This window comes from Chrysemys picta, chromosome 13 (genome assembly GCF_011386835.1).
Source record: "Chrysemys picta bellii isolate R12L10 chromosome 13, ASM1138683v2, whole genome shotgun sequence".
Classification (NCBI taxonomy): domain Eukaryota; kingdom Metazoa; phylum Chordata; order Testudines; family Emydidae; genus Chrysemys; species Chrysemys picta.
The window spans coordinates 25,474,659-25,618,119 of record NC_088803.1 but is presented as its reverse complement, the minus strand read 5'-3'; the positions used below and the strand labels follow the sequence as shown (position 1 = coordinate 25,618,119).

The 143,461-nt window shown below is 48.8% G+C and overlaps 2 protein-coding genes and 1 long non-coding RNA gene across 13 annotated transcripts; 1 reads left to right on the top strand and 2 right to left on the bottom strand.

The window, feature by feature from the left end:
- Positions 1-13,164: 13,164 nt before the first annotated feature.
- On the bottom strand, positions 13,165-22,535 carry LOC101947022 (uncharacterized). Its single transcript, XR_010592230.1, has 4 exons — positions 22,398-22,535; positions 21,865-21,972; positions 18,389-21,237; positions 13,165-13,470 (listed from the first exon to the last, which is right to left on the bottom strand). It is a non-coding gene; the product is annotated as an uncharacterized LOC101947022 (long non-coding RNA).
- Positions 22,536-30,129: 7,594 nt separating this feature from the next.
- GSS (glutathione synthetase) lies at positions 30,130-50,570 on the top strand. Of its 2 annotated transcripts, none has more exons than XM_005295420.5 (13): positions 30,130-30,398; positions 32,655-32,800; positions 34,855-35,000; positions 36,868-36,943; positions 40,025-40,164; positions 40,378-40,494; positions 41,026-41,106; positions 42,610-42,687; positions 45,056-45,122; positions 45,811-46,005; positions 46,349-46,430; positions 47,206-47,395; positions 48,821-50,570. In XM_005295420.5, exons 2-13 carry the CDS (start codon positions 32,663-32,665, stop codon positions 48,942-48,944), a joined length of 1,434 nt encoding a protein of 477 aa, XP_005295477.2. In that variant the 5' UTR covers positions 30,130-30,398; positions 32,655-32,662; the 3' UTR covers positions 48,945-50,570. The 2 variants fall into 2 exon arrangements, with proteins under 2 accessions (XP_005295477.2, XP_023960877.2); XM_024105109.3 differs by having other exon boundaries at positions 30,315-30,466.
- A 14,958-nt stretch (positions 50,571-65,528) lies between these two features.
- On the bottom strand, positions 65,529-130,320 carry ACSS2 (acyl-CoA synthetase short chain family member 2). Of its 10 annotated transcripts, none has more exons than XM_005295422.5 (19): positions 130,109-130,318; positions 127,196-127,391; positions 92,039-92,130; positions 91,045-91,148; positions 90,536-90,608; positions 89,535-89,610; positions 88,495-88,612; positions 85,911-85,949; positions 79,966-80,103; positions 79,436-79,606; positions 77,687-77,820; positions 76,273-76,405; positions 75,557-75,613; positions 74,988-75,068; positions 73,404-73,512; positions 73,106-73,174; positions 69,323-69,499; positions 67,828-67,902; positions 65,529-67,495 (listed from the first exon to the last, which is right to left on the bottom strand). In XM_005295422.5, exons 1-19 carry the CDS (start codon positions 130,230-130,232, stop codon positions 67,368-67,370), a joined length of 2,094 nt encoding a protein of 697 aa, XP_005295479.1. In that variant the 5' UTR covers positions 130,233-130,318; the 3' UTR covers positions 65,529-67,367. The 10 variants fall into 10 exon arrangements, with proteins under 10 accessions (XP_005295479.1, XP_042710899.1, XP_042710900.1 ...); XM_042854965.2 differs by lacking the exon at positions 130,109-130,318 and adding an exon at positions 129,693-129,821; XM_042854966.2 differs by lacking the exon at positions 67,828-67,902 and having other exon boundaries at positions 130,109-130,319.
- Between the last annotated feature and the right edge of the window lie 13,141 nt (positions 130,321-143,461).

Here is a 143,461-nt window from a genome sequence, read left to right as displayed (position 1 = left end):
GCAGCAGTGAAGTGGGATGTGGGGAGGTTAAGACCTTTCCCCAAGTCACCCCAGCCACTAATGCTGAAGCCGCAGGATGGCAGCCCTGGTGAATGGGACGGATCAGCAGCCCCTGCTGACTGAATCCTCCTGTTCTCTCCAGTGCAGGGCCAGCTTTAGGAAGGGCGGGGCCCAATTCGAAAATTTTTGGCGGGGCCCCGGCAGGGATGACTAACAAAAAAAATAATGTAAAAAAAAGCCTTTCATTTCTTCCATGTATTTACTTTCCATAACTATATAAATAATAAAATTATATGTTATGTACATTGCATCATATATGCTGTTGATCGGTTATTAATGAGCTCCGTTTCACGTGTGTGGGTCCCTGCCACTCCCTGGGAGTGTGCTAGGGTGACCAGATGTCCTGATTTTATAGGGACAGTCCCGATTTTGGGGTCTTTTTCTTATAGGATCCTATTATCCCCCACCCCCTGTCCCGATTTTTCACACTTGCTGTCTGGTCACCCTAGTGGTGTGCACATGTGTGGGTCCCAGCTGCTCCCTGCCCCCCTCATTGAAGCAGGTGTGCAGGGTTACTGCCCTGGGAACTGCAGGGCACCAGTGGACATGGGGCTGGCTGGAGGAAGGGCAGGGGCTCACTGGAGGTAGGGTCTGGCTGCAGGCAGGGCAAGGGGTGCGGGGCTGGTGCGGGCAGAACAGGGGGGCGGGGCTGGAGGTAGGGCAGGGGTGCAGCAGGGGCTGGCTGCGGACAGGGGGTGCAGGGCTGGCTGGAGACAGGGCTGGCTGCGGGCAGGGCAGGGGGTGTGGGGCTGATGCGGGGACGGGGTGCAGCAGAGGCAGCTTTAAATAGCCCCCGAGTCCCCCGCTATCCCAGGGCTCTGGGGGCTATTTAAAGGGCTCAGGGCTCCCCTGCTTCTACCGCCCCGGCCCTTTAAATAGCCGCGGGAGCCCTGGGGAAGCAGCGGGGCTCCAGTGGTTATTTAAAGGGCCGGGGCGGTAGAGGCAGCGGGAGCCCCGGACTTTTTAAATAGCCCCCAGAGCCCTGCAGCCCTACCCCAGGGCTCCAGCAGTGGGGGGCTGGTAGCAATTTAAAGGGCTTGGGGCTCCGGCCCCTGCTGGGAGCCCTAGGTCCTTTAAATTGCCCCCTGGGGAAGCCGGGCCACCCTGGTACTGCGCACCGGCTCTTGCCGGTACACCGTACCGGGGCTTGGGCCCGGGGCCCGATTCAGAGCCGCAGGGAGGGGAACCCTGAGGTGTGGGGGCTGGGTGGGTACTGGGAGTTCCTCCTGAAGGGACGGGGGTTGGCCAAGGTCACTCAGCCCCGGGGTCTGGGAGGGGGACTGGCTGAGGGCACTCAGAGCCCCAGGAAGTCGGGGGGGCTGAGGGGAGGGACTGGCCAGGGGCACTCAGAGCTCAGGGGAGGGGCTGTCCGGGGGGGGGCACTCAGAGCCCCAGGAGGTGGGTGGGGGAGGGGCACACAGGATTTCAGGAATTCCCTGGCAGTGAAGAGCTGCTGGCGGCAGGGAGGAGCCAGCCGTGACAATCCCCACTTGGGATCCCTGGCTGGGCTAGTGGCTATGGGGGCCCGTGGCCAAGCTGCAGCGGAAGGTGACCTGAAGGAAATGCCTCAGCCTCGGCCTCCTGTTAGGAAGGGCCTGGGCCAGACAATGACCCACCGCGCAGTGTCCCAGCTCCCTGCCCCACACCTGCGGGGCACGGCCCCTCCTCTGTAGGGAGGTTGGCATGTACCTTAGTGCTGCTTCCTCCATCCCCAAAGGCCTCTCCCAGCCAGTCTCTGGCAACCCCTGCCATTCAGTACGCACATTACCCTGCTGTGACATACCGGGGGGGGGACCCCTCGGGGATGGGGGGGCTGTCACACAGCTGGGCAATTTAACCCGGCTGGGCCGGGGTGACTGTCTCCCTGGAGCTGGGGTCTCAGCCCAGGTGTCTCTCTGCCCTTCCCCCCAGTCGCCCCCGGGCGAGGTGGGAGCGCCCCACGTTGCGTTCCAGCCCCACATTCGCACCCACAAGTGCTGGTGGGTTCCAATCCCAGCTGAACACGCCCACCTGGCCCTAGTGCGGAGCAGAAGTGCCCAGCGCTGCCCCACAGACCCTCTGGCTCTCCGAGCCCGCTCTTACCCATCACCGCAGCACGTCTGGCCCAGGCTGAACGCTACTGCTCTGTGCAGAGAGGCTGGCACTTCTCGCTCCTGCCGTACGAGGGGCAGGTGCTGCTACCGACTGCTCCCCCTAACCCCCGCCCTGCTGCGCTCTGGGGATGCTGCCCTGCTGTGGAGCTCTCAGGGGTCTTGAACTGGAATTTGTTTGGAGAGAAACTGCTAAGGAGCCTTATCAGCCCCGAGCAGAGAGTACCTGGGAGCCTGCCTGGGTCGGGCGGGTCTGGTACAGCCTCCCCCCAGATAAGGCTCTTCCCTGGACCTGCCACCCATTGGAATCTGGAACGATTCCCTCCGAGGTAACACCCGGGGCAGCCAGGGCAGGGCAGGGCATGGCCTGCTCCCCTGGAGCGTTAGGGCTTTCAGGAGTCAGAGGTGTCAGTGGAGCAGGTTGTACGTTAAAGCAGCGAAGGCAGTTGGGGGGCAGAGGAATTGGGTGCTTTGCCATTGCACTTGATCAGCTCAATTTGAAAATTCTTTCAAAGGAAATCCAGATGTATACATCTGACTGGGGTACATGTACGCACATACACACGCACACTCACGTGCACACACTCATGTGCACATACACGTACACACATACATACACACATGTACACATACACATATATACAGACGTGCACATACACGCACACACGCTGTCCCTGGAGCGCCCCAGGATGCGACTGACGGGGTGGCTGGCTATTATGGAGGCACAAAGGGGTTGGGAGAAAATAATCAAGAAGAACTTTTGCTGAAAATGCAAACCTAAGCTGGAAATCTGTGCAGGGCTGGGCTCAGCGAAAATGATCTTTTTAGCTGTTCTTATTAACCGTGGTCTTTACTTCCTGGTTTGCGTCGGACCCAGGCAGGAGACTGGGCTGCTCTCAGCTGTAGAAGCCATTGGAATGAGCCAGGTCGGAATGAGCCAGGCCCTCAGAGCCGTCTGCCACCAATCGCCCCAGCAGTCACTGATCCACACCAAACCACGTCCTTCCAGTCAGGCAGTTTCATATGCATATGTCAAACCCTTGGTTTGCCACTCAGACACCACAGTGATGGGCACAGTAAGGACCGAGAGACGCTAAACAGGCAGACAGACAAGGAAATAGTGGCCCTGCCTACAGGTGTGTGTCTGGTGCAAACGGATGAACACCAATTGCTGGCTGAAGGCACAACCTGAATTCCCGCATCTCCTGTCTGTCAGCTATCGTTCGCTTGGCAGCCTGAGCTCTGATTTCTAACGCAGCGTTTTGCTCTGGCCTATTGTGGTTCTCATGTCCAGGGGCGCCTTGGCTCCTGGTATCAGGAGCGGTGCTAAGGAGGCTGCTTTTCAAAGGTCCTTAAGTAGGGTTGTCAACTTTCTACTTGCACAAAACCAAACGCCCTTGACCCAACCCCTTTCATGCCCTTCCCCAAGGCCCCACCCCCACTCACTCCAGCCCAGCCCACCTCCCTCAGTCGCTCGCTCTCACACCCTCACTCACTTTCACTGGGCTGGGGCTGGGGGTTGGAGTACAGGGAGGGGTGAGGGCTCCGGTGGGGATGCGGGCTCTGGGATTGGGCTGGAGATTAGGGGTTTGGGGTGTCAGAGGGGGATCCGGGCTGGGACAGAGGGTTGGGGTGCGGACTCTGGGAGGGAGTTTGGGTGCGGGAGGGGGCTCAGGGCTGGGGTAGGGGATTGGGGTGCGGGTGGGGGTGTGGGGTCTAGGAGGGATTAGGGTACAGGAGGGGGTTCCGACCTGGGGCAGGGGGTTGGGGTGCCGGGTGTGAGGTCTGGGAGGGAATTTGGGTGTGGGAGGGGGTTCCGACCTGGGGCAGGGTTTCTGGGTGCGAGCTCCGGTCAGGCAGCGCTTACCTCAGCCGGCTCCTGGTCAACGGCACACCGGCGCTAAGGCAGGCTCCCTGCCTGTCCTGGCTCCGCAGGGCTCCCAGAAGTGGCCAGCACGTCCCTGCAGCCCCTAGGAGGAGGCATGGCCAGGCAGCATTGTGTGCTGCCTGCGCCCACAGGCCCTGCAGCTCCCATTGGCCATGGTTCCCGGCCAATGGGAGCTGCAGAGCCGGCACTCGGGATGAGGCCATCGCGTGGAGCTTCCTGATCGCCCCTGCGCCTAGGGGCTGCAGGGACGTGCCGGCCACTTCCGGGAGCCCCGCGAAGCCAGGGCAGGAAGGGAGCCTGCCTTAGCCCCGCTGCGCCACCGATCAACCAGACTTTTAATGGCCCGGTGGACGGTGCTGACCGGAGCTGCCAGGGTCTCTTTTCGAGCAGGCGTTCTGGTCGAAAACCCGACACCTGCCAACCCTGTGTCAAAGGCCCTGATTTGTGAGTGAGCTAAGCCTCCAGCCTTCTGCGCTAAATGAGATCCTTTAACCTTTTCCTGCACCCCATCCCCACCCCACCCCCTTTACCTGCTTCATCTGCCCGTTGTGGGGTGTTGTGACCCTAGAGCATGAGTTCCCTGCCACAGAAGGCAGGCAAACTGACGGCGGGATTGTCTCATGAAAGGTGGGTCACAGTCAGCCTGGCTCAAAAGCACTGCAAGGACTTTAGGTGAGCAATACTCTAGAAGACATGAGAGTATCTTGTTAATCAAGTCTAGGCTCTAGAATGCCTGGTATGACTTTATTTCATATGTAGCCATTCGTTTCCAATAGTTCTACTTGCTATCACTTGAATCTCTGGCCTTTGTTGAACACACTTCTACTTTGTTTGACTATAAACGTATCTAAGTGCTGTGAGTTAAGTGGAGCGGTGACCTGAGGTGGAACTGGTAAGCTGGGGTGGATCTGCTTCTTTGGAAGCAGGGAATCTGTGAATGCTGTGAGTGTCCAGTGGCATAGGGGCTGGGCACTGCAGGGAGAAGCTTGGAGGGGTCGAGGTGTGTCAGTCACTGACCCACAGAGTGACAGTGAGACCTGCAGGGTCTTGAGGGCAGCGCTTGTGTTGCTGTGGCTGATGGAGTTGGAGAGCTGACCCCTGGCAGGCACAGACAAGACTTCCTCATGCTAGGGTGGGAGGTAGCGAGGTGCCTCACAGCCCTGGGTACCCCAGGAAGTGACACACCAGTCACAGCTCAGACAACTGTACCTATATTCCCCCTCTATGGTACACGAGGGCCCCCACTTCTAGGCTCCCGGCTCACAGCTGTCACCTCTCCTGGGCGGAGAGCCATGTCTCTCTCTCTCCTGAGCAGGATGGTCCCAGGCTGCACAGTTCCCTGCCTGCACTGTGAGATCCTCAACAAGCCAGATGGCTTAAAAGCCAGCATCTGCACTTTGCTCACTCTTCAGAGGCTGTGAACAGAGAAACTGCCCAGTTACAAGTCACCACACGGGCCTTCCTAAGCTAGCACAATTATTCTTAAGGTGACAGCATCACAGAGAAACCGCATTAAAACAATATAAGAACCTACATGCATGCTAGAAAGCTTTCCAGTGGTCACCCCCTGACCCCAACCTCGGGTTCTGGCTGGTGATCAGTCCAGCACACCCCACGCAGGTGGTTGTTGGTGGTTACAAGTCAATCACAGCTTTAGCTCAGAACAAGAACAATCAGGTACAGTTCATTTCCCCCCTCTACATAGCTTGGGCCTTTCATCTTGTCCTCAAGGACAGGTTCCAGGAAGAGGCAATCAGCAGACAATGGCTCTCTGCTCAGGGCGCAACTCCCAAAGAGTCCGGAGGTGGAATTATGCATTCACCTGCCCCAGCTATTTCCTAGGAAAAATACCTAACTTTGTTTGTCCCAAAAGTTTCCTCTTGTCTGGCACATCATTTAAAACAGTTCTTTGAAGCTCACACATTCCCAGGGTTTACAGTGGCCACCTCCCCTCTAGGGAAGTTACAGCCAATCCCACAATTGTATGTGAACTTTGCATTTAATACAACGGATACCAGACATCCTTACACATCAGTCAGGTTTGTCAAGGGTCCTGCAGGGAACTGCCCTGTCGTTACAACGCCCTTTGCCCAAGAGCAGCCCTCCTGCATTGGAAATGTTTGTCTGAACGCGATGGGTATTGGTTGCCCAGGATTGGTGGGTACAAAGAGTCGTTTGTATCACATGACGGTGCCCACTAAAATCCTACCCGGAGCCACACGCTGACCTTCCTCCAAGAGACCGACTAGGCCCCCAGAGCAGCCCTGCGCCTCATGCTGCTCCCTACTAGTGACCTCTGTGCAGTGGTTGGGATCTTCCACACTGTGAAAGTTTTTGATCCTCTGTCAGCTTCGGTCATCTGGAAGGGGCCCGGACCCTTGCGTGGGAACTGGAGGGCAGAAAGACAGCGAGAGAGCTGACCACTGCTGCTCTCCTCCCCACACACATCAAGGGTGGATTGGATTCTCGCTGCTTTCCATGAGGAGTACAAGGGCAGGGACTGTGCCTGGGTTTATAAATCCCTCCACTTCCCGGGACACAGCACCAGAGTTGCAAAATGAGAGCGTGCCATTGCTGTAGGCTTGGTGTGTCTGGCAGGATTCTCTTCACTCTGGACGAGGGTCCCCAATCAGGGAGCGCTGGGGGCTATAGTTTCTTATTTAAGAAAACACCTAAGCAAGTTGGACGGTTCTGTCCACTCCAGCAAGTGTCCCCTGCTCTGTGCAAGGCCTGTCCCTGCCCAAAGTCAGGGAAACACGCCAGGCAATGCTAGGCACCAAACCTGGGGGGGTCAAGCTGCTTGTTAGCTTTCTATACCATGTGGGATCTCTTTGTCTGCTCTGCTCACTCCTGGGGCCTTTGACATGGCCGGGGTCACCATATCAGTGTAGTGAGGATAGAGCCATAACTATATATAGCCTCTCCGTCTAGCCAGCCTCCATGGAGATTACACAGATTAGGGACTTTTTCCACAGAGAGGAGCTGTTTGGGGCCAATACTGAACTGTCTTCCAACCAGCCAGCGAGGCTCCGGGCTCCGAGGGCAGGTGGAAAGGCCCCCACTTGGGGAGGAAAGGCTTGATGTTGCTGACAGCCGACCTTGTGCTCAGATTTATCGTTGCCTAGTTTGAGCAGTGGATGACGCAGCATTTCTGCAGCCCCTGGAACTGCCCCGATGGACTCCGGCGTGGGCCTTACCTGCCCGCTGGAATGGACATATCTGGCTGGAGTGACAGCACTCGGCTGCTTCCCCTGCTCAACCTCTCCGCCTGCCCCTGCCCCCTCTCCGCCAGCACTAGTACAGGATGAGTTACACACCCACTGAAAGTCAAGAACACAGATGCCGAGAGGGCTTAACAGCCAGATTCCATGCTCAGCATGAGAGAGGGCAGGCTGAATCCTGTGGAACCCCTCGCTGCGCCGCGCAGGGTCCATGCTGGCCGACAAGGCCCCTGTCAAGAAGCCAGCAGCAGGCAGGATGCTGGACTGAGGCTGCAGGGTGTGTTGGTTACAGTGAAAGAAGAAAACGTGATGGGGGAGGCCTGGGCCCACGTGGGGAAGTGGAAGGGGGTCTGTGGCGCTTGCTCTGCAGTGCTCCTCTCAGGGGAATGGTCGCTTGCACCGACGGGGCGTGGCAGATCCCGGCTCTGAGTGGCCCAGCACCCTGCCGGACCACGGGCTTGAATGCTGTCATTCCCCATCACAAGTGGTGGAAAGCAGAGAGTCTCATTTCATCAGGGAAGGCTGCTTCCTGGGTGGTAGCTGCCTCCGCTTGTGCCAGGGGCTACACTGGTTGCTCAGCAGAGGTGCCAGCTCAGCTGCTGGCAGTCAGGGGAGCTTAAAGCCACCCCTAGCAGCACCTCCCCTTCCCACGCCAGGTGGTGAGAGGCCTGTGTGCTGCACCAAGCATACTGTTCACACGGTTCAGCTCAGACAGCCACTCTCTCTGCCCTCACGGACTCCCGAGAAGCAGCACCTCTGCTTGCTATCTTTGCACAGTTGCTGCGTCTCCCCTCAGCCCTCCTGCCCCACCCTCCAAGCTCCTTGCAACCATGGCATTACTAGTAAAGCACAGATGACATTCAAAATGATGGGACTCCTCTGGCCCTTCCTTTGCACTAAGACCCAGTATGATGGTGAGGACGAAAACACAGCCCTGGACCCTCAGCTGGATCTCTCCATCAGTCCCTGCTAGCCTTTCTCCAAGGTGCCCCATCTTCCATTTCTAGCACCCTGATCCTCTCTGCTCTGCGCTTGCTGGAGGATCCCATGCCTAGAGCATGTGCCAGACGCTATGTTAGTGCCCATACAGCGTACATCACCGAAGGCCAGTACACCCATGTGTTGTTCTACCCCCGCCAGGCTCTCCTCCCTTTGTCATCCCTGACTTCCCTGCTGGGCCCTGCCCTGCTCCCCAGACAGTTATCACCAGCCCCAAGGGGAAGTGATGCATTCAACAGCTGTAAACCACAAGTTCCTTAGCATGTGGCTGAACCAGCCAGAGAGGAAAGTGTGTTTATTCCCTCTCAAGGAGCACTTGCTCCAGCACAGCCGACCAAACTGCTCTGAACAAGATTACAGCAGTGGCTCTCAACCTTTCCAGACTACTGTAGCCCTTTCCAGACTACTCTACCCCTCTGATTTGTCTTGTGTACCCCCAAGTTTCACCTCACTTAGAAACGTCTTGCTTACAAAATCAGACCTAAAAATATAAAAATGTCCCAGCGCACTATTACTGAAACATTGCTTACTTTCTCATTTTTACCATATAATTATAAAATAAATCAATTGGAATATAAATATTGCACTTACATTTCAGTGTATAGTACATAGAACAGTATAAACAAGTCATTTTATGAAATTTTAGTTTGTACTGATTTCACTGGTGTTTTTTCTGTAGCCTGTCCTGTTGTAAAACTAGGCAAATATCTGGATGAGTGAATGTATCCCCTGGAACACCTCTGCGTATCCCCAGGAGTGCACGTACCCCTGGTTGAGAATTACTGGATTACAGTTTACAAACCAAATCTAGCAGAGGATTTCCCCTGGTGAGTTATACTGGACTCTGTATCCGAGCCGGAGAGCAGGGCTTTGCCAGGCTGCCCACCATGGGAAACACCATCACTGCTCTAGGCTTTGGCGATGCTTTGGTGGAGAATATAAACATCCCTCAGGCTCCAGCACGACCACCACAGCGGGCCGTGGCCATCAAGCCCTGTGTCTGCCTGCTAGTGGAACGGCTGCCACCTGCGCTTCCTTCCCTTGCTAACCGCTTTCTTTGTTGCAGGTCATCAGGGCACTAAGGTGAGGATCGGGTGAGGGGAAGACACACGTGCTCCCAGACGGACAAACGTAATGACAGGGGCCGCGCGAGCCAGCAGCAGAGCGTTCTCCTGCTGAGAGCTCTGGGGCGTGGTGGCCTGTCAGCCTCTGAGGGTGGGTCAATGAAAAAGGCCTGCCCTGTTGGAAAGGGTAAGCCCTGACTTCAGGCTGCAGGAGGCAGGGATCAGCATGTGATCATCACCTCCACTGCTTCCAGCCTCAGCCTGGAAATAACATCCTGATGAGTGCCCCACAAGGACAGGCGGCCACAGCCAGCACCCAGCAGGGAGGGTTCCCCACCACCCCAGAGGCCCAAGATCCCAGGCTGCCTCACGGGAGCCATTTTCAGCATGGATGGTGACGGTGCCCAGGATTATGAGCCCAGGGAGTCCCAGTGCAGCCCAGATTAGTACTCAGCTCAGACAGGGGCCTGGGGCCAGGGAATGGGCCTGTACAGCAGTATGATGCCTAACTCACCCCGTCCCCAGACACACACCCAGGGACATGCACACGTGAATCGTGTGTTGGGGATGGGCACTGCTTGTCCCCGAGGACAGACATAAAAAGCACAGCTATGCTCGCTCCCTGTTCACACCAGACCTAAGAGCTGGAGACAGCGATGCCAGACCCAGATAGGAGACCTCTCTGAAACATAAGCCCAGATAGGAACCTCACTCGTAATTAAATCACGGACTGAATACTTGGCACTAAGCTGCATGAACAACAGTGGGACAGTGGCCCACCATACACTCATGCTAGTAACATAAGAACGGTCATACTGGGTCAGACCAGAAGTCCATTTAGCCCAGTATACTGTCTTCTGACAGTGGCCAATGCCAGGTGCCCCAGAGGGAATGAACACAACAGGTAATCATCAAGTGATCCATCCCCTGTTGCCCATTCCCAGCTTCTGGCAAACAGAGGCTAGGTACACCATCCGTACCCATCCTGGCTATTAGCCATTGATGGACCAATCCTCCATGAATTTATCTAGTTCTTTTTTGAACCCTGTTATAGTCTTGGCCTTCACAACATCCTCTGGCAAGGAGTTCCACAGGTTGACTGTGTGTTCTGTGAAGAAATACTTCCTTTTGTTTGTTTTAAACCTGCTGCCTATTAACTTAATTTGGTGACCCCTAGTACTTGTGTTAGGAGAAGGAGTAAATAACACTTCCTTATTTATTTTCTCAACACCAGTCATGATTTTATAAACCTCTGTCATATCCCCCCTTAGTCTCTTTTCCAAGCTGAAAAGTCCCAGCTTTATTAATATCTCCTCATATGGAAGCTGTTCCATACCCCTAATCATTTTCGTTGCCCTTTTCTGAACTTTTCCAATTCCAATATATCTTTTTTTGAGATGGGGCGACCACATCTGCACACAGTATTCAAGATGTGGGCATACCATGGATTTATATAGAGGCAATATGATATTTTCTGTCTTATCATCTATCCCTTTCTTAATGATTCCCAACATTCTGTTCGCTTTTTTGACTGCCGCTGCACATTAGTGGATGTTTTCAGAGAACTATCCACAATGACTCCAAGATCTCTTTCTTGAGTGGTAACAGCTAATTTAGACCCCATCATTTTATATGTATAGTTGAGATTATGTTTTCCAATTTGCATTGCTTTGCATTTATCAACATTGAATTTCACCTGCCATTTTGTTGCCCAGTCACCCAGTTTTGTGAGATCCTTTTGTAGCTCTTCACAGTCTGCTTAGGACTTAACTATCCTGAGTCATTTTGTATCATCAGCAAATTTTGCCACCTCACTGTTTACTCCTTTTTCCAGATCATTTATGAATATGTTGACTAGGACTGGGCACGGTACAGAGCCCTGGGGGACACCACTATTTATCTCTCTCCATTCTGAAAATTGACCATTTATTCCTACCTTTTGTTTCCTATCTTTTAACCAGTTACCAATCCATGAAAGGGCCTTCCCTCTTATCTTAACAAACTGTGGTTACTGCTGACATGGGCAGCATTGAACCAGTAATTCAGCAGTGAAGTCTCCAGGTCACATTTCCAGTCCCAGAGTCAACCAGTTCCCCTGGACTAGTGTATTGCTAATGGAATACTGGCATCGTGCACTGCCATCTAGTGGGAGCAGAGTTCATGGCCACGCAATGAGCTTACCCTACAGCATCCGAAGAAGTGGGCTGTAGTCCACGAAAGCTTATGCTCTAATAAATTTGTTAGTCTCTAAGGTGCCACAAGTCCTCCTGTTCTTCTTTTTGCGGATACAGACTAACACGGCTGCTACTCTGAAACCTACAGCTTCTCTGGGGTTGATAGACCAACAGATGCTTCACCTGATGATGCGAGCATATGGGCCAGAAGATAACGGAAATGATGGTCAGATTTCAAAACAATCCTCTCTCTGCACGCCCCAGATACCAGTCGGTGCCTACAACAGCATTGGCCCCTCTTGTGTGTTAACAACAGTGACTTTAACTAGGGATGTAAATACCGTTTAAAAAGTTAACTGTTTAAACGATTTAAAATATTTCATTTAAACGGTTAACTGATTAAAGGGCCAGCTGGCCAGCATGGCTGGGGCAGCGGCTGCTTCGGCCGGCGTGGTGGGGGCTGCTGTGGCTGGGATTGGCGGGCCGGCCGGCGCGGGGCTGCTGGGGCCGGCCAGCTGGCTGGCCTGGGGGTTAAATGTTAAGGTGGGGTAACCAGTAAGACTAATGCTTACCGGTTAACATTTTACATCCCTAACTTTAACATTGAATTCTTCCAGCCCCCAGTTCCAAAAGGACTCTGGGGTCCTAGATGAAAATCAAACAGTCACAAAAAGCCACATCTCCCCAGTGCCCACTCAGAGAGTGATAGAGCTGGTGAGGTGCTCCCCACCATGCCAGGCGCTAAGCCTGCTGCCACTGCGCACTCCCAAATCCTGCTGGTCACAGAGATGAGCAAGGACCTCCTTGCTGTACCAAATGCCCTGCCACTGCATTGCCCTGGGCCCCTGGGCCTAGGGGGAGTGAGGGGCTGACTGAGGGGCTTCCCCTCCGTCCTGCTGTCAGAGATGGGCAACCAGCCGTTACCCAGGGAGTGGGACTACATCTGAATGGGTGCTCATTTGACTATGCAGATGTGGAAAGTGGGGTGCCACTTCCTGGCCAGCAGGACCTGGGAGTGCTGCAGCAGCTGAGCCATGGGTGGGCTGAGAGCCCTTTGCTCCCCAGATGGCGCAGCCTGGGGTCCTCAGCCCGGGAGGCAGGAGCTCCTCACTCCTCAGGCAGCAGTACGAGCACTGCAGAAGCTGCACGCTCAGCTTCTCCTGGGCTGGGAGCATCTTGTTTCCCAGGCCAGTGGGGGCCTAGCTCCATTTTATGGGTAAGGAAATTGAGGCACAGAAAGGTACCTGAGGTGCCCGGCTGCCCTTGCTGGCCAATGCACCGTGGCCTTGTCCCCTCCCCGCTTTACAGGAAGGAGAGTGCTATTGTGCCTGGCCCTTGTGCAGTGAGTAAAAAGGGAGCTGGGGTGGGCCTTTCCCCCTCTGCACACCCACACAGGGGCTAGACACCACCTGGCCCCTAGCGTCATTCCTGAGGCACACAGGGAACCTGAACCCAGATCAGAACTCTGCAGTTCCCAGCCCTTTTGCTCTGTATACAACTGTAGCGCCCCACACCCGGTTGTGTGAGCTGCTGTCCAGCCAGTCGCTGCCCCAGGGAGTTTACAATCTAATTAAATCAAGCCCCGATGAGTGAGCGTAGCAAAGGGAAGGGAGAACGAGGGGACCTGTAATGGATAGGATTTTACAAAGGCTAATAATACACATCTGATTTGGAGGCTGGGAATCATTGTTTTTTATGTATCAGTATCGATGGGCTTCGTCCTCTCACGTTCGGTCCATCACACTTCACTGCTTCACCTCGGAATAATCAGCTTTGCTACGCACTTTATTGGAGAGTCTCTATTTAACAGGCCCAGGTTCTTAGGCATAAATGATCACTTCCGCCATTTTGAGCTCTTGCTTCTTGTTTTCACTCAGTGTCCCTCCCACCGGCAGGCCACACTGAGCTTTGCCTTCCCAGGCAGCCTGCTCGTTCCGCTGGTCTTTTCCAGCCACAATGGTTTTGTGAAAAATCCTAAAGAAAAGAAACAAGAGTTAGTGGGAATAGAAAAACTGCCTCGCTACACTCGGTAAGGGGCTCCCCTGTTAGGGGAAGGCAGAGGATCGCTGTGCTGTTCATACACGGGTCTGGTTTGTCAGTGAATTACACTTTAAGCTTTACATTTCAAACAGTCCTTTTGCTTGTTTGCTGAGTATGGGTATCACTAGTAAACAGAGAGGGCAGGGAAAGGGCCAGGAGGGAACATCTTTCAGCAGATAAGTGTCCAGCTCCAAAACGCTGCTAAATGGAAGAAGACACTGTTGTTGAGGTTGGGTGAAACCTCGTTGCAGCTGGTGGGTAAAACTGCTGCCTTTTACTCAGGGCTTGCCTTCATGTACAGCCAGGGCCAGCTCCAGCTTTTTTGCCGCCCCAAGCAGCGAAGAAAAAAAAAAACAAAAACAGCCGATCAGCAGCACTTCAGTGGCAGCTCAATTGCGCTGCTTCATTCTTTGGCGGCAGGACCTTCACTCCCTCTCTTCCTCTTCGGCAGCACTTCGGCAGCAGCTCAAAGAGGAAGAGAGGGACTGAGGGACCCGCCGCCAAAGACCTGGACGTGCCGCCTCTTTCTATTGGCCGCCCCAAGCACCTGCTTCCTTCACTGGTGCCTGGAGCCAGCCCTGCGTACAGCACCACAGCACCAGTGCAGCTGCGCCTATCACACTTTCAGTAAAGACGCTATTATGCCAATTGGAGAGTTTCTCCCGTCAGCGCAGTCAATCCACCTCCCCGAGAAGTGGTAACTACATTGATGGCAGAAGCTCTGCTGTTGACATAGCGCTGTTTACATGGGGGATTAGGTCAGTATAACTATGTCGATCGGGGGCGTGGATTTCACATCCCTGAGCGACACAGTTATACTGATATAGGTCTGTAGTGTAGACCTGGCCTCAGAATCAGTATAAAAGCCACAGAGTCAGACAACACTAGGTGAGATGAGGGAATGTGCTGGAGAGGAGTATCTCAAAAGTACCAATGTAGCATTTTGGATCAGATTGTCTCTGAAAATATAAATCTACACCGTAGCCGTAGTCCCACCTTAACTCTTCCCCTTGTGCGTATGTGTTATGAAAAAAATCTTTAATTATATGACCCCGGCCAGTTGTCCACAGGACCCTGGCTTCATTCAGTGCACAAGTTGGATGTTGTGCAGAGGATGACGCAGGGATACGTAGTGAGTCTGGGGTGGAGGTGTGGTGAAGCGGGGAGGGCAGATTCTCTGTTGTCCTGCCTTGTGCCATGTGTAGCTACTAACTCCAGTGCAAAGTGGGTGTAAAATACTCCTAGATCAGAATGAAAGTATTGTACATCCACTTTGTGCTGGCGTAGGTGACTCCACAGGCACAGGGCAATGGAGAACTAGGCCCAAATTCTGTTTGTAATTGGCTAGTTCTTGGTTAGACAGCGCAGAAGCCACCGAACGCGTTATGAGCCTCCATGGTGCTCTGTCCAGAGCCAAATCTGGCGCGTTACAGGTAGAATGTAAGGGGATAGGAGTCTTGATGCTGTCCAGTCGTTGTGTTGTAAATCTCTTAGGGGGTCTTTTCACTGGCTCAAAGTCAAAGATGAATCTCCCAGGGAAGTTGGTAGGCATTGGAGCAGATGACCATACCACCTTAGCGAGCACTGGGTGCCCATTTCAGGGAACGGGACCTGTTTAGTTAGGAAGCAGAGCTCTTTGTTTGACTTGAATTTGTACCACTTGATGGTTTTGATCATGCTGAGATGTTTCATCTCAATGGTGTCTAACTTCTTTTCAATCTTGACAGCAATAGGCCAGGTTTCAGTCCCCTAGCGCAGAACACTGACCACTGAGCATTATATATCCTCAGTTTCATCTCTCTACCAAGCTAGGTGTTCGGTTTGAGAAAGACATTTTTGACAAGACTCCCCCATTACTGACTTCGCTTGTGCAATGCGGACTTCAGGTTCTTTCTCGATGCCCTTCATTATCGACAACAGAGCTGAGGTAGGTGAAATCACTGGCAATATCAACTGGGTGGTTGCCCACTAAGATGCTAGAGGCCACAGCCCAGCATGTTCCAGATCAGTGACCAGAAGAGTTTTGGGTTTACCCGAATTAGTTTTCAAGCCAATTTTTGCAATTTGCAATTCCCATGATGCAAATATGGCCTACGTGCAAAATTGCAACACTGTAACTGAAATAACATCTGAGCCCTTAGTGGACATAGTGGGCAGCATGTACAGTGGATGAGACAGGCAATGTAGCATAACATTATCAAAAGCACCAAAGTTCTACTGAAAGTCATTTGACCATAGCCTAAGGGTCATGTCAGGGAATGGCTAGAGCTTGCTGTGCTCCGGCTATCCCAGCTAGCATACAGTCTCTTGGGAACTACTGCCAGCTGGTAAGATCAGAGCAGCCCCAGAACTGCCCTGAGAATCTGAGTGCCATAGCTGACTGCACCTTCCCTCCACATCAGAACTTGGCCCAGCAGATAATCTGGGTCTGTGCTATGAAGCATAAGCATGAGGGGGCAGAGTTAAGGGTGTGCATGCAAGACTAACTTTCCCTGATTCTAGAGTGCTGCATTTTACAGCCTCACACTTCTTTTACCATCATTTTTAAAAATGGAATATACTTTAATTGATGGTATCTCTGTACACACATTGCATATATTATGCATATATTCAATGCAAAAATATGTATTGTTAATTCAAGGTTAAGATTGCAAAATCAAGCACTCAGATCAGGAAATTCCAAGAGTTAACTCCTGTGATAGATGCGACAGAAAAAATTAATATCAGGTTGATAGTTTACTGTATTATGTTTGTACTGTTTCCATGGGATCTGAGGTCCCAAGTAAGTTTTATAAGTTCCATTCAAAGAACTACATTAAGGGGACACAAGAAATGCACAGTAGCTCTGCCCCCTGAGCACTTGCTTTACAAACCCATCTTTATTTACAATCCCGTTCTCAAATTTCCCCCCACTATTGGACACACACATTGCAGGTTGTTAACCACAGTTGTGTTCAAGTGTTCTAACGTTACATTCATTTCAGTCAGATGTTGCGATGGGTTCAGTGAGTCTCACATTTTCGTCTCAGAAATGCCCTATGCGAAGTGCATCGTAAGTACTGTAATGAGTTGGTTCCATTTAGCACCTATCACAGTGTATGGAGGAGGGTGAGGTTGGGAAATAAATGCTCAGAGGGGAGCCCTAGTGATGATGAAATCTTTGCTCTATTTCTGTTGCTGCTGGGCTGACATTATCTGCCGGCGATTTCTGGAGTCTAGTTCTTTTATTCGAGGTATTTCTAAGGATTTGCCCAGCGTGTTCAGAGCTCGGCACGCAGGCTCTTTTGGGCAGTGTAAGTATACATCGGAACAAATAAAAGAGGAAGAAGCAATTTTTTCTTTACACACAATCACGAGGTTAACGCTGCATTAGCTCAGAAACTGCTTTCTACAAAAGTATGCCTACCGCTTGTTATTTGGTTTTCACTTCCCAATATTTCTTTTTAGCAGAAGTTATTTTTGAGGCAACTTTTTAGTTATGTTCCATTCTCAATACAGATTGTTACAAAATTGTATTGATGCCATTCGAACATTATTTTCACACTGCAGCAAATGTTGTTCACTGCAAATGTTTAACATTATGAGAGAGACAAGGTACGTGAGGGAATATCTTTTATTGGACCAACCTTGTCTCTCTCATATACTGGGATCAATACAGCTACAACACTGCATTTAACACTATGTCATTTTGAGAATTACTGACTGAACTGAAATTGAATCATTTCCAGCTTTGCATCTTTTACTGAAATACCATGTGACAGAGCAAAGGAACATTTTAATGAAATGGATAGATAAACGTTATGTCTAAGGTTGTAAAAAGAAGTGTCATCTTGTATTACTTGAGAACCTGCATGTAATCATGTAATTAAAGAATGTATTAGAAATGCATGCGCCCAATGGGAGAGAGTTTAAGAGTACTTACTTATTATTATTTATCTTATGGTGGAGCTCAGACACTCCAACCAAGATGCCATAGGGATGGACACCGTCCAGACCCACAGTGAGAGACATTCCCTGCTCAAAGCTAGGAAATGCAAGCTATGGCTGCATTAATCAGGATTCACTCCTGCTGGCACACAGAAGTGTAAACTGCACCTCCCTGCCCCAGGGAGCTCACTATATGCTAGGGGGCATTCACCCCACAGGAAGGCAGAGTTCACACACAGCTTTAGTCTCCAATAGGAACTCTATAGACACCATGGCAATGGAGGCTGCTGGGGGGCTGTCGGGGGTGCAGGGCACATGGGGGGGGGGGAATGCTGAATCATTGTACCCCCTTCCCCGCCTCGCCAGAGCTGCCCACTCTTTGAGCTGTGCTACCTGATGCAGCCACCTGCTCCAGCAGACGGGAGATGACAGACACTTCCCACTGCATTCAGTTCACCTCAGACCCAGACACAATGCAGGGAATTTGAAGAACACCAAGGAAAAGGAGCTGGGTCTCAAGGACTGACTTACAAAGAGTGTAGGCTAAATAGCAACGAAGGAAGGAACATGACAAGTATCTGAAGGATGTAAACACCAAAGAGACAGACTGCAAAGATAAACTGAATCTGACTAGCAAGAGAAATGAGACCTTTTATACTGGTGAATGCAGTTTTGATGGAAGCCTCATAGATTGGGACCTTTAAAACTAGCTTGGACAATGCACTTGAAAATGCATTATAAGAACAACCCTGCCCTGCTGGGGCTGGAGCAGAATAAGGTTTTTCCATCTCTAACTTCTATAGTTCTTCAGACATTCTGCAGGATGCATGTACTGGGGGAATGTTCTGACTTTTGCGGGCACTGAACAAGATCTTTAATGTTATCCAACTGAATGTTTGCATAACTATTTTGAGTTGGTACAAACCTGAATTAGGTCTGGGTCATTTCTCTTTGGAAGCGTAGCTCTATTTTCCTCATACGGGATACTTTGTTCCAGGTAGGGAAGGGGGATTTCTTGAGAACATTTGCATTGGCTCCTATTCCCCAGGCAAGGATCAACTGTAAACCCTCTCTCTATGCTCAAGGAACTCTTGGGTTCTTTCTGCTTTGACTTGAAGCAGTTATAATAGTCATTTGATGTGCCTAGTTTTTGGGTAGCAGCAGGCTGGCAGGATGGGCAATAGTTGGGGTGATATATGGAATACTCTGGCAGTGTTTTCTCTCTCCCACCATGCTCAGAAGGTGTTGCAGCATACATGCCATGTGCACAAATTTGATGCATGGCGTCAACTTCCATATTGCTTCTGATATTCCCGCTTTCACCCATTTCCATTCGCTTCCCTTCTTTTAGGAGTTCATTTGTCACCGTCTTTGCTGGAACACTGTTCTCAAAGTAAGACTGTGTGTTAGTGAACTGCCCCCTTGTGGCTTCTTGCTTGTGTATGTTTTCCAAAGATGAATGAGTTGGAAATACAGATTGGTTACTGTACCAGTATGTTTCATTCATGTTATCTGGTATTTCTCTATGGCAGCACTCCCTTGCTAGCTCAGGTTTGCAGGGTCCCATACCAGTAGCAGGACGGCTTATGGTTTTCTTAGTAACTGACTGGAAAATATCTCCAGTAGGGAAGAGTCCATGTTGTGGCATCTGTCCACATCTGCAAAACATGAGCTTCTTCAGGATGGAGTCTCCAGAAGGAACTGGGGCAGACTCAGAGTCCAATTTCTCCAACGGTACATTATTAGTGGCCTGAAACATACTCCTCTGCTCTGGTGGCTGTACTAAATTACTGATATTCCCAGTATAAGGAGAATCCAAGGTGTTCAAATTGTCTTCAGGATGAAATGTCCCATCTGCAAGACTCTGACTCTCTCTTTCATCTTGGAGAAATGGGGCAGTCAGACTTCTCCTCTCAGCTGGTAAAGGTGGGCTCAAAAGACCTTCCTCTTTTGTTTCTGGATCATATGCAGTGGAAGAGATCTCTCCTTTACATGGTGACCTCTCATGTTTCTTTTGTGCCCCCGGCCACCCAAAACAAAAGTTCAGAATGCTCTGCATCTTCAAATCCTTTTTTCTTTTGGAAGGAGAGATGTATTGGGTCTCCTCAGTACTGTCTCTATCACTTAGCAGAGACTGTGCAGAAATTCTACGTGTTACACCACCTCTTTTGGATGGTTTTCTGTTAATGCTTAGGGATTTCTCAATGCCAGAATATCTCCGCTTTGGATACAGGTTGACACTCAAGTTAGATAAAGGACCACAATGACACTTAACAGTTTCTGATAAAGGCACGTAATTCAATTTACCTATTTCTGTTTCTTTCACAGTTTTGTAGTGACCACATTTTTGCTTAAAAGGTTCAATATCCAAAGTCTTTGTGTTGTCAAGGTTGGAAGAGATGTAGGGTTTGTTTATAAATCTTTGATCTCTTTGAGCTTCTTTGGGTTTGGTAGACACGATAGGATGTCTTATGGACCTGCAGACTTTTAATTGATGTTTCTGCTCTTCAAAGGGCTCTTTAATGGATATCCCTTTTCTGTAGGGAATTTTTTTAACACTATAAGAGGTAGAAGGCCAAACTGTATCCTGTGTATCTTCAGAGGACACAAAGAACTGCTTGGCAGACGGGGGTTTAAATATAGAAGATGCTTGTTCTATCTGAGCTCCGGGAATGTCAGAATCAGATGAATCGGTCTGCGTTTCCAGAGGCTGATTGGCTTCAGGACCTGGGACTTGTTGGAGTCCTACCTGCCCAGTAAACGGAATAGCTTGCTTTCGAGTGTCAGTATCTAAGTGCACAGGATTTGGAACTATAGAAATACGCAACTTGTTAAAATATTGGTTAAGCTCAGGCTCTCTAAGTTTGAAAGCTAAGGCAGGTCTACTTGCATCGCCTCTGACTTTCCTAACCTTTGAAGAACTACTATATTTTGTTTCAGCTCCTGCTAATGAAACAGATGGAACTGAATAACCTGCTTCCAATGCTAGAGATATAACAAGAGTTGATGAACTAATGGGCAAACACCAATGCTTGGAGGTCTGTGGTTTGACAGGTATATCAGTCACTGCTTCCAAAGGACAATGTAAATGTCCATTCACCAGTTCACCAGAAGATAAATCTTGATTGGCAATACTTTCAGTGTTATGAAACACAGCAGCTTTCTTCTTGTCCAGTTTTCTGTTTCTCTGTTCCTTTAATAGTGACCGTTTTGAACATTCACAAACAATACATTCACCAGGGTCTTCCCCTCTACAAGTGAAAGAAGCCTGCACAGCTTTATTGCACTTCGAAGTTGGAGGAGAATCAGCTGGCGGGTGCTTTTGATGTAGCTTATTAACTATGTAGGCTTTCTTAATTGTGAAAACGGCTGGCTCCTGTATTGGTTGCTCAGTAATGAAGAGCTGGGGGCGGTCACTTTGGGAAAGTAAATCCTTTCGAGATGATAATGCAGACCTTGACTGAAGCACTCGTGCTGAACAACTTGCAGATGGGTGATCAATTGTTTGACTTCTGTTAAATGTAGAAGGTGGTATGGATTTTGGTGCCTTTTCTTTTTGGCTACTCCTAGAATATTGTGATTTTTTCCCTTGTAGTAAAAGATAGTCCCTGCCGTTATTTTTTTTGTTGGTTTGATTGTTTCCTGAGACCAGAAAAGCTTCTGTCAAGTCATTGGTGGTTTGGCTTCTTTCCCTCTCTTCTCCCAGGGAATGGTACTGATCATTTGTATCAATGTAAGAATGACGATCACTTTCACTGTCCGAGCCAGTTAAATCTAGAGAGGAAACACTTAGAAGTTATTTTCAACTAAAAATGATTCTTTACAATAGAACACTTACAAAATATATCACAAGGAATCATTATCACCCACAATATTAACTAATGGCAAGATACATTACTATAAAGCAACGGTTCTCAAACTGTGGGTCGTGACCCCAAAGTGGGTCGTGACCCGTTTTAATGGGGTCACCAGAGCTGGCTTAGACTTGGTGGGTCCGGGACTGAAGCCCAAGCCCCAGTGCTCGGGGCCAAAGCCCAAGGACTTCAGCCCTGGGTGGTGGGGCTCAGGTTACCCCTGCCTGGGGCTGAAGCCCTGGGGCTTCAGCTTTGCCGCCCTGCTCGTCCCTCACCGGGGCAGTGGGGCACAGTTTTTGGCCCCTTCTCCTGCGGCGGCATGGCTCAGGCTTCGGTCTCCCCTCCAGGGGTCACACTGTAATTTTTGTTGTCAGAAGGAGATCGTGGTGCAATCAAATTTGAGAATCCGTGCTATAAAGTATCAGCAACAAATTCACCAGAGAGAAACAGATTCATATTAATTTCTTTAATAATTCACTACTTAGTCTTCAAACCAAAACACTGCTGAAAGTTTAGACAAGGTTTTGTAGCCTGACTTTCATTTTACCTTTGCAGCTACAATGGCTATGTGAAAAGCTTGCTTCCCAGGAACAAGAATAAAAATCAGATTCATTTGCAACGTCACACCATGCTGAGTTCTTGCTGGACATAGCACCTAAAATATAAATATATAAGAAGAGGCTTTGAAAAAATAACTCCTCGAAACAGGGAGGTTGATGCCACAGATAGAAAAAATGCTATGTACCTGCCCTCCCTGTGGGAGAGGAGCTGCCCACTCTCACTCCTGCCGTACCCTGTCCATCTCATGTGGGAGAGGCGACATCACCCAGGACTCCTCCAGCCCCATGGGGAGAGCTGCCCCCTGTGCACCCCAAATCCTGCCAGCCCCATGGGGAGAGCTGACCCCTGTGCACCCCAAACCTCACCAGCCCATTGGGAGAGCTTCCCCGTGAGCACCCCAAACCCTGCCAGCTCCATGGGGAGAGCTGCCTCCTGTGCCCCCCGAACCCTACCAGCCCCATGGGGAGAGCTGTCCCCAGGCCCTCCCTGCCCCCTGGGGTCGGGCTCCGCCCCGCTCACCCGCAGGCTCCGCCCCTCCCGTGGCTCATGGCCTCTGCTGCCCACGCGCCCGCCGCTTCCGGGTCCCCGAGGGGATTTGCCTGACGTACGCATGCCTCACAGCGCAGCGGGGTGACGTCACACGGCACTGTGATGGAGTTCCGACGTCAGCCCCCCGTTCCCGGTACTGGCCGGCACCGAGCTCCCCCGGAGGGCCCACGGGCTCCCCCTGCAGCGCCCGGGGACTCTCCGTATCAGGTAGCGGTCCCGTGCCGCTCCCCGCCCCAGTACCGCACGGTCCGCACCCCCCGGTTCCAGCCCCTCCGCCTGGGACCTCGCCTCTCCCTTGGGTGCTCATCCCCCAGCGGGGGTCTGCAGCCAGCGGGACCCCTCCACGGGTACCAGCCTCCCAAGTCTGGGCCTTGCCCAAGAGACCTCCCTGCCAAGTGGCACCCTCCCTCCCCATGGGCTAAGTGGCACAGTGACCGCCCCGCCTCTCAGACAGGGCCAAACCGCCTGGGGTGGGCAGTTACCAAAGGGCCAAATGAGCAGCTCAGAAGAGAGAGCTGATAGCATCAGATTGAGTTTCCCTCCTCTATGGGTTTCCCTCCCAGTTTAATTGCCCTGGGAAGGTGAAGGAGGGGAGTGCGAAGCCCTGCGGAGTGCCTTCCTGCCCCCACTGGCACTTAGGGCCTGGCAAGGTGCAGGGGTTGTCTACCTGGGAAATTATTCTAGCCAAAGTGAGGTAGGGTGTGAATTTAAAGCACTCCAGCTATTCTGGAATAACTCCTTGTGTGGACACGCTTATTGTGGAGTAAGAGGGCCTTTTTCTGTTTTTTGGCCCTGGAGTAAATGGGCATACCTCCCATTAAGTGAGCATGTACACCAGACCTGAATTTGATGCAGAATATGGCTAGTGACTTCACAATAGGCATCTTGGCGCTCCAGGTTTGTCTCGCTGATTCCAATTCCAAAGAGCTGAATCTACAAATTAAAAACTTATCTACTCCACATGCCAATGACACAAGTTCCACTGGAACACTTCTGGTCCATATGTCACTAAAATGCTGCAAACAGAACTTAATTCTGTTGATGTCTGAGGCAAAATAGACTCCAGCTTTCTCATCTGATGTAAAGGAGCAGCAGACACCGCTGATTTGGTCAGCTTAATGGACCCTCTCTACATACACACTCATCATACATCATTCTAGAGCTTATTATGTATACTTGAAGATGAGGTATGATTTGGAGCTGTCAAGTGGTACCCTTACCATAAAAAACAGGGATAAATAATGACACTATCAACACATTAAAATGACCACTTTGAAATATTTGCATTAGTTTCTGTTAGTTTAATGACTGTGTATTATTTCAAAACATAAATTTGGATTTCTTTTGACCTCAAAGCATCACAACAACAATCTAAAGGGTAAAAATAAAATCTTAGCACTGGTGACATTTCTAGTCATCATCATCATGGGTTGCCACATTCTTTATTCTCTTGGTGTATACACAGTTCTGTGCAGGAAAGATTATTCTGACTACAGTTGATTTTCTCAAGTATTTTTCATGGTGAATTGGTGCTGGACGTTTTGTTTTTTCAAACACTGCAAAAGAGAATCTGCCTGGATAGAGTGACATTTTTTCCCAACACTTCAGTGATATTTCTTGTGATGCTGGACTATCTGGAGACTGTTCTTGAAATACCACTCTGTCTCTTGAGTGAAAGATATTATTTCAATCAAGGGTCTCTATGATGATTGTATTATCTCTTTCATGGATGAGATTTCCATCTGCATGTACAATTCCATTTGGAATGAACACAACTCCTTGGAGTCTTTCTACTTCAGTTTTTGCAGCACTAGTGATGAATTGTCTAAGTTCATCATAATTGATAAAATCAGTGAAGATTTAGCCTGTCAATTAAACTACAAGCCCCAGATTCATGGTGTAGCTGTGCAGCCAGGCTTATGTGCAGTGGTGTGTTCATTTTGGAACTGTTAAACCCTATGTGCTCTGCAATTGAGAGCATCTTATTTGAATGTCTTCTGAAAGATGATACTCATTGCTGGCTGAATTATGTGCATTTTTATCCATCCATGAATGGACAAAGAAACTCTTGCACCAACTGGGGCACAAAAGTAGATAACTTCTCTAAACTACAATCACCTGGCTTTGGATAATATTCTGAGACTTTCATTTTGGCTATTTCAGACTGAAGGATTGAAGTGGCATTATACAAAACCACTCGCTCACCAGAAGAACATTGACCAAACATTTAGATGACTTAAGTTCCTGCTTCAGATTACTAGTAGCTTGGATAGCATCAGCTAATGTTATTGCACTTTATAGAACAAAGGTAGATTTGCCTAGTTCGTGCTGTGCATGGAATGAAATTGCAGAACCAGAATGTTTTTCTAATCTTGCTGTTGGAATTGCTTGCAGTTTCTACATCTGAGGGAAGTAGGGCTTTATATCTTTGTAGCAGCTTGGATAGGAGGAGAGCCTTCTTGCTGGTTTATGATCTTATATACATTTCTTCAATCAATTGATTGAAATGCAGTGTCATAAGATGACTGTATTGTTGAAGTGTAACTAGATAGTTTTGTGTTAAGATTCGTTTTACTCAAGTAGGAAGAAAGGCATGTTGAGTGATAAATTGCATCCTTAGCAATTAAGTCTTCCACGGGTATTCTGCACAACATATCATCATCTCCTCTTTGAAGTGCTGCCTCCTTGAGATTGGTTGCTCTCTCCAGTGTTTCTATTTTATTAATGTGTTGTGTTTTTTATCAAGCAAACAATGCAACAGGATCAATCACTGGAGGACGTGCATACTCTGGAAGCAGGTGAATATGATGCTGTCTGATCAGATTGTCTGTTTTCTTTCCTGGGTTCACTACATGTGTCAAAGTCAACTTTCTTGTGTATTTCTGAAAGCAGGCCCTGTCATAGAGTATTGGTGACACATCATCTAAACTAGAAAAGGCATCATATAGCTGCCAATACAATTAATATCTCCTGGCTTTTGCTGCCAGCATCACAGAATTCTGTCCAGCATTGGTGGCTTTGGGCAGTTTTATATTGTTTTGATTTCCTTGACAACAACAAAGTTTGTGGAGAATCTTTTTCTCTTTGATGTAAACTTTAAGGGGTTTGTGTACTCCATGTCTTCATATATTGTAACTTCCCTATAGAGTTAAAATTCCCAACGTATCTTGTTAGCATTACCATCACCACTACCACCCTTTCTCACTTTGTACAAGTAAATAGGCTTGTGCTAATCTAGATATAAATTAGATCTGTTAGTATCAAAATTGCCATTTTTGTTTAGTGAGCACTTTCTGTACCAGTGTAGACCAATATAAAGCTTTGTATGATCATCTCAAACAGTAAGTGTGCATAAGTGTCACTAAATTAAAAGCTAGTTTCCAGAACATTTCAAAGGCTAGTATTCGACATTGGTGAGGCCTCATCTGGAGTACTGTGTCCAGTTTTGGGCCCCACACTACAAGAAGGATGTGGAAAAATTGGAAAGAGTCCAGCAGAGGGCATCAAAAATAATTAGAGGGCTGGAGCACATGACTTATGAGGCGAGGCTGAGGGAATTGGGATTGTTTAGTCTGCAGAAGAGAAGAATGAGGAGGGATTTGATAGCTGCTTTCAACTATCTGAAAGGGGGCTCCAAAGAGGATGGATCTAGACCAGTAGTAGGCAACCTATGGCACGCATGCCAAAGGCGGCACGCAAGCTGATTTTCAGCGGCACTCACACTGCCCAGGTCCTGGCCACCGGTCAGGGGGACTCTGCATTCTAATTTAATTTTAAAAGAAGCTTCTTAAACATTTTAAAAACCTTATTTTCTTTACATACAACAATAGTTTAGTTATATATTATAGACTTAGAGAAAGAGACGTTCTAAAAAAGTTAAAATGTATTACTGGCACGTGAAACCTTAAGTTAGAGTGAATAAATGAAGACTCGGTACACCACTTCTGAAAGGTTGCCGACTCCTGATCTAGACTGTTCTCAGTGGTACCTGATGACAGAACAAGGAGTAATAGTCTCAAGTTGCAGTGGGGGAGGTTTAGGTTGGATATTAGGAAAAACTTTTTCACTAGGAGGGTGGTGAAGCACTGGAATGCGTTGCCTAGGGAGGTGGTGGAATCTACTTCCTTAGAGGTTTTTAAGGTCAGGCTTGACAAAGCCCTGGCTGGGATGATTTAGTTGGGGATTGGTCCTGCTTTGAGCAAGGGGTTGGACTAGATGACCTCCTGAGGTCCCTTCCAACCCTGATATTCTAGGATTCTATACTACATGCATTTCAAATTAAAACCCTCAACCAGGCAGACTAGATGCTACATTGTATGTACAAAAGCTTACAAATGGAGAAGCATTACATTAGGAATTCACATACATTTATATCTACCCACTGTTCAGCACAAACTATGGGCATCCAATCTATGCTGCTGGTGCACAACCTTCAGTCTGAGATTGATCTGGTCAGCAAATTTCAATTGAAAATATAGAAAACTATTAGAATGACATGGGAGATGCATATTCTTAATTGTCAAAGTAATGTGAAAACATTTAATATTAGTATATTGGAAAATTTGATATTTGCCATTCTTGCCACATACTAAACAGCTTAAGCATTCCTGGAAAAAAATACTTGCCCATGCAAAACCAATACAGATCTTTTAATACATTGTTCTATGGTACCTTTAACCAATAAACACTATGGTAAGGTGTTGAAATTAACTTAAACAGTAAAAACTATTCAGAATTATGTTGCTGTATTTCTGGAACTGTACAAAAATTGAAACTTTCTCTTTTTGGGTACTATTGTTTCACTTACAGCACCACTTGCCAGTTTCACATCATACCTTATCTAAACATACATAAAATAAGCTTTCAAATGATAGATGATGTCGGTGTGTGTAGGGCAGGTACATTAAACTCCAAAAAAATTGCCTTTTTTGGAGAACTGCCACATGCCTTACAACTGTGATTGGCTCTTAATAGGAGAAGCAGCTTGATTTGTCACCAGCAGCTCTAGATCTTATATACACAAAGCAGATCTGCTGAGTAAGAAGACACAGTTTTTATGCCCCCTTCTTTTCTGCAGGACTTCCTGGATGGCAGGGATTCGAGCCTTTAACTCTTGCTTTTCTCATACCATCTGTGTTCAAACTTTCTCCCTATCCTGACATATACTATATGAGGATTTTTTCCTGAAAAATGTAATGGCGTCTGTCACTTCATCATAGTATAATACCCCCTTGTTAATCTGTGCTTCACAGCAACCAGAATGACAAAATGGAGGCTGCTGGATGGGGGTGTAGCACTAGACTTTAAAACAGAAGATCCATGACATGCGATAGTCAGAGCAGTAGCTCACCAATAACTGGTACACCAGAGTCTTCTTGGCCAGACTGTGGCTATTGGAAATGTCACTGCTTGGTCCTTCATGAGCTTAATCAGAGCTCTTACAAGCAATGAGATCAGAGAAATACAGACCAATGATCCTGATGGGACTGATGCAAGATGTGGAGTGGATGGCTCTGCAGTGCTGTCTTTTTGCCATGTGTAAAATACTTGAATCATGACTTTTGTGATTAGGGGAAGCAACTTGACACACCAGTTACTTAGGTCTGACACCTTCTGGCTACTTGAAGTATCCTGTTGAACTGATTCTTTGGATCATTCACAAATCTCTTATTATGCATGGTCCTCAGAGGTAGCAACGCTGTCTTCACCCATCTGTATGGTTCTAAGGCCAAGCTTCTTAGGAGCCACACTATCATTAGAAAGTCTCTTCCTTCGCTTTTCATTCTTTCCTCATTGCCAGGAAAACCTACTGTACTTCATGAGACACCACTCACCATTTATCTATTCAGGGCAAATTCAATACACGAAGATTTATTAACTGCAAAGAGCAGAGATTTGTGGAGCTGCTGGTTTTGCTTAGTTTCTTTCTCTCTGGCTAGTGTCTGAGCTTTTTATTAAAAACTTCCCACAATTGGTGTAGTACTGGTACAGCTCCAATGGTGGGAGTGTTGGGGTCCACTAGGCATAGCTACCAGGTAACTCGGGAGAGCGGAAGGCCAAAAGTGCCGATGAAACTCTTTTGCTCTGGGCCTATCTGAACCCCCAAACCCCATCTTGTGAACTCTCACCTACTTCTATGCTAACTGTTTACATGCTCTGAAGTAGGCTGAAGCAGAAATGTAATGTCAGCTTTTTAGCAGATGGCTGCAGTTTCACTCACACTAGCAGAAATAATAGAGATAAGAAGCGGGGTAGTTAGTTTGCAGACGTCTAACTCAAGGTCGCAAAGACTGGGAAAGTTTTCTCACAAGCTTATGTAGAGTTTATTGTAACAGTTGTCTGGAAGGGAGGGGTAAGGAGGAACAGCCAGACAAAGAGATGTTTGGAGTATAAAAGGTAAAATTTGTTTGTATTTGTTGCACTGGATTTGAGACATGCTGGTCTCCTAGTGCCATTTCAGAGCTCTGAAATAAACTTGGCTTGCTTTCTCCCCTCGGTGTCTTTATTGGTGCCAAGCACACCGGGCGACGGACCATTGTTGTCCCCTCGAGCCCTTTAGGGCGGGCAACAGGAGTGCTGTTATAAACGCTCTGCCTGTATTTTTAGCCATGTGTCAGCTAGACCTGCTTTAAGCAGTTGGACAACAGTGGTAAAAGCATCAGTAGCCAGTCTATCTTAGTGCTCCCACTTTTTCTAGCCCCAGTGGAGCTCAATCAGTCATATAGCAACATTGAGAGATTTTTAAAGAAAAAATTCAGTGTTAGACACAGCATCCCAGACTGGGCCCATGGAGGAACCTATTCTCAGCCTGTGGATCACTTTCTGTCTCAAGACGTCGGCCTACTACACTAACAAAATTTGGCCTTGTATTTCTTCAGTAGTGAGAGAAGTTGGAAGCATGAAGCAAAGCTGTGTAGGTATCCAGGAGACCTTTCCCAGACCTGAAGAAAGGCTCTCTGTAGCTTGAAAGCTTGTCTCTCTCACCAACAGAAGGTATTACCTCCTTGTCTCTCTAGGTATCAGGGAGACATTGAACTGAGGAGAAGGGGATAGACTTCAAGGGCTGATACGCAGGGAACCCTGCTTCAGCTGACCACAGAAGTCCAGTTAAGCAGGGCTCCCCTCCAGACTTTGGTAGCTGGCGAGCAGGAGGGAATCAGGAGTGCCTGGAACAGGGTTGAACTAGGACAGCTTGGGCTCCAGGAAACAAGCAGTGGCACACTGGACATTGGGTGTAGCAGGCAGGAAGATCAACTCACAAAGTGGGAGCAGCTCACAAAGCACCTGACAAAAATGGGCTGGCAGGAGGCTGCATTTGAGAGAGGTCGCAGTTGAAGCGCTGGTTGCCGGCCAGCGTGGGCTGGAGAGCGAGGGGCGGCTCTGCTCCCAAGCTCCCCAGGTGCCCTCCAGCAACTCGTATAGGGCCGGGCATTGGTGGGTGACGCTGCCTCGGCAGGCACCGCGCGGGGTGTTTAACGATGTGCATTGCCAGGGCCTGAGCACCCTGGGGCGCTGGCTCAGCCCCCAGCGAGGCCGGCAAGGCACAGCACACCGCCTGGGCCAGGCCAGAGCCCACCGGCTGGTGGCTGCAGATCAGAGCACGAGGCCACCCCGCCCTCCTCCTTCGCGCCCTGCCGCGGCTCAGCCAACTTGTCGGGCGCCACGCGACGTGAGGGCCTGCCTGGCAGCCCGGCGCAGGCGCAGTAAGCGATTGGGTACGCAGGGGCGGGCGGCGGGACATCCCATTTCCGATGTATTCCTTCTGTAGCTGCTCCAGAGTCCAGCCCTGACTGGCGACCTCGCGGCCCTCGTTACTTCACGGTGATAGGCCCACTCTCCTGCCAATCACGGGAGAGGGCGCGCGCGCTCGGTGCGGTTCTGGGCGCTGAGAGAGGCGTGTCCAATCAAAGGTTGAGCAGAGGAAGAGCGCGTTTCCCTTCGCACGCGCAGCCGGCAGGTGCCGCGAGTCAGGTACTGGGGCTTGTCGCTTCCCGTGGGGGGCCAGTCCCCCTTCCCCCGCTCACGAGAGCCCGCCTCAGGTGAGGTTCCTGAGCTGGACCTGCCCTGCGGGGGTGTCCCGCACTCTGCCCCCCCCCACCTCCGGGTCCGTTCGCTCCTCGGGCCCTCCCAGCGGCCCGGCTCGGGGGTCTGGCAGGCGGGGGAGCGCGCAGCGTTACCCGGGGTAAATCACAGCCCTGCCCAGAGCCTCACGGCGCGGCCATGCCGCGGGCCGGGCAGGTGGCCCCAGCACGCCCCGGGGGCAGGAAGGCGCCCGCGGGCCGGCAGGAGCGAAAGCGGGTCACACGGTCCTTGGCAGTGGAGCTCCCCCGGGCCCCGCTCAGCGTCAGGCGTGGCTGTGCGGGTCCGGAGGCCGGACGGGCTGTGACCCGCTTAGGGCGGGAGAGCTGAGGAAGGCTGGCGCTGGCTCTGAGCTTTGTGGGTGAGGTGGGCTCCGGCTGTACGAAGGACTGGCCTGCTACTTCCATGCAGGGGGGCTTTTCCTTTGTTCCAGCAGGACTGGCTTATTTGGATTAATAGGTCATGTACTTAACTGGTATATTTTAAATGGCTTATTGTTTATCAACTACTTTATAAACAAAATGGCACACGTCCCAGGGTGTGGTATCCTTTGGCCAAGGAGAAGCACTTCATTGGGCTTTGTGTGCCTTGCTGAGAAGCACACACTTTAAATATGGTGGCTGTTTCAAATTGCCCAGTTAAATGACTGACTCCTTTCTAAAGCAGGTGTCGATATTGCTTTTGTAGCCTTGTGCAGTCCTTTTTCTAAGGGCTAGTCTACACTGGCAACGTTTAAAGCACTGTGGCTTGTGTAGTCATGGGAGAGCTCTCTCCCAGTGCTCTTAAAAAAACAAAAACAAAAAAAACCCACCTCCATGAGAGGCATTGCTACCAGCGCGCCCCATCCTGGTGCACTGTCTACACTGGCGCTTTACAGTGCTGAAACTTGCTGCGCTCAGGGGGGTGTTTTTTCACACCCCTGAGTGAGAAAGTTGCATTGCTGTAAAGTGCCAGTGTAGACAAGCCCTAACATGGCACTTCTCCCGGTGACATTGTGCCTTGAAAGGCTCCACTGACACTTCTGTTACGTGTATAGAGTGCTGTAATAAATGTGAGCAATGCTTTGTAAGGCACATAAAGAAGTCATGACCTGTGCCATGGGGAGTCTGTTTACGTGCAGAGATAGTACAACCTGAGCGATGATGATGCAAGTTTCCTACATGCATGCTATGCTGCTGCCTCATCAGTAGGCCTCAACCCTGCCCTGGAGGGACAACTTCTGTGCACCATGTAGGACCGTATGAAGCGTAATTAGAAATGGTGACATGCTCATTTGACATAGTTCCAGCACTAACATATTTCAGTGCATTAACACTGCATGATATTTCCTTGCTTAACCATACTGCTGTGGTGCAAAAATGTGGTTCTTGGTGCATTTTCGTATCTCTCCCAGACTGTTCTGGCTGCTGAGAGCAAGCTACACTGATGCAGCTTGGCAGTCATGATAGAAATTACAAATTGGTGAGAGCCTGATACTTGTGTTACAGCCCTGTTCACAAGCAGGGTAAAAAGAGTATAGCCACGTGGCTAAGAACTTTATCTTAACCATGTTTTGGATGGTCACAAACATGGTACCAATCAATAGTGCAGATAGGAGAGTTGGGTCAGTCCTTGACCTCTCTGCTGCATCTGTTTTCTAAGAGTCATGAAAACATGAGTATCTGCTTTACTACTCCTCCCCACAAAAACAGTTTTTCTATATCTGGCAATACCTTTCCCTCTAAATATGCATCTATTATGTTTAATAGGTGATATTAGAGCAATTAGTTGGGTCAAAAGCCCCAGGAATATAGTTACAGTGCGTGGTCTGAAGATCTGTTTGGTACTTTGGCAAATCTCCCCGGGAAGTTAGTGTGAGTATTGCCTGAGTAAGGAATGCTGACTAAGGCCCATATCATGCTAAGAGCCTGTTCAGCAACCCTGTGTATATCACCTCTGATATCCAGATCTGAATTCAGTGCAGAAGGGAACTTGCTAAAGCTAGAAGAAAACTGCACTTCCATCTGGTCTAATTTAAAACAAAACAACCACCTTTGCACCCCACCACCATCACCTACTAAGCAAGAAAGATTAGGCCATGTACAGGTAAAGAGCATTGGATTCTGGTTCCTCCCCCTGTCTTGCGAGTGACTTCTTTTCTGTCTTTAGCATTTGAAATGACTGCCCACCTGGCCGTGTGGGAAGATGTTTTGCACAATGAGCAGCTCATTCCGGAGGTAGCTGCAATCGCTGTGGATGCAGCATTGCTTGAAGGAGTTCTGATGAGGACCAAAGAGGAATCCAATTCATCCGATGTAAGCTCAGCTTATTTAACTACTCCATGTTCTCACATAGAGATAATGCATTCTTGGAAAAGGATCAAATGACTCAGCAAGATTTCTGCCCTGTAGGACAAGGTCTTGGGAAGGGAGATGGTTGCAGGTGATGTGGCTTGTTTGTTGAGTCATCATGAAATATGCAGTATTTTGCAATAACTGCACAGCTCCACAGGAGACTAAGCAGAGTTGAGACAATAGCAGAGTAGGCTTCCACCATACTCCATAATACCAACTGTGGTCAGACTAAGATATTCTACTGGGAGATCTACGTGCACTATGAAAATCTGTTTTATTTGTCCATGAGAGAACATGAAGTTTGGATGTGGTGTCTGAGCACTGGATGTCAGTGCTGTGTGTTCACTCTCCCCAGGGGCAGTCCTGGTGTGATGGACGTGCTCCCAGTAACTGAGCAGAGCTCATCTCTGGTGAATCTCAGGAAGTTTGTCAGTGGGAGGTTCTGCTTTTGAGGAACCTTTAGCTACCACCATAACTGAACAAGGAGAAGAGGATGATGTCACCTGAAATGGCCTGGACTTCGCAGGGATACCAGCTCTGCTTGGGAGGAAACTTCTCCCTTTGGTGAACCTCCTATAACTTGCCAAAGGGGAACCCTTGTGTTATAAGCAAGGTCTATTGGACCAGGATGCTGCTGGTGGACCTGATCAGGTCCACCAGCAGCATGTGAGAGAGAGAGGGACTGTGTATTGGCTAAAAGCTGGCTTGTTGTCTGGCATCTCCATGGGCAGGCTGCAGGAAGACTGAAGAGATGACTGACAGTGATGCTATGGAGTATGTCTCTGCCATGTATCTTTGTGTTCTGATGCTGGCTCTGCTGTCCAATCAGTCTCTCTAAGATCAGCATCCGCCTAGGGCAGAGGTAGGCAAACTTTTTGGACCGAGGGTATAGAAATTGTATGGCAAGCCATGAATGCTCACAAAATTGGGGTTGGGGTTTGGCGTGCAGGCTTCGTGCGGCGCTTACCTCAAGTGGCTTCCGGAAGCAGCAACATGTCCCCCCTCCGCCTCCTATGCGGAGGTGCGGCTGGGTGGCTCTGCTGCGTGCTGCCCTGTCCTCAGGCACCTCCCTGCAGCTCCCTTTGGCTGTGGTTCCTGGCCAATGGGAGCGGCAGGGGCAGTGTGTGGAGCAGAGCCCCATGGCTGCCCCTACACATAGGAGCCAGAAGGGGGCCATGCTGCTGCTTCTGGGAGCCGCGTGGAGCAGCCCCTCACCCTGTTCTTTGGCTGGAGCAGGGCAAGCCTCAGACCCTGCTCCCCAGCGGGAGCTTGAGGGCCAGATCCGGCCCACCCCGGCCTAGGGAATTCTAGGATTTGATGCTGAGGAGTGGGAAGGCAGTGTTGCAGAGCAGACATACACATTGTCTTCCGAGAAAGGCCTTGGCTTCTCTTGGCGTGCACAAAAAGTTATGACAAACAAGGAGAATAACTTTTGTCCTGTATAAAATTGCTGTTTTCAAAGTGGCTTATGCCTGAGATGTGGTCCTAGTGAAGAGGTGTATGGAGTTTGGAATTTGCAGTGACGAGTTGAGTAGCTAACGTGAGTCAAAAATAATGATACCCTCAGGGATAAATTTCAGAACTGGATATCCTATAAAATTCATTCGTTCTCTAAACAGTGCTTGTGGTAAATCTGGAGACTACATTCTATCATTAAAGTGAAAACAAAGATTATACTCTTTTAAATGAAAAGTTCAACACAATTGTAACTATGGAGTTGCTACTGAGGTCTCCCAACCCAAATTCCATTATATTAAGTTTTGTAAAGTGAAACACTCAAAACTAGACATGCCAAATTTCCGGCCATGCAGCCTGTGGCGTACTGAGGGAAAGTCTGTTCAAGGACAAATGAAGTAAGGATCTGGTCTAGAATATGTCAGTTTTAAATTGGGACTAACTTAATTTAAATTGGGACTGGCTGGGCCACACTTTCAGAGGGCTTCAGCCCAGTCTGTTAGGGAAAGGAAGTGTGAGGGAAATGGCTGACTTTTCCATTGTTGGACCCTTATCTGCAGGTGGTGAATTATGCTCCCTTTACATTGCTTCCATCTGTAGTACCAAGCACCATCTTTGAACAAGCCTATGCTGTTCAACAAGATTTTAACCTACTTGTGGATACTATTAGCCAGAACGCGGAATTCCTGGAACGCACTCTTGCTAGGTATTTATTGTACTGTATGTGTTAACTAAACAAATATTTTAAATGTAAAGCTTCTATCGCTCTTACTCTTAGTCCATTTTTGCTTTTACTTCTTGAGTTGATGCCCTAAGTCATCTCTCCTGATAGTTTATGGATGTTCTTCAGGTTACAGACAGAGGGTATAAATACACAACTTCTGCTACAGGTTACTATCTCTGTCTGCCAGACTGATTACAGAACTAATCTCTCCTTTTCCCCACCACATTAGTTTTCATAAAATGGTTCCCAGTAATCCATAAGTAGTTAGGTGCATTAGACTCTACATTCTTATTTAAATTTAGTATTTTTTAGCTGTTTTCAGTAAGGTTTTGGAGTCTCTTTGGGTCCTGCAAAAAATGACAGATCTATATGGGAAAATGGGGTATGGAAAGGGCTTCTCTTGCCTCACTATGTGCCCCACTTCAGATGATCTTACAGTCTTTATCCTCCCACCTGGGAGTCTGCTTGGGACTTAAATTCAGTGTTAACCACTGGGATCTCACTGAGCCCTGGGATCTCATTGTCTGTACCGCTATTTGCTGAAGGTTTTGTTTCTGGCAGCCATTGGCATGGCCAGGAGGGTCTGAGAGCTGCAGGTTCTGATTTCCAGCCCACTTAATAAAATATTCCACAAAGACGAGATATTTGGATCTTGCCCCAAATTTTGGACCAGAATTCTGTCAGACTTTCAGCTCCATCTGTCGCTATCCCTGCCTGTCCAGTAATCCTGCGGGGGAGCTGAGGGTGCACCTTGTATGTTCAAAGAGGTGTTGTACTATGATGACATGACTAATCTGTTATGACCCTTGTGGGGGGAGGAAAGGGACTAAAGGTTGAGCCATCTAACCTGCAGGGCTGTCTAAATGGACGTTTGCCGGAGAAGACGTACACACCCCAACCTAGTCGCTGATACCTGTGGCTATGTGGCCAGGCACAGGATTCCTGTGGCTCTTGGCCAAGGGAAGTGGGGGTAGTGTGTTATGTAAACAACTTATTGCTAGTAAATAATCCTGTTGTTTGGAGTAGAACATACATGTAGTTTGTGCCAGGGCCCTTTCTAGAAGGGTTATACAGCAGTGAGTACAGTGATGTGTGGCATGGCCAGCCAGTAAACTACTAAAAGGTGAATTTGGTGATGGGCCCCCATAATTTGCGCTGTGAATTATTATACCAGACCCCAATGGGAGTGGGGAGTCTTTTGGTCTTTATCTTTGCTTCTTTTCTCTATCTTCTGTTTGTCTTCTCTCTCTTCCTTCACAGAGATTCACACTGGCAGTTGCAGAGGGAGAGTGTGGGAGGGAGAGCCTCTGCAGCATGGGGCCTGGGTCACTTGCAGGTTTAAAGTAGTGTAAATGGTGGATTCTCTGTAACTAGAAGTCTTTAAACCATGATTTGAGGACTTCAGTAACTCAGCCAGAGGTTAGGGGTCTGTTATCAGAGTCGGTGTGTGAGGTTCTGTGGCCTCTGATGTGCAGGAGATCCAACTAGATGATCACGATGGTCCCTTCTGACCTTTAACTGTATGAGTCTCTGAACCTTCTTCACAGAGAAGCTTTTTACTAGGGTCCCTACTGCTGTGTGTGTGTGGAGAAGGGTTATCTGACTACTTGAAACTCTTGCCATATGCACAAGGGTACATTGTAAATGCCCTAGGTGAGGCTTTAGCTTGTGCAGCTCTTACTAATGCTCAAGAGCATGGTCTGACCACAGCCCTGTGCATTGTGCTGGGGAGTATATCCTGTAGCTTCCACCGTGTAATAGATAATAGATTTCCTCAGGTAAGGGCTTTATTTATATATCTCCCTTATAACCAGGTAAATTGATTGGTATACTATTTCTTTTTCTCTAGCACCATCAAAGTGGATGACTTCACAGCTCATCTCTTTAAAATCTACAAGCAAGTTCTGAAAGAAGGGTTGGCTCAGGTATTCCACAGGAAGTCTTTTCCCCCTTACCCCTCTCCCCCCCATTAGCTGCCACCCTTCTTTCTTTCATAATGGAAGTTTGGGTTTTTTTGGTCATTTGAAAAATCTCTCCCACAGGTTGGTTTTGAATTGTTCAGTCAGGAAGAGGATGTATAGGGTTACTCTCTAGATTATGGTATCTTGGCCAGTAACACACCATAAGAGTAACTTGTCCCATTGTATGAGACCATTCAACAATCATGCCTCTAGTATTCTTGGTGGGTATTGCTGGAAACATCTAACCTTGTGTGAAAGTGGACCATGATTATACACACTTATAATGCTGTCTTCTGAAAGTCTCTAAAGAGTATTTTGGTGGGTTCCAGTTCAGTGTAGCTGTGTCAGAAGTAGCACTTAAGGGCTTTCCTGTGCTGTTAAGTTTCTTTTGTACCATATATCGGGGGTAGCCGTGTTAGTCTGTATCCACAAAAACAACAAGGAGTCCGGTGGCACCTTAAAGATTAACAGATTTAGTTGGGCATAATCTTTTGTGGGTAAAAAACCCACTTTTTCAGATGCATGGAGTGAAAATTACAGATGCAGGCATTATTATACTGACCCATGAAGAGAAGGGAGTTACCTCACAAGTGGAGAACCAGTGTTGACAGGGCCAATTCAATCAGGGTGGATGTAGTCCACTCCCAATAACTGATGAGGAGGTGTCAATTCCAGGAGAGGGAAAGTTGCTTTTGTAGTGAGCCAGCCACTCCCAGTCCCTTTGGATCCAACCGGGGGTGGGCTTTGGATCTTTGTTGGGTCTGTCCTGTAGTAGGTGACTTCTGGGTAGAATGTTGTGTTGGAGAGTTGCCTGGCAGCCTTCTGTTCATAATCCAACCTGTTCATTATAATCAAAGGGACTGACAAAGGAGGTGCTGTAGTCGGATTATGAACAGCAGGCTGCCAGGTAACTCTTCAACACCACATTCTACAGGCCACTATCCTCCGATCCCACTGAGGAGTACCAAAAGAAACTACACCATCTGCTCAAGAAACTCCCTGCAATAGCACAGGAACAAATCTACACGGACACCCCTCCAGAGCCTGACCAGGGGTATTCTGTCTGCTACCCAAGATCCATAAACCTGGAAACCCTGGACGCCCCATCATCTCAGGCACTGGCACCCTTATAGCAGGATTATCTGGCTATTTGGACTCTCTCCTCAGACCCTATGTTACCAGCACTCCTAGCTCTCTTCGAGATACCACCGACTTCCTGAGGAAACTACAATGCATTGGTGATCTTCCTGAAAACACCATCCTGGCCACCATGGATGTAGAAGCTCTTTACACCAATATTTCACATGAGGATGGACTACAAGCTGTCAAGAACAGTATCCCTGATGAGGCCACGGCACACCTGGTGGCTGAGCTTTGTGACTTTGTCCTCACGCACAACCATTTCAGATTTGGGGGCAACTTATACCTTCAAGTTAGTGGCACTGCTATGGGTACTCGTGTGGCCCCACAGTATGCCAACATATTTATGGCTGACTTAGAACAGTGCTTCCTCAGCTCTCGTCCCCTAGTGCCCCTCCTCTACTTGCGCTACATTGATGACCTCTTCATCATATGGACCCATGGGAAGGAGGCCCCTGAAGAATTCCACCTAGATTTCAACAATTTCCATCCCACCATCAACCTCAGCCTAGACCAGTCCACACAAGAGATCCACTTCCTGGGCACTACAGTGGAAATAAGTGATGGTCACATAAACACCACCCTATACCGAAAACCTACTGACCGCTATACTTCCCTACATGCTTCCATTCAGGACACATCACATGATCCATTGTCTACAGCCAAGCCCTAAGATACAACCGAATTTACAGACCGAGACAAACACCTACAAGATCTTTATCAAGCATTCTTAAAACTACAATACCCACCTGGGGAAATGACGAAACAGATTGACCGAGCGAGACGGGTACCTTGGGAGGCAGGCCAGTCCTTGCTTACAGACAGCCCCCTGAAGCAAATACTCATCAGTAACTACACACCACGCCACAGAAACACTAACCCAGGAACCAATCCCTGTAACAAACTGTGTTGCCTACTCTGTCCCCATATCTACTCTAGTGACACCATCCGAGGACCCAACCACATCAGCCACACCATCAGGGACTCCTTTACCTGCACATCTACTAATATGATATATGCCATCATGTGCCAGCAATGCCCCTCTGCCATGTAGATTGGCCAAACCGAACAGTCTCTACGTAAAAGAATAAATGGACACAAATCGGACATCAGGAATGGTAACATACAAAAGCCAGTAGGAGAACATTTCAGTCTTCCTGGACATTCTATAACAGATTTAAAAGTAGCAATACTTGAACAAAAAAACTTCAGAAACAGACTTCAAAGAGAAACTGCAGAACTAAAATTCATTTGCAAATTTAACACCATTAATTTGGGCTTGAATAGGGACTGGGAGTGGTTGGTTCACTACAAAAGCAACTTTCCCTCTCCTGGATTTGACACCTCATCATCAATTATTGGGAGTGGACTACATCCACCCTGATTAAATTGGCCCTGTCAACACTGGTTCTCCACTGGTGAAGTAACTCCCTTCTCTTCATGTGTCAGTATAATAATGCCTGCATCTGTAATTTTCACTCCATGCATCTGAAAAAGTGGGTTTTTTAACCCATGAAAGCTTATGCCCAAATAAATGTTAGTCTTTAAGGTGCCACCGGACTCCTTGTTGTTTTTGTACCACAGTTATATTGGTTACCTTTTCTTGCCATAAGATGTATATTAAAGAGGGAAACGATAAGGGCTTCAGATGATGTCTGTCCAAATAAATGCAGGAAATAAGTTAAGGACCCAACCTACAGTCTTGTCTCTGCCAAAACTCTACTTGACACCAGTGGTTATTTTATCAGAGTGAAGATTGCTGGTTCCAGCCCTAAAAAAGGAGATTTTTTTTAAGTGAATTTGTCAAAGTGGCCTATGGTAAGTGAAGGGCCTCACTATGCTGATCAGAAGTGTGGAGGAATGGCAGTGTGCTATATTTTGCATTTTATTTTCCCTCTCGTTCAGTCAGTATTCTTAGGAATAAATCGCTCCGATTATATGATTGACCATGGCACAGGTGGCACTCCGGCACTGAAGCAAATCGAAATAAACACCATTGCTGCCAGCTTCGGAGGCCTTACTTCGAGAACCACCGCTGTGCATCGGTAAGGGAACCCCTTTGAAACAGACCAAGATACTTCATTGCTTAGCCAGTGAGGAGGTTTCAGCAAACCATCAGTCTGCACGCTCTGTGTGTCTTATACTGTATACATCATGTTGTAACCTCTTAATATCCACAAACTCTCTGACCTTTTGTTTTACAAATCCTAGGTCAGCTGGGATTATCATCTGATTTTGTTATTTCTCTTATGTCACAGGCACATACTGAATGTTTTGGGGAAGTCCAAGGAAGCTTTGAAGTTACTGGACAATAATCCATGCAAAGGGATTGCCTTGGGCATTGCGAAAGCTTGGGAACTCTATGGCTCAGCCAGGTAAGGGAGGAGTAGCCTGTGGGAAGATGTCAGGATGAGTACATGTTTATTTCTCGAACGGCACCTTTTAAAAGGGTCTATTTAATGCATACAACACTTCTTTTAACTCTGTAGTGCTCTCATTCCCCTACCATCCCAGGGAAGGAGGATCTCTGTTCTTCACAGCCCAAAGTTACTGAGTTGGCCATACACTGTTTTCTTTAAAATTAGAGAGTATCCAGCTGCCCACAGGTGCTCCCTAAAAGACGTGGAAGACTTGTACTGGTAGAAGACTTTTTGTAGCCATTCTTGAATCCTCCTATTTCTTCCCCTTGTGCTCCTTCCCAGAGCTGCTTTATAGAAAGAACACAGCACCTGGCACTGCCCTTTAGAAGTGGACTAGGAACTAGCAAAGAACATCAGTTGGAAAGCCTTGCAAGCAACACACACCACCAAAGTGAATTTAAAAGATGAAATCTTTAGCTAGAGGTCCATAGTTCTGTGTGGGGTGTGTTTCAGGCTGTAATGCAGTTCTTGGGGTGTATGTTTCAGGGCTGTGGTGGTGTTCCTGGTTGCAGACCCCCAAAGGAATATTTTTGACCAACGCTGCATAGAAAATGAGCTGTGGACCAGGTAACTGTTTAACGTTTTAGGATGAAATAATTTGTTTAATCCCATTTTACAGGGACCCCGATCACATAACTCATTTTTTAAAAAAATAAAATAACAACAAAAAACTTTCATGTCCTCCTAGTATTATCTAAGATTATTAAAACTGAGCATTTAAAAATCCAATGTGCTTTTAACCACTTGTGTTAGGGTTACTTAGCATTTCAGTTTGGGCAGTAGACATGCTCTTAGACTGGGGGTGGTCTTTGGATCCGGTCTGTGGGAGTTCCACCCCCGTGGCACCGTGGGCCCCATGCCACTCCCGTAGCAGCCGGCACCATGTCCCGGCACCCCCTGGGGAAGGGGGGGCAGAGGGCTCCACGCACTGCCCTTGCCTGTGGGTACCTCCCCCGAAGCTCCCATTTGCCGGGAACGGGGAACCGCGGCCAGTGGGAACTTTGGGGGAGGTACCCACAGGTGAGGGCAATGTATGGAGCCCCCTGCCCCTCCGTCCCCCAGGGGCCACAGGGACGTGGTGCCGGCCGCTTCTCTGAGCGGCGTGGGGCCAGGGCAGGCAGGCAGGTAGCCTGCTCTGGCCTCGGTGCGCGCCGCTGCCACCCCAGAGCCACTCCATGTAAGCGGTGCCGGGCTGGAACCTGCACCCTGAACCCCTCCTGCACCCCGTACCCCAACCCCTTGCTGCAGTTGCACTCCAACCCCCTGCCCTGAGCCCCCTCATACAGCCCGCACCCCTCCTCTGCACCAACCCCTTACCTTGAGCCCCTTCCTGCACACTGCACCCCCTCCCACAACACAACCCCCTGCCCCAGCCCTACATTCACAGCCCTGCATGCAATTTCCCCACCCAGATGTGGCCCTCGGGCCAAAAGGTTTGCCCACTCCTGTCTTAGACTATGAGCAAAGAGTAAACCTGCCACTTTCTATTGGTCCTCCTGTATTAGAGTAATGCTGTTGTATTTGGGGGTCACAACAGTGCAGGGGAATATTTCTGTTCATAATAGGCTTGGTTGTATACTGCCTCCCTTCCCCTTATACCCTCAAACACCCCCCCCTCCCCCTTCAAATCTAAATTATGCCTAAGACCATCACAATTCTCTATCCTTATAGTGACTTCTCCAAGGATCCTAGCCCAATTACATTGGTATGAAAACCTAGGGATGTATCTTTCTGCTTTTTGATCTATTTTGTGCTATGTATATTAATAAGATGGGCAGGAGTGATGAGGACAATCTGGTTGATGGAAAGGGGACACGTGATTATGGGCCAGCCACATAAACCTTTTTTTATTTCATTACCTTGCTTCCTCACCAGTATTTAAGACCTCTAGGTGCTGAGGAAAATCTGTTAGAGTTAAATTACCTTGGAAAGAAGGAGAGAGAAGCCAGCAAGCCTTACCCTTTTCCTCTAGGGCTCTAAAGCCATTGGGGATGTAAATTCCACTCGTGATTTCACTTGCAGATATCTGTCTCTTTGCCAAGTTCGATGACTCTCACTCCTCTCTTAAAGGAATATCCGGGTGATCCGGAGACGGTTTGAAGATGTGTTTGAAAAGGCATCTTTAGATAATGACAGGAGACTGTACATGTAAGTACTTGCCAAGGCCCTGCCACAACATTCTGCTCTGTTCTTAAACTGGCGTTAGGCACAGATGTGACCCCAGATTGTCTCAGACCCACCTCTGCCATTCTTTTTACATCGCGCTCAGTAAATGGCAACTTTCAATCCAAATTGGTGGCATATCCCTCTCTTTTGAGATTGAGTAGGTTTTATATTTTTATCCTCTTCAATAAGAAATCCAGAGCTTGCTATTCCTGGTTTCACTGGAACTGAAATAGTTTTAGAAATGTTTGTTTTTTTTTTGCATATATAAAATTAGTCCAATATCACATGGAGGCGTAAATTCCCTCTTCTGAACAACAGCCTTGAGGACCCGGCAGGATGGCATGTTTCGTGTGTGTGTGTGTGTGTGTGTGTATGCATACATGCATACAGCAAAGCTGTTATAGAGCAGTGTTTCTCAAGCTTTTTGGTACCGGGAACTGGCTTACTGCCTTCTTAAAGTGTGTCAGGGAGATCTTGGGGACCAGCGCCAGTCCGGGGACCAGTTGTTGAGAAACACTGTTCTAGAGGGTGCCCCAAAGAGGACTCTTCTGCTGACCGGCAGTGAGACACATTTCTCATGGGAACATACATTTACCGGGAGAACTTTATTGCATAGTTATTTGTGCCACTATAGGAAGCGCTGTTTCCTTACTGTACTCAGTTTTTGTAACCTCCAACTTATTCTTTAGTTGGAGAAAGTCTCATTATTATTTCTGCTCTTCAGTCTCTTGGAGTCCTGACACAGGTCAGACTGTTGAAACCATAGTGTGACGTTCACAAAATCCAAATACGGTGCTGCTTATTGTTTGTTTTGGGCAAGTCCTCAGTGTGTGTGACTCTGTCCAACCATAAAAGGGGCATGTCCTGTCCCAAAGTTTAGCTATGTGGCTACATTCATTTTTCTCCAGTTTCACGTTTGATGTTTCTATGGTTATGTTTTTCCCCCTGACTTTTTAATCAGAGGTATCATATCAAACAATGTGTACATTTCCTCCAGGAATTCTTCCTTTCTTACTGACTGAATCCCTTTAAATCATTCCTGGTAATAACTAGTTTCTCCAGCTGTTACTCACTGATCATGTACAGAGTTGGTGAAGCCAGAGTTTGGTCTTGTGGTAGCTGCTGAACTGGAGAGTGGATCTACTAAGATCACCTGCATCATCAAGATATCAAAGTTGTTGTTCATATCTGAGACTTAATGGCAAAGCTGGGGCAAACTGCTCTTCCAGTGATTTGTGAAGAACAACTCCCAGTATTTTAGGACAGTGGTTCTCAAATGGTGGTCTATGGAGTGTTAGCTAGTCCTCTGCAGAGAGTAGGCAGGTCACATAGTGCTGCCTCCTTCCAGCTGGTGGTGTTGCATCCAGGTTCTTCATTGCTAAGAAAAATCTGGGTGTCCATAGAAACAAAGAGGACAATCTTGATGCATCTACCTTGGACCACTTCTGTAGAGCAGCAGATGGAGCCAGAGCTATCAACCAGAGCCACTGGTGGGAGAGGATTGTCCTGAAGAGAAGACAACCAGACAGTATATCCAGGGGGAGTGGAGGGAGAGGAGGACAAGGCAGTTGGTGTGGCGTTTGGGTTTGACGCAAAGTTTGCGGGGTGAGGTTCTTTGGCCTGAACTATACGGGAGGTCAGTATAATGGTCACTTCTGGTTTTAAAATATATGAATTTTCACTAGAGAAGGGAAGCAGCCAGCAGAGAAGTATGTGCCGGAGAGCTGAGCAAGGGAACTAGTAGCAGAAGAGCACTGGCAAGGGTGTGAGGCGATGTCAAGGAGACAGTGGATGAAATCTTGGCCCCATTGAAGTCAATGGGAGCTTGCCATTAATTTCAACAGAGCCAAGATTTCACCCAAAGTGTGATTAGCTTTTACTGTGATGAAGAGCAGATGACCGGTGGTATTAAATGCAGTTAAAAATGCATCAGAACTTTCCTACTGTCACTTCTCCATAGAAGCAATTTCTGTAGTTGCCACAGGGGTGTTATGCAACAACAAATAGGAGGGGAGATGGTCTGTGCACTGGGACAGGAGGTGCTTTTTAAAAAGCTGAATAGCTGTTGCTCTAGAAGGAGTTCATGTCTGATTGTATGTTCTGAATGCTCCATTTCTCAAATTGTTGATATTCTGATGCATAACCAGAGGCTTCTAGCTACTCTTCTGTGAAAAGCCTTGCATGTGTGCATAATCCATTGCTTGTCCCGCTAGCTAATCATTACCCACAGAGCTGTCTATACGTGTATTGTTCTTCGCAGATGTTAGCTTTCAGACATGGGGGGAGAGCCATCCCTGTTACAGCCTGAGGGCTAGAGGAGGATGGATTGATATGATGGTCTTTATTCTAGGGAAGGCCAAGAGGTTGCGGTGGTGTATTACAGAGAAGGTTACATGCCAGAGAACTATAACAAACAGGTGGGTACTGGCTGCTTTTATTTAAAAAGCAAACACCAAGTGCAGTTACCCTGAACGGGGTCATGCGTCCCTCAAGTCTGTACATTAAATCCCTTAATTATCTGAGCTTCTTCAGTGCACCCCTGGCATTCAGATAGTGCTGGCTTGGAGAATATCTGGGACGTGTGAACAGATTTCTTCTCAAAAGAATTTTCTGCTGCACATTGTTGTCATGTTTTATAGAAGCAGTTCAGTGCTTTTACAAAGCTGAAGGGGATACATTCACTAGTAATGTATAGGGCTAACCCTCTGACTAGAGGTAATGTCTGACCTGGAGTATTGCATTAGGACCATGTTGGAAAAGTACATGGTCTGGAATGGATTTTTATCCTTGTTTAAGAGGCTTTAGGCAATAAGGTACTTTCAGACTAGCACCAGAGCGTAGAACTTAATCACCACCACCAGTGCTGAGCTGTCTGTCTGCGCCAATCCAGTGGAAAATATCCAGGCTGACCTACGGCTCATTTGCTAGTGCTTCTTTCAGCAGTAGCAAGGGACCCCCATGGATTCGGGTCTGCATGCCTTCTGTGTGCTCCCTTCCTCCCCGCTGGGGCTGCATGAGAATGTTTAACTATAGGAAGTGGAATACGTGTGGGGGATCAGGGAACCTAGATTCATTCAAGTGACTCTTGCTATATCTCCCTCTTAGAACTGGGAGGCACGGTTGTTGATTGAAAGGTCCAAAGCAGTTAAGTGTCCTGACATTGCTACCCAACTTGCTGGGACAAAAAAAGTTCAGCAGGAGTTGAGCCAGCCAGGAGTCGTGGAGAGATTGCTGCCCAGCCAGGCTGAGGCGGTTGCTCGGATAAGAGCAACGTTTACTGGCCTCTATTCCCTGGATATGGTAAGTAGTCTCATTTGTGTGGTGCATAAATCAACACTTCTGTCTCCTACTTAGTTCACACCTGCATTGATTTGATTGTGTGACCTTTCAGTTAAAAACTACAGCACAGTAGGAGAGTAGTGGAAAACGCATTTAACCAACCCTCTCTTAAACACAGTGCCAAATTTAAGACTTCAAGTCTTTTTTTTTTTTTCCCCTGGCCTCTTCAGTGAACTTGCTGTGTGGAGTGTGGTATTTCTGCTCAATTTTGGAGTACAGAACAGAACTGGCTGCTTGTTCGAGATAGAAACAGGGACAGGAATATTGCTGGGATTTTGTTATTGCTATTTCTGTCTCCCACTAGGGTGAAGAAGGTGCTAAGATGGTTGCAATGGCCATTGCTGATCCAGAACGATATGTGCTAAAGCCTCAGCGGGAAGGCGGAGGTATTTAGCTTCCTTGCTATGTGATTTGTGAGCTACAGGGCCCAGCAGCCTGTCTGGAGGATCAGGCCTTTGCACTTCTCTAGGATATTTGTTTTGTATTTTCATTGCAGTGCTCGTAAGATACCTGGAACAGGCAAGGTGCCTTGTAATGCCATATTTGGTGTATGTAATACTTTGGCTTTCCTCTTACCAGCTGTGGCATTAGAACACAAAAGTGGCTTAAAGCCATCTTAGCTCCCCTCTGTGGGCTGTGAGTTTTGTGTTGCACCTCTTGGAGGCACAGCACAAAATCTCACCCAGCAAGTTTATTTTATTTTATGCCCTCTCCCTTCTATTCCTGCCCAGGTAGTACAAGCATCCAACATCCTATGTTGACTAGTCAGCTTTGGTTTTCCTTCTCTTTCCTGTCCCTTGAACGTAGAGAGATTTCTTTTTAACCTGTCTTTCAAACCTCCAGGCTGTTCTGCAGCCATGGGCCAGCCCCTGTGCGACCCCCTCATTGCTAGTGCTGCTGACTGCAGTTATTGGGGTGGGTGATCACTGAGGAATCCCAGGACCTAGACTAGTGAAAACCAGGCTCATAGAATTGAATCTAGAATTCCATGGAGAGCCAGTGCAGTCTCCAGGGGGGTGGTGATTGCATCCATCCGTGTTCCTTAATGGATGGGTGTTCACATTTGCACCATTTGGGGTTTCTTCAGGGCCACCTAATGCAACTGGATCTAATGGCTTCTGCTGTGGGGATTTGTTGAAATGTATGATTGTATGTTACCAGGGAACAATCTCTATGGGGAAGAGCTAAAGCAACTTCTGGAGAAGATTAAAGACAGCCCTGAGAGGGCCTCCTATATCCTAATGGATAGGATCAGACCTCAGACATCGATGAATTACTTGCTCAGGGCTCACAGTCCCCTGAAAATATCAGAATGTGTCTCTGAGTTGGGGGTCTTTGGTGTCTACGTCAGGTGAGAAGTTGGCTTTCTTTGCAATATTGCTGTGTCCCGGTCTCAGCCAATTTACCTCAGCTTTGGTAAATTAAAACAGTTCTGAGCAGCAGGCATTACAATGAAGCAGCACAGGCCAGACAAGTGGGCGGAAGTGAGTTCATAACAGAAATGCAAGTCTTCCAACATCACCTCTGTCAGCAGCTTTCTGTGTGTGTCACACAGACACTAAACATTGGCACACCTGCACTCCCAGCTAGTGCCAGACCATACCAGTTTAAAATACAACTAGAATTCATGCCAGCAGACTGGAACATAAACTGCCTGAAGTGTAAAAAAAAAAAAAAAAATTTAGAAACTTGATTTCCGAGGGTGTCATCTTCAGGATCTTAGGCCTTGCGGGAATTTCATACGCCTGGGGCCACAGAGAAAAAGATTCATATTGGCGGGTCTCTGTGTGCTGTATGGTGCTGAGTTGTGCAGCCGCCTCAAATACATTCCAGGCCAGAGGTTTTCATTGAATGGACTATGTGGCTGAGCAATACTGCTTACAGTACAGTTTTCCCTGTACTATGTATTTTGATACTACGTCAGCTGATGCTTTCGCTCTCCTTTTCTTTTTGTGTATCGATAAACCAACCCCTCCAGGGCCCCTAGAAATGTTGCCATGATTTCAAAATAGAAACCCATTATATACAGCTTTAAAGACCAAACATTCTCCCCAGCAGTACTTACAGCCAAACACTGCAGCATATGCTAGTGAAGAAGAACTAAAGTGCAATTGATGAGAAATTGACTAGCCTTTGTACAAGCCCAATGCAAACAATAGTCAACATACCTGGGGCAGGAGAAACCTTTTCAATTTAAAAAAAAAAAATGGAGCTAGTGTCATAGGAAACTTGTTAGTTTTAAAACTATTTTAACTTGACAATGTTTTTCTTTCCCCTCTCTCGCAGCCTGCTCTAATCTCAGGCAGGTAGGCAGGCCTGGTTGCCTCTCATTTCCCTGCCATGCATTGAAGGCACAAAGTCTAATGAATTTCCTGAATTTAATTTGCCAATATAGCTCTTTCTTGGGCTGTGACTAGGAATAATGGATGTGACAGTGCTATTATTGCATTGTTCCCTAGGTAGATGTACTCCTCCTGAAACAGGCGCACATCTAATCTTTTTGGGGCAGGGTCTGTCTTTTTGTTTGTGCATTGCCTACCCCAGTGGAATCCTAGCCCAGGACTACAGCTCCTAGGCGCTACAGTAATACAAATCTGTTGTCAACAGAAGAGAAACCTTACTATTACGCCCAAAGTGTTTTACACATGTCCTATTGCCCAGGGTGGTAGCAGAGGGGGACCAGCCTAGAATTCTCCAGATCTAGGATCAGTAGACATGCCAGACATAGCATAAAGCTTTAAATTTTGCAGCTGCTCACTTTAACCTTTCATTGCAGGCAGGGGAAGGACATTGTGGTGAATAAGCACGTTGGTCACCTCTTGCGAACCAAGGCAGTTGAGCATGCAGATGGCGGGGTGGCAGCTGGGGTGGCTGTGCTGGATACTCCCTATGTGATATGAAGAGGATACCTTCCACATCTGTTGCCCTAACTGCTGCCAGAAGAGCTGTGATTTCCTTTAGGGTTTGATTACTTCAGTGTCTTGATTAAAGACATTTATCAGGACCACAGGGACATTCCCTCTCCACGCCCAGTGATCACGAGGAGGGCATGTGCAATCACACTTGTACCAAATACTTTTATGCTACTCCCTCCCTCCCCCTTCTTATCTTTCCTTTTTAATTCTTCCCTCAAAATCTTTGGGTTCTTATCTGATCTTTTTGCTTTATTGATAACTTCACACAAGCTAATCCACAGACCCATCACCTCCCCTGCTCCAGGCAGCCAGATGTGAATGTAACACCGTGAATTGTCCTGAATGCAGCTGCTTTCTCAGGAATGAGGCTAACATATTGTTCAGAACTCCTTGTAACTAGGAGTTGGGATTTCCATATTGTGACAGACCCAGACCAGTGGGGTACAGGAGTCTAGTAGAGGGCAACTATACTGGTCACTGGATGAGTAGTTTTCTGTTCCCCGAGTGACCAGAGCAGGGGCTGTACTAGAGTAATCAGGAACCTGCTAGAACCACTTAAGGCAGGCAGGCTAATTAAGACACCTGGAGCCAATTAAGAAGCTTCTAGAATCAATTAAGGCAGGCTAATCAGGGCACCTGGGTTTTAAAAAGGAGCTCACTTCAGTTTGTGGTGGGAGTGTGAAGAGCTGGGAGCAAGCAGCACAAGGAGGTGAGAGTGAGAGGGTGTGAATCTTTGAGGCAAGAAAATCCGCCAATAAGCACAGGACCCACCAAGATAGAGGAGGAACTTTGTCACAATATGTACCCTGTTCAAGACACTATAGCTACCCAGTGGCTCTTTAAGTGCCTGATCCCAGAGGGTTAAATGTGCCTTCTACATTTTCTGCTTCTCATTTAGTTGCTACCTCTGAGGGCATTTGCTTTCTGGGCCAAAGGAAAGGAAGATGGAGAACAAAAATGAGGGTAGATGGATTTAGTTAGGGGCTTCCCCCCACCCCCTTCAATGCTGCTAGCCTCCGTATTAGAGAGAGAGCCTGGAGCACAGGGCCTGGTGTGAGGCCTAAACCAAAGTCGGCAAAAAAAAAAAGCGATGAGTGAAAGTCATTCTCTCAACAAGCAGATACTTGCTTACACGTTCCCTGTCTGGTAAACGAACGAGGCAAAAGCACAGCTAGCATTGCTAAAACGCAGGCATGCCAAAGAAGTTTTAGGTACAGGGTATTAATGTAAACACATTCCAGAAGGCTAGTACAGGTACATCACAACACAGTTATGGAATAAACACAATCCTAGGAGATTGTACAGAAACACACCAACCCCAAGTAGGACAAAGATAGGAGGCTAGAATGACAGATGGAGATGTCTTATTCAAACCAGCACGAACAAGGTGTAGGGTTGGTAACTACCCATGGCAGGAGTGTAATATGTAACTTGTTTGTATCAATGTATAAAAGGAGAAATTATAGGAGGGGGCAATAGAAAATCCTGCTGCTGACTGAGCTGAGCCCTTGTCACTAGGCACTCATGTTAGCATACGTGTAACCATAGAGCCAGGGTGCTAATGCAGTGTCTTAAGGGCAATAAACCTGGCTGAGGGCCTTTGCCACCCAACAGAGTCTGGTCTTTCTGGGTAATATTATGGAGGTCTCCTGTACTAGCTATCTGCACAGAGCTGGGACAACGTGCACATACAAACTGACAGCATTGGCTGACCCTGACTGCTGATTTGGTAAGGGTGAGCTGCCCACTGTAGGACTTGCCATCTAACATGACACAAAACTCTGAGTTAGGGAACCCCCTTACCTTTTCCTTCATAATCCCCACAGCTTGATGAGGAATAGAGCTGCTGGGTAACAAGGCAGGCCATAGGAGTTTAAAAAAGAATGTTTGGAAAGGTGGACTGGAATATGTAAGTCTATGATAGGGACAGTAGCCTGAAAGAAGACTAAAAGTAAGAAGTGTAGAATATTGAAAACTATTGCCATGGCGCTGTGACGGCTAAGACAACATGCAACAAAATTGATGGGACAAGTAACAGAACCAAAACGAGAAGAAGTAACTCAAGCTGTCGAGCACTGGAACGCCCAGGCCCTCCTGCCAGGGCATCAGGCAATTCAGATGCATGATATGCTTGAGCAAATGAAACAGGAAACTAAGAATCTGGGAACTGCAAAGGAAATCTGCAAAAAAGTGCCATCTCCTAGTATAAATATAGAAGTGCAACAACAGACGACAGGTACTTTCATAGCACCTGGTATGTGGGGACAGAAATGGAAAAGTGGCTTTAGCAAAATTGGAACATGGGATTGTTGGAGCAGGTGGTGCAACGGGGACATGTGGAATGATCTAGACCACCCCCTATCTAACAATCCTGGGCAGAGGCCACTGCACTGTACCAACACCTTATGATAAGAACCAGGGCTTGGCAAAACCTAAACCGAGACAGTGGTACCTCTTAGCATGGGAGAAGCAAATGGATAGGGGGAGGAAGAACACTCAGATGGGTCTTTCCAAAGAGTGGAGATTGAATAGGTAAAGAAACACAATGGTTAACAGATTTCATTAGACAACGTGGGCTGTGAACTGCTCATGGGTAAGGCTACAATTAAGTCACAGAGATTATAAGTCACGCAATCCATGGCTTCCAGCGACCTCCGTGACTTCAGTCTGGTTGGGAGCTGCAGGCTCCCCTGTCGCCCATGGGGACAGGGAGCCGCTGTAGCCCTGCTGCCTCTAGTGGACCCTGGGGCTCTAAGCCGCCGTGGGTGGCAGGTTCGCCATGAGCTCCTGGCTGCCGCAGGCCGTGGGGAACCCCCAGAGCTCTCAGCCCCTGTGAGGAACCCTCAAGCTTACAGGCCCCCAAACCTGTGGGCAGCAGGGGTACCCTGCAGCTCCTAGCCCCCACAAACGGCAGGGGCACCCCACAGCTCATGGCTCTGGGGGAACCGCCGAGCTCCTAGCCACCGTGGGCCCTTGGAGCTGCAGGTAGCGGGGGTACCCCACAGCTCCCGGCTGACACCAGAGGTGAGGGCACCCCACAGCCCCCATGGGCAGCGAGGGGACCCCCAGAGCTGCAGGCAGCAGCGGTATGGGATGGGTAGAGGTTGTGGGATGAGTAGAGGCAGAGGAGTAGGAAGAAACGGTGAATGGACACCAATGGGGCAGTTGATACAGGAGAATAGAGCTCTGAAAGGCTAGATGGATAATTTACAGGCATAGCTGCAAGCATGTAGGATTAGTGGGGACAGTAGAAATAAAGATAAGAAAACAGAGCCTGGGGCTGTGGTATTAAATGATCCCCATCACCAACAAACAAATGCCATAGGACAGCCCTCCCCAGGACTCGGAGTGCGTTTTCCAACAACCCATGACTGTAGATGTTTGGGGATGCCCCCATATAAGCATTGGAGTCAGGGACGGGCTTGTCAATTTTTTATTAGATACAGGGGCAGGGATCCCCATAGTAAAAGATATGTGTAATGCATACCAGTTACAGTCAGTACAAATGCAGGGAATGTAATGTTAAAATATTACCTCTCTAGTTTTGTGCACATGCAGTTCAGGAAAAGTGTGCCATTGAAGGGAGAGAACATTTGATTGGAGCAGAAACAATAAACAATAAAGCAATTGGGAATAATCACTGATTTCCCAAATATGTGTCTCAGACAAGCCCTTACCATGAAGCGTGGGGGAAAGATGTTAAATTGAGCCCTCTAGGGCTAGCAGCCCAAACAGTGAAGGTGATAAATTCAAAGAACCATGCAGGAGGGCTGGGAAATGTGGTGGACTGAAATACAAACTGTGTGGGCTAAAGATTCCCTGGACACAAAAAGCACAGTCCTTAGTTAGCTTGGAGGGAGATATTCCCCCATAGGTTAAACAATATCCAATACCCCAGGAAGCAAAGGAATCATTATGACAGGGCCTGACTTTTGCTCATAGCCTGGTTTTTGCTGACTTTGGTTCAGGCCTTGCACCAGGCCCCAGGCTCTCTCTACTACAGCCTCCTGATTCTACTCCGAGGAATTAGCAATTCCTGCCTGGGGGAGGCAGCAGTGCTGTTTGCACTGGAGTGTCATTATGCCTTTTGGCACACAGGAGACGCCTGGTCTGCTCTGGTGCTGCCTCGTTCCTGCGTGCGGTTTAGTTCAAATTGGTTCCTCTTCATTCAAAGGAATCAACTCACTAGCTTCAGACAGAGCAGGAAAAGAGTGGCTAAGCAGAACTGCAGCCTCCGTTCCATGTGATTTTTACAGAGCTGCTCTGCTATGGCGGTGCTTTATCTGCTCAGCTTACTGCTTGCACCCCCCAGCAATTTCACCCTACCCAGCCAGCTGCTGGCTTTACTGTTACAGGCAAAACCAACTAATCTAGGAAAGGGGTTATTGATAGTAGCAGAATAAAGTGCCCAGGGCTAAAAAAGTCTCTTGGATCCCTCTGCGATGTTAAGTAGAGAAGAAGAGTGGCTAGATGAGTCTGGTCCCTTCCCCCCAGCCCCATGTCACTGTTGTGTGATTACATTGCACACACAACAACTACCTAAAGCTACTCAGGTTGCTGAGTTAAGTGCATCAATGTTAGGAAATTCCAGGACTAAGGTTGCCTGTGAAATCTTAATTTGGCCCCCTGGTCCACATGCATTTGGGTACAGTCTTTAATTAATTTAATTTAGTCTTTAATTTAGTTACATGGTCACATGGTACATTTTCAACAGGCCCCTTCCTCATTCCGTGCACAGGATGGACTTACTCACTGAGTGAGCAGCTGTTCGATATGTTGGTTTGTTGTTATTGTTTAGTCAGCGGCCCCAGACCTTATTTACTGCACACTTTTCAAACCCTGTTCTAATACAGAATTGATTTCCTCTCAGGGTTGGTACTCATCACTATAGTATCCACACAGGGTCAGATTAATCTTTTGTGGGCCCGGCTCCAAACATATTTGTGGGCCTCCATGGGGGCAATGGAGCATGGTGCAGGGAGGTCGGTCCCCAGAACGAGGGGCCAGCCAGAGGCAATGGGGCATGGCACTGCAGGGGCCTACCTGCTCCCAGCCCAGTGCGAGGGCACTGTTTACAAACTGGCAGTTGCCAAATGCACAGTGGCCCACCTGGCCCTGTGCAGCCAGCGTGCCTCTTCCCCTCGGGGGTGGGCGCATGTTGTGCCACACAGCCCCCCTTGCCCAACACGAACACCACCACCCCCAACTCCCTATCGCCAGAGCCCCCCCTTACCTGCTATGCCCAGCACCCCTTCCACAAATGCACAGCACCCTGCACATCACCACCCCGGCCCACAACCCCAACACAACTGCCCAGCACCCCACACAGAACCCCCATTTCCTAGTGCCCCAAGACACACATCTTCCCTGCCCCTAGAGCCCCCAGAGACCCACTCCCCCAAGCCCTGCCTCCCGGGCGCACTCACCAACCCTGCTGGGAGGTGTCGGTGTCTGCTGGGCTGAGCCAGCAATGCAGCCAGGGCTGGTCCTGGGGCGTGGAATCGCTCCTGCCCCTCAGGAGTGGCGCGATCAGCCAGGCCAGCGCCTGCCCCGGCTGGGCTCCCTTAGGACCCACTTGCCTGGAGGAGCCCAGCCAAGCCCCCCCTCCCCCCCTCCCCACTGTTCCCTCCCCCCTAAACTGACCGAGACTGGCTGGGCTTCTGCACCAGTCCCAGGCAGCTCAGCTCCGGGGAGACAGGCGGGACCCCACAGGGAAGCAGGGACTAGCCGGAGGTGCACTGGGGTCCGGGGTGGGATTAGGGGGCAGAGAGGAGCCCTAGGCCGGCCGGTGACATGAGGGGGGGTTATCCCCAGCTCATTTTGAGATGCCTAGGACCTGATTTTTAAGAGTACTTAGCATTTTATAGCACTTAATGTATTCAAGCACTCCAGTGACTGTAGTTGCAACACAGTGCTCAGCACTTCTGCAAATCAGGTGCCAGGTCTCAAGGTGGGCACCCGGAAAATGAGGCACACCCCATTAGTGACCCTCTGTGAAAAACTTGCTAAATGACTTGCCTCGCATCACATGGGAACTCTGGCAGAGGTAGGGATATAGACTCCAGGTCAGTAATCAAGTGCTATAACTAGGAGACCAACCTTTCCCTCATGCCCCTCCGCCTCACATGCAGCCTTAATCCTGGCATCTCCTACCTTTTGTGTGCTTGCCTGTGCCACCTTAATGTTCTGTTTAACATTGTTTCTATGTGTATGATTTCCTAGAAATCCCACCATGTTGACACCCCCATGGTGCATCAGCAGGGCTGGCACCTTAGCTCCACCACACAGACCTCTAGCAGCTGATAGCAAGAGTAGCTTGTCATCCTGTGTGTGGACAGCGCTGTGGGGGAGGGGACACTTTTGCCAGTGGGTTCCACAGGTATTGGCTGACAGCACAGGAATGGTGAGATTTAAGAATTTTTGGTTCTAGTGTTGGCTCTGGAGGGGTTTCTGCCTGTCCTCTCCACCCTGTCCCAGTCCTTCTCCTCTCCTCTCAGCCTCCCCATGGCTCTTCGTCCGAGGGAAAAGCCTTCTGTGCCCCCAGCAAGCACACTATGCAAATAGATTTAATTTTATGCAAATCAATCTACTTTTTTTAGTCAGCAAATGTTGGTAGGTGCAGCGTACGCATCAGTTATTTAGGGTGAATGACATTACAGGGCCGGTGTCATTATAAATCCCTAGGCTATACCCTCCCAGGAAATTCAGTTAAAATGAAACATAAGAGCTTTAGCCCTGGTAGGATCTAGAGATGTCCTGGGAAGGCACCAGAGAGCCTGAGCGCTGCCCTACAGTGAGGGCCACCATGGAGGGAGAATATTCAATAAAGCCAGTGGTTTGTTAAGAATCCGTTTGAGCTGTGCCTACAAACACCACAGGGCATTAACCATACTTGCATGGTTACTGCCTGGTGTTACTACAGAGCGGAGTTACACTTGTGGGTGGCTTAACTGTGTGTTTAACCGTTTGGGTTTATTTAAGTGTAACTTCAGCTCTGAATTTCCTGAGTTTAGAATGCTCAGTGTGGGGCTAATTACAGCACTCCTACCATGCAGATTGCCCTGACTTACTAATGACTTCTCACCCTTCGTGGAATTTTAATGTCATTTTTGTCTGGGCACATTACGTTGTACTGCTGCACTCGCTAGTCCTGTTGTACTATTGTGTGGGTGCCATGCCTGGAACCACCCTGCTGCAGCCGGGAACAGTTACAGACTCCTAGACCTGAAGGGCCCCGCATGATAATTTCACTGCACTTTCCTGAGCGATTGGTCTGACCCTCGTGTTGCAATAAAGTCTGGTGTTTCCTCCTCATAACCGAGGCTCTCTCCTGCCGCAGGGCTGCTGCTGTGGTACAGACCAGTATCTCGCGCTGCACGTTCACGGGGACTTCCCTAGTTCTTACCCCGCTGAGAAACTGTCACTAGGGAACACTAAACGCCAAGGCTGGGCTATGAAGAGCTGCTAGATCACTGGCTCTTAGGGTGGCCACCCGCCCTCAGCAGGTGGCACATCTCAAGGAAAGGCCTGAGCTGGAGGCATTCCCATGAGTCCCCTGCATGGAAATGTTGGCAATTGATCCCCACACCCCAGAGGGCTTTATGCTCAGTTACTGTTACACAGAGAGGCAGAGGCCTCTGGAAAAGATCCCTGCTCCCCTCCTTGATACCCCCCATGAGAGAGGAGCCAGGGAGCAGACCAGCCTGGCCTCTGGCTGCAGGAGGGAATATGGGAGGGGGGTCAGAGAGGGGCCTGTGCCACACCCTGGGTCTGAGCAGCCCCAAAGGCCATGGGAGTGTGGATTGGGCGCTGAACTTCATTGTTTGGGCCCCGCTCTAGGCTGAGGCAGGAGCCACTGAGACCACCGTGAGTGGGGCGAGGCCAGCACGTCATAGCAATGGGGTGGGGAGCCTGGATAGTTTAATAACATGCGATTGTTTAGCTGGAACCATCTGAAAGGACATGGGGGGTGCGGGAGAATTGAAGCACAGAGGGGAGCCTGGGCCGATGACACTTGAGCCTGTCCCCGCCATGTGATGCAGGGAAAAGAGGGCTAGTAAAGTCATTTCTTCTGCACTGTTCTTCAGCACCCCAGCAGGCCTCACGGGGAGGTGGGAATGGGGCATCCCAGCTCCCCGCGAAGTCATGGGGAACAGGTGCTGGTACTGCCCACATGAAGTCAGTTCATCACAACTTCCCCTGGTGCCTCAGTTCCCAGGGGTGATGGTCTCTCCCTGCAGGTGCAGAGGACCCAGTAGCTCCTAGTCCCTCCTGCTGGGCCCAGGCCTGGTGCAGAGGCTGTGGCGATGAGCTCAGTCTGCAGTGCTGGGAGTCACCTGGGCCAGTACAGGTGCTTGGGAGAGCCGACCCTGTCCCGATGCCTTGGTGGGCTGTGAAAGCCCTGCCTCTGCCATGTTCATGGGGAGCCCCATACCACGCAGGGGAGGCTCATGGGGCTAGGGGTTGCCTGGCTTCCTGGGGCCTTCTCAGGAAGGACGTGACAGGGAAGCGTTAGGCACCAACATCTCTCTGATCCTGACCACCAGGCCGCACTGTGGCCAATCCCCATCTGTTAGGATATAGATAGTCAGGCCTGTCTGTAAAGGCCTATACATTAAGAATTTAGGGATATGTTTATCATTTAGCTAGTTATAGAGGTATAAAAGAAAGAATCAAAATCACTGCCTGTACGAGGGCCTTCTCTCAGTGACAGCCTGAGGCCCTGTTCTTAAGCTAAGGCCTTTGGCTAAGCAGTGGGAGCAGGCATAAGCTGGAAAGCGAACAGTCATGTTCTCACACATTTCAAATCAGTCATATTGAAATAAGGCAATCTGGGGCTCTTAGAAAGGTAGTAAGTTGGGATTCGAAAATAAGGAAAAAGGAACTTGGATTTAAGCTGCTGGAAGTTCACCCCAATAAACAATGAATTGTTTGCACCTTCGGACTTCGGGTATTGTTGCTCTCTGTTCATGCGAGAAGGACCAGAGAAGTGGGAGGGTGAAGGAATAAGCCCTCTACCACCATCTTGGCCCCTTAACTACAGCCCCTTGCTGCCCCCTCTCCCCACCAGCCTTCAGGGGGTCTCCTTCCCCTCCCTGCCCTCATGCCATCCTCTGTGGTGCTGAGTCCTCTCATTCCCCCCCTAAAACCAACCTGGCTCTGGGGCTCCTTCCCCACTCCCAGCCGTGGCTGTGTGCCTTCCCCAACATGCCCAGCGCCCCCCTGCTGTCCATGGTCAGAGCAGCAGGGCTGTCCCTAGCTATTCTGGGGCCCTACGCAGGCCACCTCCCAGGGGTGTGTGTGGGGCTCAGGTAGGATGACCAGATGTCCTGATTTTATGGGGACAGTCCTGATATTTGGGGCTTTTTCTTATATAGGCCTTTATTACCTCCCACCCCCGTCCCGATTTTTCATGCTTGATATCTGGGCACCCTAGGCCCAGGCCTCCGTGGGAGAAGCTGGCTTGGGGGGGCAGGAGGGAACTGCCCCCCAGCACTCACCGGCGGTGCGGCTGGGGCTGGGTCGCTGCACTTCCCACCACCAGTGAGTGCAGGCATAGGCGCCAACTCCGTGGGTGCTCTGGGTCTGGAGTACCCATGGGGAAAAATTGGTGGGTGCTCTGCACCCACCGGCAGCTAGCTGCCCCGCCCCCTACCCCAGCTCACCTCCGCCTCCTCCCCTGAGCCCACCGCCGCATCCTGCTTCTCCCTCCTCCCTACCAGCACGTGCTGGGAGGGTGGAGGAGGGGGAACGAGGCACTTGGAAGAGGAGGCGGGGCTGGGGTAGGGATTTGGAGAAGGTTTCAATAGGGACAGGGAGGGGTGGAGTTAGGGCGGGGACTTTGGGGCGGGGGCAGGGCCAGCCAGTCACCTGACCTGGGGCCTGGTTGGACCCAGTGAGTGCGTGACATGCTCCAGAGCCCATCTTGCTGCACCTGGCCTGTTCCTTTGATGTCTGGAAGCTGCTCCCAGTTCCCCAGCCAAGATTGGCTGGGTTTCTCCTCGCTCTTGGTTGGATTTGTGCTGGGGCCCTATGGGAAACTAGCACAGCATGTCTGAGCCTGGCTCCAGGTGGAGAGTCTTGCCTGAGACCTACATCTGCAGTAGTTCCAGTGGGCAATGGATTCCCTTAGGGCTTAGCCCTATAGCATTTGGCTAGAGACTGGGACCTAACTCTGCAATGAGTTCTGTCAGGTCTCAGCCCCTTGGCATAGGGATACCCCTAGATGGGGCATCCAGACCTGCTCCATGTCACACCCCTACGTATGCTCATGGTGTGTCAAATGTTCCCACCCAACGGGCAGAACCTTACCCCTTCCTGACAATGTCACATACTGCCTGGAACTTGGGAGCACCTAATAGCCCAGGGCCTGTGCGTTGAATCCCGGCTTGTTGAGTGGGAAGGCTGGGCCAGATACAAAGGCTGCTGGGATAATTTGCTAACGACTGTGCAGCTCTTTCCAAACCCCACCATGGGGTCTCATCACCCACTATTGTCCGGAGGGAGGAAGTGAGGCACGTGGGGAAAGAACTTGTCCAAGGTCACACAGTGGGAGTAGAAGCCAGGAATCTTGACTCCCACTGCCCCTATTCTAACCCTGAGACCCCACGACACTCCCACAGCTGCAAACAGACCCTGGGGTCCTCATCACCCTTCCCCGCTGCTGAATTGGAACAGCTGGAGTGCAACCTGGTTAACAGTCTCACAGCTGGCACAGTTCAGAGGCAGGAAGTGTTGCAAGCCAGCTCTGAAGGTGGGTAATAGCCTGGTTGTGTTTCAAAAGCCTGGGATACAGGGTAATGCCTCCCCCTGCCCCCCCTCACAGCCTTATCTCTGGCCCCAGTGCAGCTGGCAAGGGACAGAGTTAAAGTGACATTGGGGGGGGGGGGGGTGCACCTCAGGTCTGCATTCCCTGGTTTCCAGAGTTAAGTTCAGCCCCGCTCTGCACTGGGGAGAGGCATGTAGCAGCTGTGGGCAGCCTGAACACTGTGGGAGCAAAGCTTGTGGCTGCTACATTCCTTGGTTTTAAACAAACGTTCTCAGTACGCCCCATACCCAGTGCAGGGGCACAGAGCTGTGCAGTGGAAAGTGGGCTTCAGCTCTGCCCTCCCCCCCCCCCCGACTCCCTGCAGGGTAGAGAAGGGGCTAAGTACAGCCAGCATTTGCTGGGGCTGGGGTATTTGCTACCCAAGGACCAGAGGGCAGGGGAGGAGGAGGGGCTGGGCTGTGGAAGATAGGGGGGCTGAGAAAAAACCCAGGAAGTTACTGCCCACAACCTTTCAATGCAGGGGAGAGTGCCCAGTGCTGCCTTGTGTAGGGTTACCATATTTCAGCGAGCAAAAAAGAGGACGGGAGGAGCCCCGCCCTAGCCCCTGCCCCTCCCACTTCCCGCCCCCCCGGACCTCCCAACCCTCCCCCCGTTCCTTGTCCCCTGACTACCCCCTCCTGGGACCCCTGCCCCTAACTGCCCCCCAGGACTATCTAAGCCTCCCTGCCTCTTGTCCCCTGACTGCCCCAACCTTTATCCACACCCCCACCCCCAGACAGACCCCTGGGACTCCCACGCCCCATCCAACCACTCCCCACCCCCTGACAGCCCCCCCCCGAACTCCCAACCCATCTAAACCCCTCTGCTCCCTGTCCCCTGACTGCTCCGATCCCTCTCCGCACTCCTGCCCCCTGACAGCTCCCCCCCAGAACTCCCAGCCCCCTACCCCCCCCCCCGCTCCTTGTCCCCTGACTGCCCCCTCCTGGGACCCCTGCTCCTAACTGCCCTCCAGAACCCCACCCCCTACCTAAGACTCCCTGTTCCTTGTCCCCTAACTGCCCCCTCCTAAGACCCCCCCCCCCCAACTGCCCACCAGGACCCTACCCCCTACCTGTACCCTGACTGCCCAAAACTTTCTCCACTCCCCCCAAAAAGCCCCCCCCCGTTTCTTGACTGCCCCCTCCAGAACCTCCCTGCCCCTTCTCCTGCCCCCCCTTACCCTGCTGCTCAGAACAGGGTGTTGGGCTCTGTGCGAGCCGGACACGTGGCTAAGCTCCCCAGCACAACAAAACCCGGTCCCTGGCCCTGCACAACAAAACCCGGTCCCTGGTCCGGACCGGGTTGCAGGGGAGAGCTGCCCTTGTATCAGCACAAAGTGCTCTCGCTCCCGTTTTGCTACGCTGCATGGCAGAAACCGCTCCCAGTTGCAAAAGGGGAGGGCTGCACTTTGTGCTGAGACACTTGCTCAGAATGCAGGGCGGATCCGGCTCCTCTCCAGCTGCTCCGGAGTCCAGCCCGGGACTTTCCTGCAGCCCTCCCAGCCGCTCGCCCTGCTGTGCCGGGGGAGGGGGGAAATCCCGGACATTGTGAGTGCTTTACAAATTCCCCCCGGACGCTATTTTTAGCACAAAAAGGAGGACATGTCCGGGTAAATCCGGACGAATGGTAACCCTAGCCTTGTGTCCCCCAGACCATGGAGGAGGAGGCGCCGAGGATTGAATTACAGGGAGGGAGTGAGACCAGTTTTTAAAGACACATGAAGTACAGTTCTGACTTCCTCCTTTCCACCCCACACTCCCCTGCGTTGCTTCAAGCCCCACTGCTCAGCCTTCCTCACTACTCCAACACCCCCCATGCCCACAGCTCCACCCTCCGCCTTATCCCACAGGTCAAACAGATTCTGCCTTGCCAGACCAATGGGGGGGAGAGGGGGGAAGGGTGTGAATGCCCCTGCTGAGGGCTCTCCCCTGAGGATTCCCAGCCTCAGCCCCCAGGAACTGAAATCAAGGGCCTGGGAAAAAGAACAAACTCAAGCTCCACCCAAACCAGCATCTCCAACGGCATTTGAACTAGGCCAGCAGCAAGCGCACTGCTGTAGCTTCCGCATGGGCTTGACACGGCAATAACCTAATCTGGAAGTACAAAGGCCCTGGTAACAGTGATGGCCTCTCTCAGAGAAGGGGCTGTTACTTCCTAGCCAGTGAAGTAGAGACAATCCCGCCTGGTGAGGGCTGCTCCCTGAGGCTCCAACCCCCTTACTTACTGCAGCAGATACTGCCGTCTCCTCCCCCAGGTTAGTGGGTCCCAAGCAGAGTGGACAACTAGCTAGGCACATGGCAGTTACTCTCTGCCTCATCCCCATCTGCTAAGTCACTTGAAGGAAGATAAATGCACATTAAACACATCCGTGCTTTTTGGTTCTCCATGGAAGCAGTTGTTGTAGCCGACACAGGAAAGTATTTTATTGCCATGGGAGGGAAGGCAGACCCATGAAGTGATCACTCTAATAGGGCTTGAGCCACGCACTGAAAAGGTTGGCGAACTGCTGCCCTAGGTGCTTCACTGTGGCCACCAGCAGCATCCCCAACTCCATCCAAGCCTACTTCTATAGGCCAGGCCCTGGGAAAGCTCACCCGCTGCCCTGCCCGTCTGTGCAGAGACATACTGAGGACACAGGAAAGTCCTCCTGGGATCTGCCCAAGGCTACATCTGAGGTGTGTTAGCTGGGTGATGTTAAACAGAAGCTACTACAGTTGGACATTTTTAAATCAGCAAGTCCAGACAATCTGCCTCCAAGAATTTTAAAAACGCTGGCTGAGGAGCTCAATGAACCATTAATGTGGATTTTCAGAAAGTCTTGGAGCACTGGAGAAGTTCCATAAGACTGGAAGAATGCTAATGTGCTAATTTTTAAAAAAGGGTAAACTGGATGACAAGGGTAATTATAGGCACTTGAGCCTGAGATCAATTCCAGGGAGGATAATGGAGTGTCAGTTACAGCACTTGATTAATAACAAGTTAAAGGAGGGTAATGCAATTAATACAAATCAACATAGATTTATGGCAAATAGATCCTATCAAGCTAACTTTTTTTTTTTAAATGAGATTACAAGTTTGGTTGACAAAAGTATTAGGTTGATGGGATATACTTAGACTTTTGTAAGGCATTTGATTTAGTACTGCATGGCATTTTGATTAAAAACTGGAATGATATTAAAATTAACAGCATACATTAAATAATTAAAAACTGGCTAACTGATAGGTCTCAAATGTAATTGTAAATGGGGAATTAAACAGGTTTATTTCTAGTGGGGTCCTGCAGGATTGGTTTTTGGTCCTATGCTAGTTAACATTTTTATTAGTGTCCTGGGAGAAAACATAACATGAAAATGATGCAAAAATTGGGGGAAATAGTAAATAATGACGAGGACAGGTCACTGATTTAGAGCAATCTGGATCCTTTGGTAAACTGGGTGCAAACAATATGTTTTTAATAAGGCTAAATTTAAATGTATAGATCCAGGAACCAAGAATGCAGGCCATACTTACAGGGAAGCAATGACTCTGAAAAAGACTTGCGGGGGTCATGGTGAACAGTGTGACGCTGTGGCCAAAAGAGCTGATATAATCCTGGGATGTATAAACAGGGGAATCTCAAGTAGGGCTAAAGTTCATTTAACCTCTGTATTTGGCACTGGTGCGACTGCTGCTGGAATAGCGTCCAGTTCCAATGCCCACAATTCATGAAGAATTTTGATCGACTGATGAGGGTTCAGAGAGGAGCCACAAGAATGATTAAAGGATTAGAAAACCTGCCTTATAGTGATAAACAAATAGACTCTGAGTCTAACAAAGAGAAGGTTAGGGGGTAACTTGATTACAGTATAAAAGTACCTACATGGGGAACAAATATTTGATAATGGGCTCTTCAGTCTTGCAGAGAAAGGTCTAACACGGGGTAGGCAACCTATGGCACACATGCCGAAGGCAGCACGCAAGCTGATTTTCAGTGGCACTCACACTGCCCAGGTCCTGGCCACTGGTCTGGGGGCTCTGCATTTTAATTTCATTTTAAATGAAGCTTCTTAAACCTGTTAAAAACCTTATTTACTTTACATACAACAATAGTTTAGTTATATATTATAGACTTATAGAAAGAGACCTTCTAAAAACATTAAAATGTATTACTGGCATGCGAAACCTTAGAGTGAATAAATGAAGATTCGGCACACCACTGCTGAAAGGTTGCCGACCCCTGAACATGATCCAGTGGCTGGAAGTTGAAGCTAGACACACTCAGACAGGAAATAAGGCGTACATTTTTGACAGTAAGAGTAATTAACCACTGGAACAACTGACCGAGGGGGTTGATGGATTCTCCACCACTGACCATTTTTAAAATCAAAATTTGATGTTTTTCTAAAAGATCTGCTCTAGGAATGATTTTGGGGCAGTTCTGTGGCCTATTATACAGGAGATCAGAGTAGATGATCACAATGGTCCTTCTGGCCATGGCCTATGACTCTATAAAGGTAAAAGATGTTGCAGTGGGTCCAGTACTAGGGGAAAGCATGTGATTAGATCGAGGTTAATTAATTAACATCTTTTATTGGACCAACTTCTGTTGGTGAGAGAGACAAGCTTTCAAGCTCCACAGAGCTCTTCTGAAGGACTGGGAAACATACTCAGTGTCACAGCTAAATAGAAGGTGGAACAGATTGTTTAGCATGAGGAGTTAATACACATTTCAAGGGACCATTCAAGTTGAACTGGCCTGTTAACATCTCTCCACCCATAGGGGTGGGGGAGACAGCTGCAGGGGGAGCCAGGGGGCAGTTGTTACTGGGTTAGTTTGTTGTAATGAACCATAAATTCAGTGTCTGTTCAGTCCATGATTTTTAGTGTCTAGCAGAGTTATGCATTTAAGCTCCCAGGCTTGTCTTCTGAAGGTGCTGTGCAGGTTTCCTTGGAGGATGAGGACTGAGAGGTCAGACCCAGAGTGATCGCTCTGGGAGAAGTGTTCACCCACAGCTGACAGGGTGGTTTTGTCTTTAATAATTTTCTGTGAGAGTTCATATGAGAGCATCATGATTGTCTGGCTATGGGACCCTTCATAACTTCTCAGGACAGCTGGGTTGATGCTCACGCTGCCCCAACAGGCAGCCTTCTGTGAGATGAGCACATCCAGCAAGGAGAAGCCATTCTTGAGGGAGACCCCTAGTTAAGTGCTTGGCAATTCACTGCAATCCTGAGCAAAACAGCATCTCCAGGGCGAGTGGAGGGCTGAGGGGCTGTGAAATCCAGTGAGATGTGAAGCGAGGACAAACGTTTCCAAGCTGCCATGCAGGGAGCTGGAGTGCCCCCCGCCCCCCCCCCCCGTGTATGTGAAATCTGTAGCTCTCCCATCAGTGATCTCATGTGCTGCAGCAAGGCCCCATCTTGGGCTTTGATCTCCATAACCTGCACTTTCAGCTAAACATGGTTTATGGACAATGACAAAAAGTCCAGTCACTGCCTGCCTGCAAACCTCCTGCCAGTATACACTGGTCACACAGAAACAGGAGGACACGGAGCTGAATCTACTGCACACTCAGATTTACTGGGTGCAGGTCTCAGTGTGACTGCAGAATTTAAACTCCTGCCCCAAAATGCCAGGTGCCTTCTGCATCAGGTGAGTGATGGTGCAGATCTGAAGTGGTAAGTGCCAGCCCAAGTCCATGAGGGCACTGCAACTAAGATCTTCATTTACTACCAACCACCCCCAGACCGTCACCCGCAAATAGTGAGCGCTCCAGAGTGGGTTTCATTTTTATTTCTTTGAGTTTTATTCCAACTAGAACAGGAGTCTAGCTGTTTTCCAACCGAAATTACAGACCAAGATAAAAGAGGACAATATGGTTTTGAAGCTATTCCTATGAACAGAATGTAGCAGGTTAATGGCCCAGTCCCATTGCTACTGGGTACACAGGTCAGACGTATACACAGAGGTTACAGATCACAGACATGTACATGTAGCATAAGAACAGCAGAAATGAGCGACAGTTAGCAATGAGACAAGTCTAACGTTATCCATTAGGATTTGGCTTTTGGGACAGAGCTTTGAGTTTGTTTTGGCCAATTCAAGTGCCAAATAGTTGTATGGACAGTTACAGCATTTTTTTGGGCAGCCACAAGACAGCCAGGGTTGCAAATTTGAAAACCTACTTTCTCTGTATGTTAACGTGTAAATTATCAAATGAGCCTGGAAGCCATTTCTAACACGAACACATCACAAAGGCAGTGTCTCCGCAGAGCAGCCCCAAGGCAAGGCCGGAGTTAAGCAGCATGGAAACTGACTCATAGCAGAAACCCTGTCACCATCCGTAACCTTCATTTTCAGGTATGTTCAGGCTGTCGGTCCTGAGTCCGTGCAAGGGTTTTCCCACCATGAAGCAGCACGTCTGATTTAAAGCATAGACTTGATTTAAACACTTTTCACTTAGTTTTTCGGATGAGGAAGCACCTTGTTGGAATAGTAAGGCCCTGCCTGCCCCTTTCCACGTACTGTGAGACGGGGCACCTCTGGAGACGGGTCCTGTTCGCCTGGCAACAGGGAAGACACCTCTGCATAGTTCTCAACCTTTCCTTTGATATGTGTAGCACCCACTCCCCCCTCAAAGGCAACTGGATGAGCTATCCTACTGAGATTAACTGGCACCGACGTGATCTGTTGGAACCAGCAATTGGACAGCAATTGCACACTATGGAGCACAGCCAGTATGGCACGTCCCGGCACTGAACTCAGCCCTTCCTGATTGTGGTTCCCTAGTACATCCACTGCTCATGGAGGACCCAGTGCTGGGACAATCCAACTCCCGGTGCCAAGCAGTTAACATAACAAAATATTGGTACCAAAAGAGTTATATAAAACGTCACTAATCCCCAAAGCCCCCAGCCACAGTCTACTCCCTTGCTGAGCCCCAGAGATCTCAGCTAACATATAGCTCAGACTAAACAGATTTGGTGGAAAGAAAATTAAAAATAGCTTGCACAGCTACAGAGTTGCAGATCCTTTTTCTAAAACTCCCCTCAGCCTCCAACAGACGGATACAGAAGCAGCAGCTTATTTGCAATGTGGATAGTGACAGACGAATCCCACTACACTCTGGTTTATTAAGAGCAATTCCAGTCGTTCTGCATTAACTTAGAGAGATTGTTGCCAGGAATCTGTTGGGGCCCAAGGCACATAACTACTGTTTGGGAGCAAAACACCATTTGCCATCAAACCACCAATCCCCACTCTGGGCACGATGCCAGGCCCCGCCCATTACACAAAGTCAATTTAAAAAACATGAATAAAATGATGGAAAAGAAAACGATGTAAGTCATTCTGCAATGAGTGACCGAGGCTGGAATTTCAGATACGCAGTATCAATCAACAACATCATATACATCCTCTCCAGAGGCACAGACAGCTAGATACAACACAGCGAGAGGACCAGCTCGAGAGCCCATCTTCTCCTCATTGATGGCATTTCACATTCAACTTGACAGGTAATGGCTTCTCTCCCCCAGTGAATACAATACTCCTCCGGACGGCCCCGCTCTACTAGGACTCGGTGCTTCGGCGTCTCTAGTCTGAAGGACGGCATGCTGCTCTGCTACAGCACAGTCTCACACCTGTTGCTGAACAGGTGGTTTATAACTGCTGGATCTGCCACAGTCGAGGTATCTCCCAGATCTCGGTCGTTCTTTGCAATCTTCCTTAATACGCGCCTCATAATTTTACCTGTCAAACAAAGAGCTGTGGTGATTCGCTTGTATGTCCAGGGAGTCAAACCAAGACTCAGAGTTGGTTTTCAGGAGGCTCCCCCTGAATAAGCCATATTGGGTCATAGCTTTCTTCAAGTCTAGACATGCAGAGACCTGGGCAATCCAAGACCATTCTCAGGACAGCTGGACCCCACCAAAATCTTTCATAATTATCCTAGACTGCTGATCCCCACTGGGAGCACTCCGGTGACTCCCTTCCTCCGGGGCTGCCCGGCCTGCAGACACCAGGAGCTCTGCTGCTTGCTTCCCAAACGGTGTATCTGAGAAGAGTGAACCAGGACTCCTTACCTGAGCGGGTCTTGGGCAGACCAGGAGCATGCTGGATGTAATCAGGGGTTGCTATCGGTCCAATTTTTTCTCTGACTACAAAACAGAGATTTTCAGTATAATTATTAAGATTTCCCAGAGCACTTTTTAGGGCAAAGTGACTCAGCGAGAGCTGGAACCCAAGTGAGCAGCAAGTGGGACAAATGAGCCCACCAGGGCTGCACTGCGATACTCCGGTATCTCTGCTGTTGGCAAAGGTGTGGGTGTTGGCAGAATGGGGCCAGGCAGCACAATCGCACTGCTCAGGATTCTGCACCTGGAGACCCGGGGCTGGAGGGGAGGAGAGTGCATGCAGCTCTCCACAAAACACACATGCTCCAGCTGCAGGAGAGATGTTTGACCATTTCTAGTCTCTCTCCATTGCTTCTAGGGAGCACTTAAGGACTTGAAATTAAGACAGCTTTCCCCAGGGTTTGTGCCCATTTCCACATAGCAATGACTGACCCCCCTCAGGGTTCCCCTGGGGCAACAGGCAACCTGGATGCATTTTGTTTACTGCTTTGTTCACGCACCACAGTCATCTCGGATGTCAATGGAGGTTGTGTCAGTTTAGCTGGACTCCCACACGCATCACACCACACCCATCTATAACTGCTCTGGGACGGCGCGCTGGATTCACCACCAGCTTACACCAGCTTTTCCAGTCTCCCATCCCGCTTGGTGCCACGTATGTGGGTTTACAGCAGCAAATGACGAGCCAGGAGAGGAATGCAAAGAGGCTCCCATGGGGCCTCTGCACGCCCATCACTGTCACTATCACTGTCTTCACGCCCATCCGCTAGCAGCATGGATGGGCTTTGGAAGGGACGCCCTGAGGCGGACGTGAGACCTGGACTGACATTCCCTCCCTTTCTAGGAAAACCAAGTCCACAGACATTGACCAAAACATTATGGTTTCAGTTAAAACGCAGCAGCAAGCACAGCAACCCATACGGTCCATGCACCAGCACAGATCACAACTACAGGAACCACGCATGCAGCAGCACCCACGCCTGCCTCCAACGCACACTCAGTGAACGGAGCTGGGGAACGAGGGGTCTGGACGCGTGCCAGCACAACGGCCCCCATGCCCGGGGCTGGAGAGGCAGAGGCTGTCCTGGAGAGCAGGAGCCAGGGGGTGTCATATGAGCAGCCACAACATTGGGCGGAGATCTAATTTTAGCCTCTGCTAGCCCTGGGACTCGACCCTTTTCCTTGATGTTGCTTTGCTACCCAAGCTGCAGGGGCACAAGGGGCTCAGATGGGAGCTGGCCATAGCCCTGGCAGGGCACTGGTGTTCTCTAGGCGAGAAGCACCTTCCTTCGGCGTGGCCACGCTGCTTAACTCCCCAGCAGGCACGTCAGCCCCTGCAGAGCCTTCGCCACGTCCAGCAGAGCCCTTCCCTCTTCTCTGGCGACAGGGGCACCTACCACAACACACTCTACACGAAAAACACCAACAGCTTTGCCGCCGTTACCTTGTTTTCTCAGCTCGTCCATCAGGGCTGTGGTGAATTTTTGGCCATCCCTCAAGGTCACAAAGCAGTAGAGGCACTCGCCTTTCACTGGGTGGGGGTGACTCACCACCGCAGCCTCAGAAACGGAGGAGTGCTCCACCAGGGCAGACTCCACCTCCGCGGTGCTCAGCAGGTGGCCTGGAAAGAAAGAGGCAGCGCTCTGCTGAGTCCAGCAGTGTCTGGCTCCCTTGCTCCAGGAGGGTCCTGGGAGCGAACAGGGCCCCTAAGCTCCGGTTAGGTGGTCTGTTTGCATGCACTACAACGGACTCTTGGGAGATTCTGCTCAGAGCCTTAGGGCAGCCCCCAGCTCGTTCTGGGGAGACCTTGTGCCATGTGCCCCATCCCTGGATACTTGACAAACAGCAGGAACTTTGTGTGAACAAAGGGAGAAGCCCAGGAAGCTACATTCTGTCCAGAACACGTGTCTCTGAGCAGGCCCTTCCATGGCTGGGCAAGCTGCCACCAACCACTGGGTGCTGATAACACCTAGCTATCCCACTGGCATTTAATGACACACCGAGCAGAGCTACCCATTAATTATAGGCTGTCACAGAACTGTCACTGTATCACACTAACGCCCATGGTACTAGAAAAGCTGCGTTCCTACCATACCCCAGCCAAAAGCAGAGGGAGCAGGTAACCAACAGGCCACTTCTGTCAGTTACTATCTAACGGATAGATCCTATCAAAGCACCCTGACATCTTTTTTTAAAAATGAGATGACAAGTTGTGTGATAAAAATAATAGTGTTGACATAATAGACTTAGACTTCTGTAAGGCATCTGACTTGGTACTGCACGACATTTTGATTGAAAAACTATAAAGATTTAAAATAAACCTGGCACACGTTAAATGGATTAAAAGCTGGCTAACAGATAGGTCTGAAAATGTCATTGTAATCATTATTGAAAGGGTGGGTTTCTAGTGGGATCCTGCTAAGATTTGTTCTGGGCCCTACGCTATTTAACATGTCTATCAACGACCTGGAAGAAAACAAAATTGTCACTGAAAAAGTTCACAGATGACACACAAACTGGAGGAGGGGTTAATAATGAAGAGGACAAGTCACTGATTCAGAGTAATCTGGATTGCTTGGTAAACTGGGTGCCAGCAAACGTGAGTTTAAATACGGCTTCATGTAAATGCATTCATCTAGATGCAAAGAACTTGGGCCACACTTACAGGATGGGGGATCTATTCTGGGAAGCAGTGACTCTGAAAAAGATTTGCAGGCTGTGGTGGATAATCAGCTGAACATGAGCTTCCAGTGTGACGCTGTGGCCAAAAGGGCTAATGCGATCCTGGGATGCACAAACAGGGGAAACTCGAGCAGGAGTAGAGAGGTTATTTTGCCTCCTGTATTTGGCACTGGTGCAAACTGCTGCTGGAATCCTGTGTCCAGTTCTGGTGTCCACAATTCAAGAAGGATGATGATAAATTGGAGATGGTTCAGAGAGGAGCGATGAGAATGAGTAAAGGGTTAGAAAACCTGCTTTATAGTGATCGACTCAAAGAGCTCAACCGATTTAGCTTAACAAAGAAGGTTAAAGGGTGACTTGATCACAGTCTACAAGTACTTACATGGGGAACCAATATTTAATAACGGGCTCTTCAGTCTAGCAGAGGAAGGTCTAACAGGATCCAATGACTGGGAGCTGAAGCTAGACCCATTCAGGCATAAGTGTTTAACGGGGAGGGGAATTAACCAATGGAACAACTTACCAAGGGCCCTGGTGGACTCTCCATCACTGGCAATTTCCAGATCAAGATGGGCTGTTTTTCTAAAAGCTCTGCTCTAGGCATTATTGTGGGGCAGGTCTCTGGCCTGTGTTACGCAGGAGACCAGACTGGATGATCACAATGGGCCCTTCTGGCCATGGACTCTATGATTCTATGTAACAACCCGCTATGTCATGGAGCAGTAACGCACCTCGGTCTGCTTAGACCTTACCCGGAGTACGATAACCAGCACTGGGAACTGCCTTATGAGAGATGAGGGAAAAAACTGAGGGAGCTGGGGGCGGTGGGATTGTGTTTCAGAAAGGTTTAGAAGAATGTCTCTAGCTCTACCAAATGATAGAGGAGTGAGAGAGAGAGAGAACCAGCAACCAGGATCCGAGGGCTTGGCATGCCAGCAAGGGAGGGGTTATTCAGCCTGATACACTGAATGAGGAGCAATGGGATGGAAGGAATTAGAGACATTGGCTGGACCTTTCAGACTGCATGATCACCAGCCCCGTGGAATCGTCTCCCTGGCAGTATGGGGGCGCCATGCCTGGAGACAAGATAAAGCACCAGAGAACAGCTGGGGACAGCCTGCCCTGGCTCCGGGAACAGGGGCTAATTTCACCAGGAGCTTCCCCCTTCCCCAAATGTCTACAAGTCAGATTAACAATGTTATTTACATGGTGCCTTTAATCCACTAGCAGGGAGCAGTAACCATGGTAATTCGCCTCACCGAGCTCGTAGAGCATTCCCTGCTGGTGCAGTACTCACACTCCTCCAAAGGCAGGCAGGCAGGCAAGGCCCTGCCACGAGGCCAGTCCCACTGGGTTCAGTGGAAGTGCTCCTGGAAGTGACGCCTCCAGACACCCGGCAGGCATGACAGTCTCTCAAGTTACGACTCCGGTTTGTATCATGGGCTGAACACACGTCTGACCCTGCTTATTACTGTCCTGTATTGCAGCCAGCACCCCATTTAGGAAAGGCGCGTGACGCCTCCTGGAGGGAATATCGCTGAGATGGCGGCAATTGAGGGCCACTAACTCCAACTGTCTCAATTACCAGCCCCTCCCCATGCAGCAATGGATCTTCTGCACAGGGACTTGCAGGATGGGGCGAGTATGCCTGGGGGAGGGGGCTGGAGCGTCCCAGTGGAGCACCTGCAAAAGGGACAGGAACTCTAAGAGCAGAGGTGATGCTCTGAGTGGGGAGCCAACCGCTGCCACATGTATGAAGGTCCAGTAGGAGAGAGAGAGCAGACAGGACATGACGTAGCTGGAAATTCTGACAAACCTCACCCTGAGTGCGAGATCAGACTGTGGAGGGGGTGTTTCAGGACTTTCGTTATTTTTGGCTCTCGAGCTACTTAAGAGTAAAGTCACTGCGGGTAAGAAATTCCTTTGCTAAGCCTCTGGTCCTTGCTTTTATGCTGCATTGTCCATGAAAGAGTTAAAGTAGAAGCCCAGCGTGCTCACAGCCTAGATGGCACTCTAGGGGAGCACATGTAAGCGACAGGGGAGCTTGGGATGTTTCTTCCACTAGATTCCGGATCTGGGTGGTTGGATGAAGGTGTCCCAGGTCCTCAGACAAGAGTGCGCTGTAGGGTCCAAGAGCTTGAAACTGTGACTAGTCTCTAGACAGACTCAGCTGGTTTGGAAACGTGGGGCCCAGCAAGTGGCTCCACTCACAGGCTGGTGACAGCATAGAGGGACAATGGGCCAGGCTGCAACAGCTAGTGCTTGAGTAAGCCCCATGCATGGCTGGCTACAGACAGTTTACTGGCTGTGTGCTTCCCTTCTCAGTAGCTTCAGCTGAGACTATCCAGTTGTGGCCAGAGGCTGTGCAAACAGCCACTGGTGTGGGAGTGCCTCATGCTGGGCAAGGCAGAATTTGCTACCGGGGGCTGGGAGCGAGGGGGGATTCCCTCTCCCACTGCTTTGTAAAGGTTAGCTGGAATTTTTAACCTGCACCTTTAAAATACGTGCCTCCTCTCTCCACCACAGCCAAAAGGTTTGTTCTCACCAGAGACGTTCAGCATATCATCGATGCGCCCCGTGATCCAGTAATAGCCGTCCTTATCTCTCTTGCAGCCTACAAAGAACCAGTCACCAGCATGAGGACACAGCGGCAGAACTCAATGCATCTGACAAAGGAGTCAGGGAATGGAATGCAGTGAGATCCCAGGGGCTCTCCCATGCCATGAGCTGCTAATCCCCAGCTAGCGGAACGGGCCACAACCCTCCCGCTCAGAAAGCAGGGACACTGAGGAGGCCACACAAGCTGCCACTCCCTTGGACAAGGCTGCTGCCTGAAGTCTTACCATCTCCTGTCACGTAGTACCCTGGGAACTTCTTGAAGTAGGTGGTCTCAAATCGCTGGTGGTTCCTGTACACTGTGCGCATTATTCCAGGCCAGGGCTGCTTAAATACCTGTGGGAGAGGATATTGAGATGTGGCATTAGAATCATGGAGCCCCTCCGGTACACAGCCTTACAGCAGCACGAGTTCTTGGCCTAAGTTGTAGATCATGGTCTCTAATGGGCTCTTACTTACACAGCCAGAGAAAGACAGAGGAGTCTAGCCAGCAGATAGCCATGTCTGTCTCCTGCATTACTCCTGGGCCTATTCACTAGCTCAGCCCCATACTACCCTGTGTCCGATCTCTGATCACAGCTGCCGAGAGCAGGATGCTACAGTGTATTAACCAAAGTCTCTCAGCGCCCAACACACAAAGGGCAATATGCTGCTTCTACCTTCACATCCCCACAATTGTATAGCCATTAATTACAGGGTATGAAGTGTGTTTTGCCCCTTGCAGAGAAACTGTAGATTCCAAGTCCAGAAGGGACGACTGTGATCGTCTAGTCCGACTTCTAGAACAGTGGTTCTCAACCAGAGATCCAGGGCCCCTTGGGGGGCTGTGAGCAGGTTTCAGGGGGTCCACCAAGCAGGGCCAGCATTAGACTTGCTGTGGCCCAGGGTAGAAAGCCAAAGCCCCGCTGCATGGTGCTCAAGCCCGGGGCCTGCCGCCTGGGGCTCAAGTTGAAGCCTGAGCAACTTAGCTTCACAGGGCCCCCTGTGGCGTGGGGCCTCATGCAATTGCCCTACTTCTGGCCCTAGCTTTTATATGCAGAAAAACAGTTGTTGTGGCACACGTGGGCCGTGGCATGTTGGGGGGGGCCTCAGAAAGAAAAAGGTTGAGAACCCCTGTTCTAGAACACGGGCCCCCCAATAACTCCCAAGCCATACCTGTTAGAAAAACAGCCTACCTTGAGTTAAAATTGTCAGTGATGGAGAATCCACCATGACCCTCGGTAAAAGAGTTAATCGTACAGGGAAGAGCTGCTCCCCCATTGTGACAGACATAAGTAAGATCTCCCACGGGGCAGCCAATATTAGAGAGGTAGGACGCCGCCCTATCAACATCCCGGATTCCCAAACAGTTGCAATCACTGACTTCACCCCAAGCATCGGCTCATGCTGCAGAGAGCTGACAGCTGGGAAAGCCCCAGGTCCCCTTGCTCCTGATGGTGCACTCTACCGCAAACTTCCTAAAGAGGGGAGGATCTCGCTAAATAGCCTTTAACCCCCTCTCCGCAACACTTTCATCAATTATACAATAGCTCTGATGACAATCTACAGGGCTCCTACACTGGCGGTTAGAGTCCAACGTCATTTCTAATGGCACAAGAGCGTCTTGCAGCACAGATGTGAAAGGTGTAACTAGATATGCTTGTGAGGGGATAAGCTCACACCAGTTCAGGCTCCTGGCTTAGAACCAACATGCATGTGACTCCTGCTCCCCAGTGGGAACCAGCCAGTCACTCGGTGAGCCCCAGCTTCCCCGCGGCCCTGGTGTAACTGTGACAGGGCTTGGTCTGAGCCCAGGATCAGCTGTTCTTTACCAGGTAGCCTTCTGCTTCTCCCTCCAGCTCCTCCCCGGATTCATCCAGGATAGCAGGGACGACACCAAAGAACGGAAACGTCTGCAGGAGATGTTCATGGAAAGAGAAAGTTGAACCGCACAAATTAAAATTCCTTAAAACAGACAAAGGAAGCGCAGAGTGAGCCTGGCTTTGGGGAGGGATTCAGTCCCTGAGTGTCTGCCAGTAACCATGCAGATGGAGCAGCACGTCTCTCACTAGGCTCCATAATGGCCATACATCCCCAGGGAATTCACCCCTGCTCAGGCCTGGCTCAACCCCTTCCAGCCAGTGCTCATGCTGCCCAGGCTTTGGGGAGGGAGAGTTCCCCCCACATATTATCTAGGGAGTTCAGTATCACGCCTGTGCTGGGCAACGTAGCAAACCAGGTAGTTATGCTCACGGAGGGCCCTGTCGGCGCAAATGGGGCCTTACAGGTGTCACTGAGCCCAGGCCCCACCCCTGAGTCACTGCCCCGGAAAAATCCCAGCAGCAGGAGAGCACAGAACAGAGCACGCCAGCCACAGGGAGCTCGAATGGTTTCTACTCACCGCGGAGCCCGGCTTCATGGGTGTGGCAGCGGGGAGCGGCGTCAGCACATGGCCACCCTGTGGGAGGAAGCAACGGAGATCAGTCATTCACACTGCCCGACCCTTCACACACGGACACTGCCCGGCCCTGGAATGTGCTCAGATGCTGGCCAGCAGCTCGTGGCATGGCGGGAGGAGGGACTGGTGCACAGGCAGGATGTGTGGCAGGGAGTAATGCACGGGGGCAGCTTGGCAGGAGACAAGAAACAGAGGGAGGAGTGCGGGGGCACAGTGACGTATGGGCTGAGGAGAGGCAGGTGGGAAGCCTGGAGAGCAGTGACAGCAGCAGCCAGTTGGACACAATAGGAGCAGGAGGCATGAGAGCTCGGTCTCCTACCCCAGCCAGCCCCTGGCAGTGCCCAGTCTGAGAGGCAGGCCCCGTACTGCCTTGTAATCAGAGATACACCGGGCAGGGGGTAACAGAAAGAAGCTCCCCACTCACCCCTAGCCTCCATGGGAGCATGTGTGGCTGTGACGCTCCCTGAGCTCCCGGGAAGGTTAGACCCTACTGTGTGGACACAACACTGCAGCAAGCCCACAGAGCAGCCTGGCACCTCACAGGGACCGAAGGGGGGCAGCGCCTGGCACCCGTAGCGGTTACAGAACTCCCAGGGCTTCCTTCTCTCTCCCAGAGGTCTGGAGGGGGGTCTGAGGAGAGCTGGCAGGGAGGAACTCACAGTCTCTGTCTGCCAGAAGGTATCCACGATGGGACACCTCTCTTCTCCAACCACCCGATAGTACCACAGCCAGGCTTCGGGGTTGATGGGCTCCCCAACCGTCCCCAGTACTTTCAAGGATTTCCTGCTGTACCTGCAGTGAGAAGCGGCAGGTTTCACACATGCGCACGCGCTCTCTAGCCTGGACCAGGCCACAGGGAGACTGGCTCATAGCCCTGTTTGTGAGCTTGCCCAACCCAGACAGCCAACTTCGGCATAGGGGACCTCGCTGACCATCCAGTTTGGGTTTTCAAGAAGCTCCTCCAGGACTGTTCCCATCACCCTTCTCGGTCCCTCCACAGTGTCTGGGAACATTAGGCTGGTGGTGGAGATGGAACACCCCCAATGCAGGAGCTCTCTGTGCCCAGCACACACCCCTGCAGTTCCGCTCCAAGGCTGGTGGGAGTTGTTCTGCCATGCAATCTGGCCGTAGCCCAGAACTCTGACATCAGAACATGCGGTGGGTGTTTCAGACTCTGCCTAAGACCAACCAGGAGCAGCGCTGAGAAGTGACATGGGATAAAGCAGCTCACCATAACCCACTGCACAGGGCTCAGAAACGCAACCTCCAGATTCCTGGTACCCACTTACAAGCATCGTAACGGGAAAGTTCCCCCATGTGTGAAGGCCAGACACAGCATAGACTCATTGACTCAGGCTTTAGAGCCAGACATGATCACCTAGTCTGACCTCCTGCACATTGCAGGCCACAGAACCTCACCCACCCACTCCTGTAACAGACCCCTAACCTCTGGCTGAGTTACTGACGTCCTCAAATCATGGTTTAAAGACTTCAAGTTACAGAGTACCCACCATTTACATTAGTTTAAACCTGCAAGTGACCCAGGCCCCATGCTGCAGAGGAAGGCGAAAAACCACCAGGATCTCTGCCAATCTGACCTGGTGAAAAGTCCTTCACAACCCCAAATATGGCGATCAGATAGACCCAGTAGCCAGACACCTGGGAAAGAATTCTCTGCAGTAACTCAGAGCCCTCCCCATCTAGTGTCCCATCACCGGCCATTGGGGAGATTTGCTGCTTGCAGTCGCAGATCGGCTACATGCCATCACAGGCAGTCTCATCAGAGCATCCCCTCCATATACTTATCAAGCTCAGTCTTGAAACAAGTTAGGTGTTTGCCCCCATGGCTCCCCTTGGCAGGCTGTTCGAGAACGTCACTCCTCCAATGGTTAGAAACCTTCATCTAAAGAAAATGCTCCAGACAGCTGCTGTTGGGGATCCACAACCCATCTGCTCAGGGAGGGGCGGGAGCTCACAGGCAACTAGTCCCAAGCCAGTCCTGTGCTCCGGGGTCCTACTGCCTTGTGCCCACAGAGCTATCGGGGTCCCACCCGGCTGGGGAGCTGTGCTTACTTTTTGACAGGCTCATCGCCGTACTTCATGAGCAGTCGGATGGCTGTGGGCGCAGTGTAGAACTTGGTCACCTGGTACTTGTCAATGATGCTCCACATGCGGCTGACGTCTGGATAGATGGGCAGACCTTCAAACTGAGCGTGAGACACCACGGTCAGCACAGCCACTGCCCAGCCTTTGTGACGGGCCCCGGGGAGAGCCTGGCACTCTGCCCTGGAGCCCAGGCAGCTGAGACTGAGCACAGTGGGGCCCAGGGGATGCTGGGAGCCGACCTCGCTCCAGGCAGACCAGGCATTAGGCCTAGGGCTGCCTGAACAGAGCAGACCCTCTGTGCCACTGAGAGAGGCAGGGACCAGGTCTCCTCCAAGCTCCGGGCTGGGAGCCTCTCCTGAGCTGAGCACAGCCGCGCTTGGGGGCGTGAAGGAACAAGAGCAGGCCAGAGGCAGGGATCTAAGCTACCCCGGCCCCCCCACCAGCCAGTGCTCCAATGGCTCCCAAGGTTCAGCAGCTCTGCAGAGGCGAGGGCCCAGAGACTGCTGGTGTATGGCCTTTAGGTTGGAGATTAAGGGCGACTGGCTCTTCATGCCTCCCCTGCTCCCCCCAGTCCCAACCCCCGCCCCACTTTTCCCCACTCCAGGGAGAGCTCCCCCTGCACACTCACAAGGGCTGGCAGGGCTTCCCACCCAGCAGGCACAGCACCCTCTGCTCCACCCCCTGCTGCTTCTGGGCTCCATGACTTATCAGCGCCAAGTAGGGACACATCTCCCAGGCAAGTGGGGTGAAGGCCATGTGTGGACTGGCTCCAGCAAGAGGACTGCCAACGTGGCCCCTTCTCACAACAGCCACAGCACAGCGCCTCCCGGATGTGGGTCCTGCAGCTCGCCCCCCAGACAGGCGGATGTGCTGGGGGCTCATGTCGACGTGACAGGGAAAGCCAGCCCTACCATCCCAGTGAACGCAGCTAATACAGGCTATGGGAACAAGGACAGCAGCAAACTTCCGTGTTCCAGAACTGCACTGGGCCCGGAAGGCGTAACACATGGCCTGCAGACACTGCCACACTGCTCGGCATCGCCCCAGAAAGGAAGAAAAAAATTTCTTCCTCCTCCTTTTTCCCCTGAGGAGTCTGGGGTCTGACAAGTCCCTGCCCTGGTTTTGCTGGGGTTCCTGAGGGGGGGGTTGGGGATCTGCCAACCTCTCTCTCAAGTGTCCTTCAGGCACTGGAGATAAATGTGCTAGCAAAGCATCACAGCGGCAAGACAAAACCCCTCCCAACAGCAGCTCTGCTTTCACGCTGTCCCAACACCCTGATTCATTCGCTCTCCCATCCCCGCAGCATCCCCCAGGGCAGACAAGGCCCTAGTTTCTAAGGGCAAACAAAAACCACTTGTTTTCTTACACAAGAATCTCACAAACCAAGCCCTTCCTGCCTTATCACAAAGCAGCGAGAGCAACAGGCACTGGCTTCCTCTGCTGAGCCCTCCAACTCCACTCTGTGAGGCCTGCGTGCCGGGTGCCTCGCCCTCCTCACGGGGCAGCACTCTGCTATTGCAGCCTCCCCGGCGCTGGTTACCGCACAGCACGCGTGCTGACTCCCAGGCTGCTTTTCAAATGAGGTAGAGAGAAGAGCGGGTCACAAGGGCAGGGGCTTGTGCTCATTACAGAAACAGACAGATACCAAGGGAGGCTGCTCAGCATCAGGCTGGTCTCTACCTTCCAGGAAAGGCTCCCAGCCCTCACAGAACTTACCAATACACTGGTTGCCCCATTTGCCAGAGGTCCATAAGTGAGGTAGGAGTGGCCAGTTATCCATCCGATGTCAGCCGTGCACCAGTAAATGTCCTCAGGATGGTGATCAAACACATACTTAAAGGTAGCAGCTGTAAAAATCATATATCCACCCACTGTATGCACGACGCCCTGCAACAAGAACACATGATCAGCAGGGAACGCTTCAAAGGCAAAGCCACCCCCAGCCCTCCCAAGCTGACCAGCACCAGGAGCAGGACTTCAGTGTCTGAACTGGAAAAGCACAGCTCCATCCCAAAGCTACCACCTCTCCAGCTCAGAGTTCTCGCAAAGTGCAGCAAAAAAACCAGAACCGTAGACTAAGTACTTCATAGAATGCTCCATAACTGAAGTATGAGCATGGTTCATCTCTAACTTCCCCCAGGGGTAAGCCCCTATTACTGGTATCTCTGAGACCTATGGACTAGTTCCTGTTACAGACATCGTTTCTGGCCAGGGAAGCAGTATGAATTAGCCATTGTGAAAGATACCTTGGGTTTCCCAGTTGATCCACTGGTGTAAAGAATGAACAGCTCATCTTCAGCATCGCACCACTCAGGCTCACACTCCTTGCTGGCATTCTTCATAAGCTCATGCCACCAAAGGTCAACATGGGAATTCCATGGAGTCTGAAGAAAAGCGAAAGATGGAGGGGATGATCTCCAAAGGCAGCTAGACTGGGCAAGCGGAACATGCTGTAGCAGAAGGCTAATTAGCTCGGAACAGTGCTGCATGTTCCATGCCCTTGAGCACACCCCTGCCTGCAAAATCATGCTTCAGAACCACAGCCTCCATTAAAACCAGGGATGTTTCCCACCCACAGGGCTACCAAGAAAACCTTTAAAACATGACCCGAGCGTAACAGGTGCAGCAAACGTCGGCTCAAGTCTGCAAACAACCTGAAACTACAGACGCACCCCCACCCACCACAAGAACTTGGCAGTGCAGTTAGTATTAAAATACCTAGCCCAAGGGATGCTATGCCAATGGGTATTCATCAAGCCTCCAGGTTTTACTTTATTGGAAGCTGCACAGACGCTCAACTGGTCAAAGAACCAGGGGGCCGTGCTGCAGAATTTGGGTCTAGTCTGCTGTGGAGGACACAGGCCTCAAGTGGGAGACAGCAGCAATGTGGCTCAAGCCTTTCCTGGCCATCAGTGCCAAGCTGGGAGAGCTAGTGGCCATTAACCTGACAGCTACTGTTCATGTAACTGAATATCTTCCCTCTAAGGAACGCCATCCCTTCCCAGCTATGCACGGACAAACCTGACAAGCTCTCCTATCTTACTGGAGAGGCGGCATTGCACTGCCCTGCACAGAGCTGGCCAGTACGCAGGAGAAGGGGCAGGGTTAATAGCCAGCTAGAAAGCCAAGCATAACGTCCCTTTGTTCTTCCACTGCCCATCAAGCCATAGAATCCGACCTGGCAAAGACTTGCCCACCTCCCAAGAGCCTCGCCAGGCTGTTCTCAACACAACACTCTTTGGCACTTTGTTCAGTCTAGTTTTAAGATGTCCCAAGTGATGGGGCTTGCAGCCTTTATGGAAACTTATGTCTCACTCATCACCATCGCTTAGTTTAGCTGTACACAGTTTATCTTTCCACCATCCCTAAAGAGTCAATCCCTCCAGCTCCCTCCATCACGGCTAGCTGGGCTCTGAGCCCCCTCCAGTTTGTCAATACAGTTCTGGGAACATGCTGCTCACAAATGAAAGCAGTATTCCAGGGACAGCTGCTCCAGTGCCACATGCACTTATCTCCCTCCGCTGGGACATGGGGCCTCCGAGCTGCACCGGGGTCTCCTTCGGCAGCCATTTCACCTTGCACACTCAGCTCTGGTCTCCTGACTACAGCTGGGAGGGAAACCCTTGGTCCATCCTGCAAAGGTTTTCCCATTCTGCCTTGGGATGAAAGCAAAACTGTAGATGTGAGATTGCCCCCTAGTGCCCTCAGTGCAGCCCTGCACAAGTTTCCTTTCTTCGATGCCCAAATAAACTCCACACAGGATTCTCCAGTCCAATCACAACAGCCCTCCTTAGGGTTTGATTTACTAACAAAGTTCAAAACTAAACACAAGAGTTTTCTCTCCAGTCAGGTACAGCCCAAACTCCCCGGGTCTGCTCAGAGTACTTCCTTCCCTAGCAGGCTACTCTCAGCTGTTCTCAGCAGCAGCAATTCTCCAGAGGAAGGGATAGGACTTCTTCAAGGGACGGCAAAGAAGGCTGGGCTGCTGTCTGGTGGGAGGAGGAAGCAGATTCAGCATTGTAGGAACATAGGGTTTCATAGCAATTCCTACAATGGAGTTAAGGTCTAACTTGCCTGAAGCATGAGGTTTTATATCCATTATGGTTTGGTCTTGTCTAACGTAACTGAAGAGACCCTCATTACTCACCATCTACGAATCCTTTGTTAGAGAGACCAGGTGGGCAAGGTAGTATCTTTTATTGCACCAATAACAGATATTCCCTCATCCACCTTGTGTCTCTAATAGCCTGGGACTGACACGGCTACAACTACACGGCATAATCCTTTGTTGGGATTCAGCTACGTCTGTGTCTTCCATGGTAGCTTGTGGCAGAGAGTTCCACACGTAATTATGAACTAAGAATATTCCTTCTTTTTCAGTGTTAAACTTGTTGCCTATAAAATTCATTGAATGATTCCTTGTTCCTCTATTATGAGAATGGGAGATCCTGTTGCCCAATCTCCCTTCTCTATATTGTCTCTATCACATCCCTTCTTACACATTTCCTCTCTAAATAGTCCTAATCTTTCACACTCTCTTTATATGCCAGTATAGAACTAAGTTTTCCTCGCCCACCTCTGCATCTCCCCCACCCCATCCCATCTGCTATATCCTTTTTGAGACAGGATGATCAGAAGCAAAACCAGCATTCTGGGTGAGAGCAGGTCAATTTAAATAATCAATTAATTTATTTCCCAAGACCTATGATTTCTCTCCCCTTTGAGCAGATGCTTTCACGGAGCTGTACACAGAAATGCTTCTGTCTTTGGAATCCATCAATGTGTTGGAGAAACTCAAATTATTTTAACCCGCAGTATCTTGTACTCATCCTCAGTGGCATTAATATGCTATCATGTGCTCTGCCCACACTCCTAGCTTTATCATCAGAGGTCCCTCGGAAGTTCTTCACACACCGTTATTTAAGTTAGTGAAGACTACAATCTGAAAGTTTTGCCATATTACTGTCCCTTGTAGAACGGAACTTCATGGCAACCCACTATTAACTTCTATCAATATTAAAAACTCCCCATTTATTCCTACTCTGTTTCCTGTGTCAGCCAGTTTCTGATCCATAACAGTAGTTTGCCTCTCAGCCCATGACTACTTGGTTTCCTTAGTAGCCCTCTTGTGAAAGTCTTGTCAAAGGCATTTTTGAAGCCCAAATAAGTATCAATGGGTTCTCCTTTTCCTACCATTTTGCTGACATGTTCAGAGTTCTGTTCTGGGGGCTGAGACAACTAAGGAGGCATATGATAAAAGTCTGTCGAATCACAAATGGGGTGGAGAAAGCAAATAAAGAAATTTCATTTACCCCTTTCACATAACACAAGAACCTGGGGTCACCTGATGAAATTAATAGGCATCAGGTTTAAAAACAAAACAAATAAACAAATGGAAGTACTTCTTCACACAACACACCGTCAACCTATGGAACTAGTTACCAGAGAACGTTGTGAAGGCCAAAATTACAATTGTGGTAAAAAAGAACTAGATAAGTGCATGGAGGATAGGTTCATCAATGGCTATTGGCCAAGGTGGTCAGAGATGCAACCTCATGCTCTGAGTAATTCTAAGCTTCTAACTGCCAGAAGCCAAGACTGGATGACAGGGGATGGATCACTTGATGATTGCCGTGTTCTCTTTGTTCCCTCTGAAACACCTGGCCCCAGCCACTGGCAGAAGACAGGATACTGGGCTAAATGGACCATTGGTCTGACCCAATATGGCTGTTCTTATGTTCTAGTAGATTAGATGCATGACTTTGTTTGTCCCTATTATGTTAATCTAGGCATTGTTATAACTAACTTTAATGATTGCTTAGACCGATTTCCTTGATGCTGAAGCAATGTTCACGCAACTGATTTCCTGAGTCACCCACAGTGCCTTTCTGAAAGCAAGGTACATTTGCTACTCTCGAGAAAATGAGCTCATTTTAATAAGTGACTGCGTATTACTGCTAGTGGGTAAGCCACATCGTGAGTTCCTTTAGAACTCCCGGATGTATCATCCAGGCCTGGTGACGTTGCAATTTAGTAACTAATGTACTTCAACACCTCTGACCCCTCAGTCTGACAGTGGCTCCTATTAACCTAAAGAGTAGGTCTGGCGAAGCTCTCTCCCCGACACCTCTGCACTGACATTCAGGTAACGATATCCATGCAAATAGTCATTTAGCTTTTCTGAACTGCTGCTTTTACTCCCTAGTAGTTCAGCAAACCCGCCAGCTCTCCCCATGCTTCCTGCTTCTGCAATATACATAGAGAATTCCTTCTTGTTTGTGTGTATATCCCTTCGGCTATCCGTTCCTCCAGAGCCCTCCTAGCCCTCCAGCTTCCCTCTGACATGCCATGGCTCACACTCCTTTCTATTGGAGAACCTTGCTAGTTACCCACACTGTGCTATCCTGGCCAGTCTGCTCCCACAGGGTGATACAGACCCTGCGTGGCTCCATCAGGGCGGTTTACAAAACCATCCTGCAAAGTAGAGTGGAGAGATTTCAGAACATTTCCTCCTTTTTGACTTCAGAGCCTTTTTTAGCCGCTTCCTCTATTTTTCGATATCCCTTCTCTATAGTTGATGTCACTGTGCTAGTTTTTGGTAGAATTCCTCCCCTGAGGACGTTGCATTCAATTAGATCGTGCTCAGTATTACTCGTGGGTCAAGCAGTAATTATCGTTGAGCCAACTCCTGTTTGTTCTTCAGACTAAGTCGAGAGTACCCTCTGCTCGTATGTACTCTAGAAATTAGCTAATACAATTCTCTTGGCTTCTGTCCTGCAGCTTGGGACAGGCTCTCTGCTCATTCCCAATGCTACGGCAGGAATTAGCGAGATACAAGAGAACAGAGGGCGACAGTGATGATCTTCAAAACGAAAAGGTGGGATTTTCATAAGGGCCTAAGGGAGGTCAGCACCAAACTCCCATTGACCTGAGCACCTAATTCCCTCAGGCTCCCTCAAGCACCCCAGCCTAAGACTGGGCAAACCCTCCGTTAATGGAACAGTAGGCATGCAGTAGTCCACGCCCAGAGTAGCAGCACCTTGCCAGCAGGAACAGGATATCCTGCTGCAGTTCTCCTGGAGCCACCCTTTGCCCCTTCCTCTGTTACCCATGTCAACACACTGATAGGGGCCAGCCAGTATATGAGAGAAGTGGTGAACAGCAAGATAGGCCCATTTCCCTGCTGTGTTAATACGGGTGGTAACACAAGGCAAACACCTTATCACCAAAGTGTACACACTATTATAAACTGATAAGAGACTTTATTCCAAGGAGCTGGTGTGAGGGCTGGGTTGGGCGAGCTCCAGCTTGTTCAGACGAGCCTACTGCTTAACAAGGTCTCACGCACGACACTGTGCCATGGACAGCTGCACTGCCTAGCCACCTCTTTTACGATGCAGAATGCTTTCTGAAGAGCCCCCTTCATCCAGATGGAGCCCCACACGCAAGCTCCTTTTTCACGGAAGGCAGGCATTAAAGCTGCAGGCTCCCTGCTGCACAAAACCGCCTCTTACTTACCCGTGTCAATGTCTGTGCAGTTAGAAAAAACATGACATTTGAAAAGGAACATCACTAACGGGTTTAGTGAGGATTAGTAGCAGAGCTCTCCTTACACAGAACAGCAGTTGGAAAGTTAACTTCAATTAGTGCCAACTTCACTACAAAAAGAGGCTAATTTTAAGACCCGTTTTTAAAGGTAAACAGATTAAATGCCATCCTAATACTGGACACATGGCTCGTACATCTGCCGTGAGCCTGCTGTGTATTGTGCTGCTCTCTCCACACCATCAGGACTTCTGCACTAGCCGTTTACGAAGGGAAAAAAAACAGGCAAGGATATTACCATCAAAGAAACCCTGATCCACATTACGAGAGTCTCTGATATTTATTTCTCCATCTACGCCTCTGCACATTCGTGCAACTACAGAAGATTTCTAAAATGTTAACACAACAAGGTTAGCATCCCCATCCCATCCCATCCCAGGGGAGTGGTCTGCAGAACCCCGGGTGACTAAGGCCAAGGGGGTCAGTGAGTCTACCACTAACATGCAACTGCTGGTAACCCGATTAGGAAGATACACATGGCCGTGCAGACAGAGAGAGAGAGAGAGCTGTTAGAGAGGTGGAGCACTGAGAGGGAAGCAAAGGGGAGAGGCGCTGAGAGGAGGAAGCTGCTGCTAGATGTAAATACCTTGGGATGGAATCTCTTTGAGCTCTCAGTCTCTTTTTCCTGTTAAAAATCCACAAAGAGGGTGTGTGAGTTGAGAAGTGGAGGATCCACATTGGGCCTTCTTCCACTTCTGTGCACGCAGGGAGTTTTCCGGGCTAGCGTCAGGATGGCTCAGCAGGCAATAGATTCCTATTTTCATGGTGACGGAGGCTCAGCCAGGAGGGACTCTCTGAATGAATGCCTGCCCTTCATTTCCACTTCAGTTCTACTCCCTAGAGATTCGCCTCTTCTGCTAAACACTGTGCAGGCCACCACCTCCGAGCATGCACACAGTCCATTGGGAGTAAACACACAGACCAGTTACGCAGCTATTTAACCCTCACATGGTGTGTTTAGCGCAGGAGCAGCAAGTGCAGGTGGAAGGGGACAGGTATGGACCAAGGACTAAATATCAGCATTTCAGAGAGCGCTTAAATGGATATACCAGGAGGAGGCATTAAGTAATGAACAGCACCCCACAGCATCTATCACCCTTCTGGGTCTTGACAAATAGTAACTCAGCCCTAGGTTACACACACACCCTGACAGGCAGGGCCCAGACAATATGTGCCCAGTGTGAAGGCAGGCGCCACCACCCCAAGAGAAAAGACAGACTACAGCCTACAGATCAGATGAACGGAAGCAGAATCACTAGGCTGCAGTTAATCTATTGGTTTAAAATGAAGTGTGCCCACTATTTTCCCTGTATTTGGAGCTACCCAGCACGGCTAACAGGCCAAAGTTGCAGCAAAGACCAACATATACAGCCAGATTGTCAGGAAAAAGAGGGGGATACGCTGCCCCCTACAAAACAGTGCTACCATCACAGATCACCAGCACGCCTATGCAACCTGGAGCCTGCACATCCATGCATGCAAATACCCCATCTGCTGTGCACACATTTTTTGAAGGGTGCATATGGACTATTACTTTGAAAACATATCCAAGGAGCGTTCAGGAGCATGAGATATTGCGTTCCACACTTGGGGGAGCAAGCACACCATTCAGCAAACCTCAAACCTGCCATGTATTACCACTATTTCCACAGTGGTCAATTACCATGACAACATGTCAGAATAGCAGCTCTCCCAACCCATTCCAGTCACACTTGGGACTGTTGGATGTCTATCATAGAGTGATATGACATTAACCTATGATACCACCTTGCAAACGGGGCAGAAGGAGCAGCTTCAGGGCACTAACCTGAGCTTTCGCAATCTTGGGTAACTGGCAAGGAGGGATTCCACCTCCACAACTAGGCTGTGGTCTCCTTCCAGCGAGAGGAGGCAGAGATGGGCAGCACGTCTCTTGAAGTGTGCATGTACACAGCATGATTGCATGCCCCCTCAAGTACTTGGACACCATGGTCAGACCATCTCCCTCCTTTTTCAGTCTCCTGCACTTCACTGGCTTCCACCCCTGCCTGAAGTGTTCTCCAGGCATCTGGCCCCAAGCCTCTTAGGCACCTTCAGCTGTGCTGGAGAATCGCAGCAAGCCCTCAGGCCCAGCAAGGCCATACTTCACCAAGTTCTCCCAGCGCAGAGGGAGCAGACAAGACTGCACTCAGGAAACGTGCTAAAAACAGACTGAAATCCCATAGGGCATAAGTGTTGGGTCTGTGCAGGGCGATGCCCAGGGACCTATCCAAAGGTCATACCTACACTTCCCATGGTTGATCCTTCCCCCAGAGAGACAAGCTATCTTCTAGAATGCAAGGAAGTCGCTAATCATGTAGAGAATTCCACTCTCCCCACCCTGCCAAGTTGTGCTGCCTTCAGCTCCACCTGCAAGCGGAGAGGACACTTGCCTTAGGGTCCCTACAATAATTTAATACGTTTCTCTCAGATGGGGGAAAGCCCTGCCTTGCAGACTGGTTGCCTCTGAGATAGCTGGACATTTATTGATAAAACAAGACCCTGTGCCTTGCCTCAAGAAGCAAATGTCACGTGCCCAGCAACTGCAGCTGTTTGACCTTTCTAGTCAGTTACTACAATACTGTGCACTTGGTTTGCCTCCAGGCCACTCAGTGAAAACTCCCATTTACCCACAGCTTGAGCCACTGCTCAGCTGATACAGCCGCCTCTCCCCACGCTGTCAGCGGGGAGATAGAGGCAAGGCTGGGAATCAGACTCAGCTGTCAGGGTTACGGGCACTTTCTGGGAAGACGTGTCATTGTGCCTGGGAGGGGAGATGGCTATTTTCGTTCAGAAGGAAAATTCCTCTGCCAGAGAGAGGAACATGTCTTGTTCTAGCTCCTGGGCTGCTCAGCTCAAGGAATCTTGCACTAACGTGGGTACCCAACCACTCCTTTAGGGGAGCTGCCAGGGGGGTTAAAGGAAACAGCAGGATGCCAGGAGGGGCTCAATCATTTCATTGGGTGGTGGGTGGTTCTTGAGAGGTCACATTGCACCATAAATCCAAAGGGGAGGGAACAAGCAGCAGGGAAGAGTCTGCACACACAAAAGCCCAGAGAAACATCACAGTGGTGGTTGTACTGATCGATTTGTTGGGCTCACACCCAGAGCAACGAGGGAATCCTTCCTCCTAGCTTCCTGCGGGAACCCACCTGTACATCCTGGCACAGCCTCTTCAGAGGTGGCGATTTGCTGCATATCCCGTCTGACACCAGCTCCTCCTCCCTTCCCAAGTGCCTGACCACAATGCAGTTTTTCAAAGGGGAGTCTCTGCGAAGGGAAAGGAGGAGTCATTAGCCTGCTCCCGTACAGCCACGGACCCGTTATACAGGCCGCTGCAGAGACAACGAGGCTCTCACTGCACTGGCTGAGCATGTTGGAGCTGCACAGCTCTCCGAGGCCAACATGCTGATTGTATGCGATTAGTTACTGCTGAAAGCAATCATTCCACCAGTAACAGCATGTGTTGCTACCCAGGCCTGCTTGCTCCCACAGCCGCTGTCTCAAAGAGCTAACTGGCAGAGCAGGGAGGGCACGGAGTCGTACTGGATTCACCTCTTGTCTCCCTCGAACTGAGCACCTGAGCTTCCAGCCTCAACATCTAACTGAAACATAACCGAACAGCAAGGCTACCACAGCAAACGGCTCAGCATTCACCATTACTCCACTGCTGGGGAGAGACCTGCACCTCCATCACTTCTCCCACCACCATTCATCTCCCTTCCCTGTGTCATTGCCAGATCCCGGGACTGTATTTCCTAGCAGCTCAGGGAAGGAGCTTTCCCAGGCAACTGGAAAGGAAGAACTTCAGTCAATTGTCTGGGTTTTTGTTGTTTTTGTTTTGCTTTTTGCCAAACAAACAAACAAACAAAAAACAGTCAGAGGGCAACAGGTGAGACCAGCTTCCATCAATGGCTACTGAGCACACGTTACACACAAGACCAAATAGCCTGCACACCCATAAGGTGCACAAGGTACAATATGCACATTTAGAACAGCAGCTCAAGGTAAAAAGGTGTCTTTGCAGTGTCTTTTAAGTATATATCTGGGCACACATTAGGACCCACCAAGTGGATTGCTTATTTCCAGACTCTTAATCACTCTCCAAATACGTATTAGTAGGCTTAGGCCTACACCAAAAAGATGCCTCAGCTGACCAAGGTCCCCTCATTCCAGGCGAACAGGAACTTACTTGTCTTTACATTTCTGCAGGGCCTCGTCTGCGATCTGCTTCAGGTTAATCAGCTTATCACCTCTATAAAAGGCATCTACAAAACAGTAAGTGAATCATTTAAACTAGCTCACTAGCCAGGACAGCCTACAAATACTTGAAGGTCATTGGTATTAAGGAGGGGAATGAATGGTTCCGGGAGGATGACTGGAAGAGACCAAACAAAATGGGGAAGAGAATATTTGCGCAGGTGTCAGGAAAGGTTGCCTAACAAGATCAGTTGAACTACAGAAGACTCCTCCAAGGGAAGTGGTAAAATCCCCTCCTTGGGAGAGGTTCACATTTAGGCTGACCAAAACACCTGGGAATGTTCTGTAGGGAACAATCCTACACTGTCAGAACGCAGACTGCACGATCTAATAGGCCTTTCCCATTTCTCTGGTTGATTAATAATATAACCAGTGCTACAGAGACCATGGTTGGGCAAAAGGCAGGAGACTAATATGCAAATCTCACAGCACTCCAGATGGACTGACATCTTGCTTTACAAGTTAAGATGTGTAGCAACACATTACTGGACTTCTTCAAAATGCTGCAGTTTACTGGAGGGGTGGGAGGGCACCACATAAATGATGCATCTGGGAAACTGCATCAAGAAGCATCCAATTTATTTCAAAGAGAAAAGCTGACGCACAGCTAGTTTTTGAAAATACACTTGCTATGAAGAGTTGGCAGCAACACAAGCCATTGAGAAAAGTGCACAGGCTGCTTTTAACTCTCCGCTGTTTATTAGGAAAGGAGAAACAGTTACCAAAGCACATGTGTCAGTGGAACGTACCCCAGAACTGGCAATTCTATTCAGAAACAACTCCTTCCTCCACCCCATCTGAACAGAATACTCCATTTGCAGGAATATATTTTTCCTTCATTAATAGTTAATCCAGTTTTAAAAATAACGTCCGTAACCACGGCGTTAGCTGTGGAAATACCTGCAAGGTGGAGGGGATTGGGGAATATTTTACCTGCTGTAATGAGGAGAGAACAATTGGAATCGAGAATCCGTTCGCAAAGGGAGTCTGCTGAGAAACCTGCAAACTGACGAAAGAACACAATCATTCTCAGCAGCGAAGGATGAGGAAATGCTGGGAATTACAGGATTCAAAAAGGCAACAGTGAGCCTCAGAGCACTAACAGATACTGCCAGAGGGCCAGGAGGCGCACTGGACTCCAATGGGCCAGTCAAAGACCTGAGGCTCCCTTTGGAGAAGAGCAAGGTGATGGCCCCCTCCAGGCTGCTACCACAGTACAGCTTGCAAAGCAAAGCAAAAAGCTGCTCCACTTTTAAACTCAAGTCTTTTAGCGAGGGCAAGTGGGATAGGAAATGGCACCTTAATTTTAGCCGCCATCCATCTCATAATCACTGCCCAGCTTACCAACTCTTCTCAGCCCTCCGTCACTCTGCCACAGGAAAACTATCTATATCCCAAGCAGCGGCTCTGAATTTAGCATAATTCCCAGCAGTTGCTCCTACCACAATGGAGTGAAGCGCTCCAATCCTGGCACAGGCGAGCATGGCAACAACCAGCTCGATAATCATTGGCATGTAGATAGAAACTCTGTCTCCTTTCTTTATGCCTGTGAAAAAGAAACAGAAGATATTTCCCATGCGGGCAGGCTGGTGGAACAGCTAAGATTTCAATGACACGAGGCTATCAGAGATCTGTGCCCTGCTGCTCCTAGAGAAAGCATAGGAAACAACCACTACAGGAGACGGGAAATAGGATATAAAATCCCAAACTAGCAGAATGTTAATCAACATCACTGCCTCATGCCAAGAAGCTCTCAGTTTAAAGCTCAGCTGACAGGAGCCACTGGGTTGAATGTTTAACCTTGTATGCATTCATGTGTTTAATAAGGATGCAAGGCCCCACTGAAGATTTCCAGTGACATTAGCTTGGAGAGTAATGACTGACTGGCATTGTCATCACGATGTATAAAGCCAAAGAACCAAAAATGCTTACAAAGTTTTATAGTGAAATGGCAACAATATGAATGCCAGCGATTTCCAAGCCATGTAGATGCAGATGCACAAGTGTGCACACACACACTTTGCTTTTGTAATCACTGATGTTCTTGGTAAGGCACCTGGAATGGTTACTGCACCAGGGTGCCACTCTATGCAATGCCCCTTTAAAGAGGTACCAATGCAACCAGCTTCCGGAGCTATCATCAAAACCTCTAGTAAGTTCCTAGCAAGGTGTCAGTTATAACCCAACTAAACACAGTAATGGATTTAATAACAATAATCTCTAGCCCTTGTATAGTGCTTATCAGTAGCTCTCGAAGCACTTTATAGAGGTCAGTATCTTTATCCCCATTTTACAGATGTGGAAACAGGTGTGCAGAATTCAGGCCCATGGCAGAGCTGGGAATCCAAATCTCCCAGGTCACAGTCTGGTGCCCTCGCCCCTAGGCAATACCATCTCCCACATCAGAGCAGCATAAAAGTGAGCTAAGTCAGGTACCTTGTTCCCGGAGAACATTGGCAAATTGGCAGACCTTGTGCAACAACTCGCTGTATGAGATCTTCATGGAATCCCCGGGTTCATTCCCTTCCCTGCAAAAATAGAGATCAAGAGTCATTCAGAGAGGATTACAAGGATAAGCAGTAGCTGTATAGCTTCAGTGCAGCTCTCAGCACAGCCTATAGTCTCTAATGAGCTGCCTTTCTGAGCAGAAAGGGCCAAAGCCTACCCTTCCCATCTCAGGCCAAACTCGCAATAGCAGTAGGATTTAATCCAGAGTCACAGCCAAGCTGAAACCCATCTCCAGGATAGGGCAGCATGGATGGAACAATCAGAATTCACTGAGCAGCACTGAATTTCCAGTCTCCAAGGGTGGGGAGGGTCACAAACAGTACAGATGGCAAGAGCCAAAGGCACCCCTGCCACAAAAACTGAAGCAGTGCATCCCTTCATGAACACACGCATTGGAGAACAAAGCCCAGATCTGCAGCACTGCATTTTGCACAGGCCCACCCTAGTTGGACATGCACACATGGATTCCTGGAAACCCAGGCCAGTGCCACCACTGGTGACTCGGCCACAGCCAGGACGGAAACCCCAGGGTGCAGCAGATGCAAAATGAAGGAGCAGAGGAGGATAGGAAAAGCTCCCCTCTTTCCCAGTACCGTTTACCTGATGGCTGGGGAATGCGGAGAAGTACCCAAAGACTTTTAAAAAGCTCGCCCACACTGCAGTGCCCTGTCTGTAGTCCCCACTGGGTCTGCACTGACTAACGTGAATGCTCCCTGCCACAGCCAAGGCACACATTCAGAGGCTCAGAACATGTCATGATTAGCACCAGACATGGTGATGGGATGAAAGCCGAGAGCTGTCACTCAGAGAGGGGAAGTGCTTGCTGACATACTGGGCAGGGCAGCAAGACACCACTGGCTTTGTTTTTAATTTGATAACATGTTGCATCCACCCCAGTGAAGTGCACGGGGTGCGGCTCATGGTTAGTCAAAGGGTTAACATGGGGGATGCAAACAATACCAGGCAGCAGACTTCCCACCCCGGTGTTAGCGCCAATGGAAAGGACTATACAACCTGGGCCCCTTCCAACGGGACGGTACCCAGCAGTTCTCTACCAGATCCTGCCAGCACACAAGCTTCAGTCATCTTTCCAGAATCGCGAGTCTCCGGTTCCTTCTCACCTGCATCCAGGATGGACCCTACATGGCTCCAGACAACAAGTGCTGCCTCTGGGGAGAAGGCAGAGCCATACCTGCATGCTATCCCCAGCTCAGGGGAGCAGAGCCCTCCCTGGAACTCTCCCCTCTGACAGACACTGCCCAAACCACAATGCTTGCCCGGTCGTGATGCAGCAAAAAATATTCTAATGTGAGAGCACAGACCCAGCAGTTTAAAGCATCTGAATATCTACAGCCTACAAAGGTAGCTGCTGAGACCTACTCAAGCTGCGCCCTGGACACCCATATCCACACATGAAAGGCCAGCTGTACCTACACAGGTGTGTGCATATGCATACATGCTGCCAAGGTACTACACCTATGTGCACACAGGTGTGCGACAGGCAACGGATCTGTCAATCAATGGCAATGGAAAATGGATTTCCGTCTTGATCACAGGTGCCAGCGTGGCCTCTGGCAAGGAGGAGAGAGTAAAATGAAGGGAGGGAAGTGAACTAATGATTAGCGCAGGAGGCTTGGGCCCTGTCGACACTAGAGACAATTTTCAGACACTTCCCACCATTGCTAAGACCAGTTCAGCTCTGCCGCCATGAGCAACACTGGGAACCCTTGTGTAGTCAGATCCACTTTGAGCGAGGTTAGGTGACAGGAGGTTTAACCATGGCAGCAGATGGCAACCCACTTGCAGTAGAGCTGGCAACATTGCCAACACAGGTGCAGATGAACTAGGCAATCTGAGTGTGGCCCTTGTGTAGACAGGATTTCAGGGTCAAGAGAGACTCGAGGAACTCTTCAGAGCTGGGGTAAAGCTGACGCACTGGCTTAGACCAGGTAAGAACTTGGCCCCAGAATTCCATTCTTGGATCTGCCAGGGAGTTTCTCAGTGACTAAGTTGAATCCAGCCCTCTACTGAATGCGACTCTCTCAATGGGAACAGAGAAGGGGAGCTGCTTCTTCCACCTACACTCAAGCAACAGGGCACAAGCTAGACACAGCCCTCAGAAGAGCATTAGCAGAAACATCCAGCAGATGAATCCCACGGGGGCATGTTGCATGAGGAGAGAGCATGTCCAGACCACAGGTGCAGCATGCTAGCTGGGTGCTCAGGCAGGCAGCACAGCACGCTCCAATGCCAGCAGAATTCTGTCCTGGCCAGCAGGGCAGGTTTGCTTTAGCCAAGGACACAGCAAGCAGTGTGTCTGCTCCCCTGCCCCAAGCTGTCTGGGGTAAAGTGTGCCACACGCTGCCTATCAGGGAGTATGTACAACAGTCGCCCCACAAGGGGCTGGGAGGCTCAGCAAGCGAGTAAAGCCCTAGGATCCTCCCTCAATAGTTACTGAACTTCAGTGCTCACTGGAGTTGTTCCAGGATGGCTTGGCTTCCTGCCTCAAGTGTTACTTGGCTGCATTTAATTCCTGTGCCATTAACATATTATTACATCAGCAGCCCCCTCCACGCTCCCTCCCTGGCAACAAACTCCAAAGGAGCCCATTTGTTTCAGGCGAGGGTGGTGTCTGGTGGAGTAAGATGAGCCGATCACTACACCCTGGTGCAGCAGCCAATGAGAATAGATTACACTTCCCACCCTGCGCTCTGCGGAGGGTCAGACCAGTGGGGAGACTGCAACCCTGGCAGGCAGCTACAGGGCCGGAATTGGGAAACCGATCCAGAGATGCCAAGGCCAGAAGGGACCATTGGGATCACCTAGCCTGACCTCTCCTGTACAACACAGTCCAGAGACCTTCCCTACAATCATTCCTAGAACAGACCTGTTAGAAAAACAGCCCATTTCACGATGGAGAATCCACAGCAACCCTTGTTCCAAGGGATAATTACCCTCACTGTTAAAATTTTACACCCTATTTCCAGGCTGAATTTGTCTAGCTTCAACTTCCAGCCAGTGGATTGTGTCAGACCTCTCTCTGCTAGACTGAAGAGCCCAGTATTAAATATCTGTTCCCCATGCAGGTACTTGCAGACTGTAATCAAGTCACCGGTTAACTTTCACTTTGTTAAGCTAAATAGACTGAGCTCTGAATCTATCATAAGATTATGCTTTCTAATCCTTTACTCCTTCTTGTGGCTCTTCTCTAAAGCCCCTCCAATTTATCAACACCTTCTTGAAATGTGGACACTACAATGGGACACAAGATTACAGTAGCAGTCACACAAGTGCTAAATAAAGGTAAAATAACTTCTCTGCTCCTACTTGAGATTCCCCCGTTTATGCAGCGAAGGATTGCAAGTCAAATGCCTTGTAGAAGTCTAAGTATTTTATTTCAACACTAGTACCTTTATTAACCTATAATCTCATTAAAAAATAAAAAAAAAAGAGGAGGTGCTTTCCAGGGTGAATCCCTCACTTTTGCCTCAGAATACCTTGCCTCGCTGTACATATTAGAGTCCCACCAGAACGCAGTCCCCACACAAAGCAACTGTAAGGAATGTACAAGTTCACTTTGCCGTGGGGCCTGTATGTCAAATTGTCACTTTTAATCCCACAGAAAATTCACCCAGTCCCCCAGGAGCAGAGCAGCTAGTGGCCACTGATCACACAGAAGCATTTTCCTAAGTGTGTGGATCACTCCGGCTTCCTAAGACACAGCACTTGGACTTGTAATTTTAAAGTTATTTGTCTTCTTAATGAGCACATGGTACAATACGTGAAACACTGGGGGTGAAGAATAAAGACTGGGCAGGATCAAAGCCTCAACATGCACTTCTGCTTCTTTTGGGGATTTTTGGGTTTTTTTTTTTTTTAAATCCTTTGATAAGAATTAGCTTCATCTGCTCAGTGTTTAATAGGGTTTCACTTGACTCGAGAATGAGAACCTCAGGCCTTGTGACGGGTTTGAGGTGCAAAAGTTAAACATCTAGAATACCTTCCCCATAATGTTAGGACTGTTAATTTGGTATGGGTCCATCTCTACAGAAAAGGCTGCACAAACACAGTGTGGGAAAACCAGTCAGTGAAATCGGCCAGCTATTTTCATTACTCAGGCTGGGTGAACTTCAAAAATAAGACTGTATAAATGACAGAGTAAATTTAAGAGTTCTTACAGTTCAATAGCCTCATGTGTTAGTAGCACAGGCAAGAAATTGCTTAAGTGTGATTTTTCCTAACAGTGTTTTCTTTAAAACTATGAGTCAAGAACCAATTTTCAAAATTGTTACAAAGGAGAAACAAAAGCTCCTTGAAATACTTTACTAAATTAAATACATCTATGAAATGCCATTTGGACCTGGAACCAATCCACAGCACAGTTTGAATCCTGGCATTTAACTGTTACTTCATAACTTTATGACACCACATGGATCACAGCATGAAGAAGATTTAACACTTTCAAGCCCTTGAGAGAGTCATAGCTACGTAACACTGGACTTCCAATCCTATGGTTTAGGAATTCCCATGCTGCATGTGCATATGTAACCCAATGGTATGTGTTACAGGGCCCCCTCTGTGCCTGATCCACAGAGGATAGGAACCATTACAGCCCGTAGCTACAGAGGCACAGTTCTTTAGCATAAGCTGTAACAGGTCATGCTTTTAGCTCTGGAGGTCCCTAGTACAGTCTGGGTGTGTTGGCCAAGAAGGCAGTGCGAGAGACACAGATAGAGAGACACACACACCCCCACATCCCCACCCACCCACCCCTTTGCCTACAGAGACCCTGCAGAATTAATTTTCAATGACTATACACTACAAAGTTAGTGACTAACCAAACTAAAGATACTCATGCAGGGGCGGCTCTAGGCACCAGCAAAGCAAGCAGGTGCTTGGGGCAGCCCATTTGCAGGGGCAGCAGGGATCCAGCATGGGAGCTGAGAACCAACAGGGGGCCCTAGGAGCCGTAGTTCCTTGGTTAGCTCCCTGCCTATACAGCCAGCCCTGGAGCAGGGTAAGAACTACATTTCCCAGCATTCCCTTGGCCGCTACCAACAGGAAAGGGAGGTGGAGGGAGTGAGGTAGCTGAAACCTCATGCTGCAGCTCGCAGTGAATGGTGAGCTCACTGCTAAAGCGGGGTGGCCCTAGGAACAGGGAACAAGTGTGTCCAAGGAGTAGAAGGCTTTGGCCCAGCTATCCCCTTCTGAAGATATCCCCAGACTGGATTAGGGATACTGCTGTGATCTCACCTTGCAGCCCCCAAAGAAAGAATTGGGTGGACTAAATGGACAGTGCCCCCCTCTATCTGAAGCCTAGCAAGGGAGGTCCGTGGATCCCACTAGAATTTAAAATGAAAAGTAAGGGAGGGGAGGCTCTGGACCTGGGCAGCTTTAGATACAGAACCAGGGCACGTAGGAGGATTTCCACGTCTGAGCCATGGAAGCAGAAAATGATTTTTCCTTTCCAGATTTAGCTAATATTCAGAAAGGGAATCTAGCACCTGCCCTCCAGATTTGAACACCTCAACATTCAGGAGTGCTCAAGCTCAATTCGGGCAGCTGTTACTTCATTTTTCCCAAATCAAATATACTGATCCACTGTAATTTGCTGTAGAAAAAGTAGGATAAAATTGAGCAAGAAATGCTCCCCAGTGGTTATTAGGACTGGAATTGCTATTTTCAACAGCCATTGCCATTTTTTTTTAAGTTTTATTTGTTTAAAAGGAAGACAGTGATATTGCATTGGCAAATTCCCCATAGAAACAAAGAGTGGAACAAAAGAATAATAAAGGCACCTTAACTTTTCCTCATTTATGTAGGACAGTCTTATAATATGCTTCCAGATAGCCTCCAATCACACAAGCTGAAAATTGTTCCACTTTACTAGAGTTCTGTAACCACATGGGAACCAATCCTGTCTGTGTTCTGTGCACATCTAAAATTCCTGCTCAATGACCCGCCCTGGGAGCGAGTTACCAGTGACCCAGGGCTGGGGCGGAAGGAGGGTACAGTTGGCAGGGGAGAGCCCAGGGCTGCGGCGGCAGGGGGTGTGGGTGGAAGGGGAAGAGCCCAGGGCTGGGGTGGCAGGGGGTTTGTGGGTGGGGGGCACTGGTGGAGGGGAAGGGGGGAGCCCAGAGCTGGGGCAGCAGGAGGTGCGGGGGGCGGGAGAGAGCCCAGGGCTGGGGCGGCAGGGGGGTGGGGGGAGGCCCAGAGCTGGGGCGGCAGGGGGATGCGGGGGCTAGCCCAGGGCTGGGGTGGGGGGCAGCCAAACATTTTTTTGCTTGGGGCGGCAAAAAACCTAGAGCCGGCCCTGTACTCATGTCCCTAATTAAGCTGGAACAAACACACAAAAGACTGCTCTGGGAGACGCTCAGGCAGCTGCTGGAGAGAGCAGGTCAGCTTTGAACTATGCTCTGAACTCAGGTTTCCAAAAAAGAAAATGATTTCCAAAGTCAAGGGCCTTCTACTGAAGACCCCACCCAGCAGCCCCCAGATACCCACTTCCAGGAACCGTTAGCCAAAGCACATCAACAGGTGTCAAATAACATATTGGTGGATTAGAAGGGAGACAAGTCTCAGGTAACAGGTTTCAGAGTGGTAGCAGAGTTAGTCTGTATCAGCAAAAAGAACAAGGAGTACTTGTGGCACCTTAGAGACTAACAAATTTATTTGAGCATAAGCTTTCGTGGGCTAAAACACACTTCATCGGATGCATGGAGTGGAAAATACAGTAGGAAGATAACACACACGAAAAGATGGGGGGTTGCCATACCAACTGTAATGAGAGTAATTAATTACTCTCAGGTAGTGGGTGCCAAACTCCATAGGGCTCTTAGCTCCTTCTCAGCACACAGTTTTAGGCGAGGAGGGAGCCAGCAGGCTCTCCAGAGCATGCTTGCAATGTGCTCCCTGCAGCTAACCCAGTTCAGCAAGCCAGCCACCAGATTCTGAGCAGCTGTGACACAGCAGTCACCCCCGGAAGTATGCCACAAGAGGAGTGAAATAGAGGAGGAGTTAAAGGCTGAGGTATCAGTAAAGCAGTATGGGACCACTCCGGTAGATGAGATGTGCCCAGCTGGGAGCAAGAGGTACACAGGAATGGCTGCCACCCCAGGGAGAGGTGGGGGAAAAGCCATCCCTTAGCGAGGGATCAAAGAAGGATCTATTATAAAAAGATGATCCGTAGAAGCCTGGGAGATCTCATTATGGGGGCAGGGACTGGTTTGATTAACTGAGGTTTTTTAATCTGCTGCAGAGTCCTGGAGCTGGAGGAGCCAAGGACCTCTGTTATTTGAAACATGCAGCATCCCAGCCCCAGGTTCGATTGGGAATCAAGTTTAACAGAACTCTTGAATACGGCAAAGGGCAACAGAGGCCAGCCAAGCTGTTAGCTTTCAACACCCATTCTCCCTTCAGCACAGGGCAAGCACAGAACCCTTTCTCCACAGCCATCTTCACTGCAGCATTCTTCAGTCATGGAGGGCTGGCTTCATCTGCACCAACTGACAGGGTGACAAACGCGCTGGTGAGAAGTCTGGAGAGGCCTCCGGGTGTGAGGAAAGGTGGTGTGGGAAGAAGAGCATGGGGACTAATGCCTCACCTAGCACCTGCAGCTCACACCAGGAGAGGGGAAGCCAAGAACCTGCCCCCAAATGAGTCACAGGAATAAATGTCAACATCTCAGTGCACCTGGGCACGTCTTCACTGGCAATGTTGAAGTGCTGCTGCGGCAGCGCTTTAACTTGGCTTGTGTAGTCATGACATAGCGCTGGGAATAGCTTCTACGAGGGGAGTAGCTCCCAGCGCTGGTGCACTGTCTACACTGGCGCTTTACAACGCTGAAACTTGCAGCGGTCGGGGCGGGGGGGGGGGGGTGTTTATTCACACCCCTGAGCGAGAAAGTTGCAGCGCTGTAAAGTGCCAGCATAGACAAGCCCTTAGATGACCTTGTAAGCTACTGTTTGTGTAACCTGCTTGAGCAAAGGTCAAACACATCCCCCACCCCAGTGTTTGCACTCCACAAGCAGCCATGGCTTTTATCAGCAGGGATCAGGTCTGAGGGGGATGTCACCGATAAGCAGGTGTAAGGAGAGAGGGGTTGTTCAGACTGAGTGGGGGAAGGATAAGGAGTAACAAGATGAAGCTGAGCAAAGGAACAGTTTCCTGGAAGGGAGATCTGCCAGGCTGTGGGACAGTCAGTCTCCCAAGGGAGGTGCAGCAGGACCTGAGGCACAGCCATGTTTGGGGGCCCAGACAGACCCCAGCAGGAAGCCAGCATAAGGGTAGAGCAGACAGACTGAGCCTTTAAGAGCATCTCCCCCATCTCCCTTTGGCCAACAGTATGAGGGGGAAGGCACACACCAGCTAGAGCAATAGTTCTCAACCTATTTATCACTGTAGGCCACAAAGTGTTACCTGGGCTGCAGGTTGCGAACCACAGTGCCCCCCACCAAACCCTCCCCACAAACTCCTATGCCCAGCGCTCTCCAGCCAGAGACCACTCCACAGAGAGGGGCCAAGAGCAGAGAGCCAGGCGTGGGGGCAGAGACCCCAACCCCAGACCCCGCCATCTGGGGCCGTGCAGCAGCCGGCAGCCCAGACCCCACCGCAACCCCTGGACCCTGTTGTGTGGGGCTGGGCAGCAGCCGGCAACCCGGACCCTGTGCCCACCGGGTGGAGCCAGGACCCAGAGCCCCCGTGGCCTTTAGCACACAGCTGAGCTGGGCCGCAGCTGTGTGCTAATTGGGCTGCATGCAGCCCGCGGGTTGAGAACTGTTGAGCTAGAGGCAGAGGCCCAGCCAGTGCCAGCTCTGTGGCCTTCTGCCCGCTCCCCCTTCCCCATCCTACATGAGGAAGACCCATATGTGAACTCCTAGGGAGACACCATTAAATAGGTGGCTGGGGACAAGGGAGGGAGGGAATTCAGGAAGGTGTGGAGAAGTAAAGGAGAGCTCCCAGGGGAGGAAGGACCCCTTGGAAGAGGTGTTCTCTAGCTACCAGGGAACAAGGGAGAGGGAAGTCCTGTTTCCAGGTTGTGTGACAAGATTGGATATACACACTGTTTGTGTGGATGGAGTTACAAATCGAACAGGCGAAAATAAATCTTGCCTGAATGCTCTGGGCAGTCACGGAGGCGGTTATTCTGGACAGCTGATAAACAAAGCTAGGGGCGTAAAATGACAAGTTAGCCTCAAAGCCATGAGGTTTAGACACCGCCACTAAATTGAAATCTAGCCCCTCTGCCAACCAGTGGGGTTTTATAATACAGGAAACTACGATTTGTAGCACATTTTTTACTCTCTTGCACTGGGTGACAGCACAAGAAAGTGACCAATTCAGCAGGGAAACAGCCACTCTGACCATATACTCAATGCTGTCAAATGCCCAGCATGAACTAGCTGGGAAAACCGAGACAAACTCCTATAGGGGGGAGAAAACATTTTCTGACTGTGCTGACAGCCTCCCTTTAGCTGACTAGAAGAGCTCCCTAAGGCACAAGAGGGAAAACGTAACCCAGTTATAAATGCAAGAGGGAAGTATGCAGTCTTTGGACAGGAAATGCTGAAAGAGGTCTGAGGTACACAACTGCACAACAGAAAGCTCACATGGGAAGCCAGAAAGCCAGCTCCTGGCCTGCGGCATGACTCAGCAGTGCAGACACAGGAACCTTCAGGAAGGTTTGGTTGGCACCACAGAATTTTTATAATCAAGTCACAATGTGGTAACTGGAAAACCCCCGTAGCCTAGGGACCAAGCCAGTGCCCGGACCTGGGGCTGTACAGGCGGTCATCCCTCTGCTCTCCCAGTAGCCCTTCCCCTGAGCACAGGCACAAGCAGAGGGGAGAAGCTGGAATCAACCGCTCATCTGCTGGAGACCAGGTTGTAGCCCTTGTGGTATACCCCTAACCAGTCTATAATGCTCTGAGGGATAGTTATCCAACTAAGGGGGATCAGAAAGGCTTTTATCAACCCACTATACAGAGCTACAATTTAATAAATTGAAATACCAAATGAAACTGCTTGAGACATGATTTCCCCAGCCAAGATGGACGAGAGACGCAGAAGCAGCCAATGTAACAGTAATGCCAGAGCCTGGGAAAGATTTGTGCCTCTAATGGGCCCACATTCCTAATCATAACCTAAGAAGATGGGCTGAAACATTCAGCTAAAATCCTCTGCAAAATGCATTAATAGGGATCATTTAAGATTATGATGAAATGAACAACCAATAGATAAAGGGAGAAGGTTATTTGCCCTGGCAAGCGCAACAGAGAAACATTGGCCTATTGTTCAGTATTGATGCAGAAAAGACAGACTTTTCTGTGGGTGGAGTGAATCTTAAAAAATGGTCCCACAGAAAATGGGGATTGGCACAAAACATTAAGCCTAGACAGAAGCCCTACAGGTCATGCAAAGAGAAACCAGAAACAGATCAGATTGAACTGGGTGTTTAATACACGCCATGGGAGACAGCCTCTCCATTTGATATAGAAACTCTCTCATGAACTGCACAGAGGAATGAAACTTACTGTAGCGGATTACTGTCTGCTACACTCAAGGACAGGCCTCAAATTAGTTAGGGACAAGATCTAATGGGGAGATTCTCCCCCTTCCTCACCTACTAATGCTGAGGTTCCACATCTCCTGCCTCTCCCCAACCCAATACACACCAGCTACTTAAGCAAACTCCTGAGGTGCTCTGGCTTTCTACAGTGACAAATGAAGGGAGTACTTTTCATTAGGAGTCTTGCCAAAAGGCCTGTTTCTGCCCACCCCCAGCAGTCAGCCTGACATCTTATTTCCTCTTGACAATGAACACAGAGGTTTCCGTTTGGGGGGAGCGGAAGTGGATTTGAACATGACAATTTGTAGGGGAGCCCGGGAGGTTTGGCACAGAAGTAGTTCCTAGAAGTTTTGACTAATTTGGCAACACTTTTACTGTTTGAATGTTAGTGCAAGCAGAGCAGCAGAAAGCACCCCTGCAAAGCTCAGACTGGGCTACACACAGGAATAGCACTGCTTTAACGACACTGGCTCTAAATCCCCTTGTGTGGGCATTCAAACCAACTGAAACTTTCCGCATGGATTTCACTAAGTAGAGTCAGGCATTCTCTACACACAGACTTGCAGCAGTTTAACTAAAAGTCAGTCTAAAGCATCGTGTTAGTTAAACAGGGCAGGTTTGTGTGCACACCTGGCCTCAGAAGTCAGTTTACTTCAATCGGTGCAGTCTCACCGCGCAGATCAGGCCTCGGAGACTACTTCCAAAATGAAGTGGTTGCACAAGAAGCATCTGTGTAGGTGGCGGCCTTGGCACAGCCAGCACATCATTGAGAAATGATCTCCTGAGGCACCCAAGCTTTCAGCCCCCTGGGTTGGGAGGGGACTGGCACTGGCAGCAGGATGTTTTCTGCAAAGGACCCTCAGCTTTGGATATGACTGTCCCCCCGGTCCAGAACACTCCTTACATAGCACCTGGATGAGCTGCAAGGCCCATCAATCCCCTGGAAGTGGGGGTGGTGCGATACTTTATTTTCCTCTGTTTGGTGGTTGGGATGGCTAACTGGTTGGTTGATGATGTGGGCGGGCAGTGACACCGGCTGGGTTGGCTGTTTTAGTCTTGACAGGCATTTGAACAGATCATATCATTTAGATTATGTGCAAACGCCTGGAGCTCTGTATGGTATCTTATCCCTTTGCCTGCTGGCCCTGCTAGCTCAGTGCTGCTCAGGCTGACACTCAACTCGTGACAAGCTTAGGAGAACATGACTGACTGTTTAGGCTCATAACATAGCCCATCGTAGGCTTGTTGGAAGAGGCCTTGGACGATTTAGCCAAAACTCTCCTAAATTTAGCCAGAGGCAGAAACAACAGAGAAGGGGAATGCCACTAGTGAGGTTCAGAGTCAGCAATCTAAGGAGAAGTCCAGCCCAAAGTGCTGGGGTTCCTAGCGAGGAGCTAGTCCTGGCCCACCAACATGGGCTGCTCAGGAATACAGACAAGGCCCCTTTACCCGTGGGTAAGAAACATGAAGAACGTGGGAGCTCTATTATTTGGAGTGGTGTGTGAACCTCCATTTGTTCGATTCTGAGTGGGTGGTGGCTCTATGGAACGCTAAAAGTTAACTTTGTCCTGGTGGGCTCCGGAGGGTTGCAGGAAAGCAGACAGTTAACCCCAACATAGGTGTCAGCTCCTTCAACAGTAGCCCCACCACACTCTTGACCAAGGCTCTGGCTGGCCCCACCTGTGAGCTGCAGGTTGACCAGGTTCAAGCATTGCAGGGCAGACTTTGAATAGGACAGAAGACTGCCTATGAGCTGAGAGACACACAGACCGGGGGCCAGGCTGACAGAGGCAGAAGCAGAAGCTGTACAGGTAGACCCTCTCACCCAGCCCCAATGTTGGGGGGTCCTGGTCAAGTGGGGCCTACTTCCCCTGGCAATGAAAGGCTACGTTTAGCTCAGACATGTCTGCAACTGTCCCGAGTCACTGAGATTTCATACCCGTCACAAGCTCCCAAAGAGACGCCTATTAGCAGCTGTGGTGATACAGATGGTAACCCGGGGGGGTTGTCGCCTGGTCAATCCAGTCCAGAAGTGGGGTGAAGCACAACACTGAACTCACAGAAGGAAAGGAAAAGTGCCTGCAGAGACAGAAAGGGCAAAGGTCCAGCTCACCCTTAACTGTAACAAGTTCAGACCCTCACATGGCATTGCAGCTTCTGTTCACCTGCTGTTGCAGAGGAAGCACAAACTGACCCAGCAAACATTGCTCTGCCTGGGCGCTGCTGCCACTGTTGATGCTGTGCATCAACAAAGTGTGAACCAAACCAGTTGGTGTTGTTTCACTCCCTGTTTCTAATGGTCCTGGTAGCAAGAATCCAGAGTTACCCAACACAGGGCAGGAAAATGGTATGTCCAAGTGTATATGAAGTTATTACAAACAGGATAAGAGACACCAGTATGAACACATTACTCTTACACAGTGCATTTCATCAGTAGATCTCAAAGTGCTTTACAAAGGAGGTCCATATCATTAGGCCCAGTTTACCAATGGGGAAACTGAGGCAGGGGTGAAATGATTTGCCCAAGGTCACCCAGAAGGACAGTAGCAGAGCTGAGACTAGAACTGGATCTCCAGAGTCCCAGTCCAGTGGATTATCCACTAGGCCACACTGCCTCCCACCCCCCAGTGCCCATTCCATTCTGCCCAGCAAGCTAATCGTCTGAAGGAGAAGAACAGAGCTTCACAGCACAAACTTCACAATGTATCTGAAAACTAAGTGCAATTCTAACGGGACTTCTGGTGTCCCTGCTGCTGGCCGCAAACACCTTGCTGGACGAGTTATCTGTGGATATTGTTAAATGACGAAAGCACATTTGATTTTTAAAATTTCAGCCTCTACTCTGCTATCAGATCTGCACAGATTCACGCCCAAACCCAAGCAGAACCCCATGGGATTAACCTAGGTAAGGATTTTTTTTTTAAATGTCTTTGTCATGTCCCTTTAAGCCTAAAAGGATTTCTATCACGTGCAAAGGTCCTTGGCACTGCCTTTACGAGTAACACTTTACTAATGTTAAAATGCAACCTACAGTCATAAGCAGCAAACAGAACCTGTCCACGCACAGAAAACCAATCAGGCAGCTCCCCTCCCCCACCCCACCCCACCCCCCGTCGCAGAGTCAGCTCTGCATTAATATGATGCCTTTTGGCCATTCAGTCTAATTAAAGCAAGGCAGGAAATTCTGGGCCATTTACATTACTTACAGCCTTTCAGAACTTGAGAAACTGCCAGGAGCTTTTAAGAAAATTACACTTGTTCTTTCCAGTTCAAACACTGCTCACTGCTCTGCACTCCGTGCTGCTCCGACAGCCCAGAATTCACCCCGCTTGAGATGGACGCTGCTCCAGAATGCATAGATTTGTCTAGTGAATATCTAGATTGGCGGGATTATTTCATCTTGTTTGTGGAGCTATGCAATAAAATTCACTACAAGTATCAGATTTCGCTGGACGGTAGACTCTGCCTGGACACCATTGATGAAGTCACCACAGAAATTCTCTCCCCAGTGGATGGGGCTCAATTACTAACTACACATTCACTCAACGCACACCTCTGTAGCTAGCAGCCAGCACACAAGCATTAGTGAAGCAGAGCAGAGAAGTGTTTGGCATGGCCTTCGTTTCACACGGGAGAGTAGGGAGGCTCAGTTAATCCTACCTTCTCTAAGGCCCCATTAACGCCCCTTACAGAAATGCTTCCAGTTACACCTTTGTATTTCACCAAGCAAAAAACAGAGTTTCAGGTGAAGAACGTTTAAATCAAATACAAACACTTGCAAACTGTTGGGTCGTCATATAAAGAGTTATTCAGCATTGACAGCTATATAAATATAAGCCGGGGGAAGTTTCTGTCTCCCCCATCCATAACTTTGGGTTACACGACTCTGCTAGGCTAACTACAGTAGTAACTACACCCGGCCTAGAGAATGTATGTTGTGCCTATTGGTTGATACCCAGCAAGCGCCGTTTAGAGAAAACACCTTAATGCTAAGCCTTTTTTAAACAATGTATTTCATTCCCAAAAGCTTGTTTTCAGGCAGGACTACAATTGTGATGCTTTCTCAGGGCCGTCCAGAACTATAGGTGACCTTGTTACCTTTCTCCCTTAGCAAAACAGATTTGTTGGTGTTAAACTGATGACAGCTCCCTGTAACTAGAGCCCTGCATGGATACAAAATTTGTACCTGCATCCAATCCACAAACATGGTCCGCGGATATATGCAGATTTGCAGCACTCTAGCTGTAACCCCAGTTTGTCAGCCAGCCAGCCAAACTCCCTAGGATCCTGCCAGCCCTCCTAGCCTCGCAGGAGACCCTGGATACACCCTAATCCCCAAACCCTTTGGAAGAGCACTCCTCCGCATTATGCAGCTCATCACTGGACACTCACAGACATTTAGGGTGACCAGATGTCCCGATTTTATAAGAACAGTCCCGATTTTTGGGTCTTTTTCTTATATAGGCTCCTATTACCCCCCACCCCCGTCCCGATTTTTCACACTTGCTGTCTGGTCATCCTACAGACATTACCTCCACTGTCTCCCATGTGTTGATTTCACAATGTTTAATTTACATTAAAGGCAGGGAGATAACTACCTTCCCTCCTGTCTGGAAGAAAACCTGTTTCTCCCTTTGTTTGGTTACAAATGTTAAAGTATATCAGTAACTATTCATAATTGTTCATTTAGCGTTAATATACACGTTTTCACAATGATATTAATTACCAGTGTGATACCAGCTTTCATTTGATACCTTACAAGACACTTGTAATGTAAGAAAAATGCTCCTTGGATTAGTCAAACTGCGGTGATTAAGACTTTTGAATTAGGCTTGTTATGAATGGACAAGCAAAGGAATAGTAACAGTAATGTTTAATTGATTTAAGGATATTTACTTTGTATATTTGACATGCGATGCTGACCATTTGTGTTTTAACAGTTTATAAAGCTTTAACCTTTTGAACCCCCAATGCGTACTGTCCTTGAATAATTGTCTGACCCCACAGTGAAAATTTAAAATAGATAAAAATCTTAAAAATGCTTAAAAATAAACCTGGATATTATCCACCACAATTATAAAACCTGTTAGAAGTTAATCAAGACGTCAAGCTCTATTACGTAAACAAATGACAAGTGTTGAGAGTCTCCTAGAGAGGATTTTATTTCTGTTCTCTTCATGCTTTGGAGCCATTTACCTGCAGGATTTAAAAACCTTTTGCCCAGAACACACAGGAAGCTTCCCCAGGCAAGTGCCAACCCTTTAAAATAAAAGCTTAGATTCTGTACAAAAGTTTCTGGCCTTTATGGTTACAAAGATAACCCTTCAAACATGAACCAAGGTTAAACCAATGTAATGTTCAGTCTGCAGACAGACTGCTCCAGTGCCACTGCTGCTGCCCAGAGCTTCCACAAGCTGCACAAGTGAAAACTAGTCAGTCTTGTTAGTTTAACAATGCTGCTTTTCAGATCCTGATAGACAGCCCTGAAGTTGACATGCATCAGGTCAGTTTCAGCACCTGCACAGAAACCAGGAGGTTGGAGGAAAGAAGGGGGGCAGGGTGTTGTTAAGGACAGAGGAAGAGAACTTGATGTTTATCAAACACTAACAAAATAACATAAGAGAAGGAGTCCCCAGAGCAGGGTCCAGGGACAGCGCCCTCGGAGGAATCCCAGCACGCTTCCCTTTCTCAACAGGCAGAGGGGTCAGGAGATGCCGTCTCACCGATGCACTGTCCCGGATTGGTGAGGTGCCCATACCTCTGTGGTTAATAGGTTTAGTCCTCTGGCTATTGCATGTCTGGTAAAGTTTCCAAGATCTGTGGGGTACCTGAATGGGGGAGGCTGGAAAGGTCTGGTGTTAGAACAGAAATAAAGTAGTCAGAAAGATTTAGGGGAAAACAAAGGAAAAATATGCAACAAAAGGTAGGAAAAAGGAAAAAAGCAGAGGGTGAAGACAGCTCAGGAAGAGACGTATTGTATTCTGTGAAAGGCAAAAACCTGGGGAGCGGAAAGAAGGAAAGAAAAGAAGAGAAGGTCTGACAACTCCAAGGGATGTAGTAACGCGGGTTAGTGGAGCAGGATTCAGATATACTACTAGATGGATTTGCCTAACATTTTGGGCATTTCACCAGCTCCGTAATGAGTCAAATACTATTCCGTAAGTAGATTAGCATAGTATTGGTGAAATTAGCCTATGGAATTTTATTTTCTGCTATTTGACCAGCCCTGGTAGTTAAGTTATAGTCAGGAAACCATCCCCTACACAGAACTGACAATATGCTACACACAGACGCAGCAAGCAGCAAGAACTGTTAAAATGTCAGGAACACAGTGGCTCAAGCAATTTTTTGCCCAGAGTAGCAGGCTTATTCCTAGGACTAGGAGGGGTAATGTGCATTTTTCAAGCCCTGTTCATCAATGACTGTGTTGACTATCTGCTCCTGGATTAAAGTCTTTGTATACAAACACAGATGACTTGCACAAGATTGAGATGTTAATATATATTCCGAAAGCCTTCTGTTGGATGCTTTCACTCTCTTTGCAAGCTCCAGACCCTCCCCATACTCACCTCTCTACTTCCCCAGGTCCATTTCCCCCATGCGTCGTTTGTCCATGCCCAGCAAAGGATGAGGGTCATTAGAACAGCTTTATATTTTGCATAACTGGGCTTTTGGGACAGCCCCAGCAAGAAATTGATGTGTATTATAATATGGAACCATTTTCATTCTGCTGGTGCTAGGAAAATGCTACTGACATAACTGCCACCAGCAATTACAAGATTCTCCCATCGAGAAATCCAAAACACGGGAAGGGAAGCATTTGGAGGAAGCTAAGCAAAAGTCCTGATGTATCCATTACTCTGTGTCACTGAAGATTTACTGAAGATATTTTCTTTTCCTCCAATACACAACAGAAACCTGTTGCTCTAAAATGCACTGCTCATTTTGCAGGTGTATCTATGACATTAGCAAGTATTTAAGTGGATTACAATGCAGTAGCTATGGTGGTACATACGCCATTCCTATCTTAGTATCTTACTGGTGGCTCTCTTGTCCGCCCAGAATAATTTCATCTCAGAGATCTGTATCTGTTTTCTCTCCAAGGTTAATTTCATAATGAGGACAAATAGTAATTTAGACGAGCTTTCAGCCAGTCATAGAAACTGAATTTAATCACTTAAAGCCTGGCACAAATCCATGCAGACAGAAGACGAGAGATTCATGTCTATTTATCTTGCCACGGAAAAACACCATGGTAGCAAGAGAAAAAGTTACCCACATCTGCATGTGCCTTCAAGGTGCAGATTGGCTCATTCTGTAGCTCAAACCATACTTGATATTTTCTTCTTTTGAACGTTCACTCAACTTTTAAAAGAATCTTCCATGAACAATTTCACTACAGCCAACCAGCAAAGTTACAGGTGGAAGCAACAGTGAGTTGTGTACAGAAACAACAGGTATACAAACTACCACCTCCGAAAGGAGAGTCATGCGGAGAGCAGGAATTCTTTCATGAGGGTTTCCAGTTCTCAAACAAGTTAGATGTATTTGGCTTGCCCTCTGGCCAGGGTTCTCCTCACTTGGTGCTCTAAGAAAGGTGGCATCAAAGGTAGAAGTTATTCTAAGCAATTTAGTTGTAATGTCTGCTTTCCCTGAACTACTAGCTGCACCACCAACACACTCGGAAGCTGAGCCCAGTCCTGCCCTCCCCAGTGACTGGGTACACCAGTATAGCCATCAATGGACACTCTGGCTGTTACAATACTCTAAGCCCAAAAAAAACAGAACTAGGTCGCCCACCGATATGTGCTTATTCCTAGTGAGAACACAGACTTCTACAGACTGATTGTTTCTGCAGTTTCCACAGGAATTCTGCATCCCTGGCTTTCCATCTGCTCTGCCCAGGGGGTCTGTAACTTGGGGATTGAGCTTGTTGGTGGGTGGGCCAGGAATCTCATTCACCCTCTATCTTTCCACTTCTGCTGTCCCTACCCAAAGAAGAAAGTTAAAAACTCCCAGAAAGAAAAAGTACTTCTCCATTACCCTCTTATTAAATTAGCTGATTTGACAAACTGACATTTTCCTCTGTATCTTAGAATCATAGAATATCAGGGTTGGAAGGGACCTCAGAGGTCATCTAGTCCACCCCCCTGCTCAAAGCAGGACCAATCCCCAGATAGATTTTTGCCCCAAATCCCTAAATGGCCCCCTCAAGGATTGAACTCACAACCCTGGGTTTAGCAGACCAATGCTCAAACCACTGAGCTATCCCTCCTCCCCTCCTAGTCCAGGATAGACCATAACACTGTTGTCAAAACCAAACGGCTCTGTTGCTACAAGTTGCTCCTCTTCTCTTCTTTGCTACCACATTCTTCCACTCCCCTGTATATCCATCCCACATGTGGTCTAAACCTACCACAGCTCCCCTGACCATGTCTCTCTTCAAGCTCTATATGCAGTTGGTCTGCAAGTGATTTCTCTCAGCAACATTAGCTGTTGTCAGAGTTCCTCCACATTCTCTTCCAAAATGGAAAACAGGTTGCACTGTTTGCACCTGCAGTTCTGTCTTCCTGCAGAAACAGCAGCAGTGGCACTGAAATGGCTACGAATGGAACCAAAGTAGCTCGCAGACAAGCTACAGTATCCCAGGAGATGCTTCTTTTAGTAATGACCTCTTCAGTTTCAAGAACCTATCTGGATTTAAACACGCACAGCCTTCCCATTCTTTATAGGTATACTGATACGCTTACCCATAATTAGTAGAATGTTTCTCAACAAGTGGTCTCACTGAATTCAGTGAGACTATTTCTGGAGATAGGTACTAAACGTGAGGATCTCACAATCTGGCCCCATGTTCCCTGGGACCTGGCTGTAAGAAGTGACTCAGCTATTCCACCTCATTTCAAATCTCTCTCTCACACATACACACATGCTCTCCCAAACCAGAGTCAGCTCCCAAGCAAAACTTACTACACAGATGGAATAAGCAAAGGTTTAACTCCTTAAGCAAAGCCAAGTCCTTACCAAACAAAGCACCGGGGTTTGGTTGAGTTGCAAAGGTACAAACCGACTTGTTTTGTAAACTCCAGAATATTTCCACTGTTTGCTGCCTCACTCAGTTGCTATCGTGACACGCCTTATGAACAAGAAGGCTAACTGGTACCAGTTATAGTAGGGGTTTTGAGGATACCTGTCTACCGAAAACCAAAGCCACTAAAATATTTCCCCAATGGGCCAATTATAACAGCACAGAAATTTTAAGTCTGGGAGGGTTTAACTAAAGCAAGAAAACAGGCCCGCCATGCGCCTTTAGACGGGGACTGTGTTATTTCATAGATTCCAAGGCCAGAAGGGACCACTGTGATCATCTAGTCTGCACGGTATAACACAGGCCAGAGAGCTGCCCCTAAATAATTCCTAGAGCAGCTCTTTTAGAAAAACATCCCATCTTTATTTAAAATTTGCCAACAATGGAGAATCCACCACAACCCTGGGTAAATTGTTCCACTGGTTAATTACTCTCACGGTTACATTTACACCCTATTTGCACAGCTGAGTTAAGTAATACCTGTCCTCCTGCATACGACAGATGTGGATGTAACAGCAAGTACAGATATTTACTTCAGCAACTTCAAGGATGCTATACCTCTGTGCATCTGCATTTAAGTTCACTTCAGTGCCTCATACAAGAAAATGTGCTAGGGAAGTGTTCCAGAACAGGATCTGGCGGATTATGCACATCCCAGTTTTTCAGACCCTTGGTGTTGACAATTACCAGGGTCTCCAGAAGTGGTTGCCAGGTTGACTGCACTCCAAAGCCACTCATGCACCAAAACGCCCTCGCAAATACAAAACATCAACAGTAAGTGAACCATCAGCAAGCTAATCATTCACACTCAGCCCTCCTTTCACAATTACTGCTCAGTGGAAGGGGAAGCTTCTGGCATTTTTTAAAGTGACAAATCTGAGGAACTGTCCAAGATCCAGGTGTCAGTAGAGGAGGTTTTGGAACAAACTAATAAATTAAACAGTAATAAGTCACCTGGACCAAACGGTATTCACCCAAGAGTTCTGAAGGAACTACTAACTGGTATGTAACCTATCGTTTCAATCAGCCTCTGTATCTGGAGGATAGAAGAGAGTAGCTAATGTAACGTGGATTTATTACAAAAGGCTCCAGAGGTGATCTGGGCATTTACACTCTGGTAACCCTAATTTCAGTACCAGGCAGACTGGTTGAAACTATAGTAAAGAACCAAATTATCATACACACAGACAAACACGGAATATTGGAGAAGAGTCAACACGGCTTTTGTAAAAAGGGAAATAATGCCTCACCAATGTATTAGAATTCTTTGAGGGAGTCAATAAACATGTGAACAAGACTGATCCAGTGGATATAGTGTATTTGGACTTTCAGAAAGCCTTTGACAAGGTCCCTCACCAAAGGCTCTTAAGCAAAGTAAAGCAGTCATGGGATAAGAGGGAAGGTCCTTTCATGGATCAGTAACTGGTTAAAAGACAGGAAACAAAGAGTAGGAATAAATGGTCAGTTTTCACAATGGAGAGAGATAAACAGCAGGGTCCCCCAACAATCTGTAGCAGGACCTGTCCTGTTCAACATATTAATAAATGATCTAGATTAAGAAAAATAGGAGAACAGTGAGGTGGCAAAATTTGAAGATACAAAATTACTCAAGATGGTTAAGTCCAAAGCTGACTGCGAAGAGTTACAAAGGGATCTCACAAAACTGGGTGACCGGGTGACAAAATGGCAGATGAAATTCAATGTTGTTAAGTGTAAAGTAATGCACATTGGAAAATATAGTCCCAATTCTACAAACAAAATGATGGGGTCAAATTAGCTGTTACCACTCAAGGAAGACATCCTGGAGTCATTGTGGACATCCACTCAACATGCAGCAGCAGTCAAAAAAGCGAACGTTAGAAACCATTAGGAAAGGGTTAGATGATAAACAGAAAAATATAATGCTGCTATATAAATCCATGGTACACCCACACCTTGAATACTGTGGCAGTTCTGGTCATCCCATTTTCAAACAGATGTATTAGAATTGCAAAAGATCCACAGAGAAGGGAAACGAAAATGATTAGGTGTATGGAATACACCTAATACAAGGAGAGATTAAAAAGACTGGGACTTTTTGGCTTAGAAAAGTAACAACTAAGGGGGACATGACACAGATCTATAAAATCATAAAAGGTATGGAGAAAGTGAATATGGAAGTGTTATTTACCTCTTCACATAACAAAAGAATGAGCCTCACCAAATGAAATTAATAGGCAACTGATTTAAAAATGAACAAAAGGAAGTAATACTTCACACAACATACAGTCAACCTGTGGAACTCATTGCCATGGGATGTTGTGAAGGCCAAAAGATAAATGGGTTAAAAAGAATTAGCTATGTTCATGGGGGATAGGTCCATCAATGGCAATTAGCCACAATGGTAAGGGATGCAATCCCATGCTCCGGGTATCCCTAAACCTCCAATTGCTAGAAGCATCTGGCACCAGCCAGTGTCAGAAGACAGGATACGAGGCTAGAGGGACCACTGGTCTGACTCAGTATGGCTGTTCTTATGACTTAGAGAAAGCCCTACTGTTTTCACTCTAGTGAAAGCAAGAAAACCAGTAGTCTATTGCAGTGGTTCTCAACCAGAGAGAACGGCAGTATGGAATAGCTACCCAGATTCTCCTAGAATGCACTCCATTAATACAAACATGGTTAAGCAGCATGGAAAGTGTTGGCCATACAAACATGCACAGCCATAGTTGTGAGGCAGAAAAGCTGCCATGTGAGTACAACTCAACTGTGTGTGTTGCAACCAGGTCAGATGAGAAAGTCACTAACTGGTTACAAAGATACCGTTAGACTCTGTCTGCATTACAAGAGTCAGTCACTGATCCCAAGGCATAAAAGAATGTGCCACTCTGTCAGGTCTTCATAACCATAAGACAGAAACTCCCTTCACGCCACACATCTAAAGCTCACCCCTAAACATTTTTTATACCACCAAATGCAGTTTCTGGATATGGGTATCCATTCAGCAAAACAAAAAAGCTAGTTTTATTTCCATATAAATGTCTGCAATGTCACATTCTGACAATTATTTAAAGGTCTCTCCTAACAGATAAATGTTTGTCCTCATCTAAGCTGCCATTAATTAAGCTGGACCACCAAATTTAATCACTGTATTGGTTATCTATTTTTCTGACTGTATTGTGTTAAGTAGTCTGGCTTCTTACTCAGTTACTGTCTCCAGAGATATATCATTGCTAATGCATTGCAATTTCAGGAAAGAAATCTTGCAAGAGCCATAAATTGTACACACCCTACAAGGACAGAGAGAGCAAGAACAAATGCCAAACAAGATGCATAAGAAAATGTGTAGGTGGTAATCATACTTAGGAAATGGGAACTGCCACAGCATCTCAAACTAATGCCCCTTTGCAGCCTGGAACTGAATCTCTGCCAATGACAACAATGCGATTAAAAAGGACTCCAAAGAATCACCTCTGGAATAATCCAAACCGGAAGCTCCTTCCCTAACACAGGTAGTTAACTGAGCTGTTGGCTTATGCCTTGTGCGTGGGAGTTTCCACATGAACAGTATTGCAAGTGAACATGGATGAACATCATCTATGGGGTCTTTTGCTAAAAGGGAATTGTTAGGTGAGGACTCAGCTCTGTTCTTCTACTGTGAGCCTTTGGGGTTTGTCTCTTCATGGAGCTGTTCAGGGCCAGCTGCTCCTGAATAGCTCTAGGCATGGACATGCTTATTCTGGAAGAAGTGTTTTGTTCCTGTGTAACTTTAGTTTAATGCACTTTGCAAGTGGGGTTAAATTATGCAGGAACAAAACACCTATTCCAGAATAAGCACATCCACACATGGGGTTATTCAGGAATGGCTGTTCCTGAATAGCTCCATGTGTATACAAGCCCTTAGTTAAAGCCACCATGCACCAGAAGAAGAAACTGAGCAGTCACTGCCCTTTCCCTTCTGTCCTTCTCCTACATGGCCGTGGACTCTCATCGTCCGAGGGCAGCACCATCCCAAGCCACATATGACCACAGAGCAAGAAAAACAAACATGGCACCGGGGAGCAATGGAAGGAAACATTCCTATGTAGGCTCCCAACTGTGTCTTGCTATCAGCCCAGCCTCACAGAGAGGCTGCATCCTATGACAAGGAGTGGAACCTTGATTTGTTCTACACAGAGGCCCTCTTGCACTGGGCTTCCCTGCTGTGGCAGCTCAGGTCTGTTTTGGCCCTAAGGAATTCCCCTCCCTTCACCTGCCAAGTGCCAGGCTCTGGATTTCGCTGGCTACAGTTGGTGGTCCCACTAACATTTCAAAGCAGCATAAGGATTCCTTGCATCATTCTAGATGTTTGAGACACCAACTGTTTGCAGAAGAAAAAGTCCCAGCCTCAAGTCTTGGCAGACAAGCTCTGCAGATCTCCAATGCCGATGTCCGTTCAGTAACCTGGCTTACACACAGGACTTGTGAACAAGGGAGGGTCACTACTTTGTAAGAAGGTTGGAGTTAGTTTTATGGACAAGTGTTCTGGTCAGGAGTTAACTTCTACACTGAGATGCCTTGGGTCACATCTCAGCCCACCCCACACCTCTACTTGCTTTAGCCTTCTGTTAAAGCAAGAAGCTCGCTATTCTGGTGCCAGCCTATTCCCTTCACATATTCCTCAGTGTCACAGCCAGGAACATTTCAATCTGACAGACACACAAGTCACTGCAACAAGCACAGAGGTAACCAATGTGCAAGTTCAGCATGCTCATCCATCAATGCTACGAACACAACAGAAGCACTTCCTGGCACCTCTCTACGCCCTAGCAGCCTACACCTGTCATGCAGACTTCACGCTTTGCTTCTCGCTCAGCTTTCAGAAGCGAAAAAACAATTCCTAATGACCAAAAAACCTGTAGGTCAGCTGTCTGGATAACAATGTCTGGCATGGCGCGGCAAGCGAGACAATACGTCAAGCACAGATTTATAGGTTTTAGGAAGTAGTCTGTTATAAGAGAATTGTAACGAATCACTCCTATCACTGGGCCAATACAGACTGTGCTAAACTGACAATGGGGTTTTACTGCTCTGATGTGTTTATGCATTGTCACAAAGTGTCTTCTCTGCGACTACTGCATTTCTGATGAGATGGCTGGGGCAGACAGTTTATGACACAGGCCATTTTGAGGGTGAGTCACAGGCCATTTCTTCAATGACAGCTGGAATTCTGAAGCTCCGATCATTAAGAAATGTGTATTTTTAATAAGGCCTAGATCTACATCTCACTCTAGGGTGGGTGGGAGTTTGATGGACACTAGACCCCAACCTGATTTGGAAAACTGGCCCTGGAAACAAGTTTCAGACATTGGCAACTGTGTTTTCTGGGCCTAGCCACCATTCCCCCCTTAGACCAAGCCAACGGGATCAGGAAACATTTTACTATGCCTGGTCCTGCTGCCAAGAGACTCTGCCTAGCCCCATCTCAGCTGCAGCCACACCTATCAAAAGCTAATCTCATTTAATCACACTAGCTTTGAGTTACAATAAGATAAGCTCCCCGCACACTAATACCACACAGCTGATATGGAGGATCTACCTGTATAACTTCATTAAGAGAACAAACACCAAGTTCCCTTCAATCTCTTCTCTGGTCCTTTGTGCTTTTTTCCCCACCTTTGCCACATCCAAACAGAGCTGGGAAACCATTCCACTGTATTTTTCTCTCTCTCTCTCTCTCTCTCTCTCTCTCTCACACACACACACACACACACTTGGGAAGAGCTCTTATGCAATCTTGCCACTGGTAGTGCTGAGAGCCTTTCAGCTAACCGTTTACTTGGTGATTTAGTTGGTGTTGGTCCTGCTTTGAGCAGAGGATTGGACTAGATGACCTCCTGAGGTCTCTTCCAACCCTAATCTTCTATGATTCTATAAACCAGCTAGGAGACAACACTCAGACGCTCACCAGGATCACAATGACCTTTGGTAAACAGAAGAACAAAAAGTTCAGCATTCCCAAACTGAGACTAGTTTGGCTTTACTCAGCATCCAGGAGCTGAAGCACCTCACAGCGAGTGCCTCAGACCAGCCCCAGCTGTGATGCAGGCATGACACAAAATCAGTCCTCTCCACAGAACGAGATATACATTACCGTTGAATGACCAAGGGCAAAATCAGCTGAAATGCAGTGTCCCAACATAGCTAAAGCTCTCTCAGGCTGGGTCTACACTACCCGCCTGAATCGGCGGGTAGAAATCGACCTCTCGGGGATCGATTTATCGCGTCCCGTTGGGACGCGACAATCGATCCCCAAATCAACGCTCTTACTCCACCAGCGGAGGTGGGAGTAAGCCCCGTCGACAGGAAGCCGCAGAGGTCGATTTTGCCGCCGTCCCTACAGCGGGGTAAGTCGGCTGCGATACGTCGAATTCAGCTACGCTATTCACGTAGCTGAATTTGCGTATCTTAAATCGACCCCCCCCTGTAGTGTAGATGTAGCCTCAGTCCAGCTTCTGACTTCAGTTACACACTACAAATTTTCCACTACTCCCTTACTTTAAGGACAGGTTCACTGGGCAAGTCACACCCATGAGTTTTAACTAGATTTTAACTCAAGTCAGTGTTTATATGCTTGCCAGGACACTCCGCAAACATTTGTGGTTGCCCCTAGGGTCAGACAGCTTGTGGACTTCCTTCGCTGGCAGTATATATTAGGGCACCTGGAAAGTCTGGCTGGCAGGAAAGTTCTGAGTTCTGGGAAGTTTCCTGCACTGAGGGCTTCCACCTCAGTATAGTGCAGAAGCATTTTGCAGTAAGAACACCCGGGAATTGGCCTTTTGACAAATGAGCTATGGAGCATATTGGGCAATAAATATGTCCATCCCGATACCCCACACTAGTAGACTTGGGGCTGGAGATATGTTGTGAGACTCTCCAGGGTTGCGCCCATTCTCAGTAGACTCTCTCTCACGCCCTGTTTGCTCTGTCTGGTCGTTTACTTGGACAGAGCCTATTTAGTCATTTTTCCACGTTTTCTTCCAGGATCCCTCAATAGACTGAAAATTTTGAAGGGTTTTTCTTATTTCCTATTTTGTGCCTCTTCAAAAGACAGCCAGGCATTAAGAGTCACTGGCAGAAACCATCCCCACCCAGATGCTCAGTAAATTTGATCCACAACATAAAGGCTTCTCTCTGCTTCATGTTTTAATATCCAGCTCTGTCTTGGTGCTTCTGGGGCTCCCATCAACGAAGCATCCAGCAGCTCTCACTCACTAATGGGTTCACCCTCCACAGCTCTGTGAAGCAGGGAAGTATTCTTGCAAGATTCAATGAATGTCACTCTTGCACTGAAAAAGCCGGCACTGCTGCTGCACTGAGTTTCATAGCAATCCCCCGGGGTCTGGAACTCTCAGATTGCACCACTAGGCTACAACACATTTTAGTTGGTGGAAACACAAGCACTACTTTTACCCTAATTTTTAAGAGCCGCAAATGTCTGGGTTATTCAGATATTTTACTGTTTACAGCTTTATTCCAGCCACTCTGGGTGTGTGCATTATCTGGTTATTTCTGGAAGGATGGAGAGCACCAAAATGATTGACAGGGCTGGACTGTAGGGGGCTACCAACAGCACAGTGCGTGAAACAGCAGCACTATACACAATGGTTTGGTACTGGCCAGTCGGCCAAAGCAGCTGAGCTCATTAGAACATCATAGGCAGTAAAACGTGGGCTGAAAGATATGTCATTTATTTCAACAGAGCTCTTAGTAAACAAACGTTACCCTCTCCAATTCCCAAGTGGCATTTTTTCTCTTAAAGAGCAGCAGGTCAGCTGGGCTGTGCCTGCACCAAGACAACCATGTTTAGAGAGGCCAAGCAGTTGGGCACAAGATAAATCAATCAGGGAGCTATTAAACTGGAGGGTGAGCGTCGAGGAGCCTGCATTCATCACCTGCCCAAAGTGAGCCAGAGTGGGATTTTCAAAAGGGCCCAGCAATGGCCTAACTCTGCCCCACTGAAGACAATGGGAGCATTACAACAGCCTGCAGTGAAAGCTGAGCTAGGCCAACGTGGAATGCTTCTGAAAATCCATCCTCAATGCTACAGCAACACTGACCCAATGCTTGCGCGGGCCGAGGGACATACTGGCCGCCGCTTCCAGCAGCTCCCATTGGCCTGCAGCGGCGAACCGCAGCCAGTGGGAGCCGCGATCGGTCGGACCTGTGGACGGGGCAGGTAAACAAACTGGCTTGGCCCGCCAGGGGCTCTCTCTACACAAGCGGCGGCCCCAGTTTGAGAAACTGGTTTAAATTCAAGCTTAGATTCTGCAGAACTTTATAATGTGCAGAAAAAACCCAAGTCCTCTCATCATGTATATGTCCACATCCAGGTCATCTATTGTCCTACATTGGCAGGCTGTGTTAAATAACAAATCTCTCCAGTCTCCTGGTCCCTATTAACAACACTTAGCAGCAGTCAGAGAACACTGTCTGGTTTTTCCAGCAGTGCATTTCTAAACCCACTTAGCTTTCTTCCTTTCAGAGAGATTTATTTGAAGAATTTTGGAATAAATGCCCAAACACTGGTTATCAGCTGAAGCTGTAGCAACTCTACCAGATACTTTTCCCTCTACAATTCATCCTAATATTTGCTCCTTCTTAACACAGCATTTTATGTTTACCCCAGATTCATACTGGGCGAGCCCATTAATTGTAATATCCTCTTTTTCTTTTTTTAACAGAGCTGCAGTAAAACTGCCAGAATTTGTTACTGTCTCTGCTTCCCCCTTTTAAAAACGATGATTCATATTTAGTGCTCAAGAAAGCAAGTAACCAAGACGCTCTTAAAATGATCAGAGCCGGTAGGCGCCGTAGAACTCTGAGCTGTGCCACTATCCCACTTGACCAGCAGCATGCCAATGCTACCCCAATCCTAGGCACCCCTCACTGCTCTGCCAGCACCCCTTGGTCCTCATGTGCAGCACCCCTAGACCTCCAATCCCACTCCTCCCTGAATACATCCCCAGGTCCCTAAATCCCAAATGGCTGTCACTGCAACTGTACAATGGGCAGGCGGTCTCTCTCCAAGAGGCCAAGTTACATGCTACAGGTTCTCCTACACACAGGCCAAGGTTAAAAAAAACCCAGTTACTTACCTACACTGTAACTGTTATTCTTCGAGATGTGTTGCATTATTTAATCCACTCCAGGCATGTGTGTGCCAGTGCGCTCAAGATGGTACACTGAGTATGCACACCCCTAGAGTGGAATAGACGTGGGCAATCCCTGGAAGAGCACATTTCTACCTTGGGATTTAGAGGTTGGGGCAGTATTAGGTAACAACGTTTTTCCTTTTAACTCTCTTGCCTGGTTTGTTTGTTTATTTTTAACACCTCAAACTATTGAGGCAGTGACGACATAACCCTGTGATCTCAAAGAAGCCTCAGCACCAGGTAACTAACTGCAATGCTGCATTTAGGACAAAGATCTTTTATTTCAGACAAATTAGTTATTTGCGGCACATTTCCTGGTTTTCTGTTGCTTTTTAGTCGGTGGCAGCAACACCAATCACAGGAAGAGGAATCACAAGTGGCAGGGGACAGGAAATAAAAGTACTTTCAAATGTTCCTAGGCAGCAGGAGATGCTCAGGAATTATCAGAAACTGAAAACATCTTGCATTTACTCAAGATGGCGTCTGCCTCTGTTCCTGCTGGAGTTCTGTTATCGACAAAGAGAGTCCTATTAAAGGGAATAAAAGTGATATGCACCATGCATGCAGAGGCAAGAGATCAGAGAGATAACTGCTGCCCTTTGTGCCGAAAAAGCAACCCCATGTGGGCAACAGTTACACTGCTGCCAGCGGTTACGACCCTGACATACTACCAAGCCTGCAACTCTGCTCTGGCTTTCAATTCCCACCCCCAGCAGCTCTGGCGACTTTACAATAGTCATCTATTACAAATTTCAACATTAGTCAATTGCATATGGCCCCACTGGGAGGTCCGGTGACAATTAACAGAGCTATATCACCCCACCAGCAACTTCTGACTAATGAAATGGGGCATGATTCTCCTCTCTTTCATGCTGGTGTAAACTGGGAATAATGCCACTGCATCCAAAGCGTAACATCACTCTCAGTCAGGTGTGGGAAGGAAATCAGGCCCAAGAGCTAACTTTTGGCATTCCCTTCCCATGTGTTTATTACTAGACCCTACATTATACCCCATCATTGCCAATTGCTCTTCTCCAGAAAGGACAAAAACCACATACCATATTTATCTGCACCATGTCCTGGAGCTAGTCATTCTCCCATAATTGGTGACCTATATTCCATCATAATCTTGAATTCTCTCCCACCTAACTTTGCCAAAATTTAACCACCTGCCTGCAAATTAGCCTGACAAGCCCTCCCAAGAAAGGAGATTGATGGCAAGTTTGAGGGAAATTAGTCAAGATATTTCCCGATCTAGGGATTCCCTAGAACAGAGGTTCCCAAACTTTTTTCCCTGAGGCCCACCTGTGCAGCTGCAATAGTGGGCCCCGGCACCTATTAACATGCATCCATTAGGGAGAGGGGCACCCCGGGGCCTGCATGGCCCCTCGTGTCAGCAGGGACTGGGGCCAGCGAGAGGGCAAAGGGGGCAGGCAAGTGCCACAGCCAGTCCCCGCCAACACCCTCCACCTCAGCAGCCTGTTGAGTGCCTTGAGCCGGTCACCTGGCAGCCCTACCTCAGTCACCCACCCAGCACCCTGGTGCACCTCACAGACACCCCCTGCCCGGGAACGAGGGAAGGGTTTGGGGGCTGCCAGTGCTGAGCCGAGGCAGGCACTCAGGTCGGGCCCGGCTGTTACCTTGATGGTCCCAATCATCCACCACCAATCCTCGATCCCTATGGGGACTGTGAGGCTGATACTCCGGGGGGCCGACAGCCACACATTGCGGGATGCAGCAGCTTGGGAGTGGGGCTGGCCACAAACCCTCCTGCCTCCTTCAGCCGCCATGGAAGCCACCACTTCTCGGAGCCGTCCCCTTCTATTGACCTTCCGCCTCCATTTCGCCCTCCAGGGGCGCTGGGCTCCTCTGGCCCTGGGCAGGGGCCATCACCAGCCACCACTCCACCAACGTATACAGTTTGGGGGGCAATGCCCCACCATGCCCCCCAACTCCGCCCATGGCGGACCATGCGGGACTGTGTTGCAGCCCACCTTTGGGCCGTGGCCCACATTTTGGGAACTCCTGCCCTAGAAGAGCTGTCTGGACTTTCAGAAGAGTTTCTCAGTCTTTTTGGCCTGTCATAGCTCAAAAATACTTGGATCTAAACTCCAATATTTGCATTGCAGAAATGGCTGAATGCTTTTCACTAATGTGGGGGTGGAGGGAATAGTTATAATTAGTTCTGGGGGAGGTATAAGTACTTTAAGTTGTGTGCATGTTTCCAATGTACAATGCTCTTCTTCTGACACTCTCAACCCCTGCTTACAGACTTCCTAAAGGCCTACTCCATAGCTACTGTGCCATATTCTCCTCAGTTCATAACCACATGTGCCTTATGTTCCTTGTACCACATACTCCTGGGGGAATTCTGCACCACAGTGCATGCACAGAATTCATATTTCCCTGCAGATTTTTTTTTCTCATCACAAAATACATTCTGCCGGAGAGGCACTACAGTTACACCTTTCACCTACCAGGTGCTGCTGTGGCACCAGAACAGAGGGCAACCAGCTCACCGGCCATAGTAGAGAGGAAGGAGGAGAGGCTGCGTTCCTCACAGCACTCTGCCCGCAGGGCCAGGTGAGGAGGCAGAGGATGGGGCGGGGGGACAGATAGAGCGGGGCACATGGAGCTGCTGGGGAGGTCACATAGATTGGGGTTCAGAACGGCTAGTGGGGGGGGACATACTGGGGCGGGGGCTGAATGGGAGTGGGGTTGCAGGGCCACATGGGGACGGAAGTGGAGGGGGTGGCGGTGGGACATATGGGAACGGGGCAGATATGCTCGACTAAATGGGAGGGGCTAGGGGTCAGCTAGGGTCTGCACGGGGGAAGCTCCCCAACTCCCAAACAACCCCACAAAAACCCTGTTCCATACTTCTCCCACCCACACCCAACAACCCTCCAGGTTCCTTCCCTGCTTCCCTCTCCCTCCACTCCTTCATTACCCCAATTCTTTATACTGCTTCTACAGGGTGCGGGAAATACGTTTCTGTACTGTAGTTAAAATGAATTATTCCTCACAGTTCTGTATTAATAAACTTAGTGAGGAATCTATTCGTTAAAAATCATTTCTTGAATCTTTTTTGTTGTCTTTATCGTTAAACATACTTGCTGACAGGTATTTTGAAATAAATTACCAAAATAATTGAAACTGGTGTGATTATATTGTGTTATTTTGACAAATAAAATATGCAGAATTTTAAAATATTGTGTGCAGAATTTTTAATTTTTTGGTGCAGAATCTCCCCAGGAGTAACCACTGCATGCACATCTTATAGCTAAAGACATTCTCACACCAGTTTCAGAACAAGCAGGTCATGCTGGCTTTAGAATGTTCATAAGCAAGCCGAAGATTTATCCAACAATATTTTAATGTATGACCCTTGTGTGCTACTAAAATTTATTTTACCACCACCACTTCAGTGCTGCAAGATGTCCAGAACCAATATTTACATCTCTGACATCCACTGAGTGTGTCAGACACTCTTACAAAGCCTCTCAAATCAAATCCAAAGAACTTCAGGCAAACAACTTTTTTTTTACCATTACTGAAGGTTGAAACCATAGGCTGCTGACTGCCTGTCAGAACCTTCTACATGCAGGTTTATATGAACTCGGAATGCCCAGTCTGAATGAACAAAACATGCACACGCACATAGAAATCCTGGCCCGATTGCCAACCTGCCATACAGTTTGTAAGGTGTGTACTTTTACATGAATGAATTTACAAAAGTTTTCAAAAGGAATTTAAAGAGTCATCTTAAATTTAGAAAAGCTGCAGAATTTGTTCAGTATGTATGTAAATAAATATTTTTCACCAACATGTAGGCCTGTCTATACTAATAAAAATTTACCAGTATAACTATTTCTTAGGGTGGGGGGATTTTTTACTGAAGTTACATTGGTTAAAGCTCTTGTGTGGATACAGTTATATTGGTATAAAGATGACTTATACCAGTCTCCTCCCCATCCAGGAATAGTTATAACAGTATTAGGGTACCTTTCTACTGGGGCCATGTCTACACTACAGACTTCTGCCAGCATAGCTGTGTCAGTTAGCATGAAGAGGTGTGATTCCCCAATCGACACAGCTATGCCAGCAGAAGCCCCTAGTGAGGACATAATTATACCAACAGAATTGTGTTCTTAACAGTATAGCTTGTTTTGCTCAGGGTGTGTATGAAATAACCTATACCAGTAAAAGCACACCTTTGACCAGTACAAGCTACGTCCACACTAGAATCAGTATACCTGTACTGGCAAAGAACCCCTAGTGTGGACGTGGTCCGATATACTAATATAAATGCATCCAGTCTAGAGGGTTGTACCACTTTGACTACAGCACTACACTTCAGAGCCGTAAAGCTTCCTTCCACACTACCATTGGTTCTTACCACATAAGTCCCACAATTGAGGATTCTATGCTTAAAAGGTTCATATCTGTTGGTGGGGGAGCTGAGTGTCTGATATCTTTGTATTTGGAGGCATGTGTACCTTTGAAAGGCAGTGTGGAATGACCACACCCAGCTTTTGTATATTATAACCAAGTACACCTCTACCTCGATATAACACTGTCCTCAGGAGCCAAAAAATCTTACCGCGTTATAGGTGAAACCGCATTATACTGAACTTGCTCTGATCCGCTGGAGTGCGCAGCCCCACCTCCCCGGAGCACTGCTTTACCGCGTTATATCAGAATTAGTGTTATATCGGGTCACATTATATCAGGGTAGAGGTGTACATATTTTTCAGTGGACTGCATGTGACCCTAAAGAAACCAGGAGTCATGGGAACATGCGATGTAATCAGATGCAGTCTGGTTCAAGTGATATAGCAGCACACGACCCCTTCAAGATGAGTAAGGTAGCCTAACTACTACTACGTTTTGGGAGTCACTCATAGTGAGTATTCTTCAACATGGCACCTTAGCATCAAAACTCCAGGTTTTCTAGCAATTGCTTTTTTGGTTCAGGATGGGAATTCCAGGTGTAAATAACTCTACAGAAAGTGTTTTCAGAATTGTTACTGGCCTAAACTTTCAGCCTTTTCCTCAATGAAGTGTTTTACCTGGGACTAAGAGCAAAACACGCAATGCTTCAACAAGAATGTACGAAAGACACATGGACTCAACTGCACTGACATATCCATGGATTACTTTGCTTTCCACACAAAATTCAGACTTTTTCACCTTGAGCCTGAGGCCTTGCCCAAACGGCACAAGACTGGAGCTAGGAGGTGGGTTTCACTCTCATTCTGACACTGATTTGCTTTGTGACTTTGCAGAAGTTAATATCTGACCCTCAGTTTCCTCATCTGTAAAGTGACATTTACCTGCTTCACAAGGGTATGTAGGTGCTATCAGCCAGTGACTGAGGTAGGACTAAGACGTGGGAGGTCCCGCCTACCACCCCAGCACTTACTCATCTAGACCACAAGGCCCCTAGCAATGCACCATCTTCTCAGCATAGCTTTTACATTATTTAGAAAATCTGCATCTGCTGACTGCAAGCTTCCCAGAATACATGTTCAATTCTAGGCCAGGCCATTTTGGAATTCTGACAAGCCAGCAAAGAAGGTTAAAACGTGTTGAAGGGGATCTCGCCACTTCATGTTTTTGCATGTACACACCCTGGAGTTTTGAAGAAGTTAGAGAAGGTTTCACAGCCAGCTTCTAATGGGACGCTAACTCTAATCGTAACTATGGAAAGAGTGGAGTCTCCCCATCATTTACCTCTCAGGTCATTATGTTTTAACATGTACCTTAATAGAAGTCAGGATCAGTTATACCCTTTACTCTAGGACCATGGTTTTCAACCTGTTTTCATTTGCAGACCCTTAAAAAATTTCAAATGGAGGAGCGGACCCCTTTGGAAAGTCAATCTGTGGTCTGCGAACCCATACCATAGCTGTTTTAGACTGAAAACTGACTAAACAGAATGCAACTATAAATGTTGCACATGCTTGGCATGGCACTTGATGCAGCGTGAGAAAGGGCGCTAAACTGTGGGTTTCTAAAGTAATGACAACACTTCCGGGTTTTGACTTGTAGGGGGAGGGGTATTCACATACTTTTGATTGATCAGAAAAACGGAATGCCTTTTCTGGGATCTGAAACTTTATTTTCATAGTCACCTTTTGTGGACCCCTTAGATAGTCTGCAGACCCCCTGAGGTCCACAGACCACAGGTTGAGAACCACTGCTCCAGGATTACATGCAACACTTTCTACATTATAATAAAAGCAGAACATTACCAGTAAAAAGCAATTTTGTCCCCAAGTTTCTTTTCATTGACATTTCTATCCAACAGGTTGTAGCAGATGTTGGTTGTAGCCCCTTTCATCCATTCAATAAAGATTTTTCCTTTTGTCACATCGAAATTGTACTTCAGAAAGGGTCCAGAGTGTTGGCTCCTCCAGTAAAATTCCTTAGCAATGTCATCCCAAAATTCTGCAAAAGTAACACAGTCAAACTTTAAGTGACAAAAATGGATCAAGACACATTTAATATCTGAAGATAAAATTCAATGGTCCTTGATAGGAAACAGAAATAGGGTCAAATTCAGTGGAGGTTGCAAACCTGCTACACTTCATGCAATGAAAGTTTGCATGAGCTAAGGCTTCTTTTAAAAGCAGCCTTTACCACCCTCATCAGGTCGCCCTCTAATACTCACTCTTATACTAAACTGGTTCAACTGAGATTACAAGACGTGGTGGTGCAGTTGCCACCAACCTAGTCTTCAAGTATGTAAAAGCATTTTACCTTCTTCCAAAATTTGGAGATAATACACCTCTACCTCGATATAACGCTGTCATCGGGAGCCAAAAAAATCTTACCACGTTATAGGTGAAACCATGTTTTATTGAACTTGCTTTGATCCACCGGAGTGCGCAGCCCTGCCCCCCGGAGCACTGCTTTACCGCGTTATATCCGAATTTGTGTTATATCGGGTCGCATTATATCGAGATAGAGGTGTACGTTACATTTCAACCTGGCAATTTCTTCTAATGTTCAAGAGATCCGTCTCCAGCTGTGTCCTCACACCATGCAGACTGTGTAACACGCCCACTCTTTCCAAAACAAAACCCCACCCCTTTTCCAAGAAGCAGATTTTTCCACTATCCCACTCTGAGCTTCAAATCATGTACAGTAATTCCTGGGAACATCATCATTTCCTGTGGTTTTCGAAAACTAACTGTATGTCCATAATACGGACTGGTTAATATGAGCTCAGATATGGACAGCACCACCCTCACTGACAGGTTTAGAGGCACAGGCATTTACCCAAGAGAATGTTTGACATAACATGCACAGTTCTGATGAAAAACTCTACACCTACTTATACTGTGCAAGCAGAATAATTTGCATTTAGTTATAAGGAAGTATCAAAACAGAGTGACAGCCCTGGGAAATGTACCGAGTACATTACCTCTGAGAACAACAGAGAAATACCTCTGAGGTGTAGCCTATGAGAGCATAGGAGAGATGGCATGCAGAGACAGTGGGAGGTGTCTAACAGCCATAGGATGACCAGATAGCAAGTGAGAAAAATCGGGACAGGAGGTGGGGGGTAATAGATGCCTATATAAGAAAAAGCCCCCAAAATCGGAATTGTCCCTATAAAATCGGGACATCTGGTCACCCTAAACAGCCAGCCTACTTCCGCTAGCAAATGCCTCCTCAATGACCTCCTCAAAACCCTTATTTGTCCCTCCCCACTGCCAAACCATACAAAATACTGCTGTTAAAACAATTCCCCCCATGCCCAGTTTCTACCATAATAATCCTCTCCCCCCATCTTTCAATCCCTCCCTTCATTATATCAAATTCAAGCTTGTTACCACCTTCGGAGCGATGTGTAACTCTGCCCCCTCTACACAGCCACCCATGACACATTCTTTGTCCTCCCCGGACCTTCCACCTCACTGCCTGTTTGTCAGCATCTGACACAAATGTCCGTGCTTTCCTCCACACCACATCTAAGGTTCAGAAAATCCTTCCTGAGTTTATGTCAACCCTTTTCTCGTTCCCAACCCTCCAGGAGAAGAACCCTCTAGGGTGCTGTATGGGATCTCTCTGTAGGAGAGGGACCCTCTAGGGTGTTGTAGGGGATCTTGCCACTTCTTGAAGCTTTGAAGCTGTTAGAGAAGGTTTCACAGACACAAATGGATATTAGTTGCTCATACACCATAAATCTGCCCAGCTGGTGAACTGTGGTAGCACCACAGGGCAGTGGCTTAGGCATGGGACTGCATCCACAGACCCAAGTTCCCTTCCCAGCAGCACTGCTAGCAACGTGCCTGCTGCCAGGGAAGTAAGAGCTTCTGTACCTCAGATTTAACAGAGGTAACCGTGCTGAACCGCCTGGGTAAAGCCCAGACCTGTGACTGAAAAGCGTTCCAGAGGCGGTAAGAGTTCCCTTCCTCCCTCCCCACGCTGGCAGTGCCTCGCTGTATGAAGCTCAGAGGGGAAGGATTTGAGGTAATGAACAGAGAACGGGTTTCAGTTTTAGAAAACACCGTCTGGCTTTACAGCAAGGGTTCCCCACGGTAAACACAGGGCGGAAGGCCCCGACACAGGAAGCCCTGCTCTGAGGGACAACGGCGCATAACTAGCACAGTAAGACCAGTGCTTAATGTGTGCCAGGGCCGAGCCCCAGCCCCTCTGGGCTTGGCTGTCAGTTATTCAAGTAAAACCATCGCAGGAGCCCCGCGCCGCTTTCGCTCCAGGGGAAGCGCTGGTCAAGCCTACCAAAGGCTCTGCTCTGGTTCAGGCAGCACAGCCCGACGGGCACCCGCTGCATCCCGGGGCAGCCCCACGCTCGGCCCGCCAGGCGGGAGGGTCCGGCGGAACTGCCCGCACTCGTCTCGGCGCGAAGCCCGGCGACCGCCGCTGCACGCTGGTTTTACACCGCGCCTACAGGCCCGGGGCTGGCCGCAGCCGAGGGCGGGGAGCCGGAGACGCGGCTCCAGCTCAGCTCTGCCCCGCGGGGCCCTGGCACACCAGGGCTGTACCGGCTCCTGCCCCGCCTCGGGCCGGTCCCCGGGGCTCCCGCCCAGCACAGGCCCGGCAGGGCAGCGGGGTCCCGGCACAGCCCGGGGAGCGGCCGGGCACAGCGGGGCCGGGGCTCCGTGCCCAGGCAGGCCTGGCCCCGCCCCGGCACTCACCGTGCGGCTCCTCCACCGAGCGGCGGTAGCTCTCCCGGTAGGCGGCCAGGCTGGGCACGTGGGCCTCCAGCACCAGGCTCTGCGGCGCCCGGAACAGCCCGTCGCGCTCGGCCGGCAGCGCCATCCTCCAGCCGGGCAGCGGGCAGGGCACTGAGCGGGGCGCGCACCGCGCCGGAGCCGCCTAGGGAGTGAGGCGGGCGGGCGGACCCGTGCAGCAGGGCCCGCCCCTGGAGCCGCCCCCCCGGGCCCAGCGTGCCAGGGGAGCCCGGCTCGGGAAGCCTCCGCCTGGGGGCGCTTTGCCGCACCCCCGGGAGTAACTCATCCCCTCAGGGCGGTGCCTAGAGCACCCCGCCCCCCCCCCCCCCCGAGCACTTAGCTCACCACTGGTGAGGAGCAGGGTTTACAGCAGAGCAAAGCAGGAGCGGCCAGTCTCCCTCTGCAATTAGCGAAGAGGGGGAGCTGTGCGTGTGCTCTCCCCCGCACCCCATGCAACCTCTGCTGAGGACAGTGACCTCCAGCAGGGCCCCACTGCCTTCACTTCAACTATTAATGACACTCCACATTGATCAGGGGGCTGGCTGCACAATCCTCATATGGGGTGACCACACATTCCGATTTTATAGGGACAGTCCCAATTTGGGGTCTTTTTCTTATATAGGCTCCTATTATCCCCCACCCTCTGTCCCGATTTCTCACATTTGCTGTCTGGTCACCCTATCCTCATAGCGCTCTCAGACAGTAACAACTGAGCCCCAAAGCCCTGCCACTCAGACCAACTTCACGATCCCCATTGCAGGGGCAGGGAGCAGAGGTGCAGGGAACTGAAGTGACATGCTCAGGAAGTCAGTGGTAGAGATGGGCTGGGAGGAGAGATGCTCTAGATCCCAGCTCCAAGTTCCCTCTATGGCATCGCACTGCCTGTCTAGGGAGAGAGAACTACTTGGGTAAAGTCCATTTTCATTGCATTATTATACTCCTAGTTGATAGCACCTTCACCTGCTCTTTGTGGGCTTGACACCACCCACCTTCAACAATCCTCTTGGCTAAAATCCCATAAACAAAGCTGGTGACTTTAATTTCTCAAAATTGGAGGTCTCATCCCCAACCGAGCTACTGCACAGGAGTTAACAAAGTTGTCCTTAATTACTTAGAAACCATTAGGCTGATGCCCTTTCATGCTTTCAAAATGCCAAATGTAGGTGCTCTTCTGTTATCAGTGGCCTGCAATGAGTGTAGCATATCTGAAGACTGACTTAAAGGAAACCTGGAAATGAATGTGGTCAATCTTTCATTCAATCTATTATATACGTATCTTATATTGCATTGTGAACATATAATAAGGTAATAAATCTGAAACAAAAATAATAATAGAAGGGAAATAGAGAGGAGATGCTTTGTAACCAGGCTCAAGATAGTCCTGGAATACCCTTGACTGGATTCTGGGCTCACCCTAGAAATGTATAGCCACTGAAATCAATGTCATTACACTAATGCACAGAGTGTGAGATCAGAATCAAATTCACAAGCACGTGAGAGGCTTGAACCACATCTTCAAGAGAGAGGAGAAGGCTGGGGCTGTGGAAGTATCATCTCCCAGGAGCCATAAAGAGCAGGGAGGCTGGCTATGATTTCCTGCCCATCAGTTGTTAAGTTTTATCTTTCTCTATAAAAGCTTCCCAGTGCCATGAACCCATCCACTAGGATAGGCTTGAGTAATATAGGTTCTGAATAGGCCCTTTTCATTTCATGTTTCGTCTGCTGCCTTGGTTTTGTCTTTTAAACAGTTCATGCCATGAATAACATTTCCTTTAACTGCACAGTATTTGAGAGCACCAACATTGCTTTTTCAAATGTTTGTTATGTGAAAGGCAATGTGGTCCAGCCACTGCACTTGGTGTCAGAAGACATAGGTTCTGTTCTCAGCTTTGACGCTGACCTAGGGCAAATCACTTCACCTCTTTCTGCCTTTGTTTACCCTCCCACACTTTGTCTGTCATGTCTGTTTAGATTGTCATTTGCACAGTGCCTAGCACAATAGTCCCCCATCCTCATTTTGGGCCTCTACTGTATAATAAACAATAATGTTATGAACAGGGCTGCTCTGATCACATTAGCTAGTCATATAGCAGAAAGTTTCAAAGTCTGGATCCTTCACCTTTGTGGTACAAAGTTTCATTGTGCCTGAGGAGCAATGTTGTCAACCACAGCCCACATCCTGGAGCTTTATGTGATCTTTTAGATATCTTGGACCCAGGCGTGGAGCCCCTGCAAGATACGGACTGAAACCTTGAACTTAACTTGATATTCCAGGGGAAGCCATTGTAGAGAGCAGCTAATGGGTGAGATATGTGATGTGGTCCATGTTGATGAGGAGACACGGTACAGTGTTCTGTAGTGCTATAGTTCAGACTGGAGGTATATAAATAAACCAGATCATCATCTGCCAGGATGTGACAGAGATTCCTAGCTGAACAGGGCTGGTAGAAAGGGTCACTCACGGATGCTGCTATGTGAGAGCTTAACAGTAGTGGGGAATCTAGTAGCAATCCTGAATTGACCAAGTCTGGCTGTGCACCAGCATCTTCAACCAAAGGAGACTGACCATTGTTGCAAACTCTTCAAAATGCTTTCCTATGCCCTCCAGTATCACCTTTGTCGTATCTGGGTTCAGCTTCACCTATCTATGGTCCCATTCAAGTCAATGGGTATTTTGCCATTGATTTCAAATGGAACAGAGTTAGGCCAATGCTGGACACTTTTGAAATCCCTCCCAGAGTATTTAAAATGCTTTAGCCTTGTCTACCAGTGAGGATTTGGGCACATTAACCACTGTTTGGACAGAAAACTGTTGAAACCCCATATTTATAACCTTGACACATATTCCTACAACACTCTATGTATTGCCATACATACCTCCACCACAACAGCACCTACTACGGGCTTCCCAGACTGATCAGAAGTGACCCCAGGCTCCACAGCTCCTACAGAGAAATCACCATTCTCTTTTCCACAGGGAGTAGAACTCCTGTCCTGGTGCTGCATGGTTATATCCTCACAGAAGTAGAGAAAACTCTCCTTCCTCATTCAGAAGCTCTGCAGCCAGATCTTGAGAAGAACCAGGCTGGTTGTGGTCCTGACTCAAAAGTGGCATTTCATCCAGTAAAGTTTGCCAAGGGACTCACACAGCTGCTCATGCTGGGGTGCAGGATGATGGGGCCTCTCCCACTGAACTGTAGCATTAATTCTTTACACTGCTGGTCTTGGTCTTTGGCACTCCAGGTGTTTTGCTGGAACACCCCACCCTGTCCCTGGGTCCCTGGAGACACTTTGTGATTCAAAAAACTGTCTCTGAACAAAGAGAGAGATCTGGCCATCCAGCCTGTACAGTGAATATTTTCTGCAAGTGGCTGCAATTCCTAGGGAGTTATGGGAGCTTATCTCCTTCTTTTACAATCCCCTGGGTCTCCAGAAGGCCTTTTCAAAATCCCACAACCACTGCTTCAGGGAGCAGTTTGGCTAGGTACCGGAGGGTAGTACAACTGCAGTAGCCATCAGAGTGCTGAGTGTAGATATAGGGCAGAACCTGATATCAAACAGCTAGTGTGAACATCTGCACGATTGCTCTTTCAGCTGGTGCAGTCCCACTAGACCACTTTGTTTTTAAACCTGCCAGGTCTTCTTTGCACTTTATAAAGAAGCAAAAAAAGGGCACAATCTCCACGTTTAAAAGTCTTCTGCAGGTCACCTCATACAGAATAATGCTGCTGTACACAAGGAGATGTCAGCACTTCATGTTAGCAACTTAGTTCTGCTGGATTTTGCATTTGCATGGGGAAGGATTAGTTAGATCCCTAACAAATGCCATTGCTTTGTCCCTCACTCCTTAAACATTAAGCTCTGCACCCTTATGCGTCCCTCCAGCCCCTGCTCAGCTTTGCCCTCCCACCCACTGCTGGACACTGTTTCTGCTCACTGTCACCACTGTGAAAAGTTGTCTTTGTCCTGGCTGGTCAGTTTCAGGGCAGTGCATATCTTGTTATTTCACTGGATGGCATTTGCTGTGCCTGCATTGAATATTTACTGCGCCTTAAAACTGCAACTGCCTAGATAGTGAATCTAATTCAAGATCTGTCCAACAGAACCCTTCTTCTGTATGCAGCTGAGATGGTGGGAAGCACAGAAAGAAGAGCTAGTGTGAAGAGCTGTCAGGATATATATCCCTCTGTTCGCTCTCTGTTTTGCCTTTTACTTTGGAGTGGCACATCTGTCAAACTGAAATTCTCCACCAAGACCCATGACAGTATGATTTCTATCTAGCAACTGTTCCTCGTGGTAAGCAGGACAGGATAACTTGTCAGAGACAGTGGCAGTCAGCTGTCTGGAACCAAGAATTGCCCAGTATGGCCTGACAGTCTGAAGAGAACGTTAGCCCCCTTGGAGTTGCCTCACTTGTCAGTCACTTTCTGTATTGCAATCAGAGTAAGTCCATTATTGTCCTTCAGTGTTCCTGCATGTTTCTCCAACCCTGTGTGCAGGGACGCCGATTGAACCTGCCTATGTCCAGAGCTGTTGCTTCAGCTCTCATGAGACATCTCTGAACAGGGCTAGCTATGTCAGCACAGCCAGCATCCCTGGTGAACCCTGAGACTTCAACCTGCAACTGAGCCCCAGGCAGCCACACAACTGCCATCAGAGGCAGCAAATAAGACTTCTCCATGGAGCCAGATGTTCAGTGTAATTAGACTAGTGTCAGGGAGGAAAACAATACAACAAGCCCAATAGCTCAATCAGAGAATAAAGGTAGAGAGGCAGCATTGACTAGGGGAGTGACTTTCAGACCTAGCATACCACATCTGAAACTTAGTACTTGGCACCCTACTTTGGCACCTTTACTTAGTGTAGGTGTAATAGATTCCTATTGTGATACCATACTTTAGTAAGCCAGCTCACATACCATGGGACTGCCACCTGCATACCACAGTGTGAGAACTGCAAGTCTAGTGAATAGAGCCTGGGGCTAGGAGCCAGAAAATGCTGAGCGCTGCTGACTCACTGGACGGCCTTGGGACAATACCTTAACTTCTGACTCCTCTCTAAAGTAATAATGAAATGGGGAAAGGATGTGATAATACAACATTACAGTTATAAATTTAACCTCAGAAAAACAGGGATTGCACAGGTTAAAGTTTGCATAGTGACCTTAAGTCACCCACGCTGCCCATGCTGTGTACACAGCTAATAACCTCATTTGTAACTAAAAATAATACAGATGGGTGAGTTAATGTTGCTATGAGAATCTTAACTTTTGTTTCCCTGCTCTTTCTGTGTTTATGTATATGTAAGCTTAGTGTTGTATGTATGCAATGTTGTTAGTTTATGTAAATATGTTACCTTAATGTTACATGACTGTAGGGATTATTTTGCTTTTAATTTCCTTGGGTTTTGTAAAGAAAAAACAGAAAGAAGCTGCCCTGGCTAGTTGTATCACTTTAACTGTACTGGGGTAGGTGTGGCTTCTTTTGGTATCAAGATGCTTAGGCTGTGTCTAGACTTCAAATGCTGCAGCAGCACCGTTGCAGCACTTCAGTGTAGACACTTACACAGTGACTGGAGGGGTTCTCCAGTCGCTGTAGTTAATCTACCTCCCCGAGAGGTGATAGCTAGGTTGAGGGAAGAATTCTTCCATCGAACTAGTGCTGTTTACACCAGGGCTTAGGTTGGCTCAATGACATCACTCAGGGTTTGGATTTCTCACACCTCTGAACGACCTAGCAATGCCAATGTAATTTTTAAATTTTGCAGACCAGCCCTTATACTGGTATAGCTTATTCCCATATGGGCGGGGGGGACTGTGCTATATATGTATAAGGGCTGGTCTGCACTAGAAAATTAGATCAACCCAGCTACATTGCTCAGCGGTGTGAAAAGCCATATCCCTAAGCGATACAGTTAAGCTGATTTAAGTCCCTATTAACTACAGTGACAGGAGAACAGCCCTTCCCTACCCTCCCCCCGCCCATCAGCTTATAGTGTCTACACTGAAGCGTTACAGTTGTGCCGCTCTAGCATTTTACTTCTAGACAAGCCCTAAAGTAACTGTATCCTGGTATAACAGTGTCTACACTAAGGGTTGTAGCAGTATAACTACATGGGTAGGATTACACCCATAACCAGCGGAGTTAAATTGGTGTAATAACTGCATGTGGACCTGGGCTGAGTGTTCAGTGGTTCCAGGAAAGCTTTGAATTTCCCACATGGCAATGAGTGGGGAGGTAAATTATGTAGTTCTTAGTGCACTGCGATGAATGGGGTGAGGGAAGACGCAGCGCTGAATCATTCCTGGGGAGCATTGGGTGGCTGGGTGAGCTCGCCTCTCTGCTCTTATTGTTTAACTGAAGGCATTTTTCTGACAAGTCTGGGGGTATGTCACTATGGAAACCACGCTGGCACCGCCCCCTCGGGCAGACACAGCGTGTGCTGCCAGACAGGGATTTCCGCTGTTCTGGGAGCACACCTCCCCGAAGGACACTCGCTGTGCTGTGAGAGTGCTGGGCAACAGCAGCTGTACCGGCACTCTGATCACTGCATTCCCAATTAAATCACCCCGAGTAAACCTGAGGGGCTGAGCTGTGCAGAGTTGACAGATTAGATTGGGTTAATTAGTCCATTAGCTCAGGGAGTAGAAGGCACAGGAAGGAAGTGGAAAGAGGGAGAAAGAGCTTGAGCACATGGAAGCCAAGACATAGTTCCGCCCTCTCCTCTCTGTGGTCTAAGGGGCTGAGGAATCCTATGCATTGTAGATAATGTGCTGCCCAATGCTGTAAAGGCGATGGGGGAATGCTGTAAGTGAACCCCACATGGAGTTCACAAGCAGAGTCTCCTAGCGGTCTGCGTGGGCCGAAGGGGCGCCCTTATACACATGCCGGCAGAAGCTCTCTTCTGTCTGCTTAGCCGTGGCTACACTGGGGTGGTCTCAACACAGCGGCGTCACTGGGGGTGTGTGTGGTTTTTCACACCCCTGATTCACATAGATAAGCTAGTATAAGCTTTAAGGGTAGACCAGGCCTAAGTTTACAGGGGAGCAGCAGAGCATCTCGGAAAGTGACAGAGGAGGCCAACAGCACCAGAAAAAGACAGCAAGCTAGGCCTCAATCCTGCAAACCTTGAGTTTGATGGGAAGCCCAGTGCATAAGGGTTTGTATCTTTGGGAGGATTATGCTGTGTGTGTTTCCATAAGAGAGACTCCCCCCCTGCAAACTGTCCCAGCAGCAGCTCCTGGACTGGGCCAGGCCTGGGCCAAGCCTGGACACTGGGTATGGTGAGGTTACAGGCAGGCTGGCCTTAGGTTCAGCCCCTTGCCCGTTTTTTGGTTGCAGTCACATTCAGGGGAGAACATTTTGGATGGTGGACGTGGTCTTTGATGAACATCTCTCCAAAGCAAAGCAAACACTCATAGGGATTGAGCTGACATACCAGAGTAGGGTGACCAGATGTCCTGTTTTTAAAGGGACAGTCCCGTTTTTGGGGACTTTTTCTTATATAGGTGCCTATTACCCCCCACCTCCATCTCGTTTTTTCACAGTTGCTATCTGGTCACCCTATACCAGAGGCATCTGCATGGCTTTACTAATACATCTGAGAGCAAGATGGAGAGATTTATTTCACTGAACTGGAGGCTACAAGAGAAGCAGGAAATAGAACGGAATAGAGATGAGGAACAAAAGAACAAGGGAACTGGAAGAAACTCCGAATGACAACAGCAAATGCTTCAGACAACTCCTTGCCACGAAGCTATGGAAAAAGTGGTCTGAGTCTCTGAGAGATGGTATCAATTTACCACTTGGACAGTACAGCTAAAAGGACACTGTCAAGGTTAGTTAAGTTAGAAGGCACTTGCATTGCCAATGTCCCCCCTGGCAGGTTTCCTCCTCTGACGCCTGCTATATCAGAAAGTGTGCGAGATGAGGACTTTCAGCAGGACTGTCAGCAAGAGAGCAGATCTCACCACTCACAGGGACATGCTGTATTTTATCTGAGAACCAGCTCAGAATGTAGTGTGTAGCTTCTGGTTTATTCTGCACGCGGCTTATGTTGCAGTCTGTCATGGCCACTCATCATCGGCAATGGGGTTAGGACCTGCTGCCTTTGCTTATTCCCGGGCTGCCCCTCTGCAGCCCCAATACCTTCTTTAGACCTTCTTCAGGCCTTGCACAAGGCCTGCAGCCTGGGGAGTTGCCCCACTACAGGGTGCCAAAGGAAAGACAGAGTCAGAGAGAAGCAATTCTGCATAATGTATGTTCCAGAAATGTTCACTTGCTACAAAACCTACTGGTCCAGCATGGGAGATGGCAAAGAATAATGCTGCTGGTCAGATGGAGACACCTGTAAAACAAGGACAATGCTGTCATAAACTGGCTAGCGTGTGCCTGTGTGTGTCTGCGCGTGCGTGCATGCATGCACCCAAGTGCACAACAGTTCCCTCTACTGGATGGAATCAGTATTGTTCAGCTGCGCCCTTGTCTTCACTCCACAGTTAACTCAGGCGTTGCCCTTAACCCAGCTCTTGTCCAAACACAAACCTTCTGCCCCAAGTGTGGTGGTGCTTTACACGCAGGCTGCCTGGCTCGTCTGGGGCTACAGGCTAAAACAGGAGTGCTGCTTACACTCAGGCCAGTAACCCACCCACTTTACAGGGAGGCTGCAGACTGGAGTGCTGATAGTCCTCAAATGCCTTCCCACAATTCCCTCCCCACCATCTGCCTAGAAGGGCAGACAAGTTCTCCCACAATTCCCTGGGAAAGAATCAGAGCAGCTCAGCTTACTGCAGCACAAAGAACCATGGCATATGCTCCCAGCAGTCCTAGCAACTCTCGGAGTGAATGCAGCACCTGTGGATGCCATCAAATGGACACTCAAGTCTGACCTTTGCAGTGTGGCCACTCAGATCCTGGCTCAGTTAACACTGCAGTGCAGCCATACCCTGTGAGTCATAGGCCCTATACTGTTACAGATAAAGAAGAGTTGCCTAGGTTGAGTGGTAGGGACCTTTGCTTTTGAAACAGGAGGGTCAGAGCTTGACAGCGTTTAAGGCCAGAAGGGCCCATTAAATCATGTATCCTGAATTTCAGTATATCGCCTTGATGGATCGGTCCTTCAGCCCTCGTATAGATTGCGCCGATCACAACACGTCTTCCATTCTTCTCGTATCCTGGCCTTCCTTCTCCATGTGCGGCCATGTCTTTTCACGATAAAATCTTCCCATCTCTTTGGAGCTCGGCTGAGTGGTCGTTTCAGTTCCCATTGGTACCACTCGGTGATAGCTGCAGTCCGTCGATTGTCAGGGAGCCTTGCTATATGCCCGGCCCATCACATTTTATTATGCCTGCTCCCAACAATGACGTCCTGCACTCCACTCTGCTGTCTGATTACTTCACTGGGGACTCGATCGTGGATTGAAATTACCAGAATTCTTCTTTCCATCGCCCTCTCCGTAACAGACAGTCGCTGTGCCTCTGTCTTCGTCAGCGCCCGTGTTTTGCTGCCATACAACATTGCTGGCAGTACTGTTGAGCATTGAGCAAACATCCGTACATACACCGTTGTCTGCCAGCCTGCACTGCATGACTGGAGCATGACTTGGGTGTCCGGGGGTGTGAAGGGGTGCCCACCCCAGCCAAGGCCTGAATAGGTAAAATAGGCCAATTAACCTTTAGGCTGCACCTGGAGGGGAGCCAAGGCCTGATAAGCCCAATGGCTGATGATGCCCAGCTAGGGGAGAACACAAGCAAGGCTTATAAAACCAGGATGTTGTGAGCAGGAGAGGGGCTGCAGTTACTCCCTAGAATGAGGAGGGGAATTGAAGGAGTTCTAGGGGGACAGTAAGCCCTGGGCTCCTGTCTTGGATTACAGACTGGCAAGAACCCGAGAGCAGGTAGTAGTCACGGGGCCCAGAGGAAGCTCCCATAGTAAACCCAGAAGGTAGGGAAAAGAGGTAGGAAAGAGTCCAGGGAAATACCAACAACAGGGTCGGAGCCTGAGCAGACTGTGGTTGCTGGGCATAGGGTCCTTGGCCAGGAACGTGGAGTAGTGGGCGGGCCTGGGTTCCCCTGCCAGCCACTGGGAAAGTGGCACAGACTGGGCAGTGGATTGGGAGACTGAGACAGCAGATAGATCATTTAGCCGGTGGGCCTTGGCTACCCAAAGGGTGCAGAGCACATTGACCCAGCCTGAGGATTACAAAGGGAGCAGGAAGGTAAGAGAGTGAGCAACATTAGGTCCCTTCTACACTGGGCAAAGGTATCGGGATAGGGAATAACATGGGAGCACACAAAGTAAAGGATGTTTCAGCCTTGCAGTGTGGCTCAGACTGAACCTGGCTTAAACTATCATGTTGCAGCCTTGGACTCTGAGGACTGAGAAGCGCCCCGGTCTGTCCCAGTAGCTTTTCGCTCCTTGCAAGCATTCAGTGTAGGCAATCTCCAAGTAAGATCACCTGTGCACACCTGGCACATTCAGTGCCATGGATCCTGGATGGGCGGCAGCTGCACTTCAGCAGAAAAATTGGAGTCTCCTGCCCTCTGCTGGTGAACTTCTGACATTGCAGGAACATACCTGCTCCTCACGCTGACTGCATGTGCTGTGTAGACCCTTCCATCACCGTCCACAAGGCTTTAGCCAGCCCCCACCACAGCCAGCTCTATTGCCAGGATCTGTGCCCTGCCACACATGCAGGCACTCAGCACAGCGAGCTCCAGGGCACCCCTCTCAGTAGCTCACCCAGGGCTGCTTCCCATTTGTCTCTCCCTAAATTATAGTAATAGGGATTTATTTTTACAAATGGCCCAGCATGTGTGGTGCTCTCCAGAATGGACAGAACGACGGCCTGGGCCTTCCGCGCCTGAAGCCAGAATTTTCAAAAGAGCTCAGCACGTCGAAGGGCATGGTGGGAGCTGAGCTCATCTGAAAATCTGGCCATGCTTGTGGGTGCTGAGCCTTTGAAATCTGGCCTCATTTTATATACACAATCACAGGTGCTGGAACTAGGGGTGGGGGGGGGGGTGCTGCCGCACCCCCTGGCTTGCAGTGGTTTCCATCATATCCAGGGTTTACAGTTTGGTTCAATGGCTCTCAGTACCCGCACTACACAAATTGTTCCAGCCCCCCGTATACAATATATAAATGTGAAACCTGCTGTGAATGCAGCATTAAGGATGCACACTCGAAAGGGGGAAGCAAAGTGTGAATGTGCAACCTTAACTCTGCCCCCTTGTACACCACCGGACAGTACTGCCAACTCTTGCTGGCTTATGATGAGATTCACAATATTTAGTATTTTTCTTTACAGCTCCTGGAGTCAGGTGGGTCCATAAAACTCTTGGCTTTCATTAAAAATAAAGTAAGTTTCTACCTTTGTGGTTGTGGAGAAAATGACACCCCGTATGGCTCAAAAACCAGGTGACAAAGACTCAAACTTTATTATTTTTTAAGATCTTGTGATTTTTATTTGTAGCCAGTTTCATGGTTCGGGGGGGCTAACACTTAAAGTTTGAGCCCTTGGGCTTGGCCATGCTGTGTGCAATCAGCCTTACCACACCTTTCCTGACTGCAGCGTGTTTAACTGAGCAGCCTTAATGTGCATTCCCAGAGAGCTCTTTTATTTAACTGTCTTAAAGGGGTAAAAAAAGCAAAGTCTACTTCTCTAGCAGGCAGAGCCCAGCCACAGGGGTAAACTGTGTGTATGGTGCCCGCCCAGGCTGAAGGTTGAGCACTGCCTGGGAGTACTGCTGGCTAGCTGTATGGTTCCACACCCGTATATATACTTACTCTGTAAAGGTGCCATTTGAAACATCCTTCGGGGATTATTTATAGCCTCCAACCACCGACCCAATTCTCACAGCTCCTTGCTGTCCCCTTCTCCCCATTTTGGGGGGGATTTTTCCCCACTCACACTTATGGGGGGAGAAACCGTAAATACCATATATATTCAGGGATAAGTTGACAAGCTGCCCCCTAACTTATATCTGCAAATTCTTACATTAAATTAGTCATCATGTCATCAGAGTGTATACAGGTATTTCTGGGAGCACTGGATTGTCACTACAGTAGCAGGGGAGCTGTAGGAGCAAGTCCCACCTGAGAAACCTCTTTCCCCAGGCAGGGGAAGAGGAGCAGCTATCTTTTAACACAGCATAGTGAGTTCATAAGTTCTTTGTGCTCCCTGGGCCTCGCTGATCCCCTCCTGCAGGGTTTGTACATTTCCTGACACAGGTTGTGCACTGGGGGGGAGGGGGGAGCAGGATCTGTCCCCACAAAAGAAGCACAAACCCTGACTGGTAACTGCTCAGCTCATGAAACCCAAATCAAAAGATCCCTCCCTGAGAAATGAACCAGCACCGGCAGTGTCCCCTTCCAGAAGGTAATCCACCCATTGGAGGAGTTCCTGGTCTGTTCAGGGACAGTTCCCAAATGGGAAAGGGGCAAACATGTTGCATATAATCTTCAGTATGAAGGGGTCACTCAGTTCTATTCAAGGCATTAGACCAAACAGCAGGAAGTCAGCTGCCAGCACATTGGGAAAAACAGAGCAACACCCCCCCCCCCCGGCCTGTGATGCTCTGTACCTCAGGGGAACACCCTGCACCCCCATGTTCATCCTTATAATATGATTGTCTGGTATCCAATGCAAAGTTTGTCATGTCGGGTGTCTTCGGAAGGTTCATGATGCACTGAGCATTGTTGTTATAGTAATGTTATAGGTTGTAATTTCATATATATAGTTATGAGGCTAAAAATGTGTACTCATGGCTTAAAACAAGCCCAGGCAAAACTCTCCGGGAACAGAAGGGCAGTTCACACCTCATCAGGGCATGGATGGGACAAACCCAGACAAGCCTCACAGGAACAAAGGACACTGGCCTAGGCAGCAACAAAGGATCTGTTGGACTCTCAAGTGAGTCACCCCCCTTCCCTAGGTCAGTTTGGGACTACGATGAGGTAACACTCACCTGGCCCTGAAGGGGGAGAGGCAAAGCCAAGAGGGAAGAAAGAACATTATAAATTTCTTTATTTGCCATGCTCTTCCTCTCTCTTCCACCTCCATCTACAGACACCACCACCAAGCGACTGAAAGGGAGAGCCTGGCTGAAGAGCAACCAGCCAGCCTGTGGTGAGAAGCATCTAAGTTTGTAAGGGCACTGAAAGTGTTAAGATGATCTTAGAATGCGTTTTGCTTTTATTTCATTTAACCAAATCTGACTTGTTGTGTTTTGACTTATAATCACTTAAAATCTATCTTTGTGGTTAATAAATTTGTTGGTTTATTCTACCTGAAGCAGTGTGTTTGGTTTGAAGCGT

Excerpts from the sequence above, each read along its gene's own strand:
- GSS (XM_005295420.5), top strand. The coding sequence starts at position 32,663 with ATGACTGCCCACCTGGCCGTGTGGGAAGATGTTTTGCACAATGAGCAG. Across the intron at positions 35,001-36,867 it reads CTGGAACGCACTCTTGCTAG|CACCATCAAAGTGGATGACT; the intron begins GTATTTATTGTA and ends CTTTTTCTCTAG. Across the intron at positions 46,431-47,205 it reads GCCTCAGCGGGAAGGCGGAG|GGAACAATCTCTATGGGGAA; the intron begins GTATTTAGCTTC and ends GTATGTTACCAG.
- ACSS2 (XM_005295422.5), bottom strand. The coding sequence starts at position 130,232 with ATGGCGCTGCCGGCCGAGCGCGACGGGCTGTTCCGGGCGCCGCAGAGC. Across the intron at positions 85,950-88,494 it reads GGCTGTGCCAGGATGTACAG|GAAAAAGAGACTGAGAGCTC; the intron begins GTGGGTTCCCGC and ends GATTTTTAACAG. Across the intron at positions 75,069-75,556 it reads CCATGAAGCCGGGCTCCGCG|ACGTTTCCGTTCTTTGGTGT; the intron begins GTGAGTAGAAAC and ends CATCTCCTGCAG.